The 110,853-nt window shown below is 40.0% G+C and overlaps 10 protein-coding genes and 1 pseudogene across 16 annotated transcripts; 7 read left to right on the top strand and 4 right to left on the bottom strand.

Annotated features, from left to right (window-relative positions):
- Positions 1–7,903: 7,903 nt before the first annotated feature.
- LOC147314872 (dehydrogenase/reductase SDR family member 11-like) lies at positions 7,904–11,835 on the top strand. The gene is made up of 7 exons (XM_086261978.1): positions 7,904–8,194; positions 9,568–9,777; positions 10,126–10,220; positions 10,908–11,037; positions 11,282–11,374; positions 11,459–11,524; positions 11,639–11,835. Exons 1-7 carry the CDS (start codon positions 8,063–8,065, stop codon positions 11,675–11,677), a joined length of 765 nt encoding a protein of 254 aa, XP_086118104.1. The 5' UTR covers positions 7,904–8,062; the 3' UTR covers positions 11,678–11,835.
- A 1,958-nt stretch (positions 11,836–13,793) lies between these two features.
- On the top strand, positions 13,794–16,973 carry LOC147314871 (dehydrogenase/reductase SDR family member 11-like). The gene is made up of 7 exons (XM_086260287.1): positions 13,794–14,048; positions 14,982–15,191; positions 15,344–15,438; positions 15,993–16,122; positions 16,231–16,323; positions 16,602–16,667; positions 16,782–16,973. Exons 1-7 carry the CDS (start codon positions 13,917–13,919, stop codon positions 16,818–16,820), a joined length of 765 nt encoding a protein of 254 aa, XP_086116413.1. The 5' UTR covers positions 13,794–13,916; the 3' UTR covers positions 16,821–16,973.
- Positions 16,974–19,889: 2,916 nt separating this feature from the next.
- LOC147314870 (dehydrogenase/reductase SDR family member 11-like) lies at positions 19,890–31,317 on the top strand. Its single transcript, XM_086261977.1, has 7 exons — positions 19,890–20,046; positions 27,421–27,630; positions 28,179–28,273; positions 29,976–30,105; positions 30,224–30,310; positions 30,397–30,462; positions 30,592–31,317. The coding sequence occupies exons 1-7, from the start codon at positions 19,915–19,917 to the stop codon at positions 30,622–30,624; spliced, it is 753 nt and encodes a 250-aa protein (XP_086118103.1). The 5' UTR covers positions 19,890–19,914; the 3' UTR covers positions 30,625–31,317.
- A 744-nt stretch (positions 31,318–32,061) lies between these two features.
- On the bottom strand, positions 32,062–38,698 carry LOC147314869 (dehydrogenase/reductase SDR family member 11-like). Its single transcript, XM_086260285.1, has 7 exons — positions 38,433–38,698; positions 34,714–34,923; positions 33,796–33,890; positions 32,785–32,914; positions 32,579–32,671; positions 32,428–32,493; positions 32,062–32,313 (listed from the first exon to the last, which is right to left on the bottom strand). Exons 1-7 carry the CDS (start codon positions 38,562–38,564, stop codon positions 32,284–32,286), a joined length of 756 nt encoding a protein of 251 aa, XP_086116411.1. The 5' UTR covers positions 38,565–38,698; the 3' UTR covers positions 32,062–32,283.
- Positions 38,699–40,530: 1,832 nt separating this feature from the next.
- LOC147314868 (glutathione S-transferase omega-1-like) lies at positions 40,531–45,073 on the top strand (annotated as a pseudogene). Its single transcript, XR_015124800.1, has 7 exons — positions 40,531–40,537; positions 42,930–42,965; positions 43,739–43,847; positions 43,948–44,165; positions 44,249–44,350; positions 44,544–44,650; positions 44,905–45,073. The product of XR_015124800.1 is annotated as a glutathione S-transferase omega-1-like (transcript).
- Positions 45,074–47,499: 2,426 nt separating this feature from the next.
- On the top strand, positions 47,500–52,492 carry LOC147314867 (dehydrogenase/reductase SDR family member 11-like). The gene is made up of 7 exons (XM_086260286.1): positions 47,500–47,766; positions 49,959–50,168; positions 50,490–50,584; positions 51,751–51,880; positions 51,980–52,072; positions 52,159–52,224; positions 52,305–52,492. The coding sequence occupies exons 1-7, from the start codon at positions 47,635–47,637 to the stop codon at positions 52,341–52,343; spliced, it is 765 nt and encodes a 254-aa protein (XP_086116412.1). The 5' UTR covers positions 47,500–47,634; the 3' UTR covers positions 52,344–52,492.
- A 4,616-nt stretch (positions 52,493–57,108) lies between these two features.
- proca1 (protein interacting with cyclin A1) lies at positions 57,109–60,466 on the bottom strand. Of its 2 annotated transcripts, none has more exons than XM_086260283.1 (4): positions 59,834–60,466; positions 59,616–59,748; positions 59,137–59,271; positions 57,109–59,032 (listed from the first exon to the last, which is right to left on the bottom strand). In XM_086260283.1, exons 1-4 carry the CDS (start codon positions 60,333–60,335, stop codon positions 57,343–57,345), a joined length of 2,460 nt encoding a protein of 819 aa, XP_086116409.1. In that variant the 5' UTR covers positions 60,336–60,466; the 3' UTR covers positions 57,109–57,342. The 2 variants fall into 2 exon arrangements, with proteins under 2 accessions (XP_086116409.1, XP_086116410.1); XM_086260284.1 differs by having other exon boundaries at positions 59,146–59,271.
- A 6,693-nt stretch (positions 60,467–67,159) lies between these two features.
- Positions 67,160–70,882, top strand: LOC147314865 (uncharacterized). The gene is made up of 5 exons (XM_086261976.1): positions 67,160–67,336; positions 67,484–67,577; positions 67,820–67,966; positions 69,409–69,504; positions 70,451–70,882. Exons 1-5 carry the CDS (start codon positions 67,214–67,216, stop codon positions 70,591–70,593), a joined length of 603 nt encoding a protein of 200 aa, XP_086118102.1. The 5' UTR covers positions 67,160–67,213; the 3' UTR covers positions 70,594–70,882.
- LOC147314864 (ras-related protein Rab-34-like) lies at positions 69,232–79,461 on the bottom strand. 4 transcript variants are annotated; one of them, XM_086261973.1, is made up of 11 exons: positions 79,370–79,461; positions 75,317–75,413; positions 75,146–75,237; positions 74,991–75,059; positions 73,954–74,055; positions 73,804–73,868; positions 73,645–73,696; positions 73,472–73,553; positions 73,030–73,120; positions 71,563–71,670; positions 69,232–71,492 (listed from the first exon to the last, which is right to left on the bottom strand). In XM_086261973.1, the coding sequence occupies exons 2-11, from the start codon at positions 75,389–75,391 to the stop codon at positions 71,425–71,427; spliced, it is 804 nt and encodes a 267-aa protein (XP_086118099.1). In that variant the 5' UTR covers positions 75,392–75,413; positions 79,370–79,461; the 3' UTR covers positions 69,232–71,424. The 4 variants fall into 4 exon arrangements, with proteins under 4 accessions (XP_086118099.1, XP_086118098.1, XP_086118101.1 ...); XM_086261972.1 differs by lacking the exon at positions 79,370–79,461 and adding an exon at positions 77,036–77,285; XM_086261975.1 differs by lacking the exon at positions 79,370–79,461 and adding an exon at positions 77,036–77,285 and having other exon boundaries at positions 74,991–75,056.
- Positions 79,462–80,654: 1,193 nt separating this feature from the next.
- On the bottom strand, positions 80,655–89,316 carry tlcd1 (TLC domain containing 1). Its single transcript, XM_086261970.1, has 4 exons — positions 88,583–89,316; positions 87,602–87,684; positions 85,176–85,258; positions 80,655–83,834 (listed from the first exon to the last, which is right to left on the bottom strand). Exons 1-4 carry the CDS (start codon positions 88,786–88,788, stop codon positions 83,436–83,438), a joined length of 771 nt encoding a protein of 256 aa, XP_086118096.1. The 5' UTR covers positions 88,789–89,316; the 3' UTR covers positions 80,655–83,435.
- A 5,982-nt stretch (positions 89,317–95,298) lies between these two features.
- Positions 95,299–109,927, top strand: nek8 (NIMA-related kinase 8). 2 transcript variants are annotated; one of them, XM_086261967.1, is made up of 15 exons: positions 95,299–95,403; positions 98,853–99,058; positions 99,979–100,211; positions 100,300–100,431; positions 100,874–101,082; positions 101,212–101,291; positions 101,387–101,571; positions 102,106–102,253; positions 102,742–102,818; positions 103,630–103,747; positions 103,857–104,007; positions 104,865–105,028; positions 106,000–106,152; positions 107,775–107,933; positions 109,774–109,927. In XM_086261967.1, exons 1-15 carry the CDS (start codon positions 95,357–95,359, stop codon positions 109,800–109,802), a joined length of 2,091 nt encoding a protein of 696 aa, XP_086118093.1. In that variant the 5' UTR covers positions 95,299–95,356; the 3' UTR covers positions 109,803–109,927. The 2 variants fall into 2 exon arrangements, with proteins under 2 accessions (XP_086118093.1, XP_086118094.1); XM_086261968.1 differs by lacking the exon at positions 95,299–95,403 and adding an exon at positions 95,445–95,647.
- Positions 109,928–110,853: the final 926 nt, after the last annotated feature.

Genomic DNA, 110,853 nt, shown 5'->3' with positions numbered 1-110,853 from the left:
ACACACAAACTGAGTGAAGTGACAGAAATGTCTATGTGGCGGCCACAGTAAGAGCTGTTTGAATTCAAAGGGGCGTTCCTCCTTTGGCATTTGATCCATGGCATCCTTTATGAAACGAGAGAAGATAAAGCCATCAACACTCGTTCATGAAAATGATCAACATAATTAACTGCTGTAATAAAATATAAATTTTGTTAAAGTGTTGCCTGAAAAACAATCACCAGCCACTTTATTAGATACAGCTTGCTATTACAAAGTTGGACCCCTTTTGCCTTCAGATCGGCTTAAACTCTAAATGGCAGAGTCAACAAGGTGCTGGAAACACTCCTACTAAGATTTTGGTCACACAGTTGCTGCAGATTTTTTAGATGCACATCCGTAATGTGAATCTTTTAAGTTCCCACATCCCGTTGGATTGAAATCTGGTGACTCTGGACTTCATTTGAGTGCAGCGAAGTCAAAACAGAAAATTACCAGGACATTTTCTGTTTTTCTACGTAATTCTTTTTTACAGCGTGGTTTAAATATTAATTCGATTTTATATTTGTTTTTATACTCTGTCACACTCTGCTGACATTTGTGAGCTACTAGACCTTAATGAGCGATTTCTTTAACATATCACTGACCCCATCTAGGAAGCATAATCTGTTGTGAATCCATTTAATCCGCTTTTGTGCACATGACAGTAACCATGGTGCCCTGAAGAGATGGCAACAACAAGACAACCCCTGTAAATGAAATGGTTTTGCAAACAGTTTTACCAGAGGCCATTGCTCTCTTCTGATCCCTCCTGGATGATTTTTCTCTAGTTTTGCTTTTTGCTTGTGTATTTGTCACTGTTGGGAGCATGAGACAGCAAATCCTGTCCATTCAGGTTAGACAGATTTAGCCCAGCTCCCTCAGGTTGCTGCACCCATACATGCACAGTCTCAACAGTGTTATAGAGAATATCTTTGCTGTTCTGCTAATTTAGCAGTACCATGATAAATGGTATGCATGGGCATGACTGACTGTGTTGTTTTACAAAAAAATAAAAAGGAAAATACGAATCTTAATCTTCAGTGTCAAAGAGCAGATCAATTATATCTTTGTCAGCTAAAGTCAGCTAAAGTAATCTGAATAACTGATATCTGACATGTCCAGTTTATATATGAAGAAACCTTTTCTTCTTAAAGTCAGAATAGATTGGTGTCCCAAGCAATAGAAATGCCTTATAAACCAGTATTGACCACATGAAGAATCTGGCAGTAAACACAACCCTGATGAAATAACATAAGTTCAATAAGTAACGATCATTTAAATAATAAGATAAGATAAGATAACCTTTATTAGTCCCACACGTGGGAAATTTGTTTTGTCACAGCAGGAAGTGGACAGTGCAAAAGTTATGAGGCAAAAATTAGAATACAATAAGAATAAATACAGTACACAACTGTACAGAATAGAATAAAATAAAATAAATATACAATAAGATAAAAATAGAATACAAATACAAATACTATATACAACTGAGTAAAAATACAACGATGACAGAAAGGATTATTGCACTTAGTATTATTGCATATGTATGGATGTGTGTGCTTGATCAGTTAAAGTCTTTATTATGGAGTCTGACAGCAGTGGGGAGGAAAGACCTGCGAAATCTCTCCGTCCCACACCATGGGTGCCGCAGTCTCCCACTGAAGGAGCTGCTCAGTGCTGTCACAGTCTGCTGCATGGGGTGGGAGATGTTGTCCAACAGGGATGACAGCTTAGCCGCCGTTCTCCTGTCACTCACCACCTCCACTGGGTCCAGAGGGCATCCTAGAACAGAGCTGGCCCTTCGGATCACCCTGTTCAGTCTCTTCCTGTCCCCAGCAGAGATGCTGCCGCCCCAGCAGACCACGCCATAAAAGATAGCAGAAGCCACAACAGAGTCATAGAATTTCTTCAGGAGTGGGCCCTCCCACTCCAAACGACCTGAGTCTCCGCAGCAGGTACAGCCTGCTCTGCCCTTTCCTGTAGAGGGCGTCTGAGTTATGAGTCCAGTCCAGTCTATTGTTCAGATGAACACCAAGGTACCTGTAGCTGTCCACAGCCTCAATGTCCATACCTTGGATGTTCAGTGGTTGCAGTGGAGAATGCTTGTGCCTGCGGAAGTCTACCACCAGCTCCTTGGTTTTACTGGCGTTGATCTGGAGGTAGTTCAGCTGGCACCAGTCCACAAAGTCTTGGGTCAGACCTCTGTACTCCTTGTCGTCCCCCATCGGCCGACTATTGCAGAGTCATCAGAGAACTTCTGCAGGAAGCACTGGGTGGAATTGTGGGAGAAGTCTGCAGTGTAGATGGTGAAGAGGAACGGAGCCAGAACCGTTCCCTGTGGGGCCCCCGTACTGCAGACGACCCTGTCCGACACACAGCCCTGAGTCCTCACATACTGTGGTCGGTCGGTGAGGTAGTCCAGGATCCAGGTAGTGAGGTGATGGTCCACTCCAGAGTTCACCAGCTTGTCCTTTAGAACCGAGGGAAGAATAGTGTTGAAGGCACTGGAGAAATCAAAGAACATGATTCTCACAGTGCTTCCAGCGGTCTCCAGGTGAGCGAGGGAACGATGTAGGAGGTGAATGACGGCATCATCCGCTCCAATGCCAGGCTGGTAGGCAAACTGAAGTGGGTCCAGTGATGAGCTTATTAGGCGCCGAAGCTGAGCCAGGACCAACCGCTCCAGGGTCTTCATCAGGTGGGATGTCAGAGCCACCGGCCTGTAGCTGTTGAGGTTCTTGGGGCGTGAAGTCTTTGGCACTGGTACAACACAGGAGGTTTTCCAGAGCTGTGGGACTCTTCCCAACCTCAGGCTCAGGTTGAAGAGGTGCTCCATCACCCCACACAGTTGGTCCGCGCAGGACCTGACGACCCTCGAGCTGATGCCATCTGGACCCGCTGCCTTCTTGCCATTAATCCTCCTCAGTTCCCTCCTAACCTGGGTGGTTGAGAGAGACAGGCTGGAGCCTTGTGTTGAGTGTGTATTGGATGCTGTTGTTGGGGGTGGGGGGGAGTGAGCAGGGTGAATAGAGGAGGTGTGAAGTGTCTGAGGTGGAACAGCAGCAGTGGGGGTGGGTGAGTCTGCAGCCGATGTTGCAGACTGCCTCATGGCTGAATCAAATCTGTTGAAGAAATGATTCAGTTCATTTGCCCACGTCACATCCCTCCCAGGCAGAGAGTTCTGCTGTTTGTGGCCCGAGATGGTTCTGAGGCCTCTCCAGACTTCACCAACATTGTTTTGCTGAAGCTGGTTCTCCATCTTCTGCCTGTAGCTCTCCTTCCCATTCCTTATCAGTCCCCTCAGCTCTCTCTGCACCCTTTTCAACTCCTCTTTGTCTCTGGATTTGAAGGCCCTCCTCTTCTGCTTGAGGACGGTTTTAATTTCTGGGGTAATCCAAGGTTTGTTGTTGGAGAAACACCGTACAGTCCTGGTAGGTACAGTGTTATCCACACAGAAGTTTATATAGTCAGTAATGCATGTAGTAAGGCTGTCGATGTCCTCACCGTGGTCATCACAAATCACCTCCCACACAGTCGACTCAAAACAATCCTTAAGAGCCTCCTCGCTCTCCTCTGACCATCTCTGTACTGTGCGGGTGGCTGGTGGCTCCCTGCGCACTAAGGGCTCATACACAGGGACAAGGTGCACCAGGTTGTGATCAGATCTGCCCAGGGGAGGGAGAGGTGATGAACTGTATGCCTCTTCTGCATTGGCATACAGTAAGTCCAGTGTTTTATTGACTCTGGTTGGGCAGGTCACATACTGGGTGAAGGTGGGCAGTGTGGAGTCCAGTGAGGCATGATTGAAGTCCCCTGATATTATGAGAAGGGCTCTCGGTGATTGTGTTTGCAGTCTGCTGACCACAGAGTGGAGAGAGTCACAGGCTGCATCCGCGTTGGCCGAGGGGGGGGACATACGCTGTTATCGCGATAACATGCGAGAACTCCCGGGGCAGGTAGTACGGACGCATGCTAACGGCTAACAGCTCAATGTCTCTGCTGCAGAGTTGCTCTTTTACAGTGATGTGCCCAGGGTTACACCTAGAGCTGGGCGATATGAGATTTTTTCATATCACGATATGTTTTTTTTCATTTCAGGCGATAACGATATCTATCACGATATAAGCCAAATAACTATATTTGTAAGATTTAAATGTGCCGTTGCTCACAAGTAAAATGTGAAATAATCAGCAGCTTGTTTTTAAATATTTATTTCCCATAATAAGTTCAACAGGGTAGATGTACTTAAGGAACATGAGACTTTTTCAGATAAATAAAGGCAAATATTGCAAACTACACAAAAGGCAGCCGCTAAAGCGTTTAAGTTTCAAAATAGAACAAATGAAACAGACTAAATTGTCAATTCCACTTAGAAACAAAATATTAATTCTAAAAATAAATCTTAGTTTGTTTTACAGAAGAACAGACAAAACTGACTAACTTTTGTCAATATCAAATAAACTGAGAACTAAAAGGAAATTCTCAATCTCTCCTTGTTGTATAGCTTAGCTTTTCAAACAGTTTTAACAGTTACTTTAGTCTGACAAAAGCCGAATGACGAATTAGCGCTTCCAGTCAGAGACTGAGGCTACGTCCACACGTACACGGGTATTTTTGAAAACTGAGATTTTCTGTTTTCGTTTTAAAAAAATAATCCCGTCCACACATAAAGGCAGAAATGAAGGAAAACGCTGCTATGAACATGCCAAAGCAGCAGGTGGCGCTAGATTCCTAACCGTGCAGAAATGTTGGCCAATCAGAAGTCTAGAAGCCTCGGTGGGAAAAAGTAAACAAAGCTGCGGCATAGAAGCAGAACCGAGTCGTATGTGTGGAGGGACAGTAACTGTGTGTATATGTAAGCATTTAAACACTGCAGAGAGTAGAATTAACAGTAACAGTATTGTAGAAATTCATTTCACCGAAACAATAACGCGGCGCACAGTGTGACGCATGCACCAGTTTATTGTATTTCCAGACTTGCTTTCAGCACAATTTACAGTGCACGCTACTCTGTTTTTTGTCAGACTTGAAATAGCCGAAATACCTTCACACTACGGAACTTCTTTGGCTCTTCCGTTCGACAATCTCTCCGGCATTGGAACCATCATCTGTTTTCTCTTCGGTCACGCTCGGTTGATTTTTCTAGTCGGCACACTCATTTCCTCCATTATGCGCTGGCTCCATTACCCGCTGGCTGCTTCCCAAACAAACACACGTGCGGCTTGGCACTTGTGCTGTGCGTAGCAAGTCACGCGACGTGACGCTGCGGCTGTGATTGGTTCAGCTCTGCGCTACTGAATTTGGATCGGCTGACCTTTTTTTTTTTTTTTTTTAAAGAGGACAAGAGCGGCGAGGTCTATCGCGATAGCTTAATTTCTCTATCGAGTAAAAGTTATATCGCGATACATATCGTTATCGTTCTATCGCCCAGCTCTAGTTACACCATCTGTCGTTCACAAAAACTGCCAGTCCCCCTCCTTTCCTCTTACCGCTGTCTCTGGTCCTGTCCGCTCGCAGCAGCTGGAATCCCGGTAGTGTCACGCTTGTGTCCGGAGTTAGCGATGTTAGCCACGACTCCGTTAGCATCATGATGCTACATTGCCGGTACTCCCTCTGTGACCAGGTTAGCGACATGAGCTCATCCATCTTATTGGGCAAAGATCTTACGTTTCCAATAATTACAGAAGGAAGAGATGGTCGATAACGTCTCCTTCTCGGGCGACGGTGCTCCTTCCCAGCACGACACCCCCGTCTTTTCCTCCTCAGCTCGCTGGGAATATCGGGTCTGTCCGCCGGCAGTACCGCTGCAGGACTCAGCGCTAACAGCTGATCCTTACTGTAAACAAAGGATCTCTGCTCTGGGTCCCCAGACACGGGTGAAAAAAGTAGAAATAAACTGAGAAAAACGACCAGGACTAGCACAAAACGGTAGAACATGGTTGCAGAGTCTAATTACTAATACGTTAGTTATAAAAAAAAATTACGAGAAAAGGAATTGAACGTGTATTAATGATGTACAGAATTCAGATAGAGGTAACTGGCAGTTAGAGTCCAATGGCCCATCACTTCTAAATACAAACAAAAGTAGTTGAATACTCAAATGCCCATAAAGAACCCATAACGTTTGTAAACCACATAGCAAGTAACTTTAAACCATCTTAATCTAAACTACATAATAAAGACAATCCCACAACATAGCCCAGAGTTCATATAAGGTCTACAAATAAAAGTAGGTGCCCTGTTTTAAACACGTTGGAAGGGTACCTTTCACCCTTCTGATGAGAGGCCTCGGGCCGTGACACACGGAATGCTCTGCTTTTTTAGGATCATATATTAAGACCTAAAAAATAATAAGATTGTTTTAAAAATTCATTGCAGCCAGAAGGAAAAAAATCAAGGGAAAATGTTTGAACTAAGAATCAACCTTTTATACTACACTGCTTTAAAAACAAATACAATAAATACTGTGACTTCTGAGTGCTTTTCCAAGAAATGTTGGAAATGGAATGTTTTCCAAGAAGGAACCGACCAATAGGATTTTATACCCATTTATTACTTATCATCAACATGACCTGCTCAAGCGCAGGCCTCACTCAGGAGTGGGAGGGCCCACTCCTGAAGACCTTATGACTCTGTTGTGGCTTCTGCTATCTTTTATGGTGTGGTCTGCTGGGGCGGCAGCATCTCTGCTGGGGACAGGAAGAGACTGAACAGGGTGATCCGAAGGGCCAGCTCTGTTCTAGGATGCCCTCTGGACCCAGTGGAGGTGGTGAGTGACAGGAGAACGGCGGCTAAGCTGTCATCCCTGTTGGACAACGTCTCCCACCCCATGCAGCAGACTGTGACAGCACTGAGCAGCTCCTTCAGTGGGAGACTGCGGCACCCACGGTGTGGGACGGAGAGATTTCGCAGGTCTTTCGTCCCCACTGCTGTCAGACTCCATAATAAAGACTTTAACTGATCAAGCACACACATCCATACATATGCAATAATACTAAGTGCAATAATCCTTTCTGTCATCGTTGTATTTTTACTCAGTTGTATATAGAATTTGTATTTGTATTCTATTTTTATCTTATTGTATATTCATTTTATTTTATTCTACTGTATATAGTATTTTATTCTATTCTGTACAGTTGTGTACTGTATTTATTCTTATTGTATTCTAATTTTTGCCTCATAACTTTTGCACTGTCCACTTCCTGCTGTGACAAAACAAATTTCCCACGTGTGGGACTAATAAAGGTTATCTTATCTTATCTTATCTTATCTTATCTTATCTTATCTTATCTCAGGACTCTGGTGTGTTTGCGTCTGTTCATTGTGCTTGGAAATATTTCATCTGTGGAATAAAGAGTTTGGTTTCAGTCGTTTTTTAATCTGTTTGCTTCTCTGCTCTTGAACCTTCTGTGACAGGAAAACCCTTCTTAGAATGCTGGACAGTTATTAGTAGGAACCATCCAGGTTAACAAATTTGATTTAAAAAGAAACAAAATAATGACTTTAGAGGTCTTTTTTGTCTCTTAAATATTAAACTTAAACTGTTGTTACGCTGCATCTCTGTAGATGTATAGATTTAATCTCAGCATGCTCTAAGTGCCACGTCGGTGTCTGATTTTTAAGAGAGAAATATACTGGGCCAAGGGAAACCATGACAAAAATAAATAAATAGAGACTAGTGTACATTGCAAATGAAAGTGAAGCAACAGCTACGAACTGTTCTGTGGATTTCAAAGTGGCATTTACCTATGCAAATATGTGCAGGAAGAGCCGAAACAGACAGAAATAGTTTAATTTAATTTAATATTTTTGTTACATTTGTTACATGTTGCATTTTATCACTACAGAAAACTTTTTTCTCCTACGGTGTGAACATGACTTTAACGCAGCACACAGAACGGACAACCTTGGTCGTGTGTATACAGTACATCGACTCCTCATCGATGCATTACAGCTGACGCTCCGGGGTCATTCTGCGGCAGATTCTTCATACTTGTGGTGCTTTTCGTGCGTGTAGTAGGTTACCGGTGTCCGGGCTGTGATGGAGCGCTGGAGGGGCAGAGTGGCTCTGGTGACCGGAGCCTCGGCTGGGATTGGAGCGGCTGTGGCAGTAGAGCTGGTCCGGCTCGGAATGAAAGTAATGGGCTGCGCCAGGGACGTCGGAAAAATCCAGGTTTGTTTTGAAGTGAAAACTCAGTTTACGCATAGAGTAATTTAACCTCTATACAGGGCTGGACTGCGTCGGCAAATACCCGGTATGCTCTTATCTGGCATACCGGGTATTTTTATGAGTGACTCGAGCAGAGAAGTAAATTGTGATGTTAAAGTTACCGTTTTGCATAACATTTCCAGCTGTGTCAGACTTACATAACATAGAGAGGCTGGCCAGCAGCCAGCACACCCTGTATTATAGCTCTGTAAATCAAACTCTGTGACTCTATTGTTGACAACTTACGCAAAAGAAAGAAAAAAAAATACAAGAAAAAAGCCGGAAACATATGTTTCCGGCTGTATTTTTTTTTTTACTCTCATTACTCTCATTGATTTGCCTTTGTACAGTTCTTTTGATTTTCTTGTGTAAAGTGTACCGAATGTTCAGTTCACAGCAAGATAAAAATGTTTTTGTAGGTATCATCATATAATCACACTCCTCCATAATATAGTGATTATTAGGCCAATGAAATATGCCCATTGTGAGATGTTCACACTGGGAAGGTCCAGACAACACACACAAGGTAGTAGAACACCTAAACACAGACAAGCTGCTAAGATTCTTTTTGAAGTGAGAATAAGGATTTTAAATGATGGAACTGTGACTAGTAAAGGGAGGCAGCTGACTGATATGACGGAGAAGGAAGAAATGCGAATATCAGAAGAACAACTCACATTGAACTGTTTGGAGACAAAGTTAGAGATGCAAGGCTGAGAGGGTATGGAAATGTGCAGAGGAAGGATAGTGGATATATAGGACAAAGGATATGGAATATAGAGTTCCAGGCAGAAAGTAAAGAAGAAGACCACAGAGAAGATTCATGGATGTAGTGAAGGTTAATTGGCATGACAGAAGAATATGCTAGAGTCAGATGATACGCTAAAAAGAAAATGCACTGTTAGTTATTGAGTTCTGATATCCAGAATGAAAACTCCAATCTACATATTTGCAGTAACTTTACAGCAAAGGCAAAAGGCAAAGAGCAAACACCTGGGAAACACAGTGAAACAGGACAGCAAAACAGAACCCGACGCACACAGACTGAAGACTAGCAAAGTAAAACAGGAAATACACCGACTGAACTTACTGACACAGGCTCAAAAACACGGGCTTCACACAGAGACAAGCAAACATGAGGCACAGAACAAGAACAGAAACCATGAACTATAAACATAATATAACAGAGAACAATAATTCAAGGAATAAAACTTAAACCAAAACACTGGGTCACAGACCTAGGACTGTGGCAAAATAACATTTGAATGGCAAATTCATACACTTTAAAAACACATAATGGATTCTAAAGTCTGTCATCTTTTTCTTCTTGGTTTCAGAAACTGGCAGCAGAGTGTCAGAGTGCCGGTCATCCTGGTGTTTTGTTTCCTTTCAAGTGCGATTTGACCAAAGAGGAGGAGATTCTGGCCATGTTTGCAGCGATCAAAGAGCAGCACAAAGGTGTGGACGTGTGCATCAACAACGCTGGCTTATCTCATCCAGAACCTCTGCTAAGTGGCAAAACCAGCAGCTGGAAGAACATGATGGATGTAAGAGCTCACATCTTGGTTTGGTCTACGAATGTTGTAGTGTATGATTTCTGTGGGTTTTTCTCTGTATCTATTCTTGTACGATCTACTGTACAATATAAAGCGCCTCGAGGCAACTGCTGTTGTGATTTGGTGCTATATAAATAAAATTGAATTGAATTGAATGTAAGATTCACATGAAGGTTTTCCCAACAGGCCATTAAAATGTAACAACATGATGCGTGTGGTCACCGATCAGTGGTCTTAATGCATTTTTGTACCCACTGTGTGTGAGATGCAATAAGTAGATGTGCCATTTGGAGGTGTTGATTCCAGATACATTTTCTTTGTTGTTTATTTCTCTTACAGGTGAACGTTCTTGCACTGAGCATCTGCACGCGTGAAGCTTATCAGTCAATGAAAGAGAGAAACGTGGACGATGGGCACATCATAAACATCAACAGGTGCAGTTTTATTTAATAATGCTTTGTGACGGGTATGCTTGTGAAATTGGTTTAATTATTAAACAAAGGCTATATCTTATAATCTTTATTAAACAGTCAGTCTCTGATTATGACAACACTACACAATGGACCTCACAGTGGACCTTTTGTTAAAGCTGGAGGGCAGGACTTTCCCTTACATTCAACCCAAACACGCCAATGCTCCCTATCTGTGCCATGGTACATAGCAACCTCCAGTATTAGCATCATTATGTTTATTTTACCATGAAGTCCCTTTTTATCAGAGTGACCTGGCAACCAAAGTGGTGCTATAAATTCTAATAAGTTAACAATGACTGGTTCACCTACGAAAGTCTAGGAAGCATCCATGAAAGTTGTCAACACTACACAGAAGACTGTTTTCACAGCAAACAATAGAAAAAGCAAAGAAGAGGGTAATAACAATGGCAATGGCTCTATCCCAATAACAAGGAGCAAATGATTATCTGTTGCATTCAAGCCAAAAAAAGGAAAGCAAACAATGCTGATTAAACCTGTCAGCACCAGGTATTTCTCTCTGGAAATAAAAAAAAAAAAACGCCAATGAGAAACTCCAAATCGTGTCTCTAAAAGAATAACCTACAGATGAGTGCATGTTGGTAAATGCTGACCAGGTTACGACTTCTTCTGAACTGTCTTCTGTTGCAGCTTGTGTGGGCATAGTGTGATCCCCCATGCTGATCTACATTTCTACACCGCCACAAAGTATGCTGTAACCGCACTGACAGAGGGCCTGAGGCAGGAGCTGCGTGCAGAAAAGAGCCATATCCGAGCCACAGTAAGGCTTTAAAAACACTGCACCCAGCTCCAAGACTGCCTTTAACACCAATATCAGCTTCTAAGAAACACATGCACAAAGTGTCTGAGACAGCAGTATTACCTGTTATAATATACACAAGGTGCTTCTTGAAATTCCTTCATTATCCAGAGAAACCCACCCGAGGGATTAATAAAGTTTTATCTCATCTTATCTTATCTTATCTTATCTTATCTTATCTTATCTTTTTTTTTTTTTTTTGCAGAGCATTTCTCCTGGTTTAGTGGAGACTGAATTTGCATCACGGTTCTACAAAGACAATCCAGATAAAGCAGCTGGTGCATACTCTGCATATAAGGTAACATTATTATTCGTACTGTTCGTGTACTGCTGATATGGTTACTCAGATACAACTATTAACCATTTTTCACTTCTCTGACAGCCTCTGGAAGCAATAGATGTTGCCAATGCTGTTACCTACGTGCTCAGAGCTCCTCCTCATGTTCAGGTGACTTTCTTTAATTTTAATGCTTTTTTTATTTTGACTTATTGTTTTTCCTCATCTACTATTTAATTGTCAATACTTTGTGTATAATAATATATAAGAACATCTTTCTTTCAGATTGGAGATGTTCTGATGAAAGGCACTGAGCAAGCTTAGGTTTGACCTACATGATTCCCCCTGAATGAACCTACTTTGCTTTACTTTACTTTACTTTACTTTACTTTACTTTAATTTACTACATTTATAAACAGTTTGGTTTATTATGTTTGTACTGAAAATTTTCACTGATGTATAAAATAAAATGATGGTGGGGGGCTTGTTGAGTGTTCTTATTTTACTGAAGGAGACCTGATATAAACAACAGTTTATGGTAGAAAACATTTAATTGTCATTTTAACATTATCTCAAAAATATATTTCACTCTGCCAACAATAGTATTAAAATGTAAAGTTAATATATAATACCTGACTAATACACGGGAAAGTAAAGTCCTGAGAATATTAGTTAACAGAGTTACTTAAACATATTGAATGTCTCAGAATACACAGAATGTCTGATGTGCTCAGTGAAGCTTTTCACAAAAAAGCTAAATAAAATCCTAATAACTAAAGTAACATATTTTGAATATTGTTGTTAGAGATTTAGTAACTTGCTAAATGACCCATGCACTGATGATTTGTGTCATAATGCAATTATAATGCAATAAAGCTCCTAACTTCAATTAATGACATTTTTGAAGTGTCTCATAGTTACACAGTTACACATCTACAATATGAATCACTGTACTGAGTGTTCAACAATATATATGAAATATAATTGGTTAAAAATACATTTGGCACAGTTCAAATATTAGAAAATGAGTAAACGCTTACCTGATGAATTCACAGAGATCTCTGGGGTACAGTAAGGGTTTCATATGTATTTTAAAATTCATTTAGCATTAAGATTTCAATCTTCACCATAATGATGATTCAGATAAAAATAAACATTTCTTCCCCATGAACATCACTTCAGCTCTTCAGTGGTCCATTTGACTGTTTTTTGAACCTCCGTTAGAGACACCTTGTTGACCTCTCATTCATCCAAGCTCCGTCTCTCATGATGTCCTTCTGCACATCAGTCAACCAATTAACGTCCTTCCCTGATTTTGGCTTCCACAGGGGTCTTTCTCTACATCCACCCTTGATTTTCAGTTATAAGGCAGATCGTTAATATGCTGCGATTTGCATGTTTTTAATAATTTTTTTATTGTGTTTTAAATGATTGTGTTGCATGGGTTTGGTTTCAGTTTTGTTAAAGTTTTGTTTTGTGGTGTAAATTCTTACTGTTTTATTTATTTCATGTTTTTGGGAGAATATTCTGACTAATCATGTTTCCCTAACCAGATTGTCTGATTGACTTGAGTCCTGTTGGTATGGGTTGCCCTGGGTCAATTAGCAGTTATGGTGTGGAGTTTGTTAATTAAGGAGGCCTGTACAGAACCAGGGGAGCCAAGATATTTGGAGAGATGTGCTGAGTACTGAAAGGAGGGGGCTCCAGATATGAGAGGCCACGAGTTGGGGCTCTGCAGAGCTTGGAACTGGACAGAAGAGCCCAAGAGCGGACACTGTGGAAATCGAGGTGGGTCTGATTGGATATGGAGTTTGAAAATAGAAGCTAAACTTGGAGTTGCCGCCATTGCCTGCTGAATGCCGGCGAGGGGGAGGGGTCCAACCTGATCATCATCATGGATAAATATGGGAAAACCAACTAGCTAGATTCAAGACTCTGTTTTGAAAGTGAATATGTAAACATTATAAGCATGTAATCGTGTAAATACCAAAACATGTAAATATTAAATATAAATGGAAATGTGTACATAATTACATCTGTAAACATCATAAACACATCTCTGTAAATCAAATGAAATATGAATTTGCTTCTACACCGTACAAAATCATTCAATTTAATATTTAAGTCCTTGCCCGTCTATTCCTTGTGTATGAATCATAACTTTAAAGAATAAACAGGTCTAACTCATTCTGTGTGTGCAGAGAGTTCAGACATATATATATATATATATATATATATATATATATATATATATATATATATATATATATATATATATATATGTCTCCATAAAATGCGATAGAATTAGGTTTTATTTTCATGAATGCAAGTAAACATATCATAGTATAGTTTTTACTTGAATAAACAAAAGAACCGATTCAACTGTTTTCCAACAGTTTGCTGATGACTTGAACGCAGCACACAAGCATATGATGTGTTTAAAAGCATCGCGTGTTCACGATCACAAGACAGTTGGAGCTCCGGAGTCCGTTTTCTTCAGACTTAGCGTCCCTGGCATCATACTTGAGGTGCTTCCGTCCGTGTAGCAGATTACCGGGCTGTGATGGAGCGCTGGCGGGGCAGAGTGGCTCTGGTGACCGGAGCCTCGGTCGGGATTGGGGCGACTATAGCCGTGGAACTGGTCCGGCTCGGTATGAAAGTAATGGGCTGCGCCAGGGACATAGGAAAAATCCAGGTTTGTTCTGAAGTGGAAACTCAGATCTCGCAGAGAGTAATTTAATGTAAACTAGCTAGCACGGAGTAAATTTTGATGTTAAAGTTGCCGTAATGCAAATAAATAAATAAATAAATAAATAAATAAATAAATAAATAAATAAAGCTTTCAGACTTACAAAAGACAGGCTGGGCGAGCAGGAAGCATTAAACTATTATAAACTGACGAAAGCATGTAGTTACAGCACACTAATATATTACATTATTATTTAACCGCACAAGTGTTTTGTTAACAGCCACTGCACGGAACGTTAAGTTTAATATGGCACAGAAAGTAGGAAGTTGGACACGTGACTTTCATCTGAATTGTAGTTTTCCTAAATCAAAATGTTAAACACAACAATGAAATTCGCCTTTTTGTCCTCTTTTTCTTGAATTGCCTAGCTCTAAGCTGGCAGACCATCCTAACACACAAGTCAGCATTTTCGATTTGGTACTCACTGAGGGGTTTTTTTTGTTTTGTTTTTTGTTTTAGCTTTGATAGAAAATGATGTTTTCAAAGATTAGCTACAACCATCTATTTAGCATATAGTAAATGAAGAACTTGACTTTCTGAAGTTTTTTTTATTTCCTTGATGAAATGCATGAATTGTTTGAATCACACCTCAAGACAAAACCAGAGAAAAGGCTTTTGCAGGCATCATCACATCATCATGTGCCTGCTGTTACAAAATGATTATTAGGTCAGTGAAATAAGCAAAACTCAAAAACGGGCAGAACATCCAAACACAGGCAAACTACTGCTTGTGGGTCACTGAGCTTTGATATGCAAACTGAAAACTCAAATCAATGTATTTACAGTAACTTAATCTACATGTTTGAATAGTAGATTCGTACACTTTAAAAACACAAATGGGATTCTGAAGTCTGTCATCTTTTTCTATTCTGGTTTCAGAAACTGGCAGCAGAGTGTCAGAGCGCCGGCCACCCTGGTGTTTTGGTTCCTTTCAAGTGTGACTTGAGCAAAGAGGAGGAGATTCTGGCCATGTTTGCAGCGATCAAAGAGCAGCACAAAGGTGTGGACGTGTGCATCAACAACGCTGGCTTGGCTCATCCAGACCTGCTGCTAAATGGCAAAACCAGCGGCTGGAAGAACATGATGGATGTAAGAGCTCTGAGTTATTGTAGAAATAAAATACTTGTTTTGATCTGGAAGAACTTTTCGCATTGCAGATCATTGCATTGTAAAAAGTAATTCACATTTGTTGATTCCAGATATTTTCTTTACATTTTATTTATTTTCTTGGTTTCTTACAGGTGAACGTTCTTGCTCTGAGTATCTGCACACGTGAAGCTTATCAGTCAATGAAAGAGAGAAATGTTGATGATGGCCACATCATAAACATAAACAGGTGTGCAATTTTTCACAAACTTGTAATATTGTTATTACCATTATCTGTATTTTACCACAAAGTCTCATTTTACAGAAGGAGAGTGCCTAGTGACTGGGCCTTAGCTTAAGGGGCCCACTGGCATCCATCAGTCTAGTAACTGAATATTTCAATTCATTTTAATTATATTTATATAGCACCAAATCACGACAACAGTCAATTCAAGCCGCTTAATACTGTAAGGTAAAGATTCTACAATAATACACAAAAACCCTGGCAATCAGACAACCTCCTGTGAGTAAATACTTTGGCGACAGTAGGAAAGAAAAACTTCCTTTTCACAGGAAGAAACTTCTGATAGGACGAGTCAGCCATGAATGGTTGTGGGTCCATTTAACAAATTAACAAAGTCAAAGAGAAGCTGCAAAACATCAGGATAAAATAACTGCTGCAACCCTATATACAGTTTTGTGGGCAGCAGAGTGTCTTACATCAGTGAGAAATTACTTAAAAAATAACACAAAATAAATGTTGCTTAATGCTCGCCTGGTTAATGCCTCATAAATCTGTTGCAGCATGTGCGGACATCGTGTAGTTCCCAAAGCTGTTCTGCATTTCTACACCGCCACAAAGTATGCTGTAACCGCCCTGACGGAGGGCCTGAGGCAGGAGCTGCGTGCAGAAAACAGCCATATCCGAGCCACAGTAAGGCTGCAGCCAATCTAAAAGTGTCTGAAACACCAATATTACAGTTTTCAGATACACACATGTAGTAGTTTGTGAAGATCCCTCAATATCAGCTCTTTTTTGCAGTGTATATCTCCTGGTTTAGTGGAGACAGAATTTGCTTTCCGGCTCTACAGCAACAGTCCTGATAAAGCATCTGGTGCATATTCTGCATATAAGGTAAAATTATTATTCCTACTCTTCATGCACTGCTAATACAATAACTCAGATAAAATGTATTTCATTTGGATGCCAGTCTAGCTCACTGGGTCAAGCAGGCGACCCATATGCCAAAAGGCCACTATAGGCGCTCAGGTGTGATCTGGCCTGGCCACTTTCTGCATGTGATTCATTCCCTGCGTTTCTGTCTACTCTACTGATCTATAAAAATAAAGAAGAAAAGGCCCAAAATAAAAAATATTTTTAAAGCTGTTAATCATGTTCCACTTCTCTGACAGCCTCTGGAAGCAATAGATGTTGCCAATGCTGTTACATACGTGCTCAGTGCGCCTGCTCACGTTCAGGTGATTTCCTCTTATTTTAATTCTTTTTTATTGTGAATTATTGGTTTTCCTGATTTGCTGTTTAAACATCAGCACTTTGCTTGTAATAATATATAAAAAACATCTTTCTTTCAGATTGGAGATGTTCAGATGCAAGGCACGGAGCAAGCTTAGGGTTGACCTACATGATCCCCCTGAATTAACCTACTTCCTTACTACACTTATGAAAATGATGAGTTGTGATATGGTCATGAAACAGTTTTGTTTATGATGTTTGTCCTTAAAGTTTTCACTGATTTATAAAATAAAATGTTTTTGTGGGGGAAATTTGTGAGTGTTCTTATTTCACTGAAGGAAATCTGATTTAAAGAGCAGTGTATGGTGGAAAACATACAGTTGTAGGTGTAAAAATATCTCAAACATATGTTTCATTCCTCCAACAATAGTAATAAAATGTAAAGTTATTATATAATACCTCACTAATTCATGGGAAAGTAGAGTCTGAGAATATTAGTTAACAAAGTTAACCCACCGTGTGTAAAAACAAAAACTGTGGTGACTCTTTGTGACGAGGGAACAGTGAAAAGTAGCTTCAGATTTCGGTTAACTAAAATACTTTTTTCACACCTTGTTTCACGTCTTAGCATATTCCAACTTCAAACTATAACAACACTGGACCCCACCAGATGGATTATGCAGCAAAGTCTTTTTTTGACTAGTATTCTTCCTAATTGTGGTCACGATGACTCTAACTGAGCCTACTCTGAAAAAAATAATCTTCTTGTTTTTGGAAACATTGGAACAATTGCTGACATGTTTTTTTTCCACTGATGATCCTGTTTTTTGTGTTGTTTGTACTTTTCTATTTTCCTTTGTACTAAAATGGACTTATATGTCTGAAGTAATGTTTCGATGTAGAGGGAGGATAAGCTTTCACCCCTTTCTGTTTTGACCACTAGAGGTCACAAGCATGACAGAGAGATTAGGTACCCTGCTTATGTCTCCAATTTGATTGATGGCCCTAGCCTTGACCTTTTGACCCCACCGGAAGTACTCCGGAAGTGTATGATCCATAAGCGCGATGAATTGCATCCGGTGAGGGGGAGGGTACTCCGGAAGTGTGTATTGGATTCCATATGTGTGACAAAATGCAACCGGTGGGGGGAAAATGTATGTTTTCTCCCTTAGAGGGAGGGGGTCTGTGGAGGGAGGAGAATTAAAAACAGAGAGGGAGGGGTATGGTTCCTGGGGGGATCAGAGAGGGAGGGGTTCCTGAGGCATCGGGGTGACACAGCAGATTTCTGTTGAGTCAGTGCTGTATAGAGAGACAGAGCAGCAGTTAGTTTTCAGTTTTTAGTTAGCAGTTAGGTGGGCTAAGCATTTGACCTTGACCTCTACTGTTAGCCCCTGAGGTCAGAACATGTTTTCCATACATCCATCCATCCATTCGCTTCCGCTTATCCTTTTCAGGGTCGCGGGGGGCGCTGGAGCCTATCCCAGCTGTCATAGGGCGAAAGGCGGGGTACACCCTGGACAGGTCGCCAGTCTGTCGCAGGGCCAACACATAGGGACAGATAACCATTCACACTCACATTCACTCGCACATTCACACCTAGTGACAATTTGGATTAATCAATTAACCTATCCCCACAATACATAAAATACTAAAATACAATGAACTTTTGCCAAAAGTTATTTAAGTGTTATTTGTGATTAAATATCATGATTTTTCTTTTCTTTGTTTTTTTTTTTAGCTTTGTCATGGTTATATAAAACAGAGAGGTTTGGACAGGCAATTTATCTAAATGTTAATCAACCTTTATAAAGCACACCCTCTATTCATACTGGAAATCTGACTTTTGGCAAGAGTTCATTGTTAATAAATGGTGCACAAAACTTTGTGTTTGTTCAGCACACACAGTTCACCTTTGCGCAATTTCTCCCATGTACTGAAACAGCAATTTCTTCACATAAATCAGTCAAATCTAGGAAAAGTTCCCACCCCAGACCTTCACAATCAGCTAAGTGGATTTGCAGATTCATACACATACAGTGCTAAAAACACAAAGTGGATCTTGAAGTCTATAATCTTTTTTCTTTCTGGTTTCAGAAACTCACAGCAGAATGTCAAAGTGCTGCCCACAATGTCATTGTCATGCATTACAAGTGTGACCTGATCAAAGAAGGACATCCAAGTTCACAGCAACCTAAAAGCAGCACAAAGGTGTGCACTTGTGCTGCAACACAATCACTGCTACGTGGAAAAACCAGGATTGAAATGCAGGTAAGAGGTCAAAGTTTTAGCAGTTTTGCTGCTTGATCTGCAGTAGAGTAAATGGACAAAGAACCAATATTTCTTTAAAGCACTTAAGTTGACTTTTTTTATTTGTACTGGCAACTTTTTACTTTTACTCCTGTCATCCTAACACAACTCTTTCTGACATTTTCAAAAAAGGCTCATGACTTTAGGTTTAACAAATCTGAGGGGACCTAATATTTCCTGTTGTCGCAGTCAGCAGGTGCAGACTGTGTGGAGTGGAGAATAGAGGACCCAAATGCACACAAAACAATGCTTGGAAATGAACTGCACCCCTCCATACAGTAACAACTAAAAAGAAACTAACAATGAAACTAATAAATAACTAAGTCAAACTAAACTGAATTAACAACAGAAAAATCTCATATTACATTTTTTGTGTGATGGTAGATATCAATAACACCACGAGCTGTTCCAGCTTTAATTTTGGTGAAAATTGGGTTAAGGTTAGGTTAAGGTCAAGGTCACAACAAATATGGAAATCAGAAAAAAACTTTAAATTACCCACAATATTTTACAGGTTGTCTTTAAGCTTCAACAATAAACTAGGCCTTGGGGGACTGTCGCTGCACGCTCGGAGCCATAAACATAGATTGCTTTGACAGTAGTAACAGGCAGTAAAAAAGGTGTAAGGTTCACGTCGCACGGTTTACATCATTTAGAATTAGCGTTTTACTTGGTCATCACGTGTTTGTCATTCTAACAATGATGATGTAACGTGTCACAGAGTAAAAGTTATCTCAAACTGTTTTCATAAACCTGACAACAGGATTGGCTGAAAGCCTCCCTGCAGGGCGGAGAACTGTAGCTGTTTGAGAGAAAAAGGCGGACTGACATGACTCAGATGTTTCTCTCTCTATATATAAATGCTCACACGGGACAGTGAAAGATCCGTCGCTCTCTCTCTTCGTATTTGTGCTTCTTTCGTGCTTGTAGCAGGTTACCGCTGTGATGGAGCGCTGGCGTGGCAGAGTGGCTCTGGTGACCGGAGCCTCGGGCGGGATTGGGGCGGCTATAGCTGTAGAGTTGGTCCGGCTCTGTATGAAAGTAGTGGGCTGCGCCAGGGACGTCGCAAAAATCCAGGTTTGTTCTGAAGTGAAAACTAGAGTATCTTGAGCTATATCCAGGGCCGGTGCCAAAAAGTGGTTGTCTGCCAAAAACTGCGGTATTTGGCAAAAACTGATTGCTTGTATTTAAACTGCTATAAATAACTTATTGGTCTATAATATGTGAAACATATTTCAAATGTATCCCTCATCAATGATATCAAGTCATCTTGAGCAACAAACAACATTCCTGTAACAAGGTAGCCGCAGTTAGTTTTTGGCAGTGACTTTTATGTATCTGTTAGCAGAGACGGGTCTTCCAGCGGAATCTGCATGAATATTGAAGATACTTATATTGTCTAGACGGAGGAATAATCACACGTGGGGCATCGGCTTTTCACCGGAACAACACTTAGTTTTTATTATTGAACTCTCGCGTGCACTCTGCAGCATAACAGGAAGCATCCTTTCAAAATAAAATCACAACAGATGACAACGAGGGCATACCTATTAACTAGCTCAACACCCCCACTTGCACTCACGTTGTCAGCTTTACATGCATTCCAAAAGAAACAGTTTTTCTTTACTATTTGTTTACACTCCAAACATATATTTCTCAAACTTCAATAACTTCCCCTTTGTTGCTGGCTTTGTCATAACATCGGCCACCATCAGACCTGTCGGACAATACTCCAATATCAAATTTCCAGCATTAACTGTTGATCTCACAAAATGATATTTGATATCGATATGCTTACACCTCTGTCTGTTAACAGGATTCTTTGCCAATGCAATAGTCCCTTGATTGTCCTCAAAAATCTTTGGCGGTCTCTTTTGATGCTCATACATGCTTTGCAACAGTTGTGTCAAGTACAAACATTCTTGTGTTGTTGCTGCCAAAGCTATGTACTCTGCTTCACAAGTTGACAAGGCAACAGTTGGCTGCTTCTTTGTTCGCCATGACACCAAAGTACCTCCTTCATTCAGGCTTACGCAGTAACCTGTAGTACTCCTCCTGTCAGTCACATCCGCAGCCCAGTCTGAGTCACTGTGACCTTGTACTCTCAAATCTTTGTCACTTTTCCTGTAGCACAATGTCTTGTCTTTTGATTGTTTCAGGTACCTTAGAACATGTTTCACAGTAGTCCAATGTTCCACAGCTGGTTCTTTGAAGTGCTGTGACAGCTTACTTACAACAAAACTCAAATCTGGTCGTGTGCAAGAGGTCAAGTAAATAAGGCTACCTACTGCCTCTCTGTACATTCTGACATTGTTCATTTTCTCAGCATCATCATTGTAGTTCAACCTTTGTTCACAAGGAGTTGATCTTGGTTTACAGTCTTGCATTTGAAATCTTTCCAGTATGTTTTCTACATATCTCTCTTGTAACATTTTTACACAATCTTGGGTTTGCTCAAAATCAATACCAAGAAAATGTTTGAGTTTCCCCATATCTTTCATTTTGAATCTTGCAGTTAGCATTTCCTTCACAGTTTTCAAAACCCTTTCATCACTGGCTGCAATAATAATATCATCAACCCATATGATCATGATCACTTTTTCTTTTCCTGTTTTCCTTGTGTAAACACAATGATCTACAGGACTCTGCATGAAACCGTTCTCTATCAAATAGTCATGTAATGTCCTGTTCCAGTTTCGGCCTGACTGTTTAAGCCCATAAAGTGACTTTTCCAGCTTGTAGACCAGTTTCTCATCTGTTTTTCCTTTTACTTCATAGCCTTCTGGCTGCTCAACATACACTTCAAAATCTATTGGTGCATGCAAGTATGCGGTTTTTACATCCATCTGATGCAAAATCAGGTTTTCTTGTATTGCACACTGCATCAATACTCTTATGCTTGTCAGGTTAGCAGTCGGAGAAAAAGTTTCATCATAGTCTATCCCAAAACACTGGTTGTAACCTTTAGCTACGTACCGTGCTTTATATTTTTCTGATCCATCACCACTGTTTTTCTTCACATATACCCATCTACCCCCCACTGCTTTCTTTCCCTCAGGTAAGATTGTTAGGGTAAAGGTGTTGTTCTCTTTTAAGGATTGCATTTCTTCATCCATAGCAGCTTTCCACTCTCTAGAGTTGGGTGACCTTGCAGCTTCACTGAATGTCACGGGTGAGTTACTTATCAGTCTGTAACAGTAGTCTATGTTAGTCAGCACTTGATCATCAATGTCTTCTCCTGACTCATATTCATTTAGATAATCTGGTTTCTTTCTTGTTCTAGAAGGATACCTTCTGGAGTTTTCAGTCTCATCACTAAGTGGCATCTGACTGTTCACTTCTGGTTGGTTGTCAGTATCTGGTTCCTGTGAACTGGTACTGGGGCTTTCCCTGTTCACGTTTGGTCTCTCCCTCACCTGTATGTCTTCATCCTCAGATGTCGTATCAGTTTGTGTTTGCTTTTCCTCATTGTGTTTGGTTACAAACTTAACCAGCCTAAACTTTTGCACTTTGGCGCTGTCTGGGAAATAAACCTTGTATGCTGGACTGTTTTTGTCGTAGCCTACAAAAATCCCTTTTGTACACTTAGAATCCAGCTTACCCTTGTTTTGCTTGTAAGCATAACACTCACACCCAAACTTTCGCATTCTGGATAGATTGGGCTTCCGCCCAGTCAGCAAAAAGTAAGGTGTCTGCCCTGTCCGGTTGTTAAAGCATCTGTTTCTCACGATAGCCGCTGTTTGAACTGCATACATCCATAATTCCTTTGGTATGGCACTCTCAATAAGCATGCACCTCCCCATATCAAAAAGTGTTCTCCAGCCACGTTCCGCTGTACCATTCTGGTGAGGGGAATATGGGGCTGAAGTTTCATGTCTTATTCCATGTTTGTTTAACAATACCTGGTAACTCTTTGCCATGAACTCTGTGCCGTTGTCTGACCTGATACACTTTACCTTCCCGAGTGGGGCTGTATCGGCCAAAAAGATTTCAGTTGCTTGCATTGTTTCACTTTTGTTTTTGAGAAAATATACAAATACTGCACCGGAAAAGTCATCGGTAAACAATAATGCATATCTGTGTCCATCTCGTGATTCTGGATCTATCGGCCCTGCTAGATCCGTATGTACCAGCTCGAGAGGTTTCTCAGCTCTCCTGTCAGGGTTTCTATTCCTAGTCTGGACAAATTTTCCCTGAATACACACCTCACAGTTCAAACTTTCTTTGTCAGTTTTCCCTTTGATTTTCATACCTTCAACCACATTTTGTAGCTTCAGAATGTCACTATGATTGCAATGTCCCAAAATTTCATGCCATGTCTGCACATCAAAACAATTATTACACTTATCATCGTACTCACTTACAGTCTCAAGGTAATAAAGTCTGTTGTGCTCATGGATGTGAAACTTTGTACCGTCTCTGTGTTGAAGGACATTCCTTCCTTTCTTAAAGATGATAGTGGCTCCGTTCGTGGTGGCCGCTCTCACAGAGAAGATATTCTGTGGAAATGAGGGAATGCATAGGGCGTCTTTCAGTGTTGTTTTACACTGTCTCCCTCTGCTGTCAATCAAGCACACCTCTGCATCTCCTCTGCCTTCAGCCACTCCTTTACACCTGGTGCCATCAGCTAATTCCACACAGTGCGTTCCCGGCTGGAAGTCGTCATTAAATTTCTTGAACGCTGTTTTATCATTCAGGATGTGTGATGTTGCGCCAGTATCCACCATTAGGCCTTTGGTCCTGATGTCTTGTGGCTGTTGAGGTGCCGCGTAGTCATCGCTCATCCGGAAGACATAAGTGTCGTCGCTCTCTGCGTTGTCGCCCTCCTCCGAGGCTGTGCGTGCTTCATCATTCCGTTGTCGTCTCCTGCAAGTCGACTCTCGATGGGTGTTGCTCCTACAGTGACCGCACCACTGTCTGTAGCGGCATGCTCTGGCCACACTTAAAACAGACTATGTCTGACATGTCTCTCCTGTGGTCATTAGCAGCTGCTGCGGGTCTCACGCTGGGTTGCACTCTCGCCTTCATGATGTTATCCTCTTGTTCCATTAAGCGCATTTTCTCAGTGTCCTCATAGCTGCGGAGTTTCGTTTTAAATTCCGCAAACTTGATTTCTGATTCACTTTGCATAATGTGAACGGAAAAAGGTTTAAATGTTTCTGGTAAACCTTTTAACACCATCGCTACAAGCAGACCATCACTAAGTGTCTCTCCAGCATTTCTCAGGGCTGTAATAAATGTCTCTGCGCGTATGATGTACTCCGTGACGCTCTCACTGCTTGCTTTCTTCAGAGAAGTCAGTTCGGTATAAAGGCTGATAATTCTTGGTTTACCTTTTCCTGCATAATAGTCTCTTAAAATTTTCAGTGCCTCGCGTCCATCATCGGCAGCTTCTCTCATCACGAGCGATAAACTCTTATCATCCAGGAACTGTATTAACTCTGCATAGGCCTGGGCATTCTTATCTTCGTCGTCATCACTTTTCAATATTGTGTCTTTTAGACCTTGTAATCTAAGATGTCCCAAAAATTTTGTCTCCCACAGTTCATAATTCTTCTCATCTCCGTCAAAAACCAACCTTGCCCATCGGCCACTGGGTTCACCAGCACGCTTATTCATGGTGCTAACTTAGCACGCTAGCCCTCACCGAACACGCTGTACTTTGCGACTTTTCTGGTGGTAAACTTTCCCCTGGCGTAGCTTCAATGTTTTCCTGGGCCCATAACCTGTTAGCAGAGACGGGTCTTCCAGCGGAATCTGCATGAATATTGAAGATACTTATATTGTCTAGACGGAGGAATAATCACACGTGGGGCATCGGCTTTTCACCGGAACAACACTTAGTTTTTATTATTGCACTCTCGCGTGCACTCTGCAGCATAACAGGAAGCATCCTTTCAAAATAAAATCACAACAGATGACAACGAGGGCATACCTATTAACTAGCTCAACAGTATCCTTTATTTATGCACTTAAAAAAAATTCTGTTGACTTTAAAAATGTCTCTTTTAAGAGTAATCTGGCCAAGAGGACAGCTGAAATTGCAACAAAAGCAAAAATAGTTCTGTAAACATATTTTAAGTGACAAAAGGGAGCTGATTGTAACTGGTTACATTATAACCAGTTACAAAGATACTTGAGAAACAGGTCATTTTTTAATTTTATATATAACCCCTTTGTAATACCTGTTCACCAAAGTCTATTTAGCAACATACGATACGATATTACACGTAAAAAACACACGGAAACATTGGAAATCAGTTTTTGGCAGGTAATCACTTTTTGGCACAATACCGGACTGGTAATCTGGTATACCGGGTATTTTCCCTGTGGGCCGAAGCATTTGTAGGGGGCTGATTTTTTTCTTCTTGTTTGCATTAGTTCAATTTTAATTTTCAATCAAATCTCTTAACGCCTCTGGCCCCTCCTACTTTCCGTGTGCACCTACGCACCCTAGAACAGAGTTAGTGTTAATAAAGCGGGATACAAACGAAGAAAGAAAAGAGGGGAAAAAACTAAGAGAGAAAAATAAACAAGAAATAGATACAGCAAAGTGTGTCAAATTAACCAACATGTTAGCAGTGCAGTAGTACCAGAAACAGCTGATATAAAGCCCTGGCATTCACAAGAGCCTGCTGTAGCTCATGGCTTTATTTCTGTGTCTCTATTCTAAACGTACGTAAATAATTTTTGCAAGAACAAATGTCGCATTTTGAGTAGAGAATTATTTTCATGTACAAAATTCATGTACAGAATTCATGTATTTCAGTGTTTGCTATTATCCACATAGACACAAAATAATAGTGTAGTTAAGAACATTTTCGGTTAGTATTTTTAATTATTTGATTGTAAAATATATATTTTTTTATGTTGGTTTTAATCTAGTTTAAACCAAACCACTTCACTGGATTTAGCTACATTTGTGTTTCCTGAATGCAGTGGCTAGCGAGCTGATTGGAGACCAAAACAGCCACTCATTTTGAATTCAAGTCTGTAATTAGTTGGTTTTTTTGGCATATTTATAACCATGTACAGAAAAAGTTGAGTGTGCAGGGAGCAGAGATGTTGACAGCAGAAGCGACATACTGAGAGCACACAGAGCAGAGATCTGAGCAAGAGCAAATGCCAACAACTGAGCGAGAATGGCAGTTATTGTGTGTGTATATGTATAATAGCAAACACTGAAATGAATTTTGTTTGTTCAAAATAATTGTCTCCTTAAAATGCAACATTTGCAAAAATTATTTATGTGCTCTCAGAATAGAGGCACAGCATTAGCCATGGAGAGCGCAAGAGGTCAAGCAGTCCCAACAAGAGAGTGAGGAAGAAACAGAGGAAGGTGTAGTTAACGAATAAGGTAGAGAGAGGAAGAGACTCAGGGAAAAATAAATGGCTCATGGTTAAAGCAATTTGATAATAACAAGCTAATAGCTAAAAGGTAACTTCATTTCTACATTGCAACTAAGATGTTCTAGCCCAACAACAGCTGTACGAACCTGATTAAAAAAGAAAAGAACATTTTGATAGACCAGGCCTGCATCTATCACTTAGTGTATTTCGATCTCGGCTGTTGCATTTTATATTTTTTAGTCTATATTTATATTTATATATATGTTCACTGTTACCTAGCAAAAAAGAACAGAGGGAGCGGCTGGGCAAAAGTTGAACAGTTTATCTGACTAACACTAAATAAACCTGAAAAACCAGCTTTACAATAATCTATTGTAATGCTATGAATCAGATTATGTGTAAAAGTTCACTGTTAATAGATTTTTAATTTAGTCCAACACACAAACAGAAGGCTGGACACATATGAGCTGATGACTCTAGAGTCTAGACCACAGGTGTTGAAGTCCAAGCCTCGAGGGCCGGTGTCCTGCAGGTTTTAGTTGTGCCCTTCATCCAACACATCTGATTTAAAGGCTAAATTACCTCCTCAACGTGTCTTGAAGTTCTCCAGAAGCCTGGTAATGAACTAATCATTTGATTCAGGTGTGTTGACCCAGGGAATTATCTAAAACCTGCAGGACACCGGCCCTCGAGGTCAGGACTTCGACACCCCTGCTCTAGACAGAACTATTCAAACATGTTTGGGGGCGGAATTTTTTACAGTCTGCAGTGGTTCAGTAGAATGTTTTGTTAAGTAAAAATGCTCCAGTCAGATAAAAACTCCTCCTCCTACTAAAATAATCTTGTTGCTTTTGAGATAGAAAGATAAGCTACTGTGCAGCAGATCTGATGAAACAGCTGATGGCAGGATGTGTTCAGACATGAGTTGAGACCCAGTGAGAAGAATGTTTTTGCAGTTGGAGACAAAAATCTGACTTCCAGTGTTGTACAAAGTTACTGATCAGCTGTGTTATGAAAACTGAAATCCACAAATTTACAGTAATTACAGGGCAGAGTTATTTTGAAGCTAAACCTCTGTCATCATTCCCTTCTTGGTTTCAGAAACTGGCAGCAGAGTGTCAGAGCGCCGGCCACCCTGGTGTTTTGGTTCCTTTCAAGTGTGACTTGGCCAAAGAGGAGGAGATTCTGGCCATGTTTGCAGTGATCAAAGAGCAGCACAAAGGCGTGGATGTGTGCATCAACAACGCTGGCTTATCTCATCCAGAGCCACTGCTAAGTGGCAAAACCAGTGCCTGGAAGAACATCATGGATGTAAGAGCTCAGAGTTATTTTAGAAAAAATTATCTGCAGTTCTGTTTGAAAGAAGCATTCACAGGAGTGGTTTCCCAGAAGAGCAATTAAATGATCAGTTTTGAGTCGATTTGTTCATAGTTTTTAGAATATGAAACATGAAACTTTCAATTTAGTCCATATCAAAAACAGAAATTTGGACAGAACTAAACTTACTATCATGCAGAAAATTTTCAGCTGCATTAGGCTTATATTAGACAGAGAGAAAGAAAGTTCATTTTTATGTAAATGAACCAGTATAACCATTTCCAAACAAGTCATCCATTAAATCCCATTCTGCTGAGTATAATCCATCACAAAAAAAGAAAGTCTGATACAACCAAAGTCATGACTCTCATCTGAATTACAAAGTTGTTGTCCTAAAATCCTGCAAAACAACATAGTTTGTTAAAATAAGTGCAATAGGACGAAACTCAGAAAGTTGAAAAGTTCCATGAAAGTATGCAAACAACTCCCCTGGAGAATTTTGATTTTCTTTGTTGTTTATTTCTCTGCTTGGTTTCTTACAGGTGAATGTTCTTGCACTGAGCATCTGTACACGTGAAGCTTATCAGTCAATGAAAGAGAGAAACGTGGACGATGGGCACATCATAAACATAAACAGGTGCAGTTTTACTTGCTAATAGAAAGTGACAGAACTTTGAAATCTGTCGATTTAAATGTCACATAAATGTCATAATATGATTCTAATCATCATTTAGTCTGATTAAGACCATCCTGTAGCAACATGACTCAACAGACCTTTTTCAAAGCACACATTTGGCTAACAGGAAAAGCAAAGATGGTACTATTAACAATACCGGTACTCATGGTTCTTATGCATAGAGATGACTATCTGTTGAATTCAAGCCAAATAATGCAACACACAACAATGTTTAAATCTGTCTTGCCTGGGCAAGACAGATTAAATCTGTCTCGCCTGGGCATGTCTTTCTGTATTTTCTCTACTGATGTTGTTCCTCTTTGTGTTTCTTGTCTGATAAATCTCCCCTGCTCTGAACTGATGTAGACCTGCAAGAAGCCAAATTCTCCTAACATAGACTAGATTTTCTGAAACCCAAAAACAAGCTTAGAGGAGGTGCGGAATATAGTACCACTTGTTACTATAAGAATTACAATATGGATAAAGATCATTTATGGGCTTTTGGTCCAGTGACACCAAAAACATGTTTCCTTTTTTTTTTTTTTTTTTGTTTGCCTGTCCCGTTTGGCTCTTTTGCCATCAGAATTGTTGTCTAAAGGCAAAGAAAGATGCCCAACGGATTTACTTTACCAAACTGACCATCCCAGCCTTGCCGTAATGGTCCATTTGATTCACCTTTTATTGTTTATTTTATTTTCACTTGCTGAATACGGGACAGACTTGACTGGGGGAAAGAAGGGGAGAAAGAAAGAGGGAAAGAGAAACAGCTGAGAAGAGGGACGGGGGAGAAGGGCAAAAAACAAAAACCAACAGAACGGGCAGAAAAAAAAATGCATATATCAATCACCTGGATCACCTGCTGAGAAAGAAAAAAGAAAACAAGCAGAAGAGAACAAGAGTAATAGAATAAACAACATCACAATGATATATGGGAATATGACAGTAAATACTAAATATTAAACATTATTGTGCAGCACATAAGATCAACAGAACGCAGTGTGCTTTGAGGTAGGAGCCAAAAAGGGTGTAGTTTGTGGGTGTGAGCACCCGTGTGTACACCTGTGAGCATGGACGCGCTTGTTTTTTTAAAAGGTTCCTTCATGTAATGATCTGCTAGAGGGTGTGGGGGGGGGGCACTGCCCCGTCCTCCAGGGCATGAAGCAGGTATGGAGGAGATCAAAACTTCAGACATCCAGAGGCCCCCAGAACACAAGAGACCAAGGAAGACCAACAGAGGGGCAGCCGCACCACTGTCCCAGAAAGAGCTGAGGAGAGTCCCAGATGAGGGCTCACTCAGCAGCCGCGGAGCAGAAGCCAGGGGGGGTTGCAGTGACGCGCCCGTGAGCTCCGCCGGCAGCCAGCCAAAAACACGTTTCCTACTGCAACAGACCGTGCTTCATTCACTTAAACCTCGAGCCACTAAATGAAATGCAGTAATCATTATTTATTGATTTGATTTTTTCTATTGTGGAAAATGTTTGTAGATCAGAATTATCTTGTAATCACATCATTATTACAAGATTTAAGAAGGGAAATAACAGATCTTTGTTTAAGGACTTTACTAGGGCAATGATTACTTTAATTGCTAGTTAATCTGAAAAAAGTACTAGTAATAGTTTAAAATGAATTTGTTCGTTCATGGCTTATAAAACTCCTGTTGCAGCTTGTGTGGACATCAAGTCTTTGATTTTGCTGATATACATTTCTACACCGGCACCAAGTATGGTGTAACTGCTCTGACTGAGGGCCTGAGACAGGAGCTGCGTGCTGAAAAGAGTCATATCCGAGCCACAGTAAGGCTTTAAAACACACTGTAACCAACTGGAAAAGTGCAGTTAAAACAAGTATAAGCTGCTGTGAGACACATGCACAGTAGATCCTACAGTTCTTTAATCATTATCTCCTTTTCAGAGCATTTCTCCCGGTTTAGTGGCGACAGAATTTATATCACGGGCCAACAATCCTGATGAAGTGGCTAGCATATATGCCTCATATAAGGTAAAATTATTAATCCTACAGTTTGTGGAGGGTTGACATGATCATTCAGATAAAATTAAATGACACATTTGGCACTTCTCTAACAGGCTCTGGAAGCGAAAGACATTGCCAGTGCTGTCACGTACGTCCTCAGTGCCCCTCCTCATGTTCAGGTTTGTGATTTTTCTCTTTATTTTCAGTCCTTTCTGTTTTGAACTTTCCTCTTTAGCATTTTAAATAACAACACTTTCCTTATAATAATTTAAGATGATCATATAACATTCACATAACTTTTCTTTCAGATTGGAGAAATTCTGCTCGAAGCTTTACAGTAGGTGTCATGCAGCTTTTGTTGCCCCAGCAACTCCAGGACCAGGGTAGTCTTCACATTAAGGTGGTGTGATCGACTCATCTGACTACTCAACACAGCAAGATTAATTTACAGAATACGGAAAGAAACAATAAGGAAATTTGTCCAAGAGTTAACTGTCTTCTTCTTAAAAATGCTGGAACATGATGCACTTCCTCTGTCGCATGTTTAACTGTGACCTACCTCTTATGACAGTCTGTGAGGATGTTACCGTCACTGTGTTTTTTAGTGTCTTTGAGAAGTTGCACCATGTGACCCTGTCATATATTCTACTGGCATTTTTTTATTTCTTTATTACATTTAACAAAGTGCTATCAAACTGGTCATGAAAGAACTTTTTGATGTTGTCCTGAAAATTTGACGCTAATATAATAAAAAAATATTTTCAAAAGAATTTGTTGTTATTTCCCCTACCCGGGAAATTTTGTAACAGGGTATAAAAGAGAGTTGAACCTTGATACAGGAGGTGAAATGTGGTTTAATAACATAAACAATACATGAACTGTAGGAGCTTTTTTCACAGGATTGTCACTGTGGAGCCGTGATGCAAATTCTGTGTCCAGTAAAGCAGGAGAGATGCACAAAAAAGGTGGATAGTGAGGAAGCTGAAGGAAGCAATGTATATGTATCTCATAGCAGCTTGGGGTGTACTTTAACTGTGACTGTGGCTCGAATGTGGGTCTTTTCTGCACAAATTCATACAGTAACAAGGTGGTACGAGACTCCTGCATCTTCTCTGGGTGCTGCTTTTAGGTTTTAAAAAATCCAACCTGCGGAGTTATAATTTGGCAATTCACACGTCTAGATCAGGTAAAACAAGATCAAGTGAGAGACACAGTAAATAGTGTACAAAGAGGAACAATATCAGTGGAGGAGACACCTAAAAGAATCCCTGGGGCCAACATAATCACTGTTGGATTTCTTGTTTTGCTTGAATGCAACAGATAATTATTTCAGTGTCATAGTGCAGTTATTATTATTAATAGCTCGGTCGGCACTTTTCCTGTTACTCAGAGTGCTTACTGTGAGTAGTGTTGCCAACTTTACTTGGATGTTTCTTTAATGAATTGTTTATGTAACTTCCCTCTTCAGATAAGCGAAAGAAAATGGATGGATGGATAATATAGAATATATATATTCTATATTATTATTATTTTAGTGTTTTCAGAATAAAGGCAATAGAATAAAATTTGGGATATTTAATTTACCGGTAGTAGATTTTTATGCTGCCTGTCCTGAAATAAACCCAAGGGATTTATGTTGAGTAGTTAAATGTATATTTCAGAATTTTTTATTGTTTTATAATTTATACTGGTTGAATTCTTTCCATCATAAACTGTTTTTTAAATGAAATATCCTATATATATTAATAATAAATACTGGAGCGCAATAAATGTCCCCTGAAAATCATTTTATTTCATACATTCAAACTTTTCAGTACAAATGTTTCAGCACCCTGATAAATGTAGTTAAGGCGTAAGATTATATGACAGAGCACATGATGCAACTTGTCAAAGAGACTGAAGAAACACACAGTGATAGTAACATCCTCAGAGGCCATTTTGAAAACAGGAAGGCCACAAAAATATTGCGGTTGCCGAGGGAACAACTTCAGTGACTTGTGCTACACAGCTTCAATGTGAATGTCTCCAATCTGAAAAAAAGTTAAATAATGCTTTATTATTATAAGTAAACTTGTGATAATAAGAATGTTGCAGAGCAAAATCCAATGAGTCAAAAAACAGTTGTAAAAGTGAAAATTACAAACCTGAACATGAGGAGGAGCACTGAGCACATATGCGATAGCACTGACGATATCTTTTGCTTCCAAAGACTGTCAAAGAAGTGAAAAAATGCTTAAATTATTTTTATCTGAGTAATCAAATCAAATACACAAACTGTAGGATTAATGGTTTTACCTTATACGCAGCATATATCCCATCCTTTTTCTCGGGATTTTCACTGTGGAGCCGTGCTGCAAATTCTGTGTCCACTAAACCAGGAGAAATGCACTGAGAAAAAACAAAAATGGAAATTTCAGTAAACAATGTGTATGTGTCTCAAAGCAGCCGATCTTGGTATTAAAGACACATTTGGAGTCAATTGGTGTCTTTTAAATACTCACCGTGGCTCGGATATGGGTCTTATCTGCACGCAGCTCCTGTCTCAGGCCCTCAGTCAGAGCGGTCACAGCATACTTGGTGGCGGTGTAGAAATGTATATCAGCAACAGGTAAGACGTGATGTCCACACACGCTGCAACAGAAGGTTTACAAGCTGTTACCAAATCAGCATTTACCAAGACTGATACAGTGATCTGATCTCAGATCTTCATATGAGAAAAATCCCCAATCATATTTAGGTTCTGAATTGCTGGTTGGTCAATTAATTAAAATGAAGATGTCACTTTAGGTTTTAGGATATTGTGATAGACATTTTTCACTACTGTCTGGCACTTTTTTCAAATTAACAGTTAATTAAACTAATTATTATACTAGTGAACCCCTGACATGGGGTTTGACTCTTTTTGCTTCCTAAATGTTTTAATAACAGAGAGCTACAGACCTTTTTAACAGTATAACAAATAAAATAAATAGGTAAATACACAATGGTGGCTTTATTCTATTGTCTGATCCAGGATATGGTGTTGTGCATGTTGGGTAAAAGAAGCTTATGCTGTAGGCAACATGTAATTTGGTGTAACTGGACTAAAAAGTCCATAAATTACCTTTCAGCATAATCCATTTTGTACAGTAAGACGTGGTACTAGAGCCCTTGTACTTTCACTGGGTGCTGCTTTAAGGTTTAAAAAAAATCTAGCCTATGTTAGGAAACTCTCACAAGTCTACATCAGGTCAGACCAGGGGATATGAATAAGATAAAAAAGAACAATAACAGTGGAAAATATGTGTAAAAGGCCTAACAGTGTCTTGCCTTGATAATAATCTCCATGTCAAAGAGCTAGCAGTATTGTTAATACCACCATCTGTGCTTTTCCTGTTAACCAAATATTTGATGTGAAAAGGGTTTAAAGAGTCCTGGACAATCATGATGGTAATGGTCAAGATATTTTTCTGATGATTAAGTCAACAGACTTCACAAATCCCATCATTATTCATCAACAAATAAAACTGCACCTGTTGAGATTTATGATGTGCCCATCGTCCACGTTTCTCTCTTTCATTGACTGATAAGCTTCCCGTGTGCAGATGCTCAGTGCAAGAACGTTCACCTGTAAGAAACCAAGCAGTGAAATAAACAACCAGGAAAATCAACACTTTCCAAATGACTCCTTTACTCTTTGTTTCTTGTGCATAAGAAGCATTAAGTAGTTTTTGGCCACTTGTGTACCTTTTTAACTCTGAGTTTTGTCAAATTGTGTAATAATTTTGTAATTCAGATGATTCATGAGTTCGGTTGAAGAATACTTCCTGTTTTTGGGATGGATTAAACTGAGCATAATGTACCCCACCTATTTACAGTGAACTTTTACACAAAATGTGATTTACAGTGTGATTAATGGATGACTTGTTGGAAAACTGGTCACACTGGTTTATTTACATTGAAATATTTTTTTTCTGTCTGTCATATATAAGTCTGCTGCAGCTGAAATTTTTCTCCATGACAGTGACATTAAACATCAAAATTTAAATATTCAAAATATAAAAAAAGCAAAATTTTGAATAGTTTGTTTAGATTAAATAACTGCAAAAACCGCAGAAAATAGTAACGACAATATTTTGAATGAACAAATTTCTTGTATTTTTTCAATATTTTTTTTTTACCCACTTTTGTGTATTTTTTGTTTAGTTATTTATTTTTTTTCACCTTTCTCAGCTATTTAGTTTTGTGATATTATGAGCTGGGTTGCTTTCCGATTGTTTTCTGTTGTAGTGATTTACCTACTACGGTGATAAAACTAAACGTTCTTTCTTAGCTTACGGATGAGTCAACGTTAGAGTGATCATTGAAGTTCACTTCAGTGTTCTGCAGGCGAAGCCATTTCTCAACTTTCACACAGCTGCAGATTTTCTAAAACATTTCTGAGCTCTTACATCCATCATGTTCTTCCAGCTGTTGGTTTTGCCGTTTAGCAGCGGCTCTGGGTGAGCCAAGCCAGCGTTGTTGATGCAGACGTCCACGCCTTTGTGCTGTTCCTTGATCGCTGCAAACATGGCCAGAATCTCCTCCTCTTTGCTCAAGTCACACTTGAATGGGACCAAAACACCAGGGTGGCTGGCGCTCCGACACTCTGTTGCCAGTTTCTGAAACCAAAAAGGAAACGATGACAGAGGTTCAGCTTCAAAATAACATTAGTGTCGTATAACACTGCCCTTCAAATGTATATGTAAGGTTACTGTAAATATGTTTAAGATTTGCTTTAAGTTTTGAGCTTGTATTTCACAACTCATTTCAGTAATTTGTCCAAAACTGGAAATCCCATGTCTGAACACATCCTGCCCTCACTGGTTCACCAAGCCAATGGCGTGTCCAGCGGGGTGGCCTGGGGGGGCACAGGCCACCCCCCCAACCAGACTGGCCACCCCAGGTGCCACCCCAAAGGCAAAACAATAAAATTCAATCAAATATCAAATGTCCGATTATGTTTTCACGGTGACGCTCAGATATCCGAGTGTAAGTGAATGCAGCATCGGCTTCTGCGCTATGTGCATCACGTTAGCAAAGGTAGGAGAGCCAAGCACGAAAGACGTCACTGCAGGAAACAATTTTTCGGTGAAAGAAAATGAGGACAGAATAAATGTCCCGGTAAGTAATATTAAGTTTGTTGAGTTTAGTAAACTTCGGCGAAATTAGAATACCAAGGAAAAAATAACACTTAAAGAATTATTGCAGCCGTGGAATATTTCAGACAGTATGCTACTGAGGGCAGCTAACATACGAGTTATGAGTTATAAGATGTAATCTAAGTCGTAACGTTGCTGTATGGAGCTGCAGATTTGGTTGCAGGTTAACATAGCTGGACTGGCCATCGGGCTTATTTGACTTATTTTTTATTTTTTTTGTAACGGCATGAACAATGAGAGGTGGTGGATTGGCCAGATGCAGGTCGATGTGTAGAAATAACTCCGTTGTTTGGTGGTGGCTATGGCGGGGCTTCCACAGAGGCAGCAGGTGGATGAGGGAAGGGGAGGCAGGAGGAGAGCCCCGAGGCAGCCGCCAGTCCGAGTGTCAGGTGAACTGAACTTCAGGTAAGAAGTTATGACCTGCAGTCTATCTGGGTCAGATATGAACTAAGTTTAGGTGGAGTTTATTTTCGTTGTGCTGACTTTTTACTGTCAGTTGCAATAACTCATACTGCGTTCTAGCCAGCTTGGAGTTTTTATACAGCTGTTCGGTTGCTATGATGTTACTGATAGTGAACTTTATTTTATTCATAAGGTTAGTTAGTAGAGTTGCCAACGGCTCCTTAAAAAAATGGAATGGTCCCTCAATCAGAGAAAATATTACACGTTTCGTGTTGAGCTGAGAAGAGACGCAGTTTGTCCCGAACTTCAGCTAGAATGGAAAAAGACACAAAGCTGGATTTATTCTGTCTTTACGCTGCACAGCTGCCTCTTCTCTCATCCTCCCTCTCCTGTTGCTACTTCAATCATGAAACTGATCGATGATCAGCTGATCGGCTTTTCTCTCTTGTTTTTTCATTATCGCCCACTTTGCTCCAGAAAGACGAAACCAGCAGATGTCGCGCTAAACAACAGCAGCACGTTTAAGCTTGATCGGCTGTTGTTAGAATTTATTTAATATTAATTTCTAGTATCAGCTGATGTTTGCTGGAGCCACAGCTGTAAAGCTGCTGGTCATGATGTCGTTTGGATATCTGGTGAGAGGGAAACGTGAAGACCACCCACCAGGATCCTTTTTTATGTAGCTGACAGCTGGTAACTGTGCAGGGGCGGGTCTAGCAAAGTTTTGCCAGGGGGCCAGGTAGGGCATTAACAGGGAAAGGGGGCACAAAGAAATACTTTTCTTTCCTATTCTCATTTAAAATATCTAGCTTTTATTAAATAATTATCTAAATCTTACAACCAAAGTTTTTATCTGGCGTAAAATGTATAGAAATCATACATATACCAAAAAGACTGTACATCACTGTCACAACAGGGTTTGTTTTCATTCAAAGGCTTTATGGCTTTAATACCTGGTGGGTCGGTCTGTAGTCAAAATGCCCGATTTTCTGTCCCAGTCCAGCCCTGCAGGTTATACTGGCAGTGTCACCATGCCAGCTGAATGTATTTCATCATCAGCCAGTGTTGTTCTTTATCAATATTACCAAAGTTTACCATAAGGCAGCATAGAAAGTATTTACTTGCTTTCAGGTTTTATTCAAATATTAGTCTTTTCAGTTGTTTCTCCACTTTTTTCCTGTTTCAAAATCAAACACCAGTTTGTGAGAAGATTATCTTCTTTTTTTAACAGGCAGAGAAAGTTTTGCATTGGAATGGCTAATTTGTCAATTGTTTGCTACAAATGTTCGTATTTTAATATTCAAAAATGTTTTTGCCCAAAACATATGTGCAGTATATGTCAGTAAAAATACTATGCAAATATTGCTGTCCTTGAATGCTGAGTAAACACTGACAAAGCACTGATTGTATCTCTTGTACTTTATCAACGCAGTATCTAAAAACTTTGCACCGTAGTGGTTAAAATCTCATTCTAATAAGAGTTAAAAGTGCATTTGGTTATTAGGTTTATAGGATTATTGAATTATGGTTAAGGGTTGGTAGAATTTTTTTTTAAAACATTATCTGCCAATTAAATCTGCCACCCTTCTCCAAATCTGTGCCCCTACCTGGCCCCCCCAACAAAAATTTTCTAGACACGCCACTGCACCAAGCCTGCTGTACAGTACCTTAAAAAACAAAAACTATTTTAACATGAAAACATTCTGACAGTATATTATAACCGAGACCCTCACAAGGAAGATCACTCATTTCATATGTGGAAAACTGTAGACTGTAAACAGTTAAGCTGCTGGATGTGTACAAATAGTCCAGTCCTTCTTCTTGTAGTCTTTGTCATATTGTTTGTGTTTTCTATCATTCAACCTGGGCTGAGTCCTGCTTTTAAGTCCTTCACTTTACAATTCATTTCAAATTGTTATTTAAAAAAAACCTGTAATTTTCCCCACAGTTTATTCTGCAGTTTAGTTACCAATGTTTCTCACCTTGTTGATCCTCAAAGAAGGGTTTTGAAAAGTGCTATATCTATAAATACATGCATTATATTCATTATCATACAGATTCATTTTGTTTGGCTATATCGAGAGAACAAAGAAAGACAGTTGAAACCAGGACTTGCATAATATACAAATATTCTTCAAGCCGTTAAACTCTAAATCCTTCATGTGTCGTCAGTTAATTTTTGCCCAGCTTTCTGTTTCTGTGCTGGACTTAACTGAAAATCTATTAGCAGTGAACTTTTACATTGAATCTGATTTACCAAACAGTCAGCATGCAATATTATAATACTGTATAACGGCGGTAAAAGAAAAAAAACTTTACAAAGACTTATAGTTCATTTCAGTCTTACAGTGGATTATGTGTTGCAAAGCTCGTTCTGCAGGTTTATTTAACTGCCATAAAATCTGCTACTGTCCAGCCTCTCATCATTTTTGCTGTATCAACATAATCATGAGTATGCATATCCCCCAACAACAAACAAAACAAATAAAAAAACACACACAAAAACACTTTTAAAAAAATGCAGCTGTTGCTCTTTGCTGAAAAGGAGTTTTCACTTCAAAACAAACCTGGATTTTGCCGACGTCCCTGGCGCAGCCCACCACTTTCATACCGAGCCGGACCAGCTCTACCGCTATTGCCGCCCCAATCCCAACCGAGGCGCCGGTCACCAGAGCCACTCTTCCCTGCCAGCGCTCCATCACAGTCCAGCAACTTGCAACACACACGAAAGAAATACGAAGAGAGAGAGAGAGTGACGGATCTTTAACTGTCCTGTGCCGGGAAGCATTTATATATCCATCTGAACTACGTCAGCTTGCTGCGACGATAAGTCATGTTTGTGTATTAGGCAATGTAAGGAAAGGGCGCGACATATTTGCCAATTCATTATGAATATGTGTTACATAATCTCTCCTGATGTTTAGACCAGTTCATTCATTGTTAGCATCAATACTATCTATGTTAAATCAATATTACACATGTACTATGTTTATTAAAATGTAATAAATACACATTTACCATCTAATGGCAGTATTCCATATCTTAAATAAAAATTGCTTTAAACTGTTTCCATAAACACAAAAACAAGATTAATTGCATGCGTCCATGCAGGGGGAGAGCTGCCTCTATAACGTCAACACAAACCCAACCATGCTGAAAAAAATGTCATGGTCCAGGGTCGTTGTGATGGTTTTTTTTTTAGTTTTGATTTGTTATTTCTTAGAAGACTGGCTCCTATTCGTATTGTTACTCCAGTATTCCCCACTGATTCCATGTCTCTGTTTCCTTGCTTCCATTTTTCCTCCTTCAGTCTTGTATACGTGTCAGTACTTTTCTCCTTGTCATAGTGGGGTGTGGTTTTGGGTTCAGCTGCAGCAGTGTCAGGTGAGGTGACTGACACACCTGTTGTGCATTAGCCAGTAAACCTAATGAGGGGGCATCTATGCTGGCAAACCCAGCAATGGTGTGGAGAGCTGTTTGTGGGGTTATGAACCACTCAGGGAGGAATTTGAATGCGCTTTATGCACATCTCTTTTGCTAGCTGTGGTGGAGGTGTGGTCCCTAGCTCAGCTGCAGGGGAGGAGTGGTGCAGTGAGCTCAAGGGGGCGGTACCAGGAAGCAGGTGAGCTACAGGTGGTGGCGATTGACTGATCACGGTGTCTCTTTCCGTTTCTCTATATAGTGAAAGCAGTCGAGTGGAGACGAAGAGAGCTGGACTGGAACAGACCTTGTTCCTTGAGTTCAACACTGTCAATAAAATGCAATAATAGTAAGCACAATCATTGTGTGTCGTGTACTTTTTCACTAACATTTTTGATCCATGTGTGAAAGCTAAAACAAAGGAAGACTGTTTGCTGCCTCGGTCATACAGCAGATGCAGGCAGTAATATCCCACTTTTAGTTCAGTGGTGTCGAAGTCCAGGCCTCGAGGGCCGGTGGCCTGCAGGTTTTAGATAATACCCAGGGTCAACACACCTGAATCCAATTAAGGTGTGTTGACTCAAGCAAATAAAGGGAGGAATGTCAGAAGGAAACAAAAGGGGCAGCATTGTTGCAATGTCATGGTTAGTCATGTTGATGTTGATGTTCAAGTTCAGGTGGCTTTCATTGTCATTTGAATCATGTACAGTGGTACAGTACAGAGTGGAATGAGACAGCATTCCTCCAAGACCCCGGTGCTACAGATGAAACATAACAGACAAACACAGAACTGCGTAAAGTGGAATGTGCAAAATTGAAAAATAGAAAAGGCAAGACAGTGCATGACTATACAGAACAAGACGATAGAGACACAAGACGGTGCAATGGAAATGAACCACCAAGACAGCACTATTTGGTCCAGAGTGGCCGCTGTGTCCCGCGCCACCAGTCATCTTTGTTAAATGGTAAGTGGACTGATTCTTATATAGCGCTTTTCTACTCTCCCAGAGTACTCAAAGCGCTCTATACAACATGCCACATTCACCCAATCACACCCATTCAACCAAGCACTTTCTTCTACTCTTAGTGCTTCCTAAATACATTCAGACACATTCATACTCTGATGGAAGCATCGGAGAGCAATTTGGGGACTTAGTATCTTGCCCAAGGATACTTGGATGACTGGAGGAGCCAGGGATCGGAGCAGGTCACCTGCTGATCGGATCCCTGGCTCCTCCCGTCTGCATGTCAAGTAAGGGAGTGATGTATTTGCAAAGTCATTATGAGCATTACATAATCTGTCCTGATGGTTTAAATGTAAATGTAGACCAGCTGAGTCACTGTTGACATGAGTATTGTCTATTACAATAATGATCTTTATATGACTGAATCAGAAGAGCACAGCCTGTCACAGTGGACAATGTGGTTTCTCTTTACTGCAAATTCATAAGAAATAAGGTAATAAATACTTTGTAGAAAGCAGGGTCATGTATGCAATATGTGTTTTGTAATAGATTAGTCAAGGAATTATTTCTAAGATTGTTATTTTAGCCTACACAAACACACTTCAGCCCGAAGTTCAGAGAATTCATCCAGCAGGTGATTCCCACACATGCATCACAAAAAAGAATGTACACTAGTAGTAATATACCTATACTTTTTTTGTAATTTTTTAATTACAAACAAACAGTTACTTCCATTATCTTATCTTATCATGTCAGAGGCCAACAGAAACCTTGTCCAACAGAGTCTCCAAAGGCTTTCCACCTTTCTTCCTTACATCGTGCTCGTTTATCTCTACATCTCAGAGGTCAACTGAAAGTAGCCCCACCTATATAAAAACACCCCATCAGACACACAGTATTTTCCTCAGCACTTCACAACTGCCGCAAGGTATATCGTTTTAACTTTTTATTTTTTCACCTGAATGTGCGTTGGAGCCGACTTTGCTACCCGCACAGAGCGTTTCTGACAGTCGGGCGCTGCTTATACAATAGAGAAAAGCAACAATACAGAGTGTTTCTCTGCTCCAAGAAATCCGAGGGCCTTTCACAAGGTAAGCATGTCTGTTATACCCAGGGCATAAATGTCTGTATGTCGGTGCTGATTATTCAAACCCTGTTTAAAATGTGATACATATGTTGTCCGAAAACAATTCCTCTAAATTTGCAAAGTTACTGATTTAAAAAATATATATTTTCGAATTTTTAGTTGCATGTCAAACATATGATAGACTCTTGAGCATATTCATATAGCTAAATTCACAATGGTATAACCGTGCTAAATAAAAGAGGCCCAAGCACCAATGCACTCTAATCCACTCCGCTAAACTGTATGTTGATAAGTACATGAAGCGTACCTCTACCTCTACAGCTGAAAACAGTTTGTATCCGCACTCTGAGGGTCTGCTGAATTGTTTTTAATACGGCACCTTTTGACGAACAGCAGATGATGAAATCCTCTTTATTGTAGAAACTGTCCCTAAGCTATTGTTGCTCATACTTACTGAGGTCCCTAGCTACTTCCTTACTATGTCAGTAAACTTCTTTGAAAAGGAAGCTGTTGTAGATTTAAAGAAACATCTTAATTGAAGCAAAGGCAAAAAAAACTGGAATGAATTTTATGTGACTGTTTATATTAAAGCCAACAACAAGTGAAAATCCCAAAACGGCTCCAATCCTTGGTATTAATGATCTCCCCCCTCTCTCTCTCTCTCTCTCTCTGTGTGTGTGTGTGTGTGTGTGTGTGTGTGTGTGTGTGTGTGTGTGTGTGTGTGTGTGTGTGTGTGTGTGTGTGTCCTCACAGAAGGAATGTCACAGCAGGAGCTTTTTCTCAAACGCATTACCAATCAGTTTGTTTTTTTTTTACAAGAAGTGTAGCTCATACAATGGTATAAATGTATTCTTTGCGATACTTTATGAATATGAAACTAAAGATTTTGAGTTCGTGCACATTGTGAAGCAAGAATCTAAATATTTGTGTCACAATAATTTCTATAAAAGCGTGTTGTTTATGGGGATAATGCAACAAATCTTTTGTGCGTCCTATTAATGATCAATGGTAATTGAAGAGGAACCCTGGCTCAGGACATTTTCATGACAAGTGACAGCGCAGACAACTGCTAATGAGAGAACATGTTTTATCATCATAAACACGGTGATATGAAGCATCGTTAAAGTGTCACTTCAGTAATGTTGACTCATGTTTTTAATAATGACTTTAAAACACTAAACTCTAATTTCTGTGGTTATTTTAAGTTTAAAGTGCTATTTTAAGCACGATTTTGAGTTCGTGCACATTGTGGCTTCACAATGTGCACGAACTCAAAATCTTTCATTAATGTTCCAGAAAATACACATCAAGGTCAATTTTCAGACTGACACACCTCATTTCTCTACAGGTCTAATGTAGGATTTCAAATGTTAAAGTTCATGATAATAACCTACACAATCAGAAAAAGAGAAAATACGTGTGGCTTGTTTAGCTTTCTGGGAAAAAGAGTCCTCTTTCTAAGAACAACACAGACTTCTCATACACGCACATCGCAGTGTATAAATTCAGAACTTCAGCCGCACTATTCACTCGTGAAAATCTGAGCTCAGTCTTCACAGCCCGTCTTCTTTTTGTCTCATTCATTACTTCAGGTGCCAACGCGTCTGCTGAAAAGCATCTCGCTAAAGGTAAGACTTTAAGATATTACTGCGTTAAGTGAAGCCTCTGAAATGCAGTAAGCGCTGTTCCGTTCCCTGAACCGTTCTGCTCCCTGAGTTCTGTCGTGTTCCCTTACCTAGCTTGTGGTGAGGGTGTAGTTGCAGTTTTACAAAGCCATGCATTTTAATTAGGTCAATATTGATATTATTCGTGACGATTAAAAGCATGCGACTGAAAACGACTTTAAAAAAAAGTCAGAACAAATAGTGACACACTGTGGCTTCTCTAAAAACACACAGATGTCAGAAAATTACTTCTTCCTGCTAAAGAAAGGGTACAAATATGTAAATATACAACATCCATTTAAAGTCTACATTATATATACAGTATATAAATATTACCATGGAGGTATTTGTAATGTTAATGAAGGTGCTCTTTTCACATTTTTATACACAGTTCGTTTCCAAAAATCTTGGGATGTTGTGTAAAATTAAAATAGGAATGTATTGTAATGATTTAAAATCCTTACATTTAACTATAAACATGGGGCCCACCTGCTAATAACAAATATAAAATTCACTTTGCCCTTGTGGAAGCACAACATGTTCCAAACTGACAACTATAAAATTCCTTTAATTTATTGTACATTGTGTGAATTTTGTGCTTTCCTAATGGGAAAGCACAATGGATACATTAAAACAATTCAGCATTTTAAAATGTTGCATTACTGGCCTGAAAACACAAGTTAACTTCTTCTCCAAGCTGTTTTTTCTTATGGATGAAGGTTTTTTGTTTCCCTCAGGTAGTGCTGCACCTGGCCCAGTCCCTAAAGGGTACATCAAAGTTTACAGCATGAGGTTCTGCCTTTTTGCCCAGAGGGCCAGATTAGTGCTGAAAGCCAAAGGAATCAAGTAAGGCTACTTTTTATTCTGCTTTACTTTACGAATGGAAAGTCATGACAATCCTAACCTTTACTTAAACACGTATGTGCAACCTGTTTTTGTGTTTCAGGCATGAAATCATAAATGTCCATCTGGCAGACAAGCCTGAGTGGTACCTTATAAAGAATCCATTTGGGATTGTCCTGACACTAGAGACACCTGCTGGTGAGTTGATATATGAGTCACCGATCACCTGTGAATAGTTGGATGAAGGTTACCCTGAAAAGCAGCTGCTTCCTTCTTCTCCTTTTGCTAAAGCAAAGAATGATGCTGGAGTATTTTTCCAAAGTAGGTCACATGGAAACTTGCACATAAATCTTTATATTTTGTTTTTTAATCACCAAATAATCAGTTTAATGTCAGTGTTTTAGAGGATAGGATATTTTTACAGGATCTCATCAGGGAGAAAGAATGGTCAGGATGTCTCAGGACTGGAAGCTGAACTGAAAGAAAAGCTTTCCAAATTGAACGAGGTAGGTGACACAATTGATGCTTCTAGTTTCTTTACACATAAACATATAATTTGAAAGACTGTGTGTGAATGAGTGTGCTTGCAACTTTGTTTGCCAATCATAATCACTAATCAAAGGATTATTAAGATTATCTATACTTGGTTATTTTAGAGTATTAAATGCAACTCTAATGAAAGTAATATTCAATTTCTAGGACCTCGTTAACAAGAAGATCAAGTTTTTTGGTGGTGATTCCATAACAATGTTTGACTACATGATGTGGCCGTGGTTTGAGAGACTGGAGGTCTTTGAGCTGCAACAGTAGGTTTTCCAGATCTTGTTGTTCCATAAAGGTTTACCTCTTCCATGTGGACTTATTTTTCTTCCTTTCAAATGAAGAAATTACAGTGCCCAATCTGCAAAACTGTAACACAACTAAAGTAACAGTTTAATATCTAATTTGAGCTTTTCTTCCTTTGTAGCATCTACTGAATATCTTATATTTATTTCCTGTGTGCTGGATGTTTTGCAAACAAATGTGGGTTCACATGCTGTAATTTACTTTTGTCTCCTAGCTGTCTCGATGGCACACCTGAGATGAAGATGTGGACAGAGCGCATGCTGGAAGATCCAGCTGTCAAAGCCACAATACACAGCGTAGATGCCCACAAGGCCTTCTTCAAGTCCTTCGTTGATGGAAAACCAGACTATGACTATGGCCTGTAGAAGTTTGTGCTGACTGAACAAAAATATAGCTGTCTTTATATATTACTGTGTCAAACAAATCAGGTCTGTTTTCAAAATTCTGATGTGACATGTGTAAAGAGTTAAAGAGTCTAAAAAGTGAATGGGAGTGATTTTCAAATAAAAATTGTCCATGAAATGACTGGCCTCATTCTGAGTTTCCTATTTGTGCTCTAAGATGTATAAAAACAGTTAAATAAGGAGTGATCGTTAAAAGGAATTTAATATGATTTATTGCTTTACATAATTCAATTAATCTATTTAGCAATTAGACACTGATGGACCACCACAGAAGAAGAGCAGAAGTTGAGTGTGCAGGGAGCAGAGATGTTGACAGCAGAAGCGACATACTGAGAGCACACAGAGCAGAGATCTGAGCAAGAGCAAATGCCAACAACTGAGCGAGAATGGCAGTTATTGTGTGTGTATATGTATAATAGCAAACACTGAAATGAATTTTGTTTGCTCAAAATAATTGTCTCCTTAAAATGCAACATTTGCAAAAATTATTTATGTGCGCTCAGAATAGAGGCACAGCATTAGCCATGGAGAGAGGACCAGCAGTCCCAACAAGAGAGTGAGGAAGAAACAGAGGAAGTTGTAGTGTCTGTGTGTGCCTGTATGTCTGTGTCTATATGTCAGGTAGGGTATCAGACGCCACCTCTCTGGGGACACCTCAGGCCCTCCAAGGTTTGGAGGCCTATCTCCACCCACCACCACTTCCCCTGCCGGTGGCGGACTCCCTCAGGTGTCGGTGTGTTGGTGGTTCTTTGTGTCTGGGGGTGGGCGTCCGGGTACACACCGGCTCACTCCTTGGCGGCCGCTTGTCGGGGCCTGGGGCCTGGGGCTCGCTCGGGCCCCTTTGGAGGTGGGGTGCCCCCGGCCTCTCGGCCTAGGGCTCGGTCACTCAGGCGCAGCTGGGGGCCGGCGGAGCTCACGGGCGCGTCACTGCAACTCCCCCTGACTTCTGCTCCGCGGCTGCTGGGCGAGCCCTCATCTGGGACTCTCCTCAGCTCTTACTGGGACAGTGGCGCGGCTGCCCCTCTGTTGGTCTTCCATGGTCTCTTGTGTTCTGGGGGCCTCTGGATGTCTGGAGTTTTGATCTCCTCCATACCCGCTTCACACCCTGGAGGACGGGGCTGTGGCCCCCCCACACTCCCTAGCAGATCATTACATGGAGAAACCTTTGGAATGCAAGCATGCTGATCCACACAGGTATGCACACATGGGTATTCACAGACGCGGACTAAAGCTTTCTTGGCTGCTGCCTCAAAGCACACTGTGCGCTGTCTATCTTGCGTGCTGCACAATATCGTTTATTACTTAGTAAATACTGATATCTATGACTAGCTAGTTTATTGTGATGGTGCTTTGTTTTCTCTATTATTATGTTGCTCTTTGTTGTTTGCTGTCTCCTCTGTTTGTTTTTGTTTGTTTGTTTGTTTGTTTTCTCCATACAGGTGACCCAGGAGTTTTTTTTTTTTTCTCTCTCTTCCCCCCCCTTCTCACCGTCTCTTCTCCCCTTTGGTTTTCTTTCTTTCTCTCCCCCTCTCTCTCTCATTCATTCCCCCTGTCCTATTTATTAAAAAAAAAAAAAAAAAAAAAAAAAAAAAAATGACAAAGGATGAACTGAAGCTCTGCCATCACGTAATGTCGCATACTGCTGTTTCTGATGTCATTTAATAAAAAAATAAAAAATAAAAAAAAAGGAAGTTGTAGTTAACGAAAAAGGTAGAGAGAGGAAGAGACTCAGGGAAAAATAAATGGCTCATGGTTAAAGCAATTTGATAATAACAAGCTAATAGCTAAAAGGTAACTTCATTTCTACATTGCAACTAAGATGTTCTAGCCCAACAACAGCTGTACGAACCTGATTAAAAAAGAAAAGAACATTTTGATAGACCAGGCCTGCATCTATCACTTAGTGTATTTCGATCTCGGCTATGTTGTCATAGCTGTAGATCCTAGTAGTGTGGATCAGTGAATCGGTGTCTCATTCACTCCTGACATAAAGCTTGATGTCATCCATGTAGAGGAAGTTGCTGACATTTCCTCCTTTGCTTCAGACGTTATCTGTAGCGAGTCTTGTTAATGATTTTGCTGAAGGGGGTTCAGGCCTATGCCGAGCAGCACTTGATGGAGATTTGTGTATTTGGCTTGAGGTTGGCCTGTAGCATTGTTCGCCACTTCCCCATTAAATTCTTGATGAAGGCTCTTATGGTCTTGTTGGTCTTTTACAGTTCTAGATAGGTCAATTGAGATTAAATTAGTTTTCATTTGATGGATATGAGTAAATAGATTGTAGTATAATTTTCAAGAGAAGCAACAAAAAAACCGATTTAAATGTTTTCCTACAGTTTGCTGATGTCATGAACGCAGCACAGAGACGACTGTTTTTAAGCGCTCTGGGCGTTCATAGTCATGTTCACAGGGTTCACAGCTCACGCTTTTGTGACAGGTCCATGAGAGCTCTGGGGTCTCTCTGCTGTAGACTCAGCATCCCTATCTTTATAATTGTGGGGCTTTCGTGGGTGTAGCAGGTTATCGTTGTCTGGACTGTGATGGAGCGCTGGCGGGGCAGAGTGGCTCTGGTGACCGGAGCCTCGGTCGGGATTGGGGCGGCTGTAGCGGTAGAGCTGGTCCGACTCGGTATGAAAGTGATGGGCTGCGCCAGGGACGTCGAAAAGATTCTGGTATGCTATAAAGGGAAAACTTAATTTCTGCATTTAATGTAAAGATAAATACATTTTGGTTGTTAAAGTTACTATTATGCAGGGGAAAACGCTATTCTTCGTTGTTGTTTTTTGTTTGTAGTTAAACTACTTTTGATTTACATCTACAGAGTTTTTATAAGAAGCTAGCAAAAGCCAGAATATTAAAATTTAAAACATAACGGTGAAAATCCTCTTTTGTGCCCTTTGTTTTCTTGAAATTTACAACTCTGTGGTTAATGATTCTTTAAGTTGGCACACAGTCCGTCAGCATACTGTATGTAGATGATATGCACTGTTGGTTGTTGAACTTTGAAACATAATGCTGTTGTCAAAGATTAGCCACAATCAACAATCTTAACAAAGTGCAGCTATAGCAGGGCTGGACTTGTAATCTGACACACCTGGCATTTTCCCGGTTGGCCGACACACTTTTGGAGAGATGGACCGGCCAGAAGGGCCGCTGCGCACCGGCGTACAAGCACTGACAGCAACCCATTGGCTCATTTTAATTACTGACACTGGATTGCCCAATAAAATTTCCTTGCTCGCTTGTAGAAAAAGGTAAGGGTGAAATAAGTGTCGAAAAGTTGGAGCTGAAAAGCTGAGAGAAAACAACAGGGGCGAGATAAGACCCTTTTTGGGGTGTGAAGTTTTATCAGATTACCCCTAAAAATAACTATAATAATAGTAGTATTATCTTCAAATGTTATATTATCATAACTTTTCTATTGAGGACAGAACAGGATAAAATGGAAACAAATTTTATGTCCAGTGTTGTTCTCTCATGATGTTACAGTCTCTCTGTTACAGACTTTAGTTGCTGCCAGAAAGACGATAAAGAAATAGTTTCATGGCACAAATCAGTGATGCAGATTTAAAACACACTTCAACTGAAATAGAGTAAAAGTTCAGACTGTATATAAATCACTAGAGATTATTAGCTAATTTTACCCTTCCGATCCACTAGTCTGCTGGGATATCACAAGTTAAGAAGCTGGTGTACTTATTATTATTTTTGTTTGTTAAATATTTCTGTTCCTATTCTGGTCAAATTGGGCTTCAGTGTTTGTGTACAGTACAGCTCCAGCTCCAGGTGACAGCAGGTCAAAATGATGTAACCTGTCAGCATCTAGCAACAGCCTGCATTCAGTTTAAATATTGCTATAAATTCTTATGGATCAGTCTTTTAATGGCTGTAGCGATTAAATTCATCAAAAATTATAAAGCTGTAGCTTCTGTTTTACCCACACGTCTACTCAGTGTGTTGTCCTGTTATCGTGGATCCCCCTGTTGCTCTTATAATAATTATTTAAAGATTAGATTTTTGTCATTTTCTAATTTCTAGATGAGTGAGGAGGATGGAGAGAGAGAACAAGGAGGTTGCAGAAGAAGAGGAAGAATGAGGGGGCAGAAAGTGAAGTTAGTGGGAAAACAAAAGTTATTTTTCACACAAAGTAGTTTTTCATGTATTTGATGGATGCTTTCTAGTAAGGTACTGAAAATGTCAGTGGACATTCTAAACAGAGCATAATGATATGAATGGTAGCATTTTACAGGATTCATACCACTTTAAACATGGCTAAACAGGGTGGCTGGCCGCCACTACATTGATGTGACATCTACAAATCTATTCTGTTCTATTGTTTCAATATCAACAATCAAACAAAAGGGAATATATATATAATATGTGTAGGCAGGATATATACATTTATTTATTCATTTATTTATTTATTTTCTGAGTGGATCATGGCGGGCTGCCTGGACCAAAAATGCCAGGACCATCTTTTTTTGTCCCAGTCCAGCCCTGAGCTACAGTGACATCTCCCAAGAATAAATTAAGAGCTTGAATTAGTAAAGTGGGGTTTTTTTTAATTTCCTTGATAAAATGCATGAACTGTTTGAAACACACCTCAAGACAAAACCAGACAAAATGCTTTTGCAGGCATCATCATGTGCCTGCTGTTACAAAATCATTAGTAGATCCATGAAAGAAGCAAAACTCAAAAATGGGCAGAACATCCAAACACAGGCAACTGTTTGTGGATGATATGCAAACTGGAAAGTCAAATCAGTGAATTTACAGTAACTTAGTATATTTGAATAGTAGATTCATAAACCTTAAAAACACAAAGTGGATTCTGAAGTGTGTCAATTTTTCTTTTTGGTTTCAGAAACTGGCAGCAGACTGTCAGAGTGCCGGCTACCCTGGTGTTTTGGTGCCTTTCAAGTGTGACTTGACCAAAGAAGAGGAGATTCTGGCCATGTTTGCAGCAATCAAAGAGCAGCACAAAGGCGTGGACGTCTGCATCAACAATGCTGGCTTGGCTCATCCAGAATTGTTGCTAAACGGCAAAACCAGTGGCTGGAAGAACATGATGGATGTAAGAGCTCAGAGTTATTGTAGAAATATAATATTTGTTGTAGCGTTTTATCAAAAGTAACATTCACAGGAATAATGTCCCAGCAGAACTTTGAACTGTAAAAAAGTGAAACATGTCATCATCTGTCACTGGTTTTAATATTGTAGCTGATCAGTGTGCATTAACCTCTCAGTGACTACAGCTCTTAAACTGACTCATTAATAGTTTTTGAAGCTGCTTATAACCGTTTTTCACCCACTGTGTGCAAGAAGCAACAAGCAAGTGCATCAACCAGAATGTGCTGATTCCTGATATTTTGTTTTCTGTTTTTTTTTCTTGCAGGTAAATGTTCTTGCTCTCAGTATCTGCACACGCGAAGTGTATCAGTCGATGAAAGAGAGAAATGTGGATGATGGACACATCGTAAACATAAACGGGTTCGATATTTTTATTGGTGATATCAACCTGTATCATTATTATTATTAAAATTATTATGTTTTCACTTACAACAAAGTCACATTTTACAAGAGGGAAACTACCAGGTGGCTGGGCCTTAGCTTATGGGGGCCCAAAAGAGCTACATCAACAGCAGAGGCCATAGTTAGTCAATTCTGGTCAGGGGCAGAGACCCTGGCGGTCTGATCCCCGTTTGCCAAAACTGAGAATTTTTTGCCAAAATTCTCAGATGGGGCTAGTGAACAAGATTAAAACATACTGACTCAGTCTAGTCGGGCTCACCACAACCTACAGCTCAGGTTCTGCAGCAGTGCTGCTGACTCCAACTGAGGAAAGAGCCAGACAGTGGAAGGAGAGTGGGGTCTGGGCATCTCTGCTCAGATTGCTGCTTTGCAACCTGGCCCTGGATAAGCAGTAGGAAATAGATGAAGGATTTACTTCTTAACTGTCCCAGAATCTCCCAGTGCAGCCTTGATTTTAAAAGCAGAGCCAGGAACAGAATCAATGCAGATATCTAATTCCACTTATTATAGACTCTTTAGTCTAATGACAAGTGTCACTCATGCAGTAATAAAGGTCTGCAGCTCAGGATTTTATCAGCATATTAGTATTACACTATAACTGGTTTTTTTAGTCTTCATAATTAATAAGCAGAAATCCCATGCAGTATTTTATGGTGGCCAATCAGCAATCCAGAACCTGAATATTTCCAGTTAACTATCAACAAAACAGCTTTGTAGGCCTCGTGTTTCTTACATCATTGAGACATGACTTCAAAAGAGTTACTTTACTTGCACATTAATGCATGCTGTTTAATGCTCATTTGGTTAACTGTTTATAGCTCAGGTGGCAGAGCAGGTCAGCCACTAATCAGAAGGTCGGTGGTTCGATCCCAGGCTGCCTCCTGGCTGCATGCCAAATATCCTTGGGCAACATACTAACCCACTGGTGGTGGTCAGAGGGCCCGGTGGCGCCTGTGTCCGGCAGCCTCGCCTCTGTCAGTGTGCCCCAGGGCAGCTGTGGCTACAATGTAGCTTGCTATCGCTAGTGTGTGAATGACTAGTGTAAAGCGCTTTGGGGTCCTTAAGGACTAGAAAAGCACTATACAAATGCAGGGCATTTACCATTTACCATAAATCTGTTGCAGCATGTGCGGACATCGTGTAATTACCAATCCTGATCTACATTTCTACACCGCCACAAAGTATGCTGTAACCGCCCTGACAGAGGGCCTGCGGCAGGCGCTGCGTGCAGAAAACAGCCATATCCGAGCCACAGTAAGGCTTTAAAAACACTGTAGGCAGCTCCAAAAGTCACTTTAAAACCAGCATTACTGTGATGAGACCCTCACACACAGTATCCACTCTTTTTTGCAGTGTATTTCTCCTGGTTTGGTGGAGACAGAATTTTTGTCACGGTTCTACAAAAACAATCCTAATAAAGCAGCTGGTGCATACTCTGCATACAAGGTAAAATAATTATTCCTACACCTGATGTACTGTTGATGTGGTAACTCAAATAATAAGTCATTAATCACGTTTCACTTCTCTGACAGTCTCTGGAAGTAACAGATGTTGCCAGTGCTGTTACGTACGTGCTCAGTGCCCCTCCTCATGTTCAGGTGATTTTTCTCTTATTTTTATGCCTTACTCTTTTTCTGTATAAATATCATTTTATATTAAAACACTGTTCTCCCTTCAGATCGGAGATGTTCGGATGCAAGGTACGGAGCAGGTTTAGAGTTGAACCACATGACCTCCCTGAAATTATGCACTTCTTCACTACATTTATGGGAATGATGATTTATGATCTGTTCACAAAACAGTTTTGTTGTTGATGTTTGTACTGAAATTTTCTACTAATATATAAAATAAAATGAGAGAAAACTGGCTGGCTTATTTTCTTGAAGGAAATCTCATTTAAAGAGCAGTGCATGGTGGAAAACATACAATTTTATACAAAGTATAAAAATAGAAACTCACAGTGCGACAGTATCAGGCTGTGGATAGCGATGGTAATGGGACACTCGAATTCAGAAACACTTGATTCCACCCCTTTGTGTTTTGACCACTAGGGGTCATAAAAGGTGCAGGTTAATATTTATTGCTAGAAGATTCGCTCAGAGAATCTGTCAGATTAAAATAAACTAGATTAAATTAATGCTGAGAATGCTCTCTTGGTCTCTGAGTATGTAAGTTTATAAAAAAATAAAGGACAAACTACCAGACAAAAGATTTTTGACCTGTGTGTTAAAATGTCAACATGGATGTAGGATTAAGCTTTACTGAATAACACAGCGTGGAAGATTTTCTGATGAAAGGCAAGCCTGCTTTAATCTAAATCTGTACTTCAGTCCATGGAGAGCTGCCAGAAGGACTCTCAGTCCAGAGGAAAGCAAAGGTTAGCTAAGGACTCCCGCCTCAGTCCACCACCTGTCTCATGTCAGTGTATATATATTCAGTTACACTGGACATACATTTGTATGTATGCACAAATGCAGCTGCAGGTCCTTGCACCTAAACACAAAGTGTAAGTCAGGAAATTGTCCCACTGTTTGGCACTTCACTCTGCTGTGCATGAACGGACTGTCAGCAAGTCAATACAGAGAAACACAAAACAAAGAGACCCAAAATAACCACATGGAGACAATAAGCAGACACAAAGCAACTATAGAGGCGTATTACCAAAAAGATACACAGAACAATGCAGAGTAACCACAAATGAATACAATGTCTGTATCAGAGTGCCAGCTTCTTTGAGAAATAGGCCGGAGTTCTTCTTCCATCAGCAATGTGAGCCAGGTCATTTTCTGTCAATCCTCCACATGTGTGAACACAGTGGATTATTGGCTTCTTCAGCCAAACAAATCCACAGAACACGATGTTCTTTCATTATCATGTCTTCCCCCAAACCATATATTGTTCGTTTGATTTTCTGCTTGACCGCCTCCCTGGCTATTCAAAGCCATCGCCACAATAGTAACCAGAGGTCAACACATGACCCGCGCTGTGGGCAGCAAATCTTTCTTTTTTCGGTCTTTTCATTGTACAATTACAGATTTACGGTGAGGTTCAGTTCTTTGTTTGCATGCAAGGACAGTGCATGTATTGTTCTGGTTCACTTTCACTGCTCTGTGACTGTACACTAGCTCAGTGGTCCCCAACCTTTTTTGCGCCACGGACCGGTTTATGCCCGACAATATTTTCATGGACTACCCTTTAAGGTGTTGCGGATAAATACAACAAAATAAAACTAGTACCAGTACCGAAAAAAAGAACATTTATTCATAACACACTTGAAAAGACCAAGGAAAACCGAGTAAACAATAAAAACGATAACAAAATAACGCTGAAAACCGATAAAAACCCTGAAAACTATACATTTCACACCTGAGCCTCAACTCTCGCGGCCCGGTACCAAACGACTCACGGACCGGTACCGGTCCGAGGCCCGGGGGTTGGGGACCGCTGCACTAGCTGCATGATATCAAACAGCAAGAAGATTTAATCGGTGAGTTTATTTTAAATGGGATTGTAGTGTTAAAAGTTAAAAGACAAAATATGAAAAACAGCAAATACTGAAAAAGGAGATGTGATGGATGTACTAACAGTGAAGACAAGGTTATCTCTCAGTTTGTGTATTTAATGTGTGACTGTTTTATTCGTTATATGTTTTTTTCAAACATGTAAATATAACTAAAATATGAAAGAAAGAAAAAATCATAAAAAACATCAAGTTTTCATGAATATCTTTATTTCTACACAATGTTTATGCTCGAAATTTTTAATAATTTTGGAGGCCTACATGGAGGAAATTATCCAAGAATTCGCAAGACTGCAAAAAAACAAAACAAAGATCTTTTCTGTCACAAAATGTGAGCTTTCTTCTGTGAGACCCTGCTGCACATGTTACCCACAACCCTTGAAATATATATTTGACCCCTTGGGAAAGTCTGAAAGAACTGCAAAGTGTCTAGTATCAAGAAGAGCTTATGGAGTCGGTTGCATTTACTAATCAGAAATATTCGTGAGGGTACATTTTTATGTATAATGCCAATATTTAAAATATTTTTTTTTAATGATGCGAAAATTTTACTATACAAAAAAAATTAGCCTTCAGTGGTATTTTTTTAATCTGTACGTGCAAGTAACAACCTGTAATGCATTTTGAAATACGAACATAAACCCAAAAAACTCATAAACTTGATGAACTGGAAAATTCCTGCTACTTTTTCTTCCCCCGCTGTGAGAAATGGCTTTATCACACATCCAACTGTGTTAGTCGCTCTGCCCATTTCAACTGTGGACTGCATCTGAAAGCTCCTTTGAATATTTGGATGGCTTCCAAAAAGTCCTGGGAACTTGAGCTGTAGCATAAAAATCTGCACTTTTACATCACTCCCACTGTTTGCAAGATATGTAGATGTCCATATTGTTCGTGAATATTCTTCTTCTAAGAGCACATTTTAAATGATTGAGTGATTGAGGGCTAATTTGGAAATATGTTGCATGTCCAGAACCATCCAGATAAAGTCCTCTTATGCAAGCATGTGACGGTCAGCTGATCTGTAGGATTTGCCTCTACAACCCTCAATGGTAAGAGGTGAAAATAATGAGGTTCTAATCAGTGTTGAGAATGTGACCCTGCCTTCAACCACACATGGGGAGGCAGCTTGACCAAAGTCCTCAGTCACCTTGGAGAAAAGAGCATGCATGTATATATTAAGCTTCTTCTTGACAGATTTTTTTGCAGTATGGAAAGAAAAGCAGGGATTTTTCTGCACTGAGGAATTTTTCACCCCATCCCCCTGACAACATACAACTATCAAATGTTCAGCTAACAGGAAAATGCACGTTTCTGTCGAAACCTACTCCCAGTTCAGTATGCTAACCATACATGGTTCAGCCACCCCTTAAAGAAGCGGTCCCGGACCCCAGGGCCATGAACAGGATGGGCGATAGTATAATACTTGAGTTGTTTGGTACCGGGCCGCGAGAGTTCAAGCTCGGGTGTGAAATTCATGGTTTTCAGGGTTTTTATCGGGTTTTTAGCGTTACTTTTTAAAATAGTTATCATTAACTCGGTTTCCCTGGGTCTTTTCCCATGTGTTATGAATAAATCTTCTTTTTTTTGTACCCATACTGGTTTTATTTTGTTGTATTTATCCGTGACACCTTAAAGGCCGTGAAAATATTGTCCGACATAAACCGATCCATGGTGCAAAAACGGTTGGGGACCACTGCCTTAAAGGCTATTTCTGACCCAGAAGAAACTCAGGAGAGTCAGGTTAAGAAGGTCAACCTTAAGCCTTTCAGCTTTCTCCTTCTGATTAAATGTCTCCAGCTGAGATAAGATGTGCATGCAAAATTACAAAATGAAGATTATATTATTTTATTAGCTAGATAAGAATAGCTCTTGGTATGTTATTCAAATTTATATCATTTTTACAAAGTTTGAAAAATTGTTTTTTTGCCATGTGGAGCATTCACATTGCTTTGTTTCTTTGGGAGTTAGAGCTGCAGTTTTCTACCATTCTCCTAAGGTTAAATGAGATGGTATGGCTAGCAGCCTGTTAGCTTGTTAGCTTAGTATCGCCTGGTGTTGTCCAAGGGCAGTACGGTCGACCTCCACCTCTTCGTGGTTCGGTATCTGCAGAATCACCTACTCCCAGATTTTTCTGTGGAACGAATAAAATTATTTGTGGAAAATTTGCCTATTCACTGATTTTTTGGAAAGCATAGAAAGCATATCTAAAGTAATTATTTTCATTAGGGTGATAGTATATTTGGTGTTTGAGCTATTAAAATAACCAGTTATAAACGTTTTAGATGGGATTTCAAGTATTTGCAGATCTCAGCTATTTGCAGGCGGTTGTGGTCCCTAACCCCCACAAATATCGGAGGTCGACTGTAATCCATTAGTTTTGTACAGTCAGTGGTAATCATATCCTCTGAGCAGCTAAACTAAATCTCACCAAATAGCACATCAGATTTGAATAAATTTAATCCGTGCGTATTATATTCTAAGTTGTGGTTTTAAGCTAACATTCACTGGTGCTAGCTTCTCATTGAAGTTGGTAGCTTCTGTTACATCTTTAATGTAATAATTTTGCTGTCAGACATACATACGTTTACACTGGTAGATGCTTGTATTAAACACTACTTTTATCCCTTTTTGATATCACAGTGTAGAGTGTATATCCCAAATATACTCATTTTAGGGGCAAAGCGTTAACTGTAAGCACAAAGGACAGGGGGATGCCAGACAGAACAAAGTTGCTTTAGAGCCTTTTCATACTGTCCTGAAGACCAGTTGGCAACTGCTTGGCAACCACTAATTGCTAGGGAGATGTACTGTTGTATTCCCTGACAGGATGGAAAGTGGCTGCTGGAAGATGCTTTTGCTAGAAAACATCTTGAATTATTATTTTATGTTAAAATAGAATACTGTTATTTAATATTTTATTTATTGAATAAATAAAGCGAAACACTGCCACACATTCATAATCAACCAATAATTTTATTATTGACATGCAGGGTAAATTATTGCAAAACTTGATTCTCATATTACAATTAAATATGATTATGTCGATTCCAGCAATTAAAGCCAGAAAACAGTTTACTGTGATATGTAAATATTCTAACTGTAAAGCATGTCTGGTCATCAGGAGCTAATCTAAGTAATTAAAGCTGTGTTTGTGTGTTTCTCCATCTATCCTGCTGTGCCTGAAAAACACGGCTCATTGTTGTTGGTTAGACAGTCTCATTTTCCTTTTCTTCTTCCTGGTGAATTGTGCTTTAGCTCTCTCAATAGATAACTGAAGTGGACTCATGTCAGGTGGTGCTAAGGTGGTAGCAAAGGGGTTTTTAGATCTAAGCTCTGCTGTAGTGGCAGCTTTGAATGGCATGCTTAAAAATGTGACTGGTTCAGTTTGTTTAGCATCAGAAAATGCATCACTGAGAGCTGCAGCTTTCTTTCTTGGTTTTCTCTGCTGTCTGGCAGCTTGCCGCTGCTGTTTTGTGTCGACAGTGGGCGCAGCTGTGGCAAAAAGCCTCCATTCACTCTGAGTTTGTGTTTCTTCTTCTGCAGCAGTGGTTTCATGGCTGTTGAGAGGAACACGAGTGAGAATAGGGAGCACATTTTCAAACTTGTGAGAACGTGGGATTTCCAATGAAGAAGGCACACTGGCTTTCCTCTTGTTGTTTCTCAGCCCTCTTTCTTTCGACCGTTGCCTTTTCAAAATACTAAAGGAAGTGTTCAAAGCTGTAACTTTGACCCTTCCTGTGTAAACATCCAGCCTGTGGGAAAGCTGGTAGTCTGCGGTGGGGATCGACGGTGTGGTGTGAACCCCAGTGAGAGGGATCACTTTCAGATTGTCCAGAGAGGAATTTTGCAGGGCAACAGCAACAATGAGGGAAGCAGAGCTGCCTTTCCTCCTTTTCTTTCTCCCCTCTGTGTCTGTTTTGTCCTTTGACCTGTTCCTTTTGACTTTGGAGATAACAATGGGGGCATTGGCAATGCGGACAACAGGTCGCTTTTCAGTGTCGCTCCCAAAGTTTTGTTGCTCAGGCTGTGCTGGTGGGGTTATGGTAATGATGGTGGGGACAAGGCTTAAGTTTTCTGTTTTGTTTGCTACAAGATCTTTGGGAGAAGAAAGAAGAGTTGTTTCTTTGCTCTTCTTTCTCTTCTCCTTTCTTTGCCTTCTTGTTTTAGCTTTATGTGGAACAGTAGTGCTTATTGAGGGAGTGACTTCTTCTGTCAGCACAGCAGTGATCGACCCTGCCGGCCTTTTCTGGACTGTTGCAGGTGATGTAATGGAAACCGTCTCCTTATCCAAGGCTGGTTCATCTTTCATGACTTCATTAGGGGGTTCGTCTTTTCCTCTGAGCTCAAATTCGCTCTCATCAACTCTTTTTGTGCTCCTGCTCGACTGATCATATCTTTGTGACTCATTGATGAAGTTACTCATAGGCTTGACTTCTGCTTTGCTGCCAGAGGGTGAAACAGCAGCCCCTTCCTCTGCTTTCACACCTGCCTCTGTTTTCACTTTTCTCTTCCTCCCATTTCCTTTTCCTTTTTTCTTTTTGTTGGTTTTCTTTTTCTTCCCTGTGTTCTTCCTCTTCTTCTTCTCTGAACTTTGCTCCTCTACCTTATCAGAGTTGGTACTGGAGCTTTGCGATGTGGAGACAGTAGCGAGAACCTTGAGGAAATCCTCGGCGGCGGTGACAACGTTTCTGAGCGACGGCTCCTCGGGACCCAACATCGTAGACTGAGTTGCACTCTCCAGTTTCTCTTCTTCATTGCTTTTCTTAGAACCTTTTGACTTGGGAGGAGCTACTGTCAGCTCATCAATGATGTCAATGCCTCCAAAGTCATACGGCACCGCCTCTCTCATCACAGCAATGGGGAGCTTCTTGTATCGTTTGCACCTATGAGAGAGAAAACAGAGAGGGGAGGCAATGTGTCACGTATTACGAAAGTAAAATGGCTCAGTATGTTTAAAATCTACTTAAAGGTTTACACGAATACTTACAGACCATACCAGTGCCGCTCTACACACTGCTCTTCATAAGCAAACTCAAAGCAAGGGACACCGATGACATTAAAAAATGCCTGACCAATAACTCGGGAAGATGTATCGTTGACTTTCCTCAAACAGTCTTTCAACCTGCAGAGAGAGTAAAGGGATGATTTGAGTTCTCTATAAGAGAACTACAACTGACTAAATGACCAGCCAGTACTATATATTGTTAATACAGCAATGTATCTACTGGGCTGGCATTACTATCTAAAATTAGCCAGGAAGGTTTTAGTTTAAGAGACCATAATGCCTTAAACTAACAGTCAATAGAGTAATATTAACATCTGGCAACATAATTTATCAGCTATTCTACATACAGACCTGCCAAACATTTAATGTGTTAACTGCTCCTTATTAAGTTGCACTCTCCAGTTTTTCTTCTTTATTGCTGAAATGAAGAAGAGTATCACTGAAATAAAGCTTTTACTCACGCATTATCGCAGTCACAGTGACAGATGGAGTGCCACTTGAAATTGGTGTAACCGTAGTTTGAGGAGAAGGGGTGGATGACATGAGGGCAGTGGTCGTGAATACGACAGCAGTTGTCAGTGCCTGCAAACTCTCCTGTAAAAGAGAGGTCAGCGTCATTATATATTTCAGGTATTGCACTCGGGAGTCAGACACCTTGAATAAAAACTTTTCAACCTACCCAGCTGGTCATAGCTATCAGCCATGTTCCCGGCTCCGCACCACAGGGTCCCCGGATAAGTAAAGCCTCTCTTGGATCTCTTCAGAACCTGCACCTGCACAGTCGAATCCTCCTCTTCCACCCTCTTCTTAAACTTCCTGCACATCAGCTTGGCTTCATCCATGCGCGCAAAACTCGCCTCCACCTGCCGCCCGCCACTCCGTCTCTTCAGCACCAACCTGCACTCGTGCATGAAAGATTTCACCTGCATCTGTTCCACTATCACGGAGCAGTTCAATAGTTTCCCGGCTGGACTGACTACTGAGCCCACCACCTCGGCTCCGTCTGACACCTGGTAGAGGAAATTCTCCCCCACCGTGGACATTTTTGCGCACACGGTGCCGTTGAGCGTGGAGAACATTTCTTTGCCCTCCTTTTCTGCATCCAAAGCGCCACTCAGGAGGTCGCCATTGACGACGTTTGTGTCCAGATAAGACAAAAATACGAAGAAGACCGACCACATGATGCGGCGAGTGGCACTTTCAGCACCACGCGTAACGGAGACAGCTCCTCGCGATTTCCCGGCGCTCTCGAGCAGCCCACCCAGTTTTAAGGCGAACCTAAAGTGGTACGATTATTGCTACGATGAATGACTGGGAGGAGTCAGCAGGATTAACCTCTGTAGCCCTGGCAGAGTAGCTCTATCTGTTAGACACAGTGAACAGGTATCACCCCACCCTGCGCCCCTCACCACCTTAATCATCTCACTTAACCCACGGAGGGTTAATTAGTGGGTGTGCGGCGCGTAAACCTGCACCTCTAGCTGCAGAGAAAGAGATGACTGCAAGTAACCTCCCACCCCTCCCCGCTCAGCACCACCCTAGAAGGCTGAGATATAGGACTTTGGGAAAATGCATGGAGGCGGTTCTAGCTCACGCCCGCTTCCCATGGTAACAGGCATGGGGTGACTGTGCCGACCAAGCACACTGGACATTATTCAAATACCACAAAACAAGCGCTGATTTGGTGATGACCTAAATTACAGTGTAGGGACAAAACTCATTTACGCAGGAATGTGGAAAAAGGTTGCCTCTGTCGCACGCATTCTGCACCGGGTGACTGAAGGGCCCCAGAGTCTGACGGCCGACACAGAAAAGAAAAAAAACTCATTGAAATAATGGAGGTATCAGATGACTGCTTGGCTTCCAGTTATCCCAAGAAGCTGACACGAGTTGCCAATCATTCAAATGAACCCAAATGTAGAACTTCAAGAAGCTTTTGTATTTTTTTCTCCAGTAATGAAGAACTACAAAAACAAAACAAAAATTAAAAATTACATTCCCCCAAGAGCAGATTATCAAAGAAGTACGTGTGTACTGTAGCACAGTCTGGATTCACTATAATAATGTAAGATGCCAGTTTTCCTTAAAAAATAAACCCACTATTTTCCATCCCAGCTCCATGTTTCTGTTCCTTGATCTTACTATAGCTTTGCATGATTGAACATCCAAAATAATCCTTATTATCTTAATCCAAGGAGTTGCCCCTCAAGCCAAACACCATCTTAGAAGAACAATCTTAGCTTATATCAAACCATTACTGACATTAAGGGTATCTCTTCTCCTTCTCCATCATACAGAGCCAAGATCTGAAACAAATAGTTTGAAACTGTGTTTAGAGCAGTCTGAAAGCTGAGCCTTTGGCTGATTGGGGTTACCTGTGCATATGCTGTCCTCTAAGTGATAAACACAAGCCCCTTCACATGACTAGTAGAGTAATTCATGCCTCTATTACCCCTCAATTAGACTGCTGTCACTTTGTTGACTCTGATCAGCTGTTATTTTTTCCCCTGCAGGCTGTGCAAAATGCTGAAGCTGCAGGAAAGATACATCATGATCAAATCTCACCTGTGCAGCTCCTGGCTTCCAGTCCATTTCTGTCCAATTGTATTACTTATTTTTAAGAGTTTCAGTGTTCTGACATCATATGACTTAACTGAACTTTTACAGCCTTGTATTCCTACCAGCACCTACCAGATTGTTCTAACTCGTTACGTGAAGCTTTAGCCATATTTAATGTGAGCCTCAGTCATTATAACAGGATAAAGTATGTGTGACAGGAAAGCAATGAATAACATAATTAGAGTTACTTTTAAATTTGGGACAAAAGAGGAAATGGGTATTTTTCCCTGATATTTCCACTTTAATACAGTATTCAATTTTTTGTGGTTCAAGAATTTAGTCATATATCTTATAATCCTTCACACAATATGATATAGTATATTTGACAGGTGAGTAAAAACTTTCATTTGACTAATAATATATCAGTAGTTGCACTGCTTATTCACATTATGTGATCACCTCAATATGGGAACAAATTTCATATGTGAAATTATTGTTTATTCATGTCTGATATCAACAAAAACCCTCCTAATATTTTCCCAAACTAAGAGAATGATGCACAGCATATTTCTACAACTGAGTTTTCCTCACGGGGAGGGAAAAATGTTTGGCAGGGCAAGTTTCTAATCAGCCCAGTGTTATATCACATGGCTGGTCTTACTCTGAGCTCTAGAGGCGGAGATCCAGCCCACTCAAGGCACTGAAATCGGATTTCTGGAAGGTGGAGAGAAATGATGTAAAATCACCAGAGGCAACATTCGACCAAGTGTTGAGTGGGGCGGGGGTGTTCTCATGAATTAATGTTGTCGCTGCAGGAGGGGTTTGGGAAAAATAAAGAGCCTAATAGTCCCGCTGTTCACTGTGCGTTCATGTAGAGTCAAGTAACAAGGTGAGTCTGGATGAAACATATTGATAAGTTACACTCCACTTACTGACAGCCACAGACAGATCATCTGCAGACCAGCAGTGTCTCCCGAAGATAAGAATAAGTGCAGTTACACCAATGTTAGAATATATATTTATATATAGTAGTGATAAACAGGAAATAGAAATGACAAAACAAAGCTCATGTTGTTTTCTAAATCAAGGAGACGAGCCCAAACAATCCCATCAGTAACCACTCTTGAAGGTAATAAAATAGAGTTGGTTCACACCTATAAATATCTGGGAATCTTAATTGATGACTCGCTTACCTTCAAACCACATGTAGAGAATCTTGTGAAAAACCTGAAGTTAAAACTGAGATTTTATTTTCAAAATAAGTTGTGTTTCTCTTTTAATACAAAGAAGCGGCTTGTTGCTGCAACATTCTTGCCTGTGCTGGATTATGGTGATATTCTATATATGAATGCTTCTGCTCAATGTCTTCGAATGGTTGATTCTGTGTTTCATGCTTCTCTGAGGTTCATCACTAACCGTAAATTTCAGACTCACCAATGTGAGTTATACTCTCAGGTAGGATGGCCTGCTTTGGTAAGTCAGAGGAACTCTCATTTATACAGTTTTATATATAAGGCAATACTTGGGTTGCTGCCTTCTTATATATGTTCCCTGCTTGTAATGAAACATGCTGGTCGGTATTCTCTTCGTCCGCATCGTTACTTGTTGCTTTCTGTTCCATTTGCCCGAACTGAACTTGGTAAAAGAGCTTTTGTCCATTTAGCACCCTCGGCTTGGAACAAACTGCAGAAGGAATGGAAAATGACTGAATTAATTTCATTAAGTGCTTTTAAATCTAAACTACGAATCCTTGAGGCCAAGTCCATAACATGCAACTGTTTCAATTGGATTGATTGTCATTTTAACTGACTTTTTTTTTTTTTTTAAATTTTATTTTATTTGTATTCTTTCACTTATTGTTGCATGTGTGTTGTTGCTGCCTGTGTTTGAGTAATTTCTGTAACTGTGAGACATCTGCTGCTGCCTATCTTGGCCAGGTCTCCCTTGAAAAATAGGTTTTTAATCTCAATGGGATCTTCCTGGTTAAATAAAGGTTAATAATAATAATAAAATGAAAGGTAGCTGTGGACAGCAATGACGATGCAAGCTGAGGCTGGTATTTCTCTGCTTTTGCTGCTGCAGCAGGCTGCAAACCAGAACAGCTCATTCAGACTCTCTGTGTGTTGCAGAGCTGGGAAAATAAATAAATAAACAAAGTGTAGGTGTTTTCTCATATTTTTTAGGTTTCTCGATAGACTGGTGGCGACATATAACTACAGTCATGCCCACAGGTATTTGTTCGTTTTCATAACTCTCAATACCAATATGGATTTGAAATGAAGCAATGCAGATGTGAGTAAAATGCAGACCATTACTGTTAAATTACAGGTTTTGACAAAAATTTTGCATTAATACACCCCCCCCCCCCCCCCCCAAAAGAAAAAACAGGGACTGTTTTTAAAAAGTGGGAATAAAGTGCAGATTTTTTTTTCTTTCTTTTAAAGGAGAAAACAGAAAAATAAAAGCTAAAAACCATGGCATGTATAAAAACAAAATGGAAAAAAAATAAACAAATGAAATATGCAATATTCATGAAGAGGATGATAAAATATAAAGCAAAGATTAATATTGTCGTCATAATAAAATTCTATAACATAATTAGCAGTACTGATATTGAACAAATATTAAATTATAAAAAAATGAAAAAGGGCAGCATGGAACATTTAAGTTAGCAAGTGTCACAAACCAGGCTGCACGCACGACAAAAAAAAACAGAGATGCATAGGGATGCCATCCAAACTATTTTATTTTAAGTAAATAAAACAGAAAAAAGAAACTTTGCACAAATGGGTGTGTGTGTAGTCAGTACCATCAGTGGTGTAGAGTGGTGTGGAGTCCATAGGTGGAAAAATGGTGTATGTAATGTTGTTAAATGCAAGAACCCAACTAAAAGCAACCACAGTCCAACAGGGTGTCTCAGGGAAATGAGCTGATGCATATCTGGGTTCTAATGGCTTTTTGTGCAGTCCTGGCACACTGAGCCCATGTTGCCAGTGTCACTAATTGTGAACAGGAACTCAGCCTCTCCAGCGCCTGCAAACAAGACACAAGTAGGCCAAAAGGAAGGCAGGGTGCAGTGGGTTGTCACACAAGTAAAACTTTATTTAGACAGCATATTAATAGATATTGCATTTGACAGTGGACTAGTAAAAATTATTAAAAAAACAAAACAATAAAACAAGTAGAAATAAAGTGAAATGATTATTAAAATTAACAGTAGTGCAAAAGGAAACCCTACAGATTGGAATCTATAAACTAAACATGAATCATGTAAATTGGTAATTCTGATATCTAATATCTCTACACTTCATATCTATGGTTGGGCCTCATGTCACCAACAGCTGCTGGGTACTATTATTTGAGTCATGCTGCCGCACTATCTCTACCTTTCTTGGCATATTTGTGGAAACTTCACATCTTCTGCATGTTTTTCCAAGCCAGTGGGAATCTTTCTGTTATCTTCTCAAAGCAGCAGCTCCTTTTTAAGTGTTTTCTAGCAAAGTCTAATCTGGGTTTTCTGCCCATGAGTGTAAACAAGGGTTGAAGGAACGTCCTGATGGATGTTTTGTTCTACAGTAATAAAAGAACTCTGTGAGTAAGAAACAAGAGCTGTGAAAGAGATTCAGATCTTTTTTCTGGTTGGAAATAGAATTCAAACTGTAAAATATGCAGAAGTCACAGTGACACTTATGTCATAACTATGACACAGACAGAACTGATTATAGAAAAATTTCATGACTTAAAACTTTTACCCCTTAAACGTTTTTTCCTTACACAGCCCAGGATTGGATTTGGGAGCCTAACAGTAAATCTTGGCAAGACAGCCAGCAAGTACTAGATGGCTGAATTGCATCATTAAATTACCATTGACCTTGAAAGCAAATGAAATTTATTCAGGTGCATTAGCAGACAGCCTTCAGATGCTAAAATCAATGTATTCTACCTGTCCAGCACCAAATGGCAGACAGACAGAAAGTCATAGTAGCTGGTGAAAATACAGTAAGCAGAGCATTTAGCACTAACATGGAGCTAAATGAATAAATCCATGATCATTACGACAGAGTTCAGTGTGAGATCTGGTTCTGATCATATCAACATATTTCTCACTAGAAATATGGGGGCGGCTGTTGTAAAGACCCACCTTTTAGCACATCCCAGCACACCCACTCACTTCACCAGATGCACCTTGTTTAGTTCTCTCACCTTTGATTGGGTGTGGTGCTTGTCCTTAATTGCACTCACCTGTCACACGTTATATAAGGACTGCATTCACTTTCAGCTCACTCTTTCTTCACTCCCACACGGGGGGCAGCAGAAGTGAGGTTCTGGTTGGGGTTTTGATTTTGAGAATAAAAGGAGAACCCTGTGAATGATTGATGACTGCTTATTCTCATTCTAATCGGATGAGCCCATGATGATGACTACTTAAACCCTGAGCCTTCCTTCCTTCATAACACCTTTATATCTGAACACATTCATGGTGTCAGAAATAAAGCATGTAATCATTGCAGAGCAACATTTACTACACAGCCATGTGCTTCAAGATGCACACAAACCAGACTGTGGGAAAGTGCAGTTACTGCTGAAAGACAGTTCATCGCTCATTCTTGAGCTCAGCTTGAACTTGAAATTTCAGATATGCGTTTATTTAATAACAGTAAGAAGCTTCCCAGTCTGAAAACTGGAACTATCCTGTGAATACAGCGAGCTCCAGGGTCGTGTTTCTCCTGCAGTGAGCGTGATCTCAACCTGAGCTTATTTAGACACTGATTCCTCTAAAGACATCAGCTCTGAGCGGTATTTGCAATAACAGCCTGAGGCATTCATGAGGCAGGGATTTTTATAGGATGTGTATTCAGTTATGGTCAGGTGACTGGAGTGTTTAGTGCAGAGACTGAACATATTCAAAAAACAAAACGGTGACAATTGCTCTGTTTCGTCACATGCGAAGTTCAGACTGACTCATTAAAAAATAGTTTGTTTTAAATTATGCATTTATGGTTGGAAGGGCAGATAGATGATCTGTTAAAGGACTGCACCTTTCTGTTCACATCCTCAAAGACACTGATACAACGTCATCTTAAATGTTTTGTTGTTCTTACTTTTAGGTTTGATTTGACTTCATTTAACCACAGTACAAAAATCAAATAAAAGTAAACTCAAGCAGGCTAAACACTGGTGTGAGTCTTTAATGGTCCCAAAGTACTAAAAGAAAATACAAAGAAAGAGGAAAAATAAGTGTTTATTTTGTGACTTATACCTCATATAAGGCTTTGTTTGATGAGGCTAAGACTGTTTAATGAATGACTGGTAAACTTTGAACAAGAAATCTGGTGCAAACTGCAGAGAGAAACTGTAACTTAGTTCAGTATAATTAACAGCCAGCTCCCACCCATTATTCACCCCCCCTGGAACCTGATACAGAAGACTCTCATTCACAGTTCAGTCCGTTCACCCCTGTTTGTGCCTCTTGTCAGTGCAGTCAAGAGCTGTTCTCCAAATGGATGTGTTTGCAGTTCCAGGCGACAGGCATAAAGGATGGTACCTTTCTTTAATGGCTCCAAACACAAAAGGTCCAGAGTTCGCCTGGCTGGACCCATCCAGACTTTACTGTAACTCCCAGGTATGCCGAGAGAAAAGAAATGTTGCTAAAACTATTCGCTGAGCATGACAAACCTCACCTCTAACTGCACAAATACACATGCAGTCTCTCTTATCATGTGCACATTCGTCATTTTATGCTTTTTTTCCCTCTTTGCACTCGATCCAGGCTCTTGCAGACTGTGCCAAAGACCTTCTCAGTCCTTTCCAAAGTGACAACATTGACTTGGTTGCTGGCATGGATGCGATGGGATTCATTCTTGGTAAGAAAGCAAAGAACTTCACGTTTAGAGGTAAAATACAGGGCGAGTTCAGAGAAACTAAAGAGTAATTTTTTATTTTAAGACGTTGTCAGTGTGTACATTACGTAGGTCGGGAAACCTGACCCTTCAGGCAAAGATACTAAATTTAGAAAAACTCTGCCTCTAACACATGGCATGGCAACGTGAAGCTTCTTTTCTCGCTCTGTGGGTGTGAATGAATGTTACTGATGTTGTCTTTTCAGGGGCTTCTGTTGCCACCGCTCTTGGAAAAGGTTTCCTGGCTGTTCGCAAAGCAGGTCACCTATGTGTCCCCACCCAAGGCCAAAGCTACACAGACTACACAGGCAGGGAAAAGACTATGGAAGTAAGACTGGATGTGCTAAGACCAGGTTAATATTTCTTTTTACCCTTAAACCCTGTCATATAATTTACTGAGAAAGATGTTTGGGCAGTTTGTGGATGAGAAGGTTGATAAATGACTGATTTCAGCTCTTACATTTCTAAAAATATGACAAAATCATTTAATTATTTATTTTGTCAAAGCCCAGTCTTTCTTTCTCCAAACTCCCCTGTCTTTCTTCTAGCACAGCACCATCTGTTGTCAGCTGAAGCAACTGATATTGAACAAATACCAGCTGTCATAACAAAGATGAATGCAGAAAACTATAAAACTGGTGTAAAGGCCTTTGTCCAGAGAGACGTAGAAAAAGTGATCAGATGAGTTATCCTTCACAATATTCTCAACGACAGGGCGAACGTGTGTAACGAGCACGCAGAGAATAGCACAGGCCTGAATGTTTGTTTCATTGTAAATCAATGAAAATATGCCCTAAATCAGGGGTGTCCAACTCCAGGCCTCAAGGGCCGGTGTCCTGCAGGTTTTAGACCTCACCCTGGGTCAACACACCTGAATGAAATGATTAGTTCATTACCAGGCTTCTGGAGAACTTCAAGACATGCTGAAGAGGTAATTTTGCCATTTCAATCAGCAGTGTTGGATCATGGACACATCTCAAACCTGCAGGAGGCTTGGAGTTCTCCACCCCTACCCTAAATCATCGCATGATTAAACATTTCCTGACAGGAATGATGTCTGGCAGGATGACACAATGACAGATCATTGAACAGCTAAAAACGATGTGAGCCACATGCGATGGCCTTCACATATTAGACGGAAGATTCTGGATAATGTGTCAGAATTCATCATAACACTGAATGAGGGAAAAGCTTCATTAAAACTGCCAAGAAACACTGAAGCTGTTCAAGTAGCTCAACACCTGACTAAGATGCTTTATTTCCTGTAGAGGAATGTCTTCTGAAGGTCCTGCCTGGGTCACTGCACCATCTCCTGGTGCAATCTGGTATTGCATAACATGCGTAGGCCAGTTTAGGACATGAAACCACAGATGTTGGTTCTTCAGAATCTGTTGACAGCCTGGATTCATTTTTGAACATCAATTTGCAATACGTACATTTAAAGAAGAATCAAGTCTCACAAATTCCTACAATTTCTACTTTCTACATCCTCTCCAGCACAAACACAGTCTGGTGTGACTGTGTATAAACAGGTGAATGGAGATCCACAACGTTAGGGAAATGAGTATTCTCTTAATCTGAGATTTGAAAACAAAATACTAGAAGCCCCTAGAACAACATTAATGGGAAACTTATGCATTAAAATATAACTGTTTATTGTCAGCATTTGTTTTTGTTTCTTTCAAAAACACAAGATGTACCATTTTCTTTTAATACTTGTCCTCGTAAACAAAAAGAGTTAAAGAAGAAAGACTGAAGGAGACATTAACAGTCGACATGTGTGTCCCCGCCGCAGGTTCGAGGGTGTTGTTAGTGGACCAGTGGATAGAGACTGGAGGCACAATGAAGGCTGCCATTCAGCTGGTAGAGAAACTGGGAGCCACAGTTGTAGGTTTGTCAGTCAATAAGTTAACAGTTACAGTGCTGTGCAAAAGTCTTGAATTACCCTTCTTTATATTTTGTTAGGAAAATGTAAAAAAAGATGCAAAAATTCATTGGAATGTGGAAATCAAGGATAAAAGGCAAAAACTGAGTTTCTTCTAAATCCTTAAAGTAGTCTTCAGGAATAGTTTTCTAGGGTTTTTGATGAACATTTAAGTTCTTCTGTGGATGTTGGCTGCATTTTGCGCTGTTCTCTGTCAATACGACCCCACATTATGGAAATAATCGACCATAACTGTGTTTTTCTAACTAGGTATGCTTTTACTGCGCTGTTTTGTCAACAAAAAAAAAGAAGAAAAATGAAGCCAGATCCGTCTTCCACAGGGCATTAGCCACTGATATTCAGTCCAATCCTTGTATAATTTGGCATTCTTCAGCCTTTTCACTCAATTTCCCATCCTCAAGAATAGTTTCTTCCACTGAGACCATTTCTGATGAGGCTTCAGTAAACAGGAGATGTATCTGAAGGGCCAGATGCATCTCAAGTCCTGCATCAGATCTTTGTTGGATTTGTCTGTTTCTTAAGGACATAGGACTTGAGGACACTTTCAGATACTGCTTATCTACTTTAAAATGTTTTTAAATCAACCACTTTTTCTTTTGTGCCCTACTTTTCCAGTTTGGTCAAAGACACACTTGTCCAAGATATGCTAACTTTTCAGCAAATAGCTCTTTGGCAATCACCGTGTTGGTGCAAAAGAAAAGCAGCCAAAGAAAAACTTTGAAAGATTTCCAGAAAAGCCTGGAGAACTACTGACTGGTTTAAAAACAGAGGTCGGTGCGCTTGGAAGCAAAACATAAAGAAGCAAGGGGTTGTTCAAGACTTTTGCAAAGTAATGTATTATATAATAACCGAATGACTCCCAACACTTGATTGTAAACATCTCACTCTGCAGGCGTCGCAGCTGTGGCTATCGAGAACACCGAAGGAGGAAGGTGGATTAAGGAAAACTACAAATTCTCTCACTGCATACCCGAAGAGCTGCAGAGCCAAATTGATGGAAAATACCTCGACTCCTTCAAAAGCTTCAACAACTGAACAAGTTAACGTGATTCCTTAAAGGTTCAGCAAAGAAGGCAAAGCACAGAAATTTTATAATAAATGTATAGATATATTTTTTAAGAAATACAGTGAGCTCATAGAATAGCTGGCTTTTTTTTTTTAGATTTATTCTATTTTAAATAACCGAAACAATTTCTATTCTATTGTTTAATGTCCTAACAACATGTAAAGCTCACCATGGGAAAATGAAAAATATGAAAACCACATTAGTTTTGATACTGACCATAAAAGTCTGTGATAAATTTGATTGTAAACAGAAAGAATATACCTTTCAAGTATCTTCATTACAAATATGGCTCCCAGTCTTTGGTCTGGGACCTCAGCGTGCGATGGATAAACGGAGAAGATGATGAACAAGATATAAAAACAAGAACAAATTTTCTTTTTAGCCTCTAACAAATATAACTGGTCACTTTAATGCAATGAAAAAAAAAGAAGAGCCAAAAAAACAAATTCAACACGAGCAGAATATGACTGTTAAAATAAACTACAGCAGCAACAAGATTTAAGATTGAATTGAAGCCCTAAGTGAAACGAGACTCTTTCTGGCAGGACGGGAACATTTTGTGTGTAATTCCTGTGTCACTCCACAAGAATCTGCACACACATCCCGTGGAGGAAAAAGCTTTCTAGGCCAGGAAAAACTGAAATTAAAACATGTCAGGAAGGGAAACATCTGAATCCCTCCTCCCTCCCCGACCACAGAAATCCTTCCCGCTGAGCTGGACGGCAGCCGTGGTCATTTTCCACTCAGAAAACTCCTCGCTTTCAGTCCGTACCATCGATTTTAACCTCCTGCTCCCATCCTTACTGACAGCAGTTGGACTGTTTCTTCTTCGATGCAGCGTACAGATTGTTAGAATTGCTGTTAATCCCTGAAAGCAAAGCTTAGTTTTAAAGCGTGCGACAACTACTTTTGTGATTTGGGATTGTCTGGATACTCACTGACAACATCTCCGATTTGCCTTGATCCGCTTTTCTCCAGCTCAGCAAGAACGTTGGTCTCAAACGCTAATGATGCAACCCGAAAGAAAAACTCTCTCACGTTTTCCCCTGCAGCAGATACAGAGAGCATCTGTCAGGGCCTGTGTGAAAACTACTGCTGGGGGACTTTATATTTAAACAGACTTAAGGAGAAGCACTGGAGGTCTATAAAGAAACTAAAGCTAGCTCAATAGGCTTTGGACAAGTAAATCTTTTTATTTTTTTCTGTAGTTTTGTCTCTGTGCATCGTAGGATTTAAATCAAACAATCAAAATGACAGTCAAATGCAGAGCTTTAGCTTTTATTTAGGTGGTTTTAAAAACTATGCATCAACTGTCCATGAATGACAGTGAACCTATACAAAGCTGCTGGTTTTCAGAGAATCAAAAGCTACCTGACAAACCAACATGACTTTGAATACAGGGATTGTTTTTCCTTTGCAGTCTATGACTGAAAGCATAGATCTCATTCTTCCAGGCTTTTACTGCCGCCCTCTGTTGGTGCTCGTTTCAGGGTCTCTGCCTTCAGATCAGGCGATGGACTCCTGGTACTGAAGGACATACCACTCAGAAACTCATGGTTTGCTTCTGCAGTATGCTTTGGCTCATTATCCAATTGCACTGAGGTGTTTGGGTGAATCTGAGCACAGAGTAAAGCCCTGTACACTTCAGAATTCATCCTGCAACTTCTATCAGCAGCCACGTCATCATACGTGCACATGCCGTAACACTGCCTCTGTATCTGATGGATGAAGTGGCACACTTCAAATCATGAGCTGTTTCTGTTTCTCCATACCTGTCTCTTATCATCATTCTGGTACAAGTTTATCTTGATTTCAGCTGTCTGAAGATTATTTTTCAGAGCTCTGCAGGCTGTTTTGGATGTTTTCTGGCAAAATCTAATCTGGACTTCTTGTTCTTGAGAGTAATCAGTGGGTTCCATCTTGAAATGAACCCACACTCCTCGAGTGTTCTTGACCTGGTTAGATGTTGTCAAGTTGTTTTTCATAAACAAGGACAAAGTTTGAAAGCATCTACTTTCGTTGTCTTCTGTGGATTTTCAGGCCTTCTAGTGATGCTGAGCTTTCCAGTGCATTCGACTTGGCCACTGCTAAAGCTTTTGTTCTCTCTGAATATTTTCTGGTAATAAACAGCAACAAACACATTTTTTTAATCTTTCTAGATTACAGTAGCTGTTATTCAAGCCGTGTAATACAGACTTAGGTGCAAATTTGGTAACTCTGGAACTGAACACTTTGCATTTACTACCAAAATATTTTCATGTAAACAATCGACTGCAGCGTCTTTCCCTGAGGAACAGTGTAAACAAAAACCAAAAGCTATTCTGGCTGAAGCTATAGAAATATTTTTCATCTCTAACACCTTTTGGAGGCAACCGCTTTACTTGTATTAAAATCCAAACGCTCACCTGTCAGCGATGAAACCGCCCAATACTCAGCTTGGATCTCGTTTGCTAGTTTGAGGGCATCTTGTTCAATCTGGGAATACTGAGCAGGTGACTGTGAGACAAACCAGAGCATACAACACATTAGCAATAAGAAAACAAACACAACTGTTTATTTTATTGTATCATGTTTACTGACTAACTCATAAAAACAATGTCTTCCTAGCAACCGAGCTAGCTTAAGTACGGCTGTTTAAATACATAATGTCTTAGAAACGTTCCTGTGTGTGATTTCCACCTCGGTCACAACCACTTTAGGGTGTAGTAAAGGAGGAGAAACATTCCTGAGGTTCGAGCTTGGATACGCTTTGTGCTCCTGGCACCTATCCAAGCATTCACATTTGACTCCAGTATATACAACAGAAATGTCCGCAGGCACGTCCACTTTAAACAGTAAAAGACGTACGCTGAGGTCCTTCTTGGTGCCCACGAGGAACAGCTGAACAGCGGTGGGGTCGTTCTCTTTCAAAGCGTCTTCGAGCCACTGCCTTTAGATGGAAAAAGACTGCATTAAATCCACCAGCTGGGACAACAATGAGATAAAGGCACACAAATGTTATTCTTATATTATATATTTACCTTACATGGCCCAGAGAGGCAATATCATTTACATCAAACACGATTATAACAACTGGAAGAGAAGAAGAGATCATTTTACTGCGTTAGCAGCTGGGAAAGCGACTGATATTTTATTCCTTGGAAACAGTGTTTTAAACGGAGAGACTGATGGAAACTTACCCTGGGCTCCTCTGTAGTATGTAGAAGCAATGCACTTGAACCTCTCTTGGCCTGCGGTGTCCCACCTTTAACACACAGAGAGCGGCTGACGAGCATAATCAGAGTGACTTTTTTTGTATTAATGCATTACATTTTCCGGATCAGACTTACAGCTGCAGGCTGAAAGGAACACCCAGCACCTCGAAGCGCTCCATCTCAAAGTCAACACCGATTGTTGCTTTGTAGTTCTTGTCAAAGGTATCCTTGCAAAACCTTAAAAAAAAAAAAAAAATCTATTGCAAATATATGCACTTATGGTCGGCAGCAGACTACATCATTTGGACAGGTGACCAACTCTGACAGGGGGGCATTCAAGAAAAAACACAGAAAATTGCTATGCTTATTTACACCCATACATGCACAGAGAAATTTAGCACAAAGTGCAAAAAGATCTGTGTTAGATTGCAGAGGCAAAGGAGCTTAGCAATTTTCAGTAGGTTCACGCTTCGAAACTAGCTGCACACGCTGATAAATGGCCTGTTTTTAGTTTCAAAGAGACATGAGGGGTCCTTTATAAAGTCTGACCAAAGTTGTGGGGGCACATTGAGTTTACTGGGTGGGCCTGGATCCCCAGGTCCCGATCATAAAACCGACACTGCCTGCATTTGTTAATAAAACAAAGTATCTAATGTATGATCATGGCAGACGCATAAAGGAACTTATTACAGAAAAATAAACTACAAGTGACAAAACGTGACACGGTTGTACTGCAATTTAAAACGTTACAGTCTCAAACTGTGTACTTCCATACATGTGGTAGATGTTGTACTGCATGCAGCGAGGCTCTCTAAGTGGTCCAAAACTTGTGTTTTCCTCATGCGCAGAAGTGACGGGACCACAAACCATCAAAGATTATCATCTTTCCTAACAAGCATTATTTTTGGTGTTGTGGTCACAAACACAGCCATTACAAAGCATAAGTACAGTAAAGCATATCAGGGCTGGAAATAGATGCCCCATTTTTATGTTTTCTACCTTTTTTTCATGCTTTTAACAACTGCTTCATACTTTTTTGATTACCGTGAAACCTAAAGCAATTGTAACACAGGTTAAGTATTGTGCTTCCTTGAACTCCCTCTGAGTTATTCATTTCCCCAAATTCCCTCTCGCCTTGCAGTCACATATGAAGCGAGTGTGTCTTAGTTTACCTATTAATCAGGCAGGTTTTCCCCACAGCCAGATCCCCCACCACGATGACCTTGGATATTTTAAATCTGCTGAGAAGAATAAGAGAAGCAGCAGCAAGTAAATAAGAGCCACATAAAGCAGATCGCATACAGCAGCTTCACACTGCGGCACTCACCCCACAGTGCCGGTCCGCTGCTCCTGACACGCAGTCTTTACTTTATTGTTGAAATCATTTTTAGTGTGGATGGCTGCCTCTTTTCGGAAACACTGAAGAGAGGAGGGCGGGATCGTGAAGATGTGAACTTTTCTAGAAAGATAAGCAGGCAACTGGGGTCACTGATTTTACCTGAGGGAGCTGAGCGATGACTCGGTCCCGTCGAACAGGAGGAAGGACGCTCATGGCTGAAATGCGGACGGACATGAGGCCTCAAGGAAAACAGCAGCTGGACAGAAAGACAGAGGGAGCGGTGTAAACAGTCTGCTGTTTATCTTTAAAGCCACCCAAGTTAAACGAAAAATCTACCGAGACAGAAACGGGTTTAGTTGACCGAGTATACAAGGCAAATTCTAACCAGCATTAAAGTCAATATTTGGCATAAGCGCCTTTATTTTTCAACGATCTGAACTCTCTTAGGGAAGTTTTCTTGTCAATGCTTTAAGTAGTCTTTAGGGATAGTTCTCTAGGCTTCTTGAAGCATTCAAGGCTTTTCTTTGGGTGCTGGCTGCCTTTCACTCTGTTCTTTTGTCAACATGAACCCACACTGCTTCAGTAATGTTGAGATCCAGGCTCTCGAGAGGTGAAGCCATGATCTATAGTGTTCCATTGTGCGTTTCAAGATGTTACTACATTGTGGATGAATCTCTGTTGCTGTGTTAGTATTTCCATCAGCTTTAATATGATCGCCAACACCACTGGCTTGTCACCGATTTTCAGTTCAGTTCTTTTTGACAGCCACCTTTCCACTGAGACTATTTCTTTAGTGAACCACAGATCTCTCTCAGGTATTGATATTTTTATTTTTTAAGGAGGTGACTTTCAGATTCGGTTCATCTGCCGTAAATATCTTACTTCTACTTCTGTTGTGCTCTACGTAGATTTTCTTAAGCACACACGGCACACCATCCTGAGATATGCAACTTTTCAGCTAATAGTTCTTTAAGAATCACCTGGTTGGTGCAAGGCTGCTATTTTTTGTCTGTCAAGCTGTGTTATTTTTGATAACTTTCATAGATTCAGCTAACAAAGTGGCAACAAATAATCCTAATAACAAAGGGCTAAAAAGGTTTCTGTTATGTGTACACTCGTTCATCCCTCGATTTAGGTGCCTTTTTGTGCTTGAATGATTCATAGGTCAGCGTAGAGTGACTTAAACACAAATATATTCCCGTGAAATTAAAGGACTGGACTGAAAATGGGTGAAAAAGCTTAAGAAAGACCACTTAAAAAGAACAAAAGTCACCTTGGAAGAAAAATATAAAGAAAATCAAAGGTGGCTCGAGTCTTTAGCACAAACTGTAGTTAACTAAAACTATTATGCTGATTATTATTAGAAATCCCCAATTTATTGTCTGTTGACCACGTCTGCACCGAAGTTCGGATAAGAAGGTAATAAAAACAAGTGCTTAATTAGCCGTAGCTTTCTGAATGTGGGATACATCAGCTCACGCAGTTTTTCCTCTAACTTCTTTCAGGTTTGTTTGTTTTCGTTTCCCAGGCTACCAGGACATAGACAGTACCACAATTAGCCAGCCTCTTTAAAATGTTATTTTCCTAGAAATAGACGCGACCATGTAGACAACAGCAACAGTTTGTAAAACCAGACAACTGTGATCGGCCCTGATCCCCTCAGTGCGTGGATCACATTTAATCCTATTGTTCATCAGAGCTTCACGAAAAGAGGAAGAACGCTGTTTTTATATAGTCTAACATATAGCGGAAACCTGAAGACTGGGCATCAAGTTGAAGGAGGAGCGCTGAAGTTACCCCCGAAGAAGAAAAACCGCAGGAGTTACTCAGAGTTAACTCCTGAAAAGCAGCAGCGGGTTTGGAGATGTTACGGGATACCTCAGAGTCTCCGTATGGTCCGCTCGGTCCTCTTTCCTCCTCTGTTCTGCTTGTATTCGTCCTCTAACAAAGACGCTCTTCACTGTAAATCAATTCAGCTCCATTGTTAACTATGAATGTGTGTGAAGATGAAACGGATGAGCGGAAGTTGTGGGGATCGGCAGACTGGCACCGCTGCAGCTGCTGACTCAGGTCCCTGGATTTAGTTTTTCCTCCCACATTTTTCCCTGCTCGCCCCCCTGCTGGAGGAAAGAGGAATGATCGGATATAAGGGGCTCTGTCACTTACATTGTTAACTTTGCTTGTTTGTTTTTCTTTGTTACACTTATGTGATTTTTTTTTTTACTATAATAGAAACCATGTTTAAAGGTCACAATGCGGGAAATCCTTCTGCATGCACAACAACAGCCCAAAAACAAAAACTACTGTACATATCTTCTATTTCCATTTTATAATACCACCCACTTTCACCTAATTCCACGTAACTCGAGTATTGCTTACTTTTAATGTCTTCGTTTTTTCCCCACAGAGGAAAAAAACTATAACTTCCTGTCCTTCAATACTGACTCTTCTGCTACAGAGGGCGCCATAACACTCTTTTGAATATCTGTCTAGTTGTAAGCGCAATAAATAGTAGTTAAATTTCTAACAGACATAAATCACTTGCTTGCGTTATTATATTATGTCACATATAGCAGTGCAGGCCTACATACATACACAAACTTGCACATACTAGATTTGTCTTTACGATGCAGCGACGTGTCTTATTAAAATATGAGGCAGGGATGAAAAAGTTATTGCTGATGTTTTTATGTATTTTTGTGTGTCTAATATCCTTGTTGATATTGGCAAATAGGCAGCATTTGTATGGAAAGGTTATACAGAAAATAAACAAACGCCTAATATCATAAGTAGTATCCTTATGATTCTCCATCATTGTACTCACTGTTTTCTATATTCAATCCAGTCTTTTTTGATCTCTAGAAATATACTTACATAACTTTTATGTCACTTTCCTCTTGGTTATATCTTTCTTGAATTTTTTTAAAATCTCAATCATAATTTTTACCTGGATAAATTAAGGATAATGTAATAGTCCCTTAGCCAAAAATTAATTGCATTAATTGCAATTCCAGCTTGTGATAAAAAATTATCTTCCTGGCACAAAATCGTTTCATATCATTCATAAGATTTATGTTTGACAGATTCTAAGCTAACAATCGTTTTACAACAGTTTACATACCAGAAATCATTTTTTAAAATGTCAGCAAACTTTCAGTTAGTAAACAGATGACTTTTACAGGCAGGTTAGTTACTGTCAAATGGGTTCATTTTAATGAGTCATGCATTATTTCCAGCAACAGCAATGATATGTTTGCTCAGTAATAATAATAAAAAAGACATCCCATTGCTCGCTTACACTATCAACACATCCCTTTATTCTTCTCATCCCTATGATGTTCATAGTACACATGTAAATAAAGCTCCGGTTGCAGTGCTCAACATGTTTTTATTTTGTTTTACTTTTTGGTTTCATGTAATGTTTTCAAACAGTTCAACACATATCAGTAAACACAAAAATTGATTCTGTGCAGGTTGGCACACAAACTATGTGCTGTGTGCTAAAAGCATTAATGTGTTCCCCTCTCAGAATGGAGAAACATGACAAGATAATATTTTTCTGAGGTAAGCGTTGTTCAGCAAGTGAAATTTGATAAACTGGAATGTAATATCTTGATTCATTCATTCAAATCAGAGACTGGATCTATATCTTGATCTATCTATATCTATATCTTTGTATAAGGTATTCAAAACTTTTTTTTGTTATTTAAAGGTTAGATGTGGAGAAACCTGTGGACTGGCTGTGGTGTTTAGGTCAACGCTAGGTCGCATAAAGGGAAGCAGACATTGATTTATTTTTAAAACGATGACACTGATTAGATTCATTCACCGAATTGTACCTTTTATAGCTTTATTATTTCTGGAAGTTAGAAATCAGCCTATAGCTCATGTAACATCTGCTTCTATCCTGTCATACTCCGTTTCCCTCATCCATAATGAGCAACAGCACGGGTCAGCTGAACACATCCTACACAAAGAAAAATCTTCTGGAGGTCACAAAACAATTATTTGACATATTTCTATGTGATTCTGTTCCTCACTCTGCCGGCCACACCCCTTGACAGGTCACCTAGACAACCACGTACACACATACTACAACACTAGAAACCACCAAGTATCCCACAACATGTAAGCTTCACCTGGAAAAGCCCAGACTGGCACTGTAATACCGAACAATGTGTTTGTTAAATGTGTATCATATTTGAGCCTCACCCCCTTCCTCATTCAGAGTGCACCCTCGATTCCTTTCCTCCGGTGTTAGTCCCGCCCACCGGGAGATGCAAGCGGAGGAACCGAGGAAGAGACATATCAGCCAATAGTCAAATGTGCTTTAGATGCTTTCTAAAAATGGGAGACGTGAACCGGAAGTATCTGTGTGTCAGCTGGTGGAATTCTCTAAATTTTAAGGAAAGGCGCTTCAATGCTTCCTTTATTATCTTCTTTGACATCGGATGCACTGGACGATCGTTTTTTGTTGTTGTTGTTGTTTTAGGAAATGAGATTACCCGATCACGTCCCATAATCACAGCAACATGCCACCCGACAGCGTGATTAACACTGCGTTTTCAATCGCTTCAAGCTTTGTTAAACCCACAGGTGAATGCAGATGTGAGATTTGCTTCTCATCATGTTGTCGCAGGAAGAATCCATATATTAAAAATCTTAATGAATAAATGAACGGAGATTATGACCCATAACAAAATGATACAAGTAAATTCATGCAGTTTGTGTTAATTATGTTCACTGCTACAGTGCACCCTTTAGGATCATTTATTTATAGAGGAGTTATAGCAGGTCCAGGTGAAGGAGCACATATGAGTTAACTGATCTTAGGTGTGAATGTCAGTATATATCCAGTCTTTGTGTGTTAGCCCTGCAAAAGTCTAGCAATCTGGGTGGACCCTGCCTCTTGCCCTATGACTGCTGGAGTTAGGTTCCAGGTTCCCGTGACCCTGAATTTGACCGCAGTCAAGGAGAGGAGACCAAGCAACAGGCATTTATAAAGCATGTCAATCAAATATGACACGTGACACAACTACTGCTTGTTTTATCATCTCAGACCTGTGTTATTTTTAAATAAATTCACTGCATAACACAGTGGGACAATCACACAGATAAAAATTGGGAAAGGAGGAAAGCTTCACAAAGATAAATGAAAACATGAAATAAAAAGGGGCAAGGGCAGTTTGTGTATCAAAGCTGTGTGCAAAGCCTCAATAAGGGCATAAAAACAGAATCTAGTTTTCTCACAAAAATCCCTTTTGATGAAGGTAAAAACACTTCTGCAAAGAATATACCTGTGCATCCTTTGTTATTTATAGGTCGTCTGGCAAGCGTCTCACCCAGACATGATTTAGGAAGTGAGACATCCGTCAACAAAGATTATTTTCCAGGTCACAGCCGGGACGGAGGAGACGAGGAGGCACAAATCAGAGAAAGCCTTTAAACTCACACTGACTGTTCATCAATAAAAGACAAAATGACACGTCATCACCTCTGTGATTTTAAATACAATCTTTATTTTCATGGTATCACTCAACAATCCAAAATACACAGTTCCTAAAAAAAAGACAGTTGTTGCTTAAATACAAGATATATTTTACATTATTGTGTTCAGGGTCGCATGGATTTTCTGTATGCTTGTCTCTATATTACGCACCACTCTGCGGCATAGCTATACTTCCTTATTCACAAAGGCACGGAGGCAAAGGCACTGTAGCACAGCTCAGACACTCTGTCCAGGTCTGTTTGGACTTTCTTGGCATCAGTTGAAATAGAAAATGAAATGTACTTATTGTTAGGTTTTCAAATGTCACTGCACTTATGATTCATGGCATGGTTTTAGTCCACTAATGGTCAACAACTATGGACACTTCTTTTATAATATATCAAAAGGGAATGCACACCGAATGACATTATGTACAAAGTGCTATACATATATATATACAGTTTAGGAACAAAGAGGAAGAGAGAACACATCTTCTGTTTCAAGGTCTTTAAAAGAAGATCTTTTCTGTAAAAGTATTATTTTGAAAACAAGCAACAAGATACATCTGACTGGGATTGTGCTGCTGCCTGCTCTCCATGGAGGCTTTCCCAGTTTCCAAAGAGCTACTGTTAGATGGCAGGAAGATCCAGCTCCACTTGAGTCAAATACAAACAGATTTAATATGACAACCACAAGAGTACCATAAATTATCCCACATTATTGTGTATTACACTTCAGTTTGACAACACTGTGTACTATGCACCCGTCTTTTGACAGTCCAGCATCTCTTCAGCCACAAATGGCTTCATAAAGACAAAGGGAGAGGTCCACTCTATTTACACATATAATTAAAATGAATGCTAAAATTCAAAGTCCAAGATCAGAAATTTCCTAATAGCAAGAGGAAAGCTGATCATGATTTTCCCGACGTAAAAAAAACCTGCTACCCATGCAAATGTTAAACATGTAGCAACACAGAGCAAGGTTGTTAGCAACTGTAAAATACAATTTCCAGTTTTTTTATTTTTCTGATAAACTACGCATTTGTCAATGGACATTCTTATGAAAAAAATCAACAACACTCTTCTGGTGTTTTACTTTCTGCAAGGGTGGGCACACAAGAATCTGTTTTTAATTTAGTGACATTTAGTGTATTTAGTCATCAGAGGGTTTACATGATGTGGCATAGACATCCATCTGCCCTCCAAGTGGCTATGACCACATGGACTTCACTGCAAAGGCAAGGGCATCTCCTTGCTATGCATCCCCCAAGCAGGTGTGATAAAACTGCTCGTCCATGGTCCCTACAGCTGTGCATGTCCAAAACAAATACCATCATTTACTGTCTTAGTAATATCAGGTCTTACTAAGACAGCAAATGTTTGTTAAAATATGAATTAATGTATGAATTCTATAACAGCAAAGACAGTGATTTAAGTATATCTAACAGGAATAAATAATATTTTTAAAAACCTCATTTTGGAGCAGTCTGTAAACCTTTTAAATATTTTTACCCAGTTTGACTGTTGAATTCATACATAATGTTTGAAATTAAAGTTAATTTAAATAATGCATAAAAAATATGTCCTTAAATAAGTCCCTGGAAACATTTCAAGGCTGCAAAGCTGTGAGATAACAAGAAGGACATTGTAATGACCTAAAAGTCAAACTTTTGCTTGAAATATTAAAGATCTGCATCATGCAAGTGATTGCTCTGAGTTTCATGAAAAGGTTGCAATTACTCTTATATCTGTAAGCTAATAATTATAAATCTAGTTAATACTGACTGGCTAAACTAACTATAACCTACTGACAAGTAGATTTGTTTGTTTAACCCAGGGGTCTCAAACTTGCGGCCCAGGGGACCACTTGCGGCCCACGTCACCCCTACTTGCGGCCCGTGTATTGACATGAAGAAATACAATGCAACTTGGCCCTTGAAGTTTGGTTTGTTTGTTTTTTTTGTACAACTTGAATACTAAAGTGGCCCTCCGATGAGATGACAGTGCCAGCAGGGGCCCACACCTCATTTAAGTTTGAGACCCCTGGTTTAACCTGTATGAAATTCCAAGTGTGAAAACATTATTTCTAATCTTAATGCAAATCAAAGCTAACTGCTGTTAGATGAAGTTTCATATCTGCTTGACAGCTTTTATCAAAGTTTTTGATTAAAAATATAGTACTCAAAATCTTAGACCTGACATGATGCTTAACTTTAACATTTAAGCAATGGTTTAACACTTTTTGAAAAATTAATTTAACCCCCACTAACATCTGGAAACTATCTGGGCTACCATACGTAGCATACATAAAGAGGAGAAAATACTGGCAAATTAAATATTTTTGCTCAAATTCAACAACTGTTAAAAAACAAGAACAAAAAAGCAACTATTTGTTAATTTACATGAGTACTTTTTTGTTTGTTTGTTGGACAGAGCCAGGCTAACCGTTTCCCTCCTGGTTCCACGCTAGGCTAAGCTAACCAGCTGCTTGCCGTAGCTTCATATTTATTGTACTGGTATGAAAACGCTGGTTTTATGGTTTATTCTAACCAGACTCTTGGTAGGTAAACCACTAAGGGTCTTTTACAAAACCTCAATTTATTCTGTAAAAGTTATGATACAAAAAGACATTTTAAATACGCTAATAGTGGTAACATCCCTAGGGTTTGGACTTTTTGTGGCAGTATGTTCTTTGGCAGAGAGACACGATAAGGAAACCTGCCGTCATGAGAAACGCTGTCAGTAACAAAATGACAAAACTATAAAAGACCCGTAAACCTTTCCCCTGTCAATCACTAATAAACTTTTTGGTGTTGTTGTTATGCATCCCATTCTGTCCTGCACAGCTCCGTGGGAAGAAGTCTGCACGGAGCAAGCGGTAGAAATAAATTAGGATCATAATATTCATCACCATCATAGAAACAAGAAAGTATCCACCGTGGTCCAGCCAGGAGTAGTTGTGGATAATAAACCAAGTGAGGTAGAACTGGGTGGTGAGGCGAAACATAACGTAGGTGAACAGGTTGGTGAGCTTGTTGACGTAGTACAAGGTGGAAGACTGAGCACTCGCCAGCTTCAGCATCAGCCTCAGATGCAGGGTGACGCTGTTGACCTCCACAAAGAGGGCGATTACAGCGCCGGCTACATAGAGCTGAGTGTACAGGGCATACAGGAAACACCAAATCACCTGAGGACGAGACAGACATAGAGGGTGGTGCAGGTGTTTGTACTAATAGCTAATCTCTTGTGGATTGTGATCTCATTGTTTGCTTTTCTTTGCAGCTCAATTGCTTTTATTGTTTGCTTTGGGACTTTGTCAGTGCATGTCCAGATTCAATCTAAGAATATGTACTATACTCAGTGGAAAACCATGATTTTTCCAACATTAAAAGTAATCACCGGGTAATATTAAAGGATTTAAAGCAGTAGATAATTTAACAGCTATAATAATCCTTTGTTCAGAGTACATTATAAACAAACCTTACACTTTGGTAGGTAAAACTGAGTTAGACCACTTTTGCCTACAGAACTGCCTTAATTCTTGATGGCATAGATTCAACAAAGTGCTGGAAACATTCCTTAGAGGTTTTGGTTGATATTGACCTGACAGCGTCACACAGTTGCAGATTTGTCCGCTGCATATACATGATGAGAATCTCCCATTGCACCACATTCCAAAGCTGCTCAATTGGATTGAGATTTGGTGACTATGGAGGTCGCTTGAGTAAAGTGAACTCATTATTGTCTTCAATAAACAAATTTGAGATTATTTGAGCTTTGTGATATGTCTTGTTATCCCACTGGAAGCAGCCATCAGAGCACAGGAACAGTGTGGTCATAAAAGGACTGATATGGTCAGTAGCAAAATTCTGCTAAGCTGTTGTGTTAAAATTAAGCTTAGCTGGTACCAAGGGGCCCAAACTGTGCCAAGAAACTATCTCTCATGCCATTACACCACCAGCTGGCTGAGCTGTTGCTATTTTTTCATAACCTCATTTTGACCCTATCATCCAAATGTTGCAGCAGAAATCCAGGCAACATTTTTCAAATCTTCTGTTGTCTACTTTCGGTGAACCTGTGCAAATTATAGTCTTATTTTCTTGTTCTTAGCTTCATCCGGTGTGGTCTTCTGCTGATGTAGCCCATCTGCTTCAAGGTTCAATGTGTTGTGATCTCGGATATGCTCTTCTGCATACCTTGGTTGTACCAAGTGTTTCTTTGAGCAACTATTGCCTTCCTATCATATCAAAGCAGTCTGGCCATGCTCTTAATCTCTAACATCAACATGACATTTTCTCCCAGAGAACTGCCACTCATTGGATATTCTCTCTTTTTTGGGTCATTCTCTATAAAACCTTAGAATATCTGGGAAAACCCAGTAGTTCAAGAGTATGCAGGTTACCCTGACACTACCTTCTTTTTAATGGCTGGCTGGATTTAACATTATGACTTAAATTTTTGACTAAACCAGAGAACAAAACCTCGATCAAGTTAAGAACTCATAACAGTCACAGGCATATTGTCTTACCAGTGCATGATGGAGTAAAAATTCCCACGATCCTTTTGCATGTCCCGAGAGGATGATATCAGTTGCATCATGCACAAAGTAGCCTGTAAGGAAAAAGAAAAATTCTAAGATTTTGTCTGTGTTTTACTGCTCACTGTAACAAAAGCTTTCCTGAAAATGTTTCCCTGGTGTATTTTGCATATGGGGTGTTTAATTTGCAATAGGGTAATTTTGTTAAAGTCTAGCACCAACCAAAAATGAGAAAAACATGACTGACCCCTGTATTGAAATGATTTTGTACCAGTTCCATAGTTAGAAGAAGAGCACTTAAAGGTGTTTACATGTGAGGTCACAGCAGTTGTTTCTTATACTGATCTCATGGTCACTAGACACCTTTGGGTATATGATAGTATATTTTCAATGGTAGCTGTCATTACATGCGAAGCTTATCAGTTTACTGCAATTCAATACAGTTTCCACCAGCATGTTTCATATACAAAGACTTCTATCATGTCAAAGAATGCAAACCAGTAGGTTAAAACTGCCGACTGAAAAAGAAAGTAAAGATGTCAGGCTTTCATGTGTAAAGATAAGTAAGTAAGTAAGGATCATCTGCCTCAGCCTGTTCCCTGTAAAACACTCCCTTCTATCTGGCAGGCTTTTCACTGCATCGAGAAAATAAGCCGCAGAACACTCAGTAATAATAATAGTTAGTTACAGCCCTCACTGTAGTGAAACTGTCGCTGACCAACCGCATAAAGTGTGAGAGTCACATTCTCCTTCACTTCAATAAATCTCTGCAGCCGTCCGAAGGCAGCGGGACACATTATGCACGACTGTCTGCTGTGGTTGCCTTCATTAAATTATGTGCTGATCACAGCAGTCTGCTACAGAGCAGCAGCATACACGTCTACACAGCAGACTAGTTGATTAAGTATTTTCCCTGCTATGCAGGAGATGGCAGATCAATGTGTGTTGTGACCTCTCTCACACAGTCCTGTGCAGGTTTTTCACCTTTTTATGTCTTAGCTTTTAAATGCATTTAGACTGTAAAGCAGAGGGCACGCTATCTTCCCAAGAAGCAAAGCCGCATCATCATCATCATAATTCCAGCCCCTTATTTCTGAGGCATAGAGATACCTACCATATTTGGATGAGAAATAATTGAAAATCCACAAAGTGACTCAGTTCTCCATTAACCATAACTGACACACAAGTGATTATGAAACCATGTATCCAATCATAAAAAGATAACACAAGAATGAGCATAATCATTATTCCTGCTATGAAGATCTTTTACAACATGAAGTAAACAACAGTTTAGCAAACTAATATTTTAGTTACTTGACAATTGCATCAGTCTTCTTTTAGCACATAAATATTGAAAGAATACGTCAGTAATCGCTTAATCTGTTAGATAAAGCTCCCATTTAATTCTTACATCATGCACTAAAAGATAAATTTCTCAGATGCTAGTTTTAAGAATATTTGAGGCCACAAAGCCGGGTTTCCCTTCCATCCATTTACGGTCATCCAGACACAGCAACACTAAGTGCTGAATTAGTGTTGAGCTAATCTGACAGCAGAGTTAAACGTTTCTCGCCATCATCATTTTTAGAAGTTGCCAGCTAAACAGTTCAGTTATTAAACTGTGTCGACCTCATTCAGCTGGAGGTTTTCTAGTGACTAAGGGTCCCTTTGTACTATAGTATGACTGGCACTCTGCAGCTACGGAGACGCACAACAAGTCCCTCTGTTAAAGAAAATGACCTCCAGTATCTGGTGTGACTGGCCTCAGGGGCACTTATAGCTGTTTGCAGTAGTTACGGTAAATCTTTACAGATTTGTGTCTTCGTAGTAATGCAGAGACACATTGTTTAAACTACACACAGCAGAGCTCGACCTGATCGATGAGTTCTTGGGGGGACTATCTTTGGTGTCCATGGTGATTGAGGGGAGCCGCCCATTTAACTGGAAAGATTCCCTTCTGGGAAAAAGGTGAGAAGTATCTGTTGGCTGCTTCTCTAATGACAGGCAAAGCGGAATTTTACGTGCCCAAAATAATTGCAGTTTGATCAAGTAATGGAAGAAGAATTTTTCATCAGTCAACATCTCTCCCACATTTCTCTCAAACATTAAACTGGAGCTGCAATCGACATAAAACTAATGTACTACTAAAAATGTATTTTACTGGTTTCAGTTTCTCAGACATGAGGGTTTTTTTTCTTTTGGACCTTTAGACAGTTAGATATAATAACATATATAATATGACGATTTTTATAACTTTTAACAGGAAAAATGATTCATCATCAGATTCCATGACAAAAGTAGCCCTATATAACTATACTTTCCCAGTATACAACTACTGGGATGCATAACTATGAAGAAATATATGTCAATTTTGCAGTACCCTTAGCTTTTTTTTAATCCATTATGTGTTTACTGACCTGTGGAGACGCAGACAAGCAGGTAGGATAGAGGGGTGTGGTACGAGTGGATGTCGCTCAGCGTCTCTGGCCAAACCACCACACTGGAGAAGGATACATGTTATGGATAGATGGTTCTGAATTTGCCTCACTCAGACATACATGGGCTCACTCCTGGAGAGAAAAGCCTGACTAAGCAGAGACATTAACATCAGCTGTTATTGAGGGTTTTTTATTTCATGTTCTACCATTTTAATCTCTAGCTCCTCTCTGTTATTCTTTACCATTCTTTGAAGTTTGCCATAAGGGGAACACCTTTAAAAGCAAAGGTTCCTCTGTTCCCCCTCCTTGAATAAACAAGCCACGAAAGAATAACTGTTAATAAATGGCTGGTAGACCTTATCTGATATGTAAAGCAGTTTGCTAAACCCCTTACTTTGAATTGGAAAACGTGTTTTTTCACCCACTTAAGCAGTCAAGTGACTGCAAATTCAAATGGTCACATGTTTAGCAAACTGAATGGAGCTGACAGCTTCAAAGTTTGACCTTGATCCCATTTCTTAATGTTAAAAGATGAGTCATGAGCTCAGACCCGCCCAACATAACTCTTTTTCAAAATGCTTTCACAAGAACGGTTAAGCCAGCAGGTTTTTCCAGTTGATATATCAGCAGTCTGTTGCTTCATTGGGTCTGCCTGCCGGTTGAGGCTGAAACGATTCCTTTCCTTACAAACCTCTGAGTTGTGCATGAATGATACAAACAGCAATAAGAGCTGTATGTGTCTGTTTCATACTGTACAGTGGCAATTCCCTCCCCACTTGAAAATGCCATTCTCTCCCCCATCCCTCACCCTGTGTGAATATGCCCTTCTCATCCTGGCTGCCACAGGCTGTCACTGTTGCGCACACACCCCTACACATGACACATCATGTGCATTGTCAATAGACAATGGTGTCCCAGTGTGGATGGACAGGCAGATGTGTGCGTTGGAAGGACACTTACCAGGTCAGGGCCCAAATCCCAGTCAGCACTGAGTGCACCATAGAGACGGAGAGGTTCTTCCACTTCCAGGAGCGGAAGGCATCCTGCTTTACCACCTTGGGCACGGGCAGCCTTTGGAGCAGCTGGTGGGCCAACCTGAAAATCAAAGAGCACACCAGTACTGACGGGCCTGGGTGACTCTTGAGCACAGGAAGCAGGGCCTCCATACTCTCCTTCCCACCCCGCTGTCTCTTGGCGCCTGCTCTTAATGAGCTCCCTCCCTTCGTCCCCCTGACGTTTTTTGTTTTGTTTTTTTACGCCCCTGTCAGCGTCTCCTCGGCCCCAGTGATGAGCGAATATATGCGTTAAGAGATAGGAGCGTTGTCCAGGCCAGGGAAAAGAGACGCAGCTGCTGCTGCAGGAGATGATCCTAAGCTTCTTTTTCTTTTTTCCCCCCAAATTTCTGCAGAGCTGATTTCCAACTGATGCTGCAGCCTTTTTTTTTTCGTTTCACGTTTTCAGCGTGTCGAGCCTGAAGAGGTGGGCTTGGAGGGGATTCCGGTTACAGCTCATTCCAATGCGACGGTGTTTGTCTTCACGCTGCGCCTCGTAACGTTATGTCCCGCCGCTCTCACCCCGCCTGTCTGTGGATCACGAAGGGGGAGTGGTGGAGAGGGAGAGCGGGGTGGGTGGTGCCGTCGCTGCTGCGCCCTTAAAACCAGAGAAACGAAAGACCAGAGGCTGCGATTAGATTTCACAAGAAGAACGGTAGCACTGATCCACCGCGGTCACAGATCCTGCTAAAATGTGGATTTGTGCTCGTGCTGTCGAAAACAAAAATAAGCATAGGAATGTTTGGCACATAGACACGCAGGAGGCGCCGCTCCTTCGTGCGTAAATAACGCGCTGCGCGTAAAAGCGTTTAATTTGTGAATGAGTGTGTTGGGTACAAAGCTGCAAATAAAGCTGAAAAACCCAATCTGTTGGCTACATATCAATATTACCAATAATTATCTAATCGCAATTCTAGCAAAATCCAAGCACAATATTAAAATAGTCCCTTATATGAGAGCTTATTACATCATTGTCGTTTTTATATTCACAGTGGTTTCATTGAAGAGTGCGCATTTCTCTTTACTGATAACACCATGAACAGTTGTTAGTAATATTATTACCGGCTGTGTTCAGCCGCAGCTGTCAAATTAACGTAAATATGTCCAAACAACGACTTAAAAATAAGCTTTAGCGTTTTCAGAGTGTGTAGCTCCATCTTTAGAAAAAAAAATACAGCCAGGCGCTAGCATGAAAACACACCAGGAGATGGAGACAAAACCTTACACGATGACCTCACATCGCAACCAACAATTATGTGTCACTCAGTTTTTTATAAGACCACCAGGGGGTACCTTACTCTCTAAACTCTACCCTGGAGAAGGGCCGTTGAGACATCCTGAAAAATTCGTCTTTAATAATCTGCATTAATAAAATTATTCCAAAACGGCACATGTCTTTCTGGTAAATAAAAGCCATGTCTGGATGCATCTGAATCCACGAAATTCTTTTTTTACCTTTTGAAAGCAAACTTCAAATGTGAAAGATGAACAATACAATTAATCTGCTTATACCCAGAGGACAAAGCTCCCTGTAACCAGACACCCTGGAGTTAAAGAGAGAGAGAAATGTAATTTAACACCACTGTTTGTGTTTCCTGGTCCCCTCCCTGTAGTTTTCTTTTTTTTTTTTTTTTTTTTTGTTCTTTTGCAGTGTGAGATGCTGGAATCCTTTTTGCTCTCATAGTTTTTTTAGGCACAGGAACCTGTAATTCCTCACAGCTTCAGGTTTCCAGAAAAAATACTTCAGCCTGCAGATGCAGAAGCCCCTGGTTTCATACAAGAGAAGCTGCTGCTGCTCTTTTGCTATTTAGGTCTTGAGAAGGTCTCCCAATATCATGTGATCTGTTTTAGATGAGAATCTTTCTGTCTGGCTCAGAGTGAACCATATTGATCTTGATTTTCTTTCTCCTGACGGCTGTTGAGAAACAGCTACAGTGGAGACTGTGAGCAGCCAGAAGAAAGAAAATCTAGAGGTCAGCTGAATTCAGCGATTGCATCGTGAATAGCAAACAAAAGCAGGTCTATCTTAATCAGAAAGAGATTTAATTTCACTGTTGGGCCTGAATGTGGCACTGAAGGGTCTAGTAAATAGAATGTTTTTGGTAATGTAAGTGTTTTTAATGTTTCGTTACATTTCTAATAGTTGTACTGACTTTCTCACGTAGTTTGGGGGAAATCTGAGACACTAGTTTACATTTGTTACATTACAAAATTAAGACACTTTACCCTACTGCCTACTGGTGATGGCCAGAGGGGCCGATGGCGCGATATGGCAGCCTCGCCTCTGTCAGTCTGCCCCAGGGCAGCTGTGGCTACAACCGTAGCTTGTCTCCACCAGTGTGTGAATGTGAGAGTGAATGAATAGTGGCATTGTAAAGCGCTTTGGGTGCCTTGAAAAGCGCTATATAAATCCAATCCATTATTATTATTATTATAAAATTTTGAGCAGAAGCGGGTAATCCACACCTTAGCATGATCCAACAAAGCTTTTTGTTATGTCAGGAGTGCTTTTTTTCAGTCCCAGTAAATTTTCAGTTGGGGTCAAGTCACACGACTGTGGAGGGAAAGCCACAGCTTCAGTAGTGTTTGGTCTTCTTTGGTTTTCAGTTAGTTCTTTCAGTGTTTTGATGTGTGTTTGGGGTCAGTGTTCAGCTGTAGTAGTAATTCTTCTACACAAAGATGCAAACCAGAGGGTGGAGCATGTCTCTAAAGAATGGAGTACTGCTTCTTCTTGCTCAGGGTGGAGTCCATTCTGTGTCCAGCTGCAGCAATGTTTTACTATGTGCTTAACTCACTGTGGTATCATTCTCTCTCCCATTTGTTTCCTCACGCAGACCCTTTTGTTACTGCCACAGATCTCATCATCACTCAGTATCTTCCATCACCCACAGCATTTGGTTTTGTTCTAAATGCTGCTTGTCCTCTGAGTCCACACAGCCTTCTTTTTGACTGTGCTTTTGCTGATTGGAGTCTTTTTGTTCTTGTGTTTGAAAAATCTGCCTGTGTGAGGAAAATGTTTTTCTTCCTCTCAGTGAGCAAAGCTTGTCTTCTGGTGGTGTGCCTACTTTTTCTTCTGCCTGACTGTGAGAAAACTGATGCAATTTCAAAGTGTTTTAGAGTGCCATACACGAGATTAGACACTGTGAAAGGGCCTCTTTGCTCAGAGTCTAACATTCTGCTGAGTTCTGATGCCATGTACCCCACTATCATAACGCTACTTAGCAGAGTACTACTGGAAACTTGAGGCCATATTTATACTGTATAAACAGCTGCAAGGTGATTTACTTTATAAAAGTCTCTGTTGAGTAGATCGAATCAACATTGGCAATACAACTGTCTTGCTTTGACCTATTTTCTGACTTTAAAAGCTGCCTACAATATATATACAATACAAAATAGGGCAAATGTCCTGTGCGGGTTTTTTTGTTTTTTGTTTTTTGTTTTTTTAAACCATTTTCATTCAGCATGTGCCAACACAAACACAACTCTATGCGAGAGCTTCTTTTTTTGTGTCTTTTATTGCAATTATATATGTTATGTGTACCAATGTTCATTAAAAATAATTTTCCTTATTTCGCTGCCATTTTTAGGGGGGTCACCAAAGTGAGTCATCTGCCTTCATCCCACCTTATTCCTGCTGCATCCATTTATCTTTTCTGTGCTCTTCCGCTGGGAGCTCCATATTCAACATCCTCTGTCCAGTGTATCCACTATCCCTCCTTGGCTCTCCCAGACTTGTCTTGTCGTTTCAAATTTTGTCCATTCTGGTCACATCCAATGAAAATCTCACATCTTCAACTTTGCCACCTCCAGCTCAGCCTGCCACCAGACATCATAGCATGACTCACTACCATCTCTTTCACTTTTATTGCTATCCTTTTGTTGAAATCACCTCTAACTCTCTCCTCCACCCACTCCACCCTGCATGTACTCTCTTCTTTACCTCTCTTCTGCAATGTCCATTGCTTTGGATGGTTGACCCCAGGTATTTACCTCATCTACCTTTTCTACATATTCTCCTTGCATGTTCACATTTCAACCTGCCTCCTTTCATTCACTCAATCGTAATCTATTTAGCTTCTATTGCCCTTCATTCCTCTACTCTCCAGGGCATGCCTCCACCTCTCCAGGCTCTCTTTCACTTGCTCCCTACTCTCACCACAGATCACAATGCTGTCTGCAAACATTATAGACCACAGAGACTCCTGCGTGACCTCATCTGTCAACCTGTCAATCACCACTGAAAACAAAGAGCTCAGAGCTGATACCTGAGGTAATCCTAGTCCCACCTTGAACATATCTGTCACTCCTACCACACACCTCACCACTGTCTCGGTCCTCACACATGTCTTGCACAATCTTCACATTCTTCACTGCCACTCCTGACTTCCTCTTGCCGTTCCATTAAAAATTATAAAGAAAGATATTAAGATGAGTATTCATAAGCAGTTCCTCCTTTTTATCACATAAGTATTACCTTTCCTTACCTTTACCTTTATTACCTTTCCTAGAAATTTAAGGAAGTTTTTACACAAACGCAAAGAAACATGTCAACATAACCTTCTTCACAGCAGGCGTTCATAGGCAACATTTCAGTCCTGACTAATCTGTTGTCAAAGCTTATGATGCCAAGTGTGAAAAAGGGCTGGATGTTCAAGATATCTCTAAAAACAACTTTACTCCCCCACAATTTCTCATCATGTGTCATGAGAGATCTTTGGAGATTAGTAACAGATAATGCTCTTCAGGTGAGGTTTCATACCTGAGGTTTAGCGACAGTTTCACTGTCCTGCACCGTGCATTCCTGGACACTGACTCTCAAGCATCAGCTGACAGGAGGCAAAATATGTCACTTAGCTGGTCTGAGGAATGCCATATACACTTCAGGGCTGCTTTATGTGTTCTTTGTTGAGATATCATGTTCCTGAAAAAGAGCGAGGTATTGTGTTTTGGACTCACCCTCTACTCACCTATCTCTACATCACCTTTAGTGTCATTTAAAAATCTTGCAGGGAAATTGCAGGGTAAGGTTGAGTTACATGCAGATGACTGTTTGTGGTAATGTACCATTATTTCAGACTGATGATGATAGTGAAGGTATGTACTTTAGCACAGAGCAAGCTTTGTCACAGCACAAAGCATTTATTATTGAGGCAAAGAGGGGAAACAGTGCTGATACAGCTCCCTTCCTGCTTGTCTCAGGCAAGGGAAAGGCGCTTTATAATCACCAGGTGTCTGGATGTAAGAGTGCAATAGCTGTCCAAGCTCAAGAAGCTCTACTAATCTCATCCGTCAGACTAGTTCTCATTTCCATTTCCTTTTCACTTTCATTTCAATTTACTTGTTTCCTGGCACAAGTGCATGGCCGGATATTTCACAGAAAATAAGCTCTGCGTTTTGCGTTTTGACAATACAGTCCACGATTTATGGTATAATTTCCCAAGTGTTACTATGTTTTTTTTTATGTTTAAATTAAGTGTGAGTTTTTACTGGTAGGTGTAGTTAGACAATGGAGTAACAACAGAAAAGAAAAAGAAACAAATTATACTGTAAGTGTTTTTAAGTAATGAGTACCCGTGAGATACGTTGGAGGAAAGGACTTCTTACATTTTAATTAACCGTATTATCATTACGTGGTCTGTATTATTAAGTACCCTAACCCCCTAACCCCACAGATGTAGGTATAGTTTCCAAAGTGAGGAGCTTTGTAGGAGTGTGCCATCTTATTCTGAAGGGACATGAGGGACAATAAGGTTGAGACCTGGAATTTTGTGGAGTCATACCCTGTAGCCTAAAGAATAAAATAAACAAAATGGTAATAACCACTTATCAACATGTAAGCAGGGGGCGGTTACAATACTGTATAACTCAGGTTCACCCTAAATATTAGGTAGTTACAGTGTAATAACAGCAGGTTGATCTAAGCTGTAATACATTTCTTGCACTTGACAGCTACTTCCAATCATTCCCTTACTCAACAGTTGTCACCACAGTTGGTAGCTCCACATGCGTGATTTTGCAGTTTTATGCAAGATGTCCTTCCTGACAAAACCCCAAAGGTGATTTGTGTCTTCAAGTGGAATCAAACCAGTGACCTTTCGCTTGTCAAGGAAATGTGGAAACCACTACACAGCCGTTGTGCTTAAAAATACTGTATAATTACCGTTTAAGATGGATAAACATTATCGTTTCTTCTAAAGGACAATTTCCTCTAATGGGAAAACCAAACAAAAACAAATAAATAATATATAAATAATATATTATTTTCAATTTCTTTGTTTCTAAATGTTTCATGCTACTTATTACTTTAAAATGCCCAAATATTTATATAGTGTAGTTTTTGTCCTCTTCTCTTTTAAACCGCAAATTGTGACTCCTTTGTTTTGCAGTACATACAGCAAATCGAAAATGTTTGGAAACTACAATTTATGTAGGTATTATGAAGTACTTCCAATAAAATATAAATAAAACATAACCATATTTCGTTGTATTAAAGTATACGTGTAAGCATAATTTAAAACAATGTTCACCGTGACTGAAAAAATAATTTTAAAAAAAGGGGGTGTCTGTTTGGTATCTTCCTGTACTAACTGTGTGGAATCCGTCTGTTTTGTCCCTCGCTGGCTGCCGTGGTGCCAGAGGGGTTGCCTGGAAACGGCGGAAACGTTTGGGCGCAGCAGCGATGGAGAAGTATGAGAAAATCAAAGTTGTTGGAAGAGGAGCTTTCGGGTAACGTCTGGCTATACTTACACTTTATATGTAATTTATAAAAGTTCTTTTATGTCACACACATCAGCCTGTCTGTAAACGCTGCGCTGTCAGGAGCGAAAGAGGAAAACAATTTTTCCCCTTAAAAAGAAGTAACGGAAATCGTCAAACGTGCGAAGAAGACGACGACGGAGAAGGACGTGTTACCAGAAGTAACAGAGCACTGGACGCGATTTATTTACTTTAAAAACCAGCTATCTGAAAGGCATGTAGAGGTCAGATGAGTGTTAAAGTCTGCCAAAGTCACCAAAAATGTTTACCACCCTCGGTCAAACCCTATATACATTATATTGTCAAAAGTATTTGGTCATCTGCCTTCACACGCATATGAACTTGAGTGACATCCCATTCTTAATTCATAGGGTTTAATTTTATGCTAGTCCAGCATTTGCAGTTATAACAGCTCCAACTATTCTGGGTAGGCTTTCAACAAGCTTTAAGGGTGTGTTTATAGGAATATTAGACCATTCCTCTAAAGGCGGATTTGTGAGGTCAGACACTGATGCTGGAACAGAAGGACTGGCTCCCAGTCTCCGCTCTAATTCATCCCAGAGGTGTTCTGTCGGGTAGAGGTCAGGACTCTATGAAGGCCAGTGAAATTTCTCCACACCAAACTTGCTCTTCCATATTTTTATGGACCTTGCTTTGTGCACTGGTGCACAGTCATGTTGGAACAGGAAGCAACTTAGCCGCTGCTGTTCCCAATCTCTTCCACTTTATTATAATACCACTAAAAGTTGACTGTGGAATATTTAGAAGTGAGGAAATTCATAACTGGACTGGTTGCACAGGTGACATCCTATCACGGTAGGCTACCACGCTGGAATTCACTGAGCTCCTGAGAGCGACCCATTCTATCACAAATGTTTGTAGAAGCAATCTGCATGCCAAAGTGCTTGATTTTATATACTTATGGTTATGGAAGTGATTGGAACACCAAATTTCAGTGATTTGGATAGGCGACTGAATACTTTTGGTAATATAGTGTTAGTTGGTCCAGATGACAGGGTAAGATGACAAATGAGTGTAAATAGTTTGTAACCAGCCTACAAACTGAATTTCAAAGTTTAACTCTAATTTTTTTTTTATTAAACTTCAACTAATTGAATGAGTTTTTCTGGAGTTTTGAAAAAGAATATGTGTTGGCTAGTGTTTTATGAAAGAGGCACTGAAGTCTTAAATTGAATGAAACTTTTAATCTTTTAAGTGTCATGAAGATATATAATTTTAGCTGATAAACAAAAACCCCAAGAGGTCATAAAACACTACAACTATTTTTCCAATCACAAACTTTATAGCCAATGACAAAAACACTACCATGTCACATATGAATAAATATTAATTTGATGGTCAAAGATGGTCAAAGAGTCGGTTTTGCTTAGGAAGGTTTCTGCATGAAGTGACCTGGAAGAATAAACATTGCAGGCATAATCGGAGCTGGTTGAATTCTCTAAGTACTAAGAAAAAGCAATTCACATATTTATGTGTGATTTTCAATTTTATGTGCTAAACCTTTATAGCTTATTTTTAAATGATCAATATTATGCTACTGTCATAAAATCTGCTTGTTGTTGCTTTACACGAAGAAGGGAGCTTTATAAGTAGGAAAAGCTCCATAAATAAAGATTATGAGCTATATTGAGTTACACTAGATCATCAGAAAATATGACTGAAGTAAATAATCTCATTTTGACTGGTATGGTATACACTTTATGAGCTCCATGTCCCTGTTCATTTAAATGTCCAGCCTTGCTAATGAAGTTTTACTGTATTTCTTAGGGGTGGTTCTCTTTTTATGTGACTGTGTGAAACAACATGACACAAACATGTTTAAAATTTAGTTGTTGTCTTCACTCTTCTGAAAATCCACAACATCTGCCATCACATTTTTAAGAAGCTGTGTATAGTGTAAGTAAAGTTGGATTCTTTGAGGACCGTCCTTCTCTTTTCCTTATAGTGTCCATTACACCTGACCATTAAGGTCAAGGTAAAGAATTTTTTGGACTATTTGTCCACAGCATATATATATTAATTGGAGATGAGAGGGCAGTGGGAACAAAGCGTAGCTGAAGGTAATCAAACGCAAGTAAAGACAGACAGGAGGTAAAAAACTGAATCAAGATGAGTAATCTGACTATCAAAGCAAAACTGAAAATAATTGAACATTCAAAACATAATAAATAAAGCCAGACAAAAAGACTCACAATAAAGATGATCATAGAGACAGGGGGACACAAAGACTGAAACACTGGGCAGACTAGAATAACAATCCAATCAAAATAGGAACCGAAACTCAACAAATTCCAAAAAATCAATTTTCAGTAACATCTCAGAAACCTCAGGACTGTAACACAAATCAAATATACTTTTCAGGTACACAGATGGAGAAAGCTTCTGATGTCTTCTGAAACAAAATCAACTAATCTAACCCAAATATAGCAGAAATTTCATTTGTAACATTGACATTTATTATTTTCATTCTATTTGTCTGAATTCCAACTTGTGATCAAAATACCATAGAGGCAGGAAAAAGAAATCTTGTTTTCCATACCTGTACATTCATATCACTTTGAATTAGTGTTGGTCATACTTCACATCTGAATGATAAAACTGTCATTAAAAGATGGCCTGTTTGATGTTTGCACAATGAGACATGGGATTGTGCTGCTTACATTTCATAAATAATGCACATCAAGTGGATTTATCCCGAGCCTGAGCTGCTCTGCTCATTTTGCAGTTTATTTATAACTACTTAAATAATCCATCAGAGGTGGGAAGTCACAAGGTCCTGATCTGCACAGCTGTACTTTTATGTCAGTACTTTATTTGAATAGAACACAATGTTGATCCCACAGCATGGCAGAGTTATTTTTTGAGCCCAGATGTTAAATCGGCTGATAAAGTGTTATTATTTTTCTACATAAAAGAATCCAGTCAGGTTATATGCTAAGAAGACATGCACTGTGTTGGTGTCCCTTCCATTTATTTCTCTTTTTATTCTGTGCCAGCCATGTGTGGGAGTAGTTCTTAAAGGTTAGTACAGAATGCTGTGAAAGGGTCAGATTTTTCAGATTCTCTATTCTTTTACAACTTTGTCTCACATTAGCTTAAAAATCTTAAGTTAAATATTGAGGTTATTTTACTGTGTTACTGTGTTTATTTGGTTCACATTATCGCTTCCCCAGAGAGTAACGTGTAATAAATCAGTGCCAAAGCTTAACTCATTCACTGCCAGCCATTGGCAGTGAATGAGTTAAACCCATTGACTCATTCACTGCAATTGACGGCTATAGACGTCAATGGCAGTGAATGAGTTAACAATGTCAAATCTAAACTTCAGCAAATCACCCTGCTCATATTTATTCAGGAAATGGTATCTCTCATTCTTCTTCACTTTGCTCTGCTGTCAGGATTGTTCACCTGTGCCGCAGGCGCAGCGACGCGGCCTATGTCATCCTTAAGGAGATCCCGGTGGAGCAAATGTCACGAGACGAGCGTCTGGCAGCACAAAACGAGTGTCAGGTGTTGAAACTGCTCAACCACCCAAATATTATAGAGTACTATGAGAACTTCCTGGAAGACAAGGCCCTAATGATAGCGATGGAATATGCTCCAGGTAACCTTGCTATAATATCTTATTACACATCTCCCTTTTGTTAATTGTACAGCATGTTACTTTTCCCATGATATAGTCCTGCAGGGCTCCATACCTTTGCTGGTTCCCATCATGTTAGGCCTGGGAATACCACATGAGGCTGTGTGATAGTATTACAATTCAGAAATCTGTTTATCTATAATGTAAAAAATGTAGATTGCCATTAGTGAGGCCAGCCTTCTGCACAAATGCACCAAAACAAAAACCTAAAATCATGAGGCTTGGATCTTTATATTTTCATACTAAAGACGAGGACTTTGCCAAGGCCTCTAAAGTTCTGCAATGCATTTCTAAATGACATTTTCTCAATTTGTGATTGGTTAAGTAGCTTGTTTTGCCAGTGGAACTGCCATAGCTTACAGATATTGGTGCACGTACATTGTTTTGATTCAGATATAAAACCTTACATATTTTGGTGTTTTATGAGCATTTTTCACTCATTATCTTTTCTTTGTCATTGCTCCAACTATTCTAGCAGTAGTTTGTTTGATTTTTTGGTAAATATATCCTGCCTGGATTTATTGTCATTTTTTCACATGAAAGAAAATTATTGAAAAAGTACATGGACTTTAGTTTTTGTTAAAGTTCAGATTTTGCGGCTGTAAACATCCAAAAAGTCTATTTGTTGCAGATAAAAGTGTTGATGTGATTTATTTACATGGCTGGATTACTTATTTTTTCTAATGCTTACAGTAACATTTCACTTGAGCAACAAGGTCACCTGCTGTGATCTTAAAGCCCTTTAAAGCCTTTAAAATCCAATGTTAATTGGCTGTAATATCATTTCATTACTCAGACCAACATAGTAACTTCCATTATGGTTCCAACAAACCAAAGTCATCTGTGTTGTTTATTCTTCCCTTCATGTTTTCTCCATGCAGGTGGGACGCTGGCTGACTACATACAGAAGCGCTGTAACTCGCTACTGGACGAAGACACCATCCTTCACTTCTTTGTGCAGATCTTGCTCGCCCTGTACCATGTTCACAACAAGCTCATCCTGCACAGGGACCTCAAGACTCAGAATATTCTTCTTGACAAACACCAGATGATTGTCAAAATCGGAGACTTTGGCATCTCCAAGATCCTCGTCAGCAAAAGCAAAGCTTACACGGTGAATCGTCTTACCTCTTCCCTTCATTTTTAGAATTCTAAATTGCATTCTGAAATGGAATTAAAACCTCCTTTATTTCCTGTTACAGGTTGTCGGGACCCCTTGCTACATCTCCCCGGAGCTGTGTGAGGGAAAGCCGTATAACCAGAAGAGTGATATCTGGGCTTTGGGCTGTGTGCTGTATGAGCTAGCAAGCCTCAAGAGAGCCTTTGAGGCTGCTGTAATAAGAGCATATACTTTATACTGTCCCATTTTGGGTGTGATGATAATACTGCATTATTGTTTTTACATTACTCTTCTTCTCCTTAAATGTATAAATTATAAACTCTTGCTGTGTGCAAAGGCATTCAAACCATTAGAGCTACTCTGTTTACACAATGGGGGATTCTTAAAATTTCTCAGAATATTTCATAAAAGCACCCGCATGTTGTCCCACTTTAAAGCACAAACAGATTGCTACTGCTTCTGATATCCACTCAGATCAATAATTCATTCAAATCTTTTTTGCTTTTGCTCAAGTCTGTTTTCACTACCGATTACACTGCGGTTTAGTGCTGTGAAAGATTCTTGTTTTGACAAGGATTTAGGGTAGATGAGAGATTATGCTTTTCACATCAATCTGTGATGCATCTTATGATTTCACTCCTTCATTTTTCTCTCAGAATCTCCCCGCCCTCGTTCTGAAGATCATGAGCGGCACCTTTGCTCCGATCTCAGACCGTTACAGCCCAGAACTCCGACAGCTAATTCTCAACATGCTCAATTTGGATCCATCCAAACGGCCTCAACTCAATGAAATAATGGCTCTCCCCATATGCATCAGGCCCCTGCTTAACCTCTACACAGATATAGGAAATGTAAAAATGCGCAGGTACAGTCTTTTTGCTTAATTAATAATGAAATAAGATTATTTTAACTACAAGAGTTTTGATGTCAGATTGAGATTTATTATGTTTTGTGTAGTGACTTCTGTCTTTATCAATATCTTCTTTTCTTCCAGGATTGAGAAACCTCTGTCTACGGTGCAAACTGGTCCTCAAGGTAGACCAGGAGGGAGAGTTCCTGCCAACAGGTCAAGAGGTGAAGCATGTAGTTATTTGACCATAGTACTGGCTGATCTAGACTGATAGCGTCAGTTACAAAAATTGTTGTTTGCTTTTTTTGGGCTGAAACAGACAGATCAGTTGGTTTAGGACCAGGAAAGGTGCATTCCCTCCCGCTGTCTTCTGTGTATACGTGGGGAAGTGGCATCTCGACCCCTCTCCGCCTCCCGATGCTCAACACGGAAGTGCTTCAGGTCTCTCTGGGCCGCACTCAAAAGATGGGTGTGACCAAGACTGGCCGTTTGATTACATGGGAGGTTTGTGTGTGTGTGTGTGTGTGTGTGTGTGTTCTTTGTTTTTTCTTCTTTCTTTTTTTTTACTTTGACTGCTTTTCCTGAAGTACAAATGTTCCCTGTAACTCTGACACAGTGCAAAAGGAGCAGCTTTGATCTGATATGCTCTCCTCAGCCTTGCTGATGTTTCCACTGTTAAATGTCCAAATATAGCTGAAAGAAATTATGAGCCAGTACTTGTTGTAGCAAACAAGAAAATCCCAGAAAGTTTTAAAGACTCAAATAGCAATATTACAGGACAGCATTGTTATGGTTGCTTGGAGAAGCTACAGTACTAAACAGACAACATCAGATTGAAGGATTTTAGCACTTTTTTATCCATATTTTGAGTTTTAAGATACTCTTGGAAAAGCATAAATTCTCTACATGGGTATTTGTATACTTTAAAAGTAACATCTGGAAGGCTTGAATATTGCAGACTCGTGATTTCCTCTTATTCTGTTACTGCCATAAAGAGACTCTCTGCTCACTTTAGTCTAATAACATTTTTTGTCACAGGCTCCATCAGTGGGGTCCTCTGAGGCCAGTCTTCCTGGTGTGGTGGAGCAGATCCAGCCTCAGTTTATTTCTCGCTTCCTCGAGGGTCAGTCTGGAGTCACCATCAAGTCTGTGTCCTGTGGTGATCTCTTTACCACCTGCATGACAGGTAGGTGGGCCATTTGTCTTTGGATACCCATCAGAGAGATCACAGCCGTGCCAATCAGTTTAGTTAGGAGCTGTGCTGTAGAAAATCTCTTTATGCTCATCCCCTAAAACACTAAACCGGTGTTTGAGTGCAAACTTTGGATACAGCCAACCATCTCTTTATCTTGATATTGTGAATCTACCTGAACATAACCCTCATGCTTGCCTGGCAGTTAGGAATGGTTGTTTCTCTCATTCTCACACTGTGGTACACTCACAGCGTGTTTTTGAAGGGTTTTGTCAACCCATCCAACACCACAAAGCCGATAACACAGGATTAAAGACTCTTTTCTCTTAGCTCATGTCTCTTTCATCAGTTTTCACTGTTGTGTTGCAGATTAGTGTTTCCTAGATGGGGATTAGAAGCATTCTGTTGGCCTCTGTAAGAATACACCTACACTCATCAACTAATAGTCCTGTTAATCCCTTCTTTTCATTTCCAATTTGCAGACAGGGGCATTATCATGACGTTTGGTAGTGGAAGCAACGGCTGTCTAGGACACGGGAACTTCAATGATGTAACACAGGTACACTATTTGAATGCCTTAGTAAATGCAATGATAGCTGCCAGTGTAAGAAATTAGGTATACCCTAATAAAAGTAATACAGTTAAAGGCAACAGCTTCTTTGTAAATTCCACTCAAATCAACTTGTTTAGATTAATAAAGGTGGATTACATGTTAAAGAAATCTCTCAATCAGTAGAAATTCTGTGACCCTGAAGTTAGTCTATAATACCATTTAATCAGCAGTGCACTACTGGAAACACTGTGTGGTTTAGGTGAGAGAGCTAGTGTGCAGGAGGCAGCGCACATGATGCCCACTAGCTAGTGGTGAATGTGCTGGAATATTAGCTGGGTTGTTGGAACACTGGAGCAAAAAAATACAGACGTCGTCCTAAAAAGCTGACAGGTTAGACTTCATTCCACACGCTTCTACACAAGCTTGTGTGTGTTTTGCAATTTCACAGTGTTAAAATAATGTCTTTTTTTCATGGCTTGATGTGCTCTCCCTCATATTTTTACAGAAAAGCACACATTAAAAGCAGACGTGCCTTAACATGTACAATGAATTGATAACAATGAAATAATAATGGATGAATGAATAATTAAAAGACTTTATAGAAAGAGATGGTCGTTAAAAAGACATTTTTAAAATTTATTAGGCAATAGATAGTACAGAAGCAGACAGGAAACAAAGGGAGAGAGAGGAGTGAATTCAACCAAGAATGATGCAGTTTCATTTTATACAGTTAAATGAATGCTATGAGGGCGCAACGTCCCTACAGATTTTTGATGAAAAGCTTTCATTTCATTGATGACACTGTTTTTGTTCTCAGCCCAAGATAGTGGAGGCCCTGCTTGGTTACGAGCTCATTCAGGTGTCCTGCGGTGCTTCCCATGTTCTCGCTGTGACCAATGAAAGAGAAGTTTTTGCCTGGGGAAGAGGAGACAATGGTATAGTAAACAAACCAGTTTTTATTTTCTTCTTTTTGGTGTTTGCTTGTGTGGTTTATGACAGCTGCATCTCAACACAGAGCTTAATGGTTGGGTCTCTGTCTGAAAGGTCGCCTCGGGCTCGGCACCCAGGACACCCATAACTCTCCACAGCAAGTGTGTTTACCTGGCGACTTTGAAGCCCAGAGGGTGGTGTGTGGAGTTGACTGCTCCATGATTATTAGCAACCAGCACAGCATTGTGGCATGTGGAAGCAACAGGTGACTATTCTGGTTCTTGATTCAAAAGTGTGACAAAAATGAGGAAGTGATGAGCAGCGTTATATAACGCTGAGACAACGTTTTCACTCCATGTTTTCCGTAAAAAATGCTAACATTTTTTCACTCTATAAACTCGATCATGTGGGTTGATGGTGGTAGGTTAAAAGGTCAGAGAGGTACTTTCCTAGTGCACAACGTGTGAGACAGCATTCTCTTAAAATGACAAAGCCTTTGCTTTCACTCAGCGCTAATCCCGCTCTCTCAGAGAGGATGTATGTGTGAATAGGAGAGGGCAAGAGTAGTAAACAGCTTTGTTCACACTTCTGTGGCTTACAGACATGAAATACATACACAGTAGCAGTGAACTCAGCTCCAGACCTTAAACATGTATTGAATACTTGATAAATATGAAACTAAAAGATTACTGGCATTAAATGATAATTATTCTTCATTGATGGGTAAGAAGAACTTTATTGCACGATATTCATCAAAGTGTTCCAAAAATAGCAGGTGGAACTATTTATATACCATGAAACTTAACAGACTTCATAGCCAACGGGATGGAAACTTGATACACATGATAGCAAACTAGACTGGAACGTCTGCCTACTTGGGATTTTTTCTATATTACATAATGTCAGATTTGTTTTCTGGATTTCACCGATTGCAGCTTTTAGCCAAAAGGCAAAAAAGAAACGATACTTATGAGCGAGTGCTGGTAATGTGTTTGTTTACAGGAAACAAACAGTCTTATATTCTCAAATGTATGCATGCTTAAACAAACACTTAAGATTTGGACGAATACTACAGCATTGTGTCTGTTAAAAATGTTTGTTTTGTTGTTTTATTGTACTCAGGTTCAACAAGCTTGGCCTGGATATGATCACAGCTGGAGAGGAACCGAATCCCTTGAATCAAGTGGAAGAAGTTCATTCTTACACTCCAGTCCAATCAGCCCCACTCAACACTGAGAAGATTGTTTACATTGACATTGGAACGGCGCATTCTGTCGCTGTTACAGGTTCAAGAAATTCACAATATTATTCTCTTTTTTGGAAAGAGTCTCGTTTGTAGCTATTATAGCATTTCTTTGCGAGTGCCTTTGTATGTTAAGTTTAAGTCCAAAGGTGGACCCAAATACAGACTGGCACACAGAGTAATACACAAAGCAAGCTTTACTTTCATGCTGACAATAAGTTCCAGGGAGGAAAAAAGGGTGACTAATCCAAAAGTACAAAAACTGCCAACAAGCACATGACTTAGAAGCAGCACCTTATGAGAGAAGCAGGTGGTACAACAGATGAGTTGACAAAGAGGAAGACAGAACTACTTATACACAGAGGGCTGATTGGAAATGAGAAACAGAAGGGAAACCAGACAAAGGTGAAAACTATCAAGATGATCAACAAACAAGGGATAAAATCCAAAGCAGGATACAAGAGAAATCTAGGTATCAGAATAAAGCAGGAAATTAATCAAGGACACAACTAAAGGATAAATAAACTAATTTGAGGGGAACACAGAAAGACTAAATAGAGAGAGGAGCAGATATTTTAAATAGCTGATTGTTAGAGATTGCTTAACGGCAAATGTTTTTCCTCTTTTTGCATCTATACAGTCTGTTTATCTGCATCCAGAACCTGCTCAAATGTGATTGGTTAGCACCCAGACTAAAGCTGACTAGAAAAACAGAAACCAGAAAGATTGAAGAGATTAGCCCTGACAAAACTGCAGTAGTTCCCTTGCTTTTGACAGCATTGGGTTTAGTGGGATGCAACAAAGAATCCTGAATAATGTCTGTGACCTCTTTCTTTTTTTTCCCGCAGACCCTTGTCAGGCAACTGCGGTACAAAAATTAATATTACTGCAATTCATTAAAAACGTAAATTTTTCTTATCCGCACAAGGGAAAAGCTGCTAACAAAGTAATTTCACCACAAGTGTAATTCCTAAATTTTTTCTTGGTTTATGTCTCCACGTTTTCGTTGTTCAGAAAATGGTCAGTGTTTCACCTTTGGCAGCAACCAGCACGGTCAAATTGGCTCCAGCTCCCGACGTAGCAGCCGTGCCCCCTGCAAAGTGTCTGGCCTGCAGGGCATCACTGTGGCTGCCTGTGGTGACGCCTTCACCTTAGCCATAGGATCTGGTGAGTAGATGCATTTATTGAGTCATGTTTGTAACATTGCAACAGATTTCTTTTTGAACCACGTTTCTTTTGAGACTTGAGTTTTGTGAACAAGAATCCTCAAAATATGTTGGATGGCTGACAGAGGAAACTGCAATATAGTTTTAAGTAAAGTGTGATATCAGGTTAATATACTTATGAGTAGAAAAGAGTAAATATCACGTCTTGAAGTTTTTGAAGACCCTGCACACCTGCAAAGGGGCTTTCAGTTTTTTCTGGCTGCCGTTCAGGTTGAAGATGGGCCGGGGATGTAGTACAGTTTGAGAGTTGACTGGATTACTGGAACCAATAAGAAGGAGAAAAGTGTGTGTACACACAGCTTAAGCTGCAATCAGGCCAAATCTGTTTTTCTGGCAAGGGAGACTTGCTTGGTATGCCAGAGAAACATAAACGGTGAGAACTACCATGTCTAATTATATTAGCCAATGAAACTATAAATTACTGTTAGACATTTCTTTTTACCTCTCAGCTGTAAAAGACTGATGGGGTATTATCATCAACCTGCCGGGTAGGTGATGTGGAGTCCCAAGTTTGTGAATGCAGTAACTGACATAGGAGTTTCAAATTGATACCATAGGTATAACTATAAAAAAAACAACAACGAAAAAAACGGGTGATTTCAAATCGATAACTTATGAAGGAAGTCAACTAGGATTTTGAAATGGATAACATTAGATTTAATCTGATAGAGACCACATTTCATTGATAGCTGTTGTTTAGCTGCTTTACATGGGTATTTTATTATATCTCAATTTGACTCTGACTGGCTGTGTCACCACACAGTTATAATGTACATCACCAATTCTGAAAAAGTTGGGACCTAGGAGTTGGTAGCCTGAGAGCTCGACAGTCATAAACATTCCGTATTGATTTCTCTAAATTCTCTGAAATCTTTGATTATGTATTTACTGCAGATTACAAGAAATTCACAATTTAATTTTGAGGAACATTGTTCAGAAATTGTTTCACAATTTGTATATGCAGTTTTTTGCAGATTGGTGAACCTTTGGTCATCTTTACTTGTGACAAACTGCCTTTCTAAGATGATCTTTTTATACCCAGTTAGTTGCTGACCTGTTGGCGATTAAACTAATGATTTGCAAACAACTACCCGTACTGTTCCTCCAGCCGTTTCTATTTAGTACCACTTACTTTCTCCAGCCTCTTCTTGCCCAATGCCAACTGTTTTGAAATGCATTTCTATGATTAAATTAAAAATATTCAAAATATATTTCTTAATATCGTCATTTTGTCACTTTAAACATTTGATATGTTTTCCATGCTCTATTATGAGTAAAATATGGGTTTTATGAGATTTGCAAATAATTGGATTCTCTTTGGACAGCATCTCAAGTTTGTCAGAAGTGGGTTTATAGCGTCAACTCCAAAATAAAGCCGATAAAGATGATCATTGCGGTAGATTCTTCAGCAAGTTTCACATTTGTTCAGGATTATTTTCACGCCATCCCAAAGATAAACCCACGGAGCCATCAGTTAAAGACCTGTGTGAATTAATGCATGCTGGGGTTCTGACTCTCAATTTGGTGACCATCCTCTTCTTCTTCTGTTTCTGTTCTCTGCAGAAGGGGAGGTGTACACGTGGGGCAAGGGGGCCCGTGGCCGCCTGGGAAGAAAAGAGGAGGATTCTGGGATACCAAAGCCAGTGCAGCTCGATGAAAGTCACCCGTTCGCGGTGACATCGGTGGCTTGTTGTCATGGCAACACCCTGCTGGCAGTGAAACGTAATATTTCACTCATTACCCTCTGTTAACAAACTCTGTGAGATGTTGGGATGTGGTGAAATATCACTACTCCCCAGATGAAAGACAAGCTTAACTCGAGACAAGGTCCCCCGATAACATCAGCAGAGTTGCATGTTCATCTGTGTACAATAGTGAAAGGACTCATTTGTAAGTTTGAAAGCTCAGCTGTGGCGAAAAATGTGGAGTACTTCCATCTTTTACAGACGGGGTGCCAGGGGGTTTGTTTACACAAGAAACTAGTTTTTATGCTACAAATATAATTTTTATCTGCACACTAAAAGTAATTGTAGGTCACAGAGGTCTATGGAGTGGAACAGAAAATGGCTGTATAAACAGTGATGGTACAAAACTGAGGGCTTGGATTCCACTTTATATTTGAAAACAGCTGCAGAATTAGAGAAGATTAAACTGCATCAGAATTCAATAAGTGACAGAGATGCTGGTAATCCAGCAACAGGCTGCAGGGCTGCTGTTTAAATGGTTCTCAGGCCTGAGCTGAGCAGCAGATATATAGAGACCAACCACTGTGAGAGGTTTAGATTACAGTACAGACCATTGCACAAGTGCCCAAGTGAGTGAGTTTCACCCTTCTAACTCAAACACTTCAACATTAAACAACAGAAATGGAAAGAAACGGAGGGTGGTCCTAAAGGTCCAGTATAAAGATAAAGAAGGATTGTTTTGAGCTCTGAATCATGCAAAGCTTTTTTTTTTTTTCTAAGAGTCGAGAGATAAAATTGTTTGTATAGTTTTTTTGGACAACAAGAATGGTTCGTCATGTAGGTCAATGTTTTCTCTACGTGACCTGATGTGTGTGGATGATATGACACATGCTTGAACAATGTTTCAGTGATCAGGATCTGGTGAACATTAGGAAACACATATGTGAAGGTCAAAAGCTAAAACACACAAGTACAAAATCACCAGGTTTTAAAGTTTTCCTTAAGGAGGAAAGAATTAATTTAATTGAACACAAAATTAGTTCACAAACCTCTGAAAGGAACTTAAATTCTTAATGTGAGCTTTAAATTGTGAGTGGAAGGCAAAAGTCTTCACAACAATTACTTGAAGACAGAATTAATTAATTATTAATTACTTTAAACAATGAACAGAGAAAATGTAGATAATTGTGTGCAGATGTAGCTGTGGAGTCACTGTGAAAAGCAAACATGTTTTTCTGGTCCAGTAGCCCAGTAGTAGTAATTGTGATTAAACAATACCAAAGAAAATGCAGCACTGCAGACCATTTCTCCAAAATTTGTAATATTGATCCTAAATTTAAAAACAAATAAGACCTGAAGTTCTTTTGTATTATGTCGTATTTTTGCCTATATTAGTCATGAGTGAAAAAGCAGATGGAGAAAGAAGAGAGCGGAACATCTGGACAGCAGGAATCACTCTGTTGCAGTGTTAAAATTTCCATTAGACTAGTCAGGACTACCAGACCTCCTGTAAAACATGACAAGCTCTTACTGATATTCATTTAACTGTCAGCCTCATTATTGGCCCACTGATTTATTGGGTTAATACTTTTTGTGCAACAACAGACGAGTTGTTTGCTGCTGGTTCAATTCATTCATCGATTAACCTGCTAATTGTTTTCTTTGTGGGATGAATGAATATTTTGTCTAACCAATGTCAAAATGTAGCGAAGATTTCAAGCCAAGGTGGCATCTTCAGATTAATTCAGTACAAAAACCAAAAGCTGTTTATCTTACTGTTGTATTTAAAGGAGAGAAGATAGAACCAGTTCCCAATTAGGTCAAACACTTGCACCTGATTCAGCTCTACTGACATTGCCATTCTGTTTCTGCTTCAGCTCTGCTCGAGGAGGCCATCTCCAGATGATCTTGTCTTGAAAAATAACCCACTCTGCGGCCATCGTGAGACCCGACAGCAGGCTGTGGAGGAGGACCGCTTCCTCCTAGAGACCCATCTGTGCTGAATTTAGAAAGATTTCCTTTCAAACCCCAGCTGCAGCCTCAGCCTTTCTCTCTCTATCTATTTTTCTTTCAGGTGTTTCATTCAATGGTTTGATTTCATGATGCAAAGCACAAAAAAAGGTCACAGCCTTGCTGCAGGTTTTATCTCACATCAGGTCGGTGAAAGGAATGTTGCAACACAGATACTGAAGCTAGATTACAGGAAGTCATTAGGCTGGGCTCATGCAGTGAGCTATTGTGCGCTCTCATGTGCAGTGTCAGCACAAGAAAGACCATTAAAAGGTCAAACTGGTTTGAGCTCTCTCAAGCAGCCGGTCAATGAAACGAAAAGAATGAAGCCACTTGAGCGTTCATCAGACAAATGAAGTCAGCACCACGTCAGTGGTCACTTTGCGATTTATTGGATTACAGCGGTGTTCGAACCACATAACGACGGACCGAGCTGTGTCTGAAACCACTCGCTTGTTCGCTCATTCACTTTTGTAAGATAAACAGCAGTTCAATGAGAGGAGTGAAAGGAGATTTCAGACTGTTTACTGACTGCAGCAGGAAATGGTGCACATGCTGGGCTGTTTTCATTCCAGTGTTGGACTCTGAACAGCAGATGAAGTTCACAGTTTTATCATTATTGTCCTTGTAACTCATTGAAATCATGTTGCTGTACAGAACAGTGTGAAAACTGTTCATGTGATGACCAAAATCAAAACCTGCCAAAGTGTTCAGAGTACAGTAACTATTTCATTCAATGCCTCACTCTGATGCAGACACAACCATGCTGAAAAGGGTTAACAACAAATGAAAATACCACAATGTTGAAAAGCCCCCATTGTAGTAAATGAAGACAAACTACACCGCCTCAATTTAACTAAAGAAATAAGGGTCTTCCGTTGGGTTGAAGGTTCAGTAAGATCCTAACCCCACTGAGAATCTTTGGGATGTGCTGAAGAACATGTTGC

Source organism: Aulonocara sp. 'chitande type north' Nkhata Bay, linkage group LG14 (assembly GCF_057382095.1).
Source record: "Aulonocara sp. 'chitande type north' Nkhata Bay isolate Kocher_YH1m ecotype deep benthic linkage group LG14, A_spYH_male_GT1.1, whole genome shotgun sequence".
Classification (NCBI taxonomy): Eukaryota; Metazoa; Chordata; class Actinopteri; order Cichliformes; family Cichlidae; genus Aulonocara; species Aulonocara sp. 'chitande type north' Nkhata Bay.
Note: the sequence above shows the minus strand (reverse complement) of the source record. Positions and strands in the feature narration are given on the sequence as shown.

Bases quoted from the DNA above. Each gene is read 5' to 3' on its own strand.
- LOC147314872 (XM_086261978.1), top strand. From the start codon at position 8,063: ATGGAGCGCTGGAGGGGCAGAGTGGCTCTGGTGACCGGAGCCTCGGCT. The intron at 9,778-10,125 runs GTAAGAGCTCAC...TTTCTCTTACAG, and splicing joins GCTGGAAGAACATGATGGAT to GTGAACGTTCTTGCACTGAG. The intron at 10,221-10,907 runs GTGCAGTTTTAT...CTTCTGTTGCAG, and splicing joins CACATCATAAACATCAACAG to CTTGTGTGGGCATAGTGTGA.
- LOC147314871 (XM_086260287.1), top strand. From the start codon at position 13,917: ATGGAGCGCTGGCGGGGCAGAGTGGCTCTGGTGACCGGAGCCTCGGTC. The intron at 15,192-15,343 runs GTAAGAGCTCTG...GGTTTCTTACAG, and splicing joins GCTGGAAGAACATGATGGAT to GTGAACGTTCTTGCTCTGAG. The intron at 16,668-16,781 runs GTGATTTCCTCT...TCTTTCTTTCAG, and splicing joins GTGCGCCTGCTCACGTTCAG to ATTGGAGATGTTCAGATGCA.
- LOC147314870 (XM_086261977.1), top strand. From the start codon at position 19,915: ATGGAGCGCTGGCGTGGCAGAGTGGCTCTGGTGACCGGAGCCTCGGGC. The intron at 28,274-29,975 runs GTGCAGTTTTAC...CTCCTGTTGCAG, and splicing joins CACATCATAAACATAAACAG to CTTGTGTGGACATCAAGTCT. The intron at 30,463-30,591 runs GTTTGTGATTTT...CTTTTCTTTCAG, and splicing joins GTGCCCCTCCTCATGTTCAG to ATTGGAGAAATTCTGCTCGA.
- LOC147314869 (XM_086260285.1), bottom strand. From the start codon at position 38,564: ATGGAGCGCTGGCAGGGAAGAGTGGCTCTGGTGACCGGCGCCTCGGTT. The intron at 33,891-34,713 runs GTAAGAGCTCAG...GGTTTCTTACAG, and splicing joins GCTGGAAGAACATGATGGAT to GTGAACGTTCTTGCACTGAG. The intron at 32,494-32,578 runs GTAAAACCATTA...CTTCTTTGACAG, and splicing joins GGATATATGCTGCGTATAAG to TCTTTGGAAGCAAAAGATAT.
- LOC147314867 (XM_086260286.1), top strand. From the start codon at position 47,635: ATGGAGCGCTGGCGGGGCAGAGTGGCTCTGGTGACCGGAGCCTCGGTC. The intron at 50,585-51,750 runs GTTCGATATTTT...AATCTGTTGCAG, and splicing joins CACATCGTAAACATAAACGG to CATGTGCGGACATCGTGTAA. The intron at 52,073-52,158 runs GTAAAATAATTA...CTTCTCTGACAG, and splicing joins GTGCATACTCTGCATACAAG to TCTCTGGAAGTAACAGATGT.
- proca1 (XM_086260283.1), bottom strand. From the start codon at position 60,335: ATGTGGTCGGTCTTCTTCGTATTTTTGTCTTATCTGGACACAAACGTC. The intron at 59,749-59,833 runs GTAGGTTGAAAA...TCTCTTTTACAG, and splicing joins TGATAGCTATGACCAGCTGG to GAGAGTTTGCAGGCACTGAC. The intron at 59,272-59,615 runs GTGAGTAAAAGC...CTCTCTCTGCAG, and splicing joins CACTGTGACTGCGATAATGC to GTTGAAAGACTGTTTGAGGA.
- LOC147314865 (XM_086261976.1), top strand. From the start codon at position 67,214: ATGGATGTGTTTGCAGTTCCAGGCGACAGGCATAAAGGATGGTACCTT. The intron at 67,578-67,819 runs GTAAGAAAGCAA...TTGTCTTTTCAG, and splicing joins TGCGATGGGATTCATTCTTG to GGGCTTCTGTTGCCACCGCT. The intron at 69,505-70,450 runs GTTTGTCAGTCA...CTCACTCTGCAG, and splicing joins ACTGGGAGCCACAGTTGTAG to GCGTCGCAGCTGTGGCTATC.
- LOC147314864 (XM_086261973.1), bottom strand. From the start codon at position 75,391: ATGTCCGTCCGCATTTCAGCCATGAGCGTCCTTCCTCCTGTTCGACGG. The intron at 74,056-74,990 runs GTAAACTAAGAC...TTTTTTTTTAAG, and splicing joins AAAACCTGCCTGATTAATAG to GTTTTGCAAGGATACCTTTG. The intron at 73,697-73,803 runs GTAAGTTTCCAT...CTTCTCTTCCAG, and splicing joins ATACTACAGAGGAGCCCAGG to TTGTTATAATCGTGTTTGAT.
- tlcd1 (XM_086261970.1), bottom strand. From the start codon at position 88,788: ATGGAGGCCCTGCTTCCTGTGCTCAAGAGTCACCCAGGCCCGTCAGTA. The intron at 85,259-87,601 runs GTCAGTAAACAC...TTTTCCTTACAG, and splicing joins GCTTGTCTGCGTCTCCACAG to GCTACTTTGTGCATGATGCA. The intron at 83,835-85,175 runs GTAAGACAATAT...TCTCGTCCTCAG, and splicing joins TTTTACTCCATCATGCACTG to GTGATTTGGTGTTTCCTGTA.
- nek8 (XM_086261967.1), top strand. From the start codon at position 95,357: ATGGAGAAGTATGAGAAAATCAAAGTTGTTGGAAGAGGAGCTTTCGG. The intron at 104,008-104,864 runs GTGACTATTCTG...TATTGTACTCAG, and splicing joins GTGGCATGTGGAAGCAACAG to GTTCAACAAGCTTGGCCTGG. The intron at 106,153-107,774 runs GTGAGTAGATGC...TGTTCTCTGCAG, and splicing joins CACCTTAGCCATAGGATCTG to AAGGGGAGGTGTACACGTGG.